Source organism: Dicentrarchus labrax, unplaced genomic scaffold (assembly GCF_905237075.1).
Source record: "Dicentrarchus labrax unplaced genomic scaffold, dlabrax2021, whole genome shotgun sequence".
Lineage (NCBI taxonomy): Eukaryota > Metazoa > Chordata > Actinopteri > Moronidae > Dicentrarchus > Dicentrarchus labrax.
This window is the reverse complement of record NW_026136710.1, coordinates 12,739,374-12,862,906: the sequence shown is the minus strand read 5'-3', so window position 1 is coordinate 12,862,906 and position 123,533 is coordinate 12,739,374. Positions and strand designations below refer to the sequence as shown.

The 123,533-nt window shown below is 39.7% G+C and overlaps 12 protein-coding genes across 23 annotated transcripts; 2 read left to right on the top strand and 10 right to left on the bottom strand.

Annotated features, from left to right (window-relative positions):
• Window positions 1-1,366: 1,366 nt before the first annotated feature.
• Window positions 1,367-8,093, bottom strand: gmcl1 (germ cell-less, spermatogenesis associated). Of its 2 annotated transcripts, XM_051411898.1 has the most exons (16): window positions 7,745-8,093; window positions 6,454-6,635; window positions 6,234-6,353; window positions 6,016-6,112; window positions 5,795-5,892; window positions 5,569-5,681; window positions 5,385-5,450; window positions 5,085-5,169; window positions 4,906-4,996; window positions 4,655-4,795; window positions 4,218-4,287; window positions 4,032-4,107; window positions 3,787-3,932; window positions 3,297-3,384; window positions 3,010-3,189; window positions 1,367-2,835 (listed from the first exon to the last, which is right to left on the bottom strand). In XM_051411898.1, the coding sequence occupies exons 2-15, from the start codon at window positions 6,631-6,633 to the stop codon at window positions 3,049-3,051; spliced, it is 1,512 nt and encodes a 503-aa protein (XP_051267858.1). In that variant the 5' UTR covers window positions 6,634-6,635; window positions 7,745-8,093; the 3' UTR covers window positions 1,367-2,835; window positions 3,010-3,048. The 2 variants fall into 2 exon arrangements, with proteins under 2 accessions (XP_051267858.1, XP_051267857.1); XM_051411897.1 differs by having other exon boundaries at window positions 1,367-3,189.
• A 3,625-nt stretch (window positions 8,094-11,718) lies between these two features.
• On the top strand, window positions 11,719-18,037 carry ggcx (gamma-glutamyl carboxylase). The gene is made up of 15 exons (XM_051411883.1): window positions 11,719-11,924; window positions 12,169-12,369; window positions 12,468-12,626; window positions 13,531-13,696; window positions 13,802-13,880; window positions 13,983-14,089; window positions 14,433-14,596; window positions 14,705-15,006; window positions 15,305-15,436; window positions 15,630-15,781; window positions 15,882-16,051; window positions 16,180-16,310; window positions 16,396-16,543; window positions 16,796-16,991; window positions 17,099-18,037. Exons 1-15 carry the CDS (start codon window positions 11,900-11,902, stop codon window positions 17,256-17,258), a joined length of 2,292 nt encoding a protein of 763 aa, XP_051267843.1. The 5' UTR covers window positions 11,719-11,899; the 3' UTR covers window positions 17,259-18,037.
• Window positions 18,038-19,824: 1,787 nt separating this feature from the next.
• Window positions 19,825-24,568, bottom strand: snx24 (sorting nexin 24). The gene is made up of 7 exons (XM_051411928.1): window positions 24,398-24,568; window positions 22,946-23,029; window positions 21,906-22,010; window positions 21,586-21,680; window positions 21,432-21,461; window positions 21,141-21,205; window positions 19,825-20,978 (listed from the first exon to the last, which is right to left on the bottom strand). The coding sequence occupies exons 1-7, from the start codon at window positions 24,464-24,466 to the stop codon at window positions 20,908-20,910; spliced, it is 519 nt and encodes a 172-aa protein (XP_051267888.1). The 5' UTR covers window positions 24,467-24,568; the 3' UTR covers window positions 19,825-20,907.
• A 1,814-nt stretch (window positions 24,569-26,382) lies between these two features.
• On the bottom strand, window positions 26,383-31,769 carry loxa (lysyl oxidase a). Its single transcript, XM_051411908.1, has 7 exons — window positions 30,876-31,769; window positions 30,449-30,557; window positions 29,882-30,019; window positions 28,477-28,633; window positions 27,311-27,406; window positions 27,021-27,136; window positions 26,383-26,915 (listed from the first exon to the last, which is right to left on the bottom strand). Exons 1-7 carry the CDS (start codon window positions 31,528-31,530, stop codon window positions 26,909-26,911), a joined length of 1,278 nt encoding a protein of 425 aa, XP_051267868.1. The 5' UTR covers window positions 31,531-31,769; the 3' UTR covers window positions 26,383-26,908.
• Window positions 31,770-40,405: 8,636 nt separating this feature from the next.
• mpx (myeloid-specific peroxidase) lies at window positions 40,406-46,738 on the bottom strand. Its single transcript, XM_051411882.1, has 16 exons — window positions 46,578-46,738; window positions 46,408-46,473; window positions 46,220-46,307; window positions 45,848-46,023; window positions 45,460-45,592; window positions 44,775-44,901; window positions 44,486-44,692; window positions 44,030-44,393; window positions 43,733-43,893; window positions 43,329-43,587; window positions 43,077-43,247; window positions 42,745-42,982; window positions 41,890-42,107; window positions 41,733-41,770; window positions 41,449-41,499; window positions 40,406-40,555 (listed from the first exon to the last, which is right to left on the bottom strand). Exons 2-16 carry the CDS (start codon window positions 46,469-46,471, stop codon window positions 40,547-40,549), a joined length of 2,304 nt encoding a protein of 767 aa, XP_051267842.1. The 5' UTR covers window positions 46,472-46,473; window positions 46,578-46,738; the 3' UTR covers window positions 40,406-40,546.
• A 12,197-nt stretch (window positions 46,739-58,935) lies between these two features.
• Window positions 58,936-64,380, top strand: LOC127370151 (prosaposin). Its single transcript, XM_051411922.1, has 10 exons — window positions 58,936-59,101; window positions 59,200-59,258; window positions 60,537-60,611; window positions 62,401-62,523; window positions 62,633-62,746; window positions 62,861-62,941; window positions 63,124-63,307; window positions 63,611-63,669; window positions 63,755-63,820; window positions 63,903-64,380. The coding sequence occupies exons 1-9, from the start codon at window positions 59,050-59,052 to the stop codon at window positions 63,809-63,811; spliced, it is 804 nt and encodes a 267-aa protein (XP_051267882.1). The 5' UTR covers window positions 58,936-59,049; the 3' UTR covers window positions 63,812-63,820; window positions 63,903-64,380.
• Window positions 64,381-64,819: 439 nt separating this feature from the next.
• On the bottom strand, window positions 64,820-73,143 carry mat2aa (methionine adenosyltransferase II, alpha a). Its single transcript, XM_051411909.1, has 9 exons — window positions 72,793-73,143; window positions 71,109-71,186; window positions 70,177-70,299; window positions 69,112-69,224; window positions 68,842-68,985; window positions 68,205-68,423; window positions 67,878-68,060; window positions 67,221-67,354; window positions 64,820-67,107 (listed from the first exon to the last, which is right to left on the bottom strand). The coding sequence occupies exons 1-9, from the start codon at window positions 72,884-72,886 to the stop codon at window positions 67,005-67,007; spliced, it is 1,191 nt and encodes a 396-aa protein (XP_051267869.1). The 5' UTR covers window positions 72,887-73,143; the 3' UTR covers window positions 64,820-67,004.
• Window positions 73,144-74,135: 992 nt separating this feature from the next.
• On the bottom strand, window positions 74,136-84,398 carry LOC127370126 (inositol polyphosphate 5-phosphatase K). The gene is made up of 13 exons (XM_051411881.1): window positions 83,897-84,398; window positions 81,749-82,360; window positions 79,775-79,882; window positions 79,491-79,599; window positions 79,264-79,380; window positions 78,612-78,787; window positions 78,124-78,235; window positions 77,792-77,901; window positions 77,470-77,680; window positions 77,244-77,381; window positions 77,094-77,159; window positions 76,904-77,008; window positions 74,136-75,429 (listed from the first exon to the last, which is right to left on the bottom strand). The coding sequence occupies exons 2-13, from the start codon at window positions 82,354-82,356 to the stop codon at window positions 74,950-74,952; spliced, it is 2,340 nt and encodes a 779-aa protein (XP_051267841.1). The 5' UTR covers window positions 82,357-82,360; window positions 83,897-84,398; the 3' UTR covers window positions 74,136-74,949.
• A 1,092-nt stretch (window positions 84,399-85,490) lies between these two features.
• On the bottom strand, window positions 85,491-88,996 carry smtna (smoothelin a). Its single transcript, XM_051411927.1, has 8 exons — window positions 88,800-88,996; window positions 88,123-88,211; window positions 87,508-87,583; window positions 87,263-87,391; window positions 87,127-87,160; window positions 86,506-86,623; window positions 86,201-86,352; window positions 85,491-86,048 (listed from the first exon to the last, which is right to left on the bottom strand). The coding sequence occupies exons 2-8, from the start codon at window positions 88,207-88,209 to the stop codon at window positions 85,901-85,903; spliced, it is 744 nt and encodes a 247-aa protein (XP_051267887.1). The 5' UTR covers window positions 88,210-88,211; window positions 88,800-88,996; the 3' UTR covers window positions 85,491-85,900.
• An 837-nt stretch (window positions 88,997-89,833) lies between these two features.
• slc35e4 (solute carrier family 35 member E4) lies at window positions 89,834-97,294 on the bottom strand. 4 transcript variants are annotated; one of them, XM_051411914.1, is made up of 3 exons: window positions 97,214-97,294; window positions 95,382-95,992; window positions 89,834-92,962 (listed from the first exon to the last, which is right to left on the bottom strand). In XM_051411914.1, exons 2-3 carry the CDS (start codon window positions 95,971-95,973, stop codon window positions 92,433-92,435), a joined length of 1,122 nt encoding a protein of 373 aa, XP_051267874.1. In that variant the 5' UTR covers window positions 95,974-95,992; window positions 97,214-97,294; the 3' UTR covers window positions 89,834-92,432. The 4 variants fall into 4 exon arrangements, with proteins under 4 accessions (XP_051267874.1, XP_051267872.1, XP_051267873.1 ...); XM_051411912.1 differs by lacking the exon at window positions 97,214-97,294 and adding an exon at window positions 97,052-97,202; XM_051411913.1 differs by lacking the exon at window positions 97,214-97,294 and adding an exon at window positions 96,105-97,021.
• A 227-nt stretch (window positions 97,295-97,521) lies between these two features.
• LOC127370129 (oxysterol-binding protein 2-like) lies at window positions 97,522-110,973 on the bottom strand. Of its 7 annotated transcripts, none has more exons than XR_007886153.1 (15): window positions 110,484-110,973; window positions 109,369-109,574; window positions 105,411-105,661; window positions 105,099-105,267; window positions 104,525-104,645; window positions 104,359-104,425; window positions 104,071-104,208; window positions 103,698-103,943; window positions 103,441-103,561; window positions 103,179-103,282; window positions 102,958-103,053; window positions 102,393-102,577; window positions 102,049-102,269; window positions 100,539-100,742; window positions 97,522-98,500 (listed from the first exon to the last, which is right to left on the bottom strand). XR_007886153.1 is itself a non-coding variant. In XM_051411885.1 (15 exons), exons 1-14 carry the CDS (start codon window positions 110,642-110,644, stop codon window positions 100,600-100,602), a joined length of 2,229 nt encoding a protein of 742 aa, XP_051267845.1. In that variant the 5' UTR covers window positions 110,645-110,973; the 3' UTR covers window positions 97,522-98,500; window positions 100,552-100,599. The 7 variants fall into 7 exon arrangements, 4 of the variants coding, with proteins under 4 accessions (XP_051267845.1, XP_051267848.1, XP_051267847.1 ...); XR_007886154.1 differs by having other exon boundaries at window positions 97,522-98,494; XM_051411885.1 differs by having other exon boundaries at window positions 100,552-100,742.
• A 1,067-nt stretch (window positions 110,974-112,040) lies between these two features.
• atp6v0a2a (ATPase H+ transporting V0 subunit a2a) lies at window positions 112,041-123,225 on the bottom strand. Of its 2 annotated transcripts, none has more exons than XM_051411879.1 (20): window positions 122,536-123,225; window positions 121,957-122,035; window positions 121,689-121,786; window positions 120,272-120,409; window positions 119,737-119,834; window positions 119,512-119,638; window positions 118,570-118,652; window positions 118,384-118,477; window positions 118,092-118,304; window positions 116,772-116,922; window positions 116,537-116,676; window positions 116,287-116,444; window positions 116,096-116,186; window positions 115,886-116,004; window positions 115,100-115,310; window positions 114,895-115,014; window positions 114,684-114,800; window positions 113,947-114,064; window positions 113,622-113,793; window positions 112,041-113,084 (listed from the first exon to the last, which is right to left on the bottom strand). In XM_051411879.1, exons 1-20 carry the CDS (start codon window positions 122,644-122,646, stop codon window positions 112,982-112,984), a joined length of 2,541 nt encoding a protein of 846 aa, XP_051267839.1. In that variant the 5' UTR covers window positions 122,647-123,225; the 3' UTR covers window positions 112,041-112,981. The 2 variants fall into 2 exon arrangements, with proteins under 2 accessions (XP_051267839.1, XP_051267840.1); XM_051411880.1 differs by having other exon boundaries at window positions 119,737-119,813.
• Between the last annotated feature and the right edge of the window lie 308 nt (window positions 123,226-123,533).

Below are 123,533 nucleotides of genomic sequence, written 5' to 3'. Positions count from 1 at the left end.
ACATTTTAATGACTGCAAAAGAATATTCTCAGTTACATAAAAATAATGGTACAAGAAAGGCAAAACTGTAAGGTGGGCACTGTACATGAACATATAAGCACACTAAACACACCCTAGACCTCATGTAAATCCCACAACCCATTTAATTGGTCCAGATCTAACATACTGTTGATGTTCATTTAGAAAATGTTTTAATTATGCAACCAATCTGATGAACTGAAAAGGAATTTGTTTCCAATAATGACAAACCATCCTTTGAGGAGAATGAGATTAACACAGGGAACAAGATGCCAGTAACATCAAGCCTGAGAATAAGAGTCAGCAGATGTAATAAGGTTATTATAGTTTAATGATAGCCATCGTTCTCTTATAACAATTCAGAACAATAGTTGAGTGAACAGGAGTAGCTGGGGAATGTAATAATCTCTGACAGAACATTTTAAGACAAAATTCCTGTTTTAGGTCTTTTACGTCATATAAATGTAGAATAATGTTGAATAGATTAAAAGTTTTTACCCAAACCAAAATTTAGTAAAGACAATTACTGCTGAATTATGTTCAAACAGAATGGTTTCCACAGAGGAGGCTACTCAAAACAAAGTTGTGCCACCTACATATTGATTTTTGAGCCGCACAGGCAGAAAATACTTTAATTTATTCTTAAGACAGCCAGTTTATGCTAAGATCTTCTAGTTTTTATCCAAACTGATGAACTTTCAGCTGTTTTGAACTGAGATCAACTTGTATCATTACCGTTTAGCAGAGAATACATTGTGTGGGTTGTTGTAGTTTTCATCTTGTATATGAAAATGATACATGTACGCAACAAAGGAGCAATCATTACAGGATTAGTCATCACAACAAAGTGACCATTGTGAGCTGTGAGAGCAGTGTGAGAGCACTTAGTAATGTCATGTGGCATTACACAGAACATGATCACTGATGTTAATAGAATAAAACTGCTCTGTCAAATATGTCACTGTAAATGTGTCCAAATGAATGTCAGCAAGTAGGAAATCAAGGGCACCCTATTGTGGAGTAAAAATAATAATTTTGGCATTTTATCAAGAGTAACTTGTGGGCACCCGGATAGCTCAGTGGGTAGAGCTGGCGACCCATGAACCGAGGCTGAGTCCTTACTGCAGCGGCCCGGGGTTTGAATCCGACCTGCGGCCCTTTGCTGCCTGTCATCCCCTCTCTCTGTCCCCTTTCCTGTCTATCTTCAGCTGCCACTATCAATAAAGCCAATAAAAGCCCCCCCCAAAAAAAAATATACAAAAAAAACTTGTAATATCTACAGTCTTCAGTCTCTATCGGAACACATGAATAATTACAAACACCTACGTTGGAAAAAGAGATCATGTGATAGCACCACAGCCCACGTGAATGGGCAGTTTTATTGGCTGTCGAGAATTGTATACATATTTTCCTTTGCAAAAATACATCAATACAAATACAAATGAAGTAAAAAATAAATAAATGCCAAATAAAAACACCTTTAACTTTGAACTTAATGACAGTTGCAGCTATACAGGCAAGTCATACTGACTCAAACGAGTTAGCAGTACATGTCCGCTGATAATCCCATTTACTGGTTTTAGAAACAGCATGAGGTAACAACATATTTCCAAAATTGCCAAAACAAAGTGACCTAATTAATAGTACAAAACTGTAGAACAAAGTAACTGCAAAGGTAATAATTGTGGTGATGGGAGCAGTCTAAATATCCTGCCTACACGTGTAAAACAGAGACAAACTGCACTGCGAAGGAGGAGCAGTGGACTCTGAGTAAACAGCATTTGACAGTGTGGCTGGTGAACAGACCTTCAACATTATACTGTGAACATTAGAAAGCTGGTGTCTTTAATCGGACGTCCAACTGTAAACTTTCGCTACTTTACTTGTATCACTCGAAGCAATTATTTTGTTCATATTAGGTTTTCTACATTGCATGAAATAAATACATTGCAGTAAATGTTATTTCACAAAGTTTATACTGGGTTTAATCTGGGTGTGGTGGTGCAGTTTAACTGAAGAGGTGGTGGACTTTCCGATCTGAAAGCCTGAGATACAACTAAAGAATCATAAAACACAGTCGGAAAATCCTCTGAATCTCTATCAGCTGGTAACCAAACAGCAGCAGGTGGCAAAGATGCTTTGTCAGGCTTTAATTTAGTCTTTTTACAGCTTTTAAGTGTAGGCAGAGATTGTACAGCACCTTTTCCATTTGGACCATGAGTCATATCAAATATGTGTTTATCAGTCTAGATTGTTTACGACATTGTTTGTCTACGTGGAGTTTTGTTTGCCTGCTGCACGGAGCTGTCGATTCAAGTCAGTACAAACGACAGATGATGTTTTGTGTGCCGATTAGAAATGGAGTGGAAAACGTGCCCAGTTTCAAACAGCACCGTGCCCGTCGGGTTTTAGAGTGCACCCATCGGTGGAGTGAACAACAATTTACAATACGGTCAGAACGAGCAACGTTCCCATACAAGCCAGTAAAGGTCCAGTTTCACCTGCTGGTGCTGTTCCCTCGTGATGTCCCCCATATTCCAGGATGATGATGCCCCCATCCACACCGATAACAGCAACTCTACAGTGCTAAAGTCAACCCTGTCCATGGTCTTCAGAATCACCAGATCTAAACATTGTGTAGCCATTATTTAAAGTTCTGAAGTGCACGTTATCAAAGTAGATTCCCATTGTTTCCAAAGACTTGGAGGTTTTCCATCTTGAGAAATGGTCCAACATCCCAGTGCAGACAGTTCACGGCAGAGGTCAAAGGTTTGAAGCTGCTCTGAAGGCATAGGGGGGCCCGATCCCTCCCGGCCGCTGTAACGTATACGTCGCTAACTCTGAATGTGCCAAATATACATAGATGCAAAATATTTTCCCTAAACACCTCACAGAGTTACATGGCATGCAGATGATATGTCCAATGTCAAAGTGATGTTAAATGTGTTGGTGGATTGTACATACAAGCTTGTGTCAGTGTCTCAGCATTACCGGAGCAACAGTAGCGGTTAATGGCTGCTGAACAGGGCATCAAGAGACGCTGTGAGCAGTGCTTTCTTGTTCTGAGGAATCTGGACGGTGGTCCGAATGAGGCGACGTATAGAGGAAGTTACAGCACACGTAGAGGGGGAATGATAACAACCGGCTGTCCAGGTTCATCACCACATACTCCTGAGTCATTGAAGGGAAAAGAAGAATATTAAGCAAGTCAAAAACAAAAGCATTTTATACATGACAATTAAGTCATCTACAGCTTTAGGTTAACAGCGCTCACTGACCTGGTCTTTCTCAAGGGTGAGCAGCTGGTAACCGGTTGAGCGGCTGCAGACCAGCTTTCCACGGCTATCAAAGGAGGCGAGACGTAACCTGAACAAATAAAAATGGTCAAAAGGAAGGTTAAACACTTTCCAAGATTACATGTGTGAAATGTAAATGTAAAATGTCTGTGTTTGGTTGCCAAAAGTTAAATGACAAAACTGATGCCACTCCACTCGTGCCTGTAAGGTTAATATGATGCTGCAACCAGCAGTTGGACAACAAAGCTTAGCATGAAGATTGGAAACAGGGGGAATAAATGTATTTCCTGAAATGTCAAATTCCTTTAAACAAATATCAAACACCAAGTTTTAATACATAATTATTATTTACTCAAAAACAAACAGTATCACAATATTTGTTTTGTTTGAGACTCTTCTTGCAGACGAGTAACAATCAGTGTGCTTATTTTAAAGTCCATGATAGACACAGCTGTATTCGATAAATTCAGACCTGTATGCCAGATGTCTTCGAGGTTGCAGACTCACAGCGCCCCCACATGGCTGACTCAGTGTATTTCTTTTGAAGACTATGAAACGGTTCGTGTAAGTCACCAGCAGGTCAAAACCAAAGTTAAAGCCTGTCCACCGCCAGCAGTACTGAGGAGAGGACAATATTAGTTTTTTTTCTGTAGAAATTAAACAAAATACATTGTACAGGAGCAAATGTTATTGTAGCAGGAAGAATGTCCGACTCACGTCTCCATCTTTTGTCAGTTTCCTGCCGCACCTCATACTGCTCAGCTCGAACTCCTCTTTGTTAGCTTCATGTGGACTAATGACAGAAAGGTGCCTTTGTCATCCCAACAGCATTAAATCAAAATCTACAGAGCTATTGTGGTTATATCAAACAGTCCACTGACATTACAGTTGTTCAGTTCTCACCCATTATCATTGTCAAATTCTGTCCGGAGCATAGCGAACCACTGGTTTTTGTACACCATCATTAACCAATCTGGAATAAGTTTGAATAGAAAATATTAACAGAAGCAAACATTGGGATGAACAATGGTTTTACAATTTGTCTTTTGTTAAATTTAATTAAAATCTAAGTCTATTTACATCACTTACAATGAAATGAGACAATTTAAGGCAACTTAATTAAGCACCAAATGGACACAGAATTTTGGTCTAAATAACTGGGTTTCTTCTTCTGAGAATAATCAGTAAAGTAACTCGAAAGTCCATAAAAAACTGAATTTAAATTTAATAGTTCCATTCATGGCTTTGATACTAGATAATGATATTAAAGATTTCTTTTTTCCAGAGAACAGAAAAAGCAAATTCATGATTAAATTATGTCAGACAGAGCCGCATCTTACCAGGGGGCAAAATATTGTCTCTCTCCAAGATGCGTGCAGAAGCCAGATCGTTGATGATGTATTGGAGACGAACGTATTTGAAGACTGAACGGAAAGGTGCGCCCTCGTCTGTGTTCAAGAAGGGCTCCTTCTCACACAGGTCTGTAAACAAAGCCAGTTGGAATCAGAGTCAAACATCTGTGTGTGTGGCTGCCAACAACAAAACCTTGTATATGAAGAGAAGTGCTTCATAAGATGTGGCTTTACTGTACCTGTCCTGCGTTTGCAAAGCCAGGCGTCAGCGTCAGCCAGGAGCTGCTTGATTGGGCCGTCCCACAACAGATTGAGCTGCAGGAACATCCACTACAGAGAGAGACAATTGCAAAGAGAGCTCTTAGTAAAAGGTCTGTTGGTATAGTATAGTATAGAGTTATAAAGTATATCAGTTTACCTTTTTCAGAGCAGTGTATACATCCATCTCCACCTGCATGACAAACAGGTCCGAGGACTGGATGAGCTGCTCCATCACCTCAGTCCTGTAGAAGCGGTGCAGAGGTAAATGGTGAATATGGTCAGACAATATGTTTACACTGTGAAACTTAACTACTCAACACAGACATTTGATTGTCACAGCACTAAAATGTATCAAGACAATCATAATTAAGCAGCACATTGGTTCATGCCAATATAGAAAATATATTTTAAGTTAAGAGAGAATGAAAAACACAAGATGAGAGCTGAGCACACATACCCAAGTTCTTTCATCAGCTCAACATTTTGGTGTGTCATAAGGTTGTTCAGAAGCCACTCAAGACACCTGCAGAGAGAGATTCACAAAAACACACGCGCAGTGGGTGTAAGTACACAGCATGACGGACGGATTTAGCCGTTAATTACTGTAATTTTAAATTATTTAAATCGAATTAAAATCTGACTTTTTCATGACTGAATCCAAGCCATAGATACTGGCACAGGCATAGTAGCCACACACAGTCTTCGCACTGATGTTTTCTTTCATGGTCTCTCCACATTGCTGGATCAAACCATCCTGTAAACAACAACAAACCATGAGACTTCATTGGGTTTTGTATCATATGGCTGCACAGACAAAAATCTACATGGTAACTACTTTTTTAAGACAACGTCATTCAATGTACTCACCAGCTGTAGCATACAAGCAGCGGCAAGAATACTGACAACCCTGCTGGGCTTGATCAGAACATCATCCCGGTACAGTGATCCGAATACCACTTGTAGAGCTACACACACATGAAACAGTAAAGTTCTGTCAGTAAAACACACAACCAAACAAAAACACAAACAATACAAACAACCAAACAAACACAGTCGACTGCTGCTTTCTGTGACTGAGGTCCTCTCACCTTCGGTGTCAATGTTCTGGTCCGGGATCTCCAAGTTAATTTCCATCATGTTGGACTCCTTCCAAGAGCCGCTGAACATGCTGGAGAAATACCCAGACTGCAAAATGCAAGATGGACAGAGAGAAAAGAGAAAGGGAAGTAGTAAGATAATCAAATGAGAGACAATAAGAATAATAATATATCCCTTACTGTCTTGTGTTTTAGTATTGGTGTTTTACCTGGCACAGGTATACTTTGTGGAGGTTCCACTCTTGTCCCAGAGCACAGATGCGAATATCACTGTTTTCCCCATTCAGGAACAACGTCTGATAAATGTATCGTGATGTGCTCTTCAATTTCTTTCTGCTCAAGTTTGGAAAACACAAAACAGACAACAGAATAATGTAAGACTAAATATTGAGGATAACATTAAAGATAACGATTTATTTTATACTGGACTTGCCTCCGAGGTGTATCTAATATGGCATCGTCCTCCTCTTGTTCACTGTCACAGTCACACTGAGCGTTTCGCTTCCTCTTCTTACACTCACATCCATGCTTACGACTGGTACTTGTGCCCTCTGCAGCTTCCTCTGGTCCCTGAGAGGGGGATTGGAACCTGCTGCCCAGACTTCCCATCTCTACACAAACAAAACAAATGTCCAAAAATAACAGGTCAGCTGTAACGTATAGATCAATAAAATATCAGAATAATGAGAACAGATAGTGTTGGGCTTCTGCAGTATCCTGGTACAGCTTGTGTGTTTTGTTACTTTTCTTGAGGGCTTCAAGTATCAATGAATTTCATTACTGATCAATTGGTTGATTCACTGATAGTTTAGTCTACGTCAGAAAATAATGAAATGTGCCCATTACAATTTCTCAGACGCACAGTGACATCTTCAAATTGTTTTGTCCAACCAATAAAACAGAAGAAATTAGCAAATTCACACATTTGTGAAGCTGGAACATGCAAATGTTTGTCATTGTCAATGTTTGGGCATAATATTCCACATTTTGATGTGATGTGTTGCGATAGTTTTAAAGTATCACTAATCATCTCTGAATATAAGCACGTTGGTGTATTTGATGGGCTGGGTCCAGAGGTGTGACATGGGGTGCCCCCTAAAACTGAACTGACATCCTAGTTTGGTGTCAATTTAACACATTAATTAAAAAATAACACATATAATTTAATGATCTGTTACGGCCATGTTTGAATTGATGGATTTTAAGTGTCAGGCTTAGTTCACCAAAAAAAGACATGTGTTTGGAAAAATGTCTGGAGATAAAACAATTTACTGATTTCTAATGCTACCTTTAGATATTTCTATTCGATGCTTTACTAATGTTTTTGAGTTATTATTTCTCTAGATCCGCCTCTGGGTATTTGGTAAACACAGTGGTATTTCACTTTGATATCGCCTTGTCTCAAAAATGAAACATCTCAATCAAAAATGGCATTAATAAGTTAAATGTTCAAGAATAAAACTAATGACATCAAAGCAAGTATGTTAGTAAACGTGGTGCTGTTATAATACACCTATCTTACTGAAAGAAAGGTAATAACTTGCCTCAAAAGGCTCAGATATTTGCATGTAGGTGTGTTTTTGAGTGTGAGAACAGAACAAAACAAAGCCTGTTTCAGCCACACTGGTCAACACGGACTCTCTCTCTCTTCAGCAGAAACCAACCACATGTAACTACAGTCTGTTCAACAACAACAAAAACAGCGACAGAGATAACTTACCTGACGATTAGCACCGGGGCGAGCTGAGGCAGAGGTGTGGGGTTAATCTGGACGGTAAACACCGGCTGATGATCTGTCAGACGTTGACGAGCCCGTTGAACAGGAGCTAACCTCGGAGCTAGCTTAACGTAGCTCACAAAAGGAAAACAAGTCTGAACACAATTAACAGCGTTTCTTCTGACAAGCTGCGACTCCACGCAAGCTTCCAGACCGCAAAACTCTTCGCGGTTCCAGTTACATTTTTTTTCTAAATTAAAGCAAATGTGACCCAGAGAGGTGACGTTAGGAGATGATGTGTGCTGCCCTTAAAATCTCTGGTTGCTTTTGTTATTCTTCTTCTCTCGGTGGTTCTCAGGCGGCTGCTCCGCTCACCGGCGCCACTTGCCGGTAGACGGGTGTATTACACCGGTCTGGAAAAAAGTCAAAAAGGTTTTTTTAATGTAAAAATTCCTTCATACTGCACCCGTACCTCACCCTTAATCTCTTAAAATATATATGAATAATCCCAATACATAAAAAAAAAAACATGGATGACCAATATACACATCAGGATCTATAAGTGAACCCTGCTGACCAGTCTGTCTGGTTCCTTTTGAGTCCAAAGTGCACTGCCAAATCAACAGCGTTAAGGTCTATATTCTACCTCTGAAGATTTTGCCTAATGCAGATATACACTGAAGCTTCTGAGAGGAAAATCATTTAATCATTTAGCTCAGAAAATCACCCAAAACTGTTTATTTAGTCTATTAAAATTAATTTTCTTTGCTGTTTACATTGATTTGAAACAGAATTAGATTTATTGCCAGGTAGGTTTTTACACATACGAGGAATTTGTCTTGGTTCAGTGGTGCATAAACTATACAATCACACAAAAATATACAAATCACACAACAATCACATACAAAAAATAGAGTACTTGATAGTATATCTTTAAGTTTAATGAAAGCAGGAAGGGTGGAGCATGCACCATTTATTTTTGTGTGACCACGAAATATCTTTTATGTTTTTATACATTACACAAACTGTTAATTACTGCAGTAGATTTCAAGGAAGGAAAGAACTACGTCATTTGTCACTAATTATATATTGGTCAAATACTGTGTAACCTGTATTTAATCAGGTAGAGTCTCTTTGAAATCAAGATCTGTTTTGTTTACAAGCAAACATACAGTTGAATACATGAAGCTTCCAATAACTAATGAATAATATGAGATGGTTTGAATGGAGCAGTTCTTTCAAGAAAACTGATTTTAAACTAAACATACAACTAAATCCTACCTAAGCTCAAAGCTTTGTCTTTATTTTATTACCAAATTACACAGTCTTTATATCTACTAATGAAACGACTCTTATGTGGCTGAAACAACATGCTTCTTTGATGTTGAAAAGCTTTGTTATGTACGTCTGGGTTGCCTGTGAGACAGCGTCAATGCATCCAAGGCAACCAGTGCACAAAGGTCTTTCTTGTTTTGCCGATTCAGACCACTTGAAAAACCTCTCGCACCCTTCCCCACTCACATCTGAATAACCCTCCCAACAAGAGCAAGACCTCACTGAATGGAGGCTAACCCCGGAGTGTTTAGTCTACAACCAATGTGCTGTGGCCAAAACTTACCAGTTTTGACAGACATTTGAGATTCAGCAGAAGTGGTCACTTTCCAGACCCTTAAAGAAACAATTAAAAACTTAACTCCTCCTGCCAATATTAAAGTGCAAAACCTGGAGAGGATTCTGCTCTTAATCTTAATCAGCCTCCAAAAGCTCAATTCAATACAGATTTACACAAAATAGCTTTTCAAAGTCAGATTCATCAAGATAACACTGATTAAGGATTTATGTGATGGCAGGGGTTTTATGAAGGGTGAGGTAATTATTGTTTTACAAAATTAAATCTCATCTCTATTAACTTTAATACAAGGCATTTAACAGGTTTGCTCTTCAATCCCCCCTCTCTTTTAGCTGCAGAGTAGCATTTGACATAAAAAAAAAAAACCCCACTGACATTGCCACCTGTCTTTAATAATGTTTATGTGCACTCTCTAAAAAGTAAATCCTTCACTGCATTATCTTTTCTCCAAATCCTCTGGGTCAACAGAGAAAAGCAGGTGAACAGAAAAATATGATTATACAATACATGACTGCCCTCCAGTGGTATCTGTGGGACTCTTCTTCACACCAGCAAGAGCTCATAAAGATTGGGTTAGTCTTTGTTCTGTTGTGTGCTTCTTGTTCAGAGCGATAATTCAATAAAATCAAAAATAATATGTCTTGATCTATTTGTTTTCTATGGTTAATATTTTTCAGAATCTAAATCAACACATACATACGGAGCCCCTAAAGGGACATGAAAAAAAAAAAAAAAAATCAACGTTTTAGTGCGCACTAGATAGTATCTAGTGCTCACTAGATGTTTCAGTGCGCACTAGATAGTATCTAGTGCTCACTAGTAGTTTTAGGGCACTAGATGTTCTAGTGCGACTAGATACGGTCTAGTGCGCACTAGATCCTATGGATGGAGTGTTGTGGCGAATCGCTGGCTCATTTAAATATTAAAATTAGCCATGTGTTATGGTCCAACACGAAATGTAACCATGAAATTACTTATTTTGACACTTTTAAGCCAATACTTACTACTATCTAGTGCGCACTAGATACTATCCATATTGTGGTGAATCACACATGGCTAATTTTAATATTAAATGAGTATTAAACTAATTTGTCTGTAAGTAAAAATAAATGTAATTAATCTGTACCTTTTATTAAGCCGCATTTAATGCCTGTCCCCTTTGGAAAATAACAAACAGTCCACCTTTGCACATTACCTTGTTAGTTTAATACGTTGGCTTAAATGTGGTCAAATAGTATTTCATTGGTTACATTTTGTGTTGTGCCTATTAACACTGGCTAATTTTAATATTTAAATGAGCCAACACTGATCCTTCTAGTGCGCACTGTCTATCTGTGGACAGATACTCTAGTGGCACTGATCTTCTGTGGCACAAGATACTTCTGTGGCGATATATCTAGTGGCACAGATACTATTGTGCTCACTGAAACGTTTATTTTTTTTTTTTTTGCCTTTGCCGTACATACACGATTAATAATAACATAAAAATTATCTGTATCTCGTGTATCTTGGTGTCTCATGTGTTTTTTCTGGCCTGAAACATATTTCACCACAAACACAAATACTTATTTCACTAATATGGTGACTCTTTTAATGACTTGCCCAGTGAGATCTCAGTCTAACAGGGTCAGGGAGAATTAAAGTAGTTCAAATAAATAAGTACATCATATTCATAAGACAATATTTAGTTTTTCTTTGAAAGCTAAAATATAAACCTCCTTGTCAGATATAAAATCAGGGTAAATATCATATAAAATGTTAATTTAGGCCAAATGAGATGGCGCTTTAGAGAACAACGAATTAGAGTATACTTCATGCACTATTCATAAATGGCCTCATCACGTAGTACTCTGCACTAAAATATTCTTTATATTATTTTTTACAAGAATGTCTTCTATTTGTACTCCCCACAGTACTCGGAAACTACATTTCCCAAGAGGTTTTGGACTGGTTAAATAAAATTTGGTCCGATAGAATAAATAAATAAAATGATATTTTGCATGAATCTAAGTGTGCGGAAATCTTTAATATCAGTTTGAACATTAAAAAAAAAAACATATATATTTTTAAAATTATATATTTTTCCCCCATTTTTTCTACTAAAGGTAAAGTAAAGAAAAAGAAAACGTGTATATTTTATTGCACTTTTACTTATTTATTTATTTATATTTTGTACGTGAGGCGGAAGCTGCCGGCGGCAGGATATGACGTATGGGGTGTCCCCATTGTGGGCGTATCCGTCGGAAGAATCAGCCAATGAACGACGAGCACCTCTGTCACAACATTCCAATCCCTCCCAAACCATCCACCTCCTCTCCCTGCCTACCCTGTGTGTGTGTGCGTGCGTGTGTGTGTGTGTGTGTGTGTGAGAGGGGGGGGAGGACACTGACACGTAACTTTGTCTGCTTCGTTGACGTGACCAGGCAGGACACCTCCACCTGGGGCAGGGAGAGTAGAGAGAGAGAGAGAGCACTTTACAGACCCCCTCTCTCCGACCAAAAACCGTTTTATTCTGGACATTTTGTAACATGGAGGCGAGAGACGCGACTGCAGGTGAGGTTGTTGTTAGCAGTGACACTGTATTGTTGTTCAGACGGTGTAATGACCACTTACGCGTTCAACCAAGTTGTTTCCTAAACCAAAGCCGCGTTTGGTTTGTTTTGTAAATCATAAACCATGCAGGGATTTTCATATAGTCTAAATAAAGCACAATAAGTTGGTAGACATCGTGTTTTAGTACACACTACCTTGCGTTTACTCATAAATAAAACTACACTGTATCTGTTCAACCAACTAGGCGCTCTTGTGGGCAGTGATGGAGAGCAACAAACCGCAAAGAAGGATGCAGCTCCTAAAAAAGACAAACCACAGACCAAAAGCAAGATGGAGACCATATTTGGGTTCAGGAGGGAGGACCTGACCTCCTGGAACAGCCTGGTGGCCCTCCTGAACCGTCCCACTGACCCTGCATCCCTGGGCATCTTCCGCTGCTTGTTTGGTAAGTCAAGATTGCTCAGACCGTGAGCTGGGTGGAATAACAACACTTTGGTTATGCAGAAAATCTGTGTGCAACTAATTAATTTGTCTTCTATGCAGGTTTGCTGATGGCTATTGACGTCACACAGGAACGTGGCCTCAGTCACCTGGACTACAAGTACCTGGATGGTGCCCCTGTGTGCCGCTTTCCCCTCTTCAATTTCCTACAGCCACTGCCACTGGATTGGATGTATCTGGTGTATGTGGTGATGTTCCTCGGTGGGTCACACTCCTTTTTATTTCATATTAGACGCTTATGTCCAAAAGGTTACAGGTTTAAAGGCTCACACACCTGTTTTTACTGAGGCTGTGTGAGGAGACTGGTCTGAGCGGATGCAATCATTATATAGGAAACTGTCTCTGTGGGACGGCTGTCTACGGTGAAGATGAAAGCAAATAACACCAGACCTGCAATTTTCCACCAAGCCAACTAACAACCTTTAGTTTTCCATATATTTTTATGCAGCGTAGCTCGTTGTAGCTTAAGCAAGACGGCAAACAGAAAGAACACGACAATCAAAGTAAATAAATACTGATAAAAACAAATCATTAAGGCTGTAAACTTAGTACTTTGGTACAAATCTCTTCTCAATACTTCCAGCAACCTTTGTTTCTCCTAAAGATTCACCAGAGGAATTTGAAAGCAACGTTACTTTTTCGGCCGATGTTTCACATCATTGACATTAAACCAACATTAAAACCATCAGTTAAAACACTTTAGAAATACATTAACACTTTAATTAAGTACTCCATTTGTACATGATATTTATCATATGTGTGTATCATTGCGATACTGTAAAACTATGTATTTTGATTTTGAAGATCTTTTAAGAAGATGTCATAGTATAAAGAACACACCACCATATGCATTGAATCTGAAAAATAACTTGACTTTTTTATGCAATTGGTGGTGTCTGCGTTTGCATTACAGTCCCTGTAACATCCAAGTCCAAACTCTTATATTTCCCATAATACAACAGTGTAGGATCTTTTGGTTAGACCGTCTGGTAAACACAGTCTTCTGTCCCACTCAGAGTACTCAGAGGACGTGTGAAAACAGACTGATTACTAGTAACAACTGTTATTATGAACTGAAGTTGTGTCTTTATGTTTTACTTTGAAGGCTCCTTGGGCATCATGCTTGGCTGTTTCTACCGTCTCTCGTGCCTCATGTTCATCTCGACGTACTGGTACATCTTCTTTCTGGACAAAACGGCCTGGAACAATCACTCGTACCTCTACGGGCTCATCGGATTTCAGCTCACACTCATGAACGGCAACAGATACTGGTGAGACAACGTTTACCGGTCTGTCTGTGCGTTTACTCGTGCACGTCTGAACCCGTCTGTATGTGTGAGCTCAAAAAAACCTTTACGCCTTTTGTCTTTTTATAGGTCGATTGATGGATTGCGGAGGCCTTCCATAAGAAATGCTCATGTGCCTTTATGGAACTACACTGTGTTGAGGACACAGGTTTGTGCACTTGTGACTTTTAACAGTATTTTACTTCTTGAATTATTCATGAGCATGGTTTGGGTGCCGTTGACCTGATGATGTCGATGTCTTCATATTTAGATATTTATTGTGTACTTCATCGCTGGAATCAAAAAGTTGGATGCTGATTGGGTGGAGGGATACTCGATGTCATACTTGGCACACCATTGGCTGTTTGATCCTTTCAAGTAGGTATTATTTAGCAGCTCAGTCCAAAGATATTTTAGGCTTTAATCACTGTTGTACCGTCCCTCCAGGAAGACGCGACTTTGTCTTTGCCCAAACTGACCAATCACTATAGTTTCCTGTGAAAAACTCACTTCTCTCTTTGTAAGATTTTATTTTCACAAACACAACTGTTTTTTTTATTAATTTTCACTTTCTCTTCTAATTTAACGTAAAAAAATGCTTAAAAACATTGATTCAAAAACGTCAGTCCACAACAATCTGAAAAAAAGCCAGTGAAATCCTAGAGAGACTGGCTGTATGTCTGTCCTCCCGCTCTGATCTTTCTGTGTCACACATTTTCAGAGTGATCCTTCCAGTGGAGTTAGTAAACCTGCTCGTGGTGCATGGAGGCGGTCTTTTTCTGGATCTGACCGCCGGATACCTTCTGTTTTTTGATGCCACACGACCTTATGGATTTGTCTTCGTCTCCTACTTCCACTGTATGAACTCTCAGCTCTTCAGCATCGGTGAGGCTATTGTTTATTTACTTGTTGCCATGAAACTTTTAATTCTGCCTTTAATTTGTCAGATGTCATCGTTACCTCCATGTTATTGAGAATGTAAATCCTCCACAGGGATGTTTTCCTACACAATGCTGGCCACCAGTCCCCTCTTCTGCTATCCCGACTGGCCAAGAAGATTCTTTGGCCGTTTCCCTGCATGGCTCAGGGCAGTCCTGCCTCTCACCTTACCGGATCCTCAGCCCAGTACTTCCTGCGTGTACAGGGAGATCAACAGCACCAGCACCGAACGCCAGGAGACCCCGCCTGTCGCCAAAGCTCCCAAACTGAGACTTAAGCACAAGCTGGGAGCCATTTTTACTATTCTCTACATACTTGAACAATTCTTCCTGCCTTACTCCCACTTCATCACACAGGTACAACAAAGAACCAATTGTACCAGTTGTACTTTGCTGTCAGCAGAATCCTTTTATCCCTCTCTGAGTCACCAGACTGACTGTTGCTCAATCAGAGTCAAAAGTCACTGGTCCACAGCAAATAACAGCTCAGAGCTGAAGCAGATACTCATCATTCAATCACTGATATGACGTTGTTTTCTTGTTTTTTATCTTCTTATCTGTCTTTGTTTAAAAACTTGTTCAATGGCTAGAAATGTTTTACAATATGATTTTTATTATAAGCATGGAATCATCCTAATGTTTAGTTTTTCCGCAGGGCTACAACAACTGGACCAACGGCTTGTACGGTTACTCTTGGGACATGATGGTTCACTCCCGCAGCCATCAGCATGTTAAGATCACCTACAAAGATGGAAAAACTGGGGAAATTGGATATCTCAACCCAGGGGTGAGTTACAAGGAAGAAAGCATCAGTGGTCTTTAACAATAATTAGCCCAATAAAAGCAACAATAATGCAGTAAGGGCTTGAAGACCCAGGATGTATCCACAGTTTTAGTTTAGCAAGTTTTACATTTGTCACATGATGACAAGTGATCAAGACTTTGATATTTTTACTTTTTATGCTGTCTGTGTACTGTAGGTGTTCACACAAAGCCGCCGTTGGAAAGACCACGGAGACATGCTGAAGCAGTATGCCACCTGTCTCAATCAGTTCCTGCCCCGCTATAATATCTCTGATCCTGAAATCTACTTTGACATCTGGGTGTCCATCAATGAACGCTTCCAGCAAAGGTATGAGAAAAAGAAAAAGATGCTATTAATGTAATTACTTCAGATATAAAGAAATTAAAATGAAGTTATAGTAAGTATGTTTTTAAATCTGCTCTCTAAGGATCTTCGATCCCCGTGTGGACGTTGTGAGGGCTGATTGGTCACCTTTCCGACCAAACACATGGCTGATGCCTCTACTGGTGGACCTCTCGCCTTGGAGGAGCAAGTTCCAGGAGATTGAGGGCAGCTTGGACAATCAGACTGAGATTGTCTTTATCGCTGATTTCCCAGGTTACAAACATTTCTTTGTTCTATTTTGTTGGAAACGTATATTTATGTTTATAGATTATTGTTTTGTTTACTCTTATTTATTCTCCGCGGGCTGCCTTTGTGCTCACTGACTGTATGATACCTTTTAGGTCTCCACTTAGAAAACTTTGTAAGTGAAGATCTGGGCAACACCAGTATCCATGTACTGCAGGGTAAAGTGAACGTTGAGGTAGTGGAGGAGAAAAAGAACTACACTCTTCAGCCTGGTGAGCAGATAAAGGTACAGCAACACACTGTCACCACCATTAACTGTATACTGCCTAACCTGGACACACTAGCATTTACCACAATGTGCATGTGTGCAGGTGCCTGCTGGGGCTTACCATAAGGTGTACACAGTGTCTGAAAACCCATCTTGCTACATGTACGTCTACGTCAACACCACAGAGGCGGCGCTACAGGAGAACTTCACCAAGCTGTTTGAGCTCCAGGAGCGTGTTCGCAATGGGACAGGTAAAAACTTGTTCATGTCAGGCTGTTAATAGTGGAATATTGTGTAAAGAAATTAGGCTCTTATGCAAACAAATGTGTAGTAAAGCGGGCTTCTTAAGTCATGGCACTGTAACTACATAAAAATAACCTCAAAGATCACAGCGTTAAAAACAGCTCTGACCCCGTGAGAACTCGCTCCGTTTTCTTCCAAATGCAAAGAAAGTTTTGCTCAAGGAATTCATCAGAAGCTGACGGCACAGTCTCATCCCACAGAAACCGAGCCGCTTCCTCCTGAGCTGCAGCCTCTCGTCGCTGCAGAAGACGAAGAGGTCAACGCCACCGACCCGATTGTGCAGCTGTTCCTGAAGAGGCAGCGCCGCATGAAGGAGGTGAAGAAGCGCAGGGAGGCTGGCGTGCTGGAGCGGCTAGAGCGCTTTGCAGTGAAAAAGTACTACACGATACGGAGGGGGTGAGTGTCGTCCTGTAGCAGCACAATAACATGCCAGGTTTCGTTTTACTTACACTGAAAACTAAATAAATCTGTGATTGTATCTCATTTAATCTCCCTCCCTTTAGATTCTTGATGACAGCCATTGCTATGAGAAACCTGGCGGTGGGTCTCCCTCCTCTCGAACAGCTGACAAGAGAAGTTGCCTTCGCCAACATGAAAGCACCTCAGGCAGATGGCAACCAGGACGAGCGGCTGAAAGATGAAGTCGGTCATGGAGAACTTTAAAGCTGCAGTTGGGACCAAGAATACTCTGGATCACACATTGCAAACAGATGTGTGTGTTTTGTTACATGTGGACTGTTACTGGGACATTGCAGCCCAGGAATCAAAGGATTACAATTTTTCTATGCTTTTGAAATATTCATAATTTCTGATTATTTCAAAAGTCAGTATTTTGTTCTACTGTTTGTTTACGAATCTGAATTCATGCAAAAGGGCCTGTTTCTGTGATAGCTGCAGCAAAACCACAATACTGTATGTTATCAGATGTGCAAGACTACATTTCCTGGTTGTTAAATTTTACTTAAGAATTTTATAATTGCGATTATGGCTGGGTGACATGACCAAAAAAAGCTTAATGACAGATGAAGTCTGCCTTATCTGATCTGCTGCTATTTAAATGGTTCTTTGTTTTGAATGAAAGTGAACAAATGAGCATGTTACTGAATGGTTTTAATTTTCAAGGGGACAGATTTTGGCGAACATACTGACATGAACTTGATCAGGATGGTCGATAACTCCTCTTCCTGTTGGTAAATTTGCTCTAATTTCAAGCCCATTTACAAATATACAGCAGAATATGAAGATTTACCCTGTTTATAGGGAATATACTTCTTTGATCTTTTATGCTAATCCTGTAATGTGAGAAAAAAGTGACTGACAGAAATACAAAACAGTTGTTAGCTTGTCCATCAACAACCTTTTCTAGTCACTTTTCTAATAAAGAGCTGATGGTGTCAATAAACATGTTATTTTAATAAAAACAACAAAGTTTGTGGAAATAATGAATTTTATTGGTGTCAGTATTTTACATATCGCCCAGCTTAAAGTGCTACAGTAGAAGTCCAGTGTTCACTGTAGGTTTGACGTTATGGCACATGAATGACACTTTTCACATAGAGCACAAACAGTACAATGTTACACAATATAAATACATATAAATCTACACGGTGGAACTCTATGAAATGATTTACTTTGTTACAACATGAAATCATGATTCTGTTTAGTTGAGGTTACTTGCTCAAGATTAATTCAGTATAAATTCAGTATGTAGTTTGTCACTGTGCTGTAGTGGAGGTCCTTAACAAGTGTCATCATTCAATTACTGCCCAAGAAATGACCATGCAACATCATGTTTCACAAAAGCTAGGAGTCATTTCAATTGTTCACAACAGGAGATGGTTTGTTCTCTTACAGACATTCGTTCACAAGGAAAAAATATAAAGATTTGTATTTTATGTCATATTGCACAGTGTTTTACTGGTTGCAAGTCTTTTAAATCACCACCTCTCGTTTAACAAATAAAACAAAACACACTTTGCATCCCTTTAAGTGACGGGTGACTATGCCTCTAATCACCTCGTGTGGAAAAACTGGCCTTCTGTATTCTGTGTAAATATAACATTAAGTGTTCACATGGCTGGTGTTAGTATTAAAGACTGGCCTTTAGCAAGCGTTATCAGAACTCTTGTTTCATACTCGTGTGCGTAAAATCAAACTTTTTGGGGGATTTGAGGAAACATAACAGGAACAGGAGGGACAGTAATAAGAGGGATTTGTGCTTTGATTTAATGATAATAGAATTATTTATTTTTCTTCAGTTAACATTATTTTGCACAAGCTGGAGCTATTTTCTTTAATGTAATACTTTTAAGGCCCTGTTTCTACGGCAACGGCTCATCTAAAAACAGAAAAGTTAGTCCTTTGCATTTGAGGTTCTGCATTCATGAGGATCGTTGGGAAAACGATCCTCATGCACACGGATGTTCTCGTATTACTGCCAGGCCAGTAGGCGGTGGTGTCACTTTGTAACTCAGCACTCCAGAAGAACGCCACCATTTTGATCATGCCAGTCAAAATACACAAATATTTTAGAGGCATGGTGCCTTGGCTGAAAACATACAAGTCATGCGCAAAGTGGGTCTGTGTTGGCAACATTCACAGCAAGGGTGTATTGCCAGTTTTCACGGCGACAGTAAGGGTGGCGTTTGCAAAAGATTGCACTCTGGAACCCGGCTTCAAAAGTATGATCGAAAGGCAAAACCACAACAAAGGCTTAAAATGTTGTAGTGTAAACAGGGACCACTACATCTGGGAGGAGCTTTAAGAGGGAGGAGGAAAGTGAAGGAAGCCAGGAGGCATAAATAAAAAATGGAGCAGTGCCCGTAAGTTCACTCTAGTTCTTTCTTAAAAAGGGAAACTCCACTAATGTTACACATCAAAGTCTGTTCACAGGTCTTGAGGAGCACTGCTGCATATGTAAAAAAAAAAAAAGATGTTTAAAGCCTTTTGGGACTCCAGAGGGAGCGGATAAATTGCCTCAAGTGATGTCACTATGAGTCAGTGTCGGCTGGGGCTGAAGACTGAAGAGTTTGAAAATGGAAAAAGAGAAGTTAGTTTATCAAACCTCTATAGCTCCTCTCTCTCTTGGCAGCGCCTTGGGCTACCTTATTACCCCCAACCCACCAAAACCCCCCCACACCCCCCCCCCCACTATTGATAATATAATTTTATTGAGGACGATAAAAACACCATTAGGGACACAACACCAAAAAATCGTGTCTTTTTTCTCTGTCAGCATCTGTTTTCTACACCTTTAAGCATGTGTTTCCTCACTCACAGGTTGTGTCACATATTTATGACTGTCGGGGTACTTTTCAAATAGGCTTTGTGCCAAAAACAGCAGGCTCATCACCTGATCAAACTGAGCTGCTCTTCCAGTAGCTCTTCACTAGCACCACCGTAAACACTACAGTACTCCTTCACAAACATCTGATGCTCAATAAAAGAGGTCCACATCACTGCCTCAACCTACCAATAAAGCTCCAATCATTTCCACACTGACATGTGGCACATATCTGTCAACTCCAGCCGAGTGCAGCCTTGAAATTGTTCCACACTGGTCTGCCTCAGATGGCTCAATTTGGCAGCTCAGAACAAATCCAAAAACTGCAGCACTGCTGCTACAAAGGGAGTGGCACCTCCCTGTTTGTAGGCTGTGATCCAGCTCCACACTCCAGCCCTATGCTTTGTCCTTACAGGCCTCCTGTCTGGCACCATCAGTCCAGCTGCCATCAGCATTTCCTTTTAGGTTCCCAGAGTTAAAGTGCCATAAAAAAAAAAACCTTCAGGTCTCCTCTACTTTGATCTGCCTCTTACTTCTGTTTCCAGTTGATCCTGTGTTTATTTCACTCTTTACTTTCTTAAGAAAAAAAAATAAAATATAAGTTAATTTATTACGAGGTATTAAGCTCTTCAATTTCTGAAAATAATCTTCTTATTCTTCGACACTTTTTATTCTAATAGCCTGAAAACATCTACATTAACTAGCCAAACTCACAATTAGTTACATTTTATAGCTGATAAGTACGATTCAAAGAGTACAAACCCAGTGAAATATGGGTAAATAGAACAACTGTTGCAGAATTTTCTTAGTGTAAGGTCAATGGATGTTTTAAAAATGGAGTGCCAGTGGTTTATTGATAGATTAGGCATCTTTTTTTTCAAATGGATTTTTTGTTTTTTGTTTTGCTTTGGAAGATGAAAATGAGGCTCAGTGTAACATGTTATGTTCTTCTTGATGCACACCTAAAATGGTGTGAAAATATGGAGCATCCGTTTGTGGTGACATGCTCTCAGCCTCGGCTCTGCGGCTCTACCTCGGTTGAAGATCTGGGTAGAAAACTCCATGTATCACACCTTCAATCACAACATTTGAAAATGTATCTGAAAGGAAAGAAGAAGAGAAAGTTCTTCAAATGAAAGGATAAAGGATTTGTACATTAGTGTTATAGTACATTTAACACAAATAATAATTAAATTCCTATTAAAATGATTAATTAATTGGGATATTATGATATTACATGTGTGTAAGTATCATGAACTCACCGTTTGCAGATGGCAGCAGGTAGGGGTCTCTCAGAAACAGCAGGACTGGCTGGTGTGAAAGTTTACTGAGAAGAGTCCAAAAAGGAGAAGTGAGAAGGTTTGTGGGCGGCTACATGCTGCATATAAATTAACAGGATGAAGAAACGTAGGTGGTGTCACTGACACGCAGGGTGAAGTTCAAGTGGAGAGCAAATAGTGACAGTTCAAACCGGTTCAAAATGGTACAAAGCGAGAATCTGACCTGCAGGTTTTAAAATATATTCACTGAAAACAGGAAACAAAACAACTCACCTTGATTCTTCTGATTCTGTATCGAACGACCTTAGAGAAAAAATATAAAAAGTCTTTCAGTATCCTGGGAACAAACTTCATCAAAGAGAAAAAAAAAAAAAAAGGGCCACAAATTGGTCTTTTATTTGATAGAAAACCTGCAGTTTCAACTCACCCACAGCTTTCCGTTTTTGGCACTGAAGGAAAATGGCGGATATTCAGGAAATCCAGGAATATCTTTGGAAGAACCCCATTTTCCATAATTATAGTCTGACAAAACAGACAAAACAAAAGCAAATTACAATGTGCGCATGAGGCACAGCTGACCTTTCTCTGGGCAACAGTTTGAGTTTGTTTAGTCGCCCTACATCTGTACTGCAGTTTGTATGTGTACTTAGGGTTAGACAAAATCTGTATTTAGGAAGAAAACAGTTGTGATACTGACTTCAAATACAACGAAAATGTTTTTGTTCTTTATCCAGTTATCTTTAGTACCTGCAGGTAGAGCTCCAGACCATGCCTCCTCTGCTCCAGGACTTTGGGAACCCAGTTTCTAACATGTTTTGAAGGGATCTCAGGTGGCTTTATGCTCTTCTTTAGCTGGAGGGATATAACAACAAAATAATTCAATAATATACATGGCAGATCAGGTCAGGTAGACCAGGAAAAACTAAAGTCTACAGCCGTGCTAGAAGCTCTAATAGCATATGTTATTAATAATAACCCAGCATTTCTGAACCATAATTGACATTTTTCACAGCAGACATGTTGACTTGTTACATTAGGAAAAGCACAGGTGTTATTAAAAACATTAAAATTGCTCTGTTCAATTCAAGTGTCCCAGTAAGTCATGACAGCTAGCATGAACAACACCAGGAACCTGAAACTGAAGCATCTTAATGGAAATCAGCCATCTTGAATCTGAGTATTTACACCTGTGCTTTTCCCGCCGTGTCCAAATGTCTCCTGTGGAAAAAGCCCAGTACAGAAAGCGGCGCACCAATCAATCAAAGTGTGGACTACCTCAAACAAACCGGTGGTAAACACATTAAGTATTTATTTGCTGCTGTGATTCACTCTGCATGTCAACACACGTCTGAACTTTGAGCTGCAACCAGTGACTGAGTTTTAATTATCAATTCATTGATGTATTGTCCTTTTTTAGATTACTCAATTAATGTTTTAGTCTCTAAAATCTCAGAGATTGAAGATGGAAGCCAGTAGAGCCCAAACTTCTTCATCTTCCCATTGCTTTATTTGACAGAACGGATGAAAAAAAGCCCAAATGGATTCAGTTCATGATGATATGAGAAAAAGCTCATATTGAAGAAACTGGAAGCCACAAAGCATTTTCATTTGAACAATTAATAGACCAATCGTTATAGCACTTTATACAATACAGCACGGACATTAAACTGCTATTACAACTCAAATATCAGAGTTTAAATAATTAAACAGACTTATTAAAGACTTAAACACTTTAATACTGGACACCTAGAAATGGTCATAAACTTTGGGGTTGGACCAAATCTCACCATTTTATGCAAAGCGTGAAATTCACTGTAGCGTTTCTCAACAGTGTGTTGCCTGCCATTCATCAGCACGTCAATTTTAAAGACCTGAAAGAAAGGAAACGGTTGAGTCAGTTAGGGATTTATCACCATAGCCCATCAGTCACAGACGTCCCCTCCCAGCGCAGTCAGCGTGTGACTGACTGCAGAGTCGGTTAAAGTCAAAGTCAGCTGGTTACCAACAGGAAACATCTGGCTGCTGTAGTAGAAAACAATTTGATCTGTCAGAGTTACTGATACCATCCCTAAACAGACTTCCCTCACTCAACTGGATTCTTCCGTAAAAGCTGCAGATACAGCATAAACTGCTGTCTGCCAGCATTATGTAAAAAGAGGAAATCCAGGCCGTGGTGGAAATGCAATTCTTGACTGGCAACATAAACACGTCAATGGTGAGATCTCCCAACACAGAGAGCCAGCAAGAGAGACTTATTAACAAATCCTGGAACAGCTCAGAGTTTTAACTCACATTAAATACAGTTTGTTTGTCAATGTTATTACAAAAACTCTGTGTTTTTCCACCATCAGTCACAGGAACTGCAGTTTATATGTGAGGAATGCAGAATTTAAAGGACATAAAGGTTATTTGCTTTCTTTCCAAGAGTTAGATGAGAGGATTTAGATCGCTTTAAAGTCTATACGGTAAATATGAAGCTGCTGTCAGAAGCTGGTTTGCTTAGCTTAGCATTAAAACAGTTAGCCTGACTCAAAGAAAGCTAAACTATTCTTTTTAATTCAGGAAAAAAAGAGGGAAAAGGGATCGGGTCAGTACCCGGTATGAGGAAGTACCCTGAGTGGAGGTACTGGAGTTCAAATGAATTATGGGAAACGTCGGATCAATTGTGTTTTTGGAGGCTGACCTGAAGAAATAAAAGCCTGTAGATCACTGAAATTGCTGGTGTGCCCCTTTAAAGGGAAATTTAAGGAGCAGAAAAGGGGTTTTAAAGGGGGGGGGGTCATTAATATAATATGAGGTTCCTGTATACAATGGATTGATTTCATAAAGCTTTATTTAAAATCAGTGTTTATTTAAAGCAGGGATCCTCTAGAAAACTGCGTTTCACATTCCCAGTGTCTCTATTTAGACACAAATTCAATCAGCCAATACAGGTTTTAGTAAATCAGGTGATTTTGAACACTGAAATGTTTACAGTGTATAAAAACAAGGTGAGTTCAGGGCTGATTTGACGCACTGAAAACAACAACAACAACAACAACAACAACCCTTTAACTCACACTAACATCTGCTGTTTGATGTTAAACAGTTTGTTATTTATCGGGTGCAGAAACACCACCTGAGTTAAAATGAGAAACTGATGACAGCAGCAGAGCAGACGACCGACACAGACAGACAAACAGACAGACAGAGGTTATCATTATTATTATTATTATTATTATTATTATGGAGCAGCTCACCGTGTATCCTTTCTCCATCGAGTTGTTCTCGGAGCGAAACGACGGGATCGACACTCTGACTGGATGCATTTCGACTTGTTTTATAGGTAATATTTGATCCTATGGCACACACAACCACACATACATACACACACACACTGCTGGTGGTTTACTCCAGTTTCTCTGGCAGACAGCCTCATAAAAAAAAAGAAATCATGGATTGGAACAACATGAGAACAGTGTCCGTGCTGCCGCCTGGTGGAGCGGAGGATACTGACAATGACCAGGTTGGGATTTTATGGGTCATTTTATATTTAGTTCTCCTACGAAATATATCACTAATTATGAGATAAATTATAGTATGAGTAACTTTAACTTTAACTTTAAATGTATACCATATTTTACATGATGTAAGCATTTATAATAATAATAATAATACAAACACGAATTGTGTGTTTTTGTCATCTTCATACTTTTCCTGAAAAAGGAACAAAACTCCCCACTGGACATACAAAGATAAGATTTCCAACACATGATTTATATAACAAATCCAGAATATTGTTGGATTTAATACATTCAAATTAAATCTACATGGACGTACTCTTTCAGCCCATCGTACGCTCCCTGCCCCTCTTAAAGCAGCTTCTTTCAGTATTTTTTATCCTAGTAATGAACCAACTCATACATTTCTCCTCAGCCCCACAGATCATCTTTCAGTTTTTTGTATTTCTTGACTCTTTGTTACTCTGCACCGAACAGCTGATACCTTGTTAACATAGTGGAGCATTAAGCAGCGAAAAGAGCCAAATATGTCCATCGGTACATCAGGTGGCATCAAACACAACTTCAAATGAATGTTTCTGGATGTGTCAATAAACATCTATTTGCTAACAAATTCCCCATTTAAATGTAAATGAGTTAAAATATGTCAGTTTACAGTTGTCGCTGCCCCCCAAGTGACCAAAACTCAGTTAATGCAGGTTTAAGCAAGTGAGCTCAACAACTGCAACCAAATAGTTTGAGCAACAACAAGGTCAAAGTAATTCTGAATAAACCAACTTGCTGCTAACTAGTGCTGAAACTATTAGTTAGTCAGTCAGTCGACCGCAAACAAACCACCTGCAATCAATAAACTGTTATTGTTAAAAAGATTTAACCTAAATTCAAATTAAAGTTAAATTTAAAAAAAATGTAGAGCAGAATTATTTCCTGGGTTTAAACGTGTATGTATATAATTAACTGTTTTATTTCATTTTATATGTATTCTATGAATTTAATCATGTTTTTCTATGTGTGTACCATGAAGAAACTGCAAACTTTCAGTTCATTTTACAACCTTGTGTTGTACAATAATAAAAAAATGTCCATGACTCCTTATTAAAGGGGCATTCCTCCAGTTTTAGACATCAAGAACAGTTTACTAGTCGTGGTTTTACTCAGTTTATGAGAACAGTAATGTGCTTCCGCTCTGTCGAAACTTTCTTTAAGTCTACAAAAAATGACCCTGGTGATGTCATAGTGATGTCATCAGGGTAATGGACGCTGCAAACTCAGAAACTACGAAAATCCGAGCAACAAAACTGGAGTTGGGAGGTTTTAAAGATGTGGGTGTTTACCAGGCAGGGTTAGGGTCTAATGAAAGATTCTATCAAGTTGCATTATGGGAAATGTAGGCTCAAGTGTTTTGGAGCTTTTAATAGGGACTGAAAGTCAGAATATCTTTGCCTCTGGTGCTTCAGTTTTGTTTGTTGTTTGTTTATTTGTTTGTTTCTCTCACAAATTGTGAAAAAATTCACAGTTTCTAGTTTGCTTCTTTTTCTCTCTTTTATATGACGTGAAGATTGTTACCACTGGGCTCTACGAACTGGTATAATGATAATGATAATCATAATCTGTGAAGAACATAATCATTAGTTTTAACCTTTTATATTCACCCTTTTCATGGCGTGCGTCTGTAATTGTGATTAAGTGTGTGTGAAGACAATAAGACACAGAAAAAGTCAAAATGAGGTCACTTCTCAACGTTTTATTCATCTAAGTTTCACCAAAAGCTTTGAAGCCTTCCGTTGCTTATAAATATAACAAATACATTTTCCTTTAAACAGCTGGTTCATTTTAAACTTGTGATATAATTGATAATGACTTAACAATGAGGGCAAGCTGGTTTACATTTGTATTTTACTATTCTAAGCTTCTAATTCATGGATTTCATTCTGTCACTATCTTACAAGTGGTATGAAACGCAAGCATACAGTACAATGCAAAAGAAATATACCATACAGAAAAGATGAGATAAGAATATACTTATTTGTAAGGAGAAAAAAAACTGCTTTCCCACACAAACAAAGAAGAATTCAACATTATCTGACACTATGACGTCAGATTACTTTTTATTTTCCTAAATTGGGACTATTTTAAATCGTAAACAACATTACTTACAATTTAAATTTTATTTCCAGGTGTTTTATATGCTTTAATATGCAGTCCTCTTGATTGTCCTTTACAGAGCGCGCTGTGAACGACTGTCAACTCTTAATACCTGAAAAAAAGAGATAAAAATAGAACAAACACACCATGAGGATCACAATGGAGGACACAAAAAATATCAAAGAACTATTTGTCACATGAAACATGAGACACTTACGTCGACATGTGACAACCTGACAGGTAGGCGTAGTTGCCAGTGTAGCGAACGTCACAGCGCACAATGTTGTTGCTGTAGTCACTTTCTGGGACCTGATAGTACGGATTTACACTGACCTGTGGAGAACAACAAGATACATATTACAAAAAAATATATGAACGAATAACTCAAAGATAAAAACACAGCAAAGACTAGAATCAAATGTTGATGAATGTAATGTGATTCCACTCTTTTAAAAGGGTTTAGTGTCTCAGGAGGAAGCCAAACGTCATCTGGTATTTCTAACAAACCTTGAGGATATAGTTTCCAGGTTTCACATCTGTGATGTCAATCCACTGGCAGTCGATGTCTGCGTTGTAGGTATCATAACATCCTGGACTCAGGCCCTGCATGTTGGACAGCATCCATTAAAAGCATTATATAAACAAACAACTTGTTATTAAACACTATAAGGCCCTTTTACATATAGAAACTTTAACAAAGAGCTTAATTTATTACAGTAAAGGTAAGAATAAAAAGCTTAAAATGATATAATAATAATATCAATTAAAACTGTATTTTTGGTTCAGTCTTAGAGATTATTTGGACGCAATGTCAGCAAGAAGAGAAAGAAGAGGGTGGGAAAAAAAACACAACTGATCACAGACACTCAGGCCAGTGGGATCATTTTGCCGGAGAAACAGGAAATCATTAAATCACCATCACCACTGGCTCGTGCAAAAGGAAATACTACAGTTGTTCTCTAAAGGACGGCTGCCTCAGTGAAAGAGAGCTTGTTTTTCTTAGTTCCACTCACCTTTTCCAACTTTAGAAACCTTTCTCTATTTCTGAACTGGCTTTTATTTTGCAGCATTAATAATTGAAACAGACTCTCATTTTTCCATGACAAGGGATTTTGACAGGTCACAGTAGGAAAACATGAATATGAACATGTAATATGTGTATTATTAGATTAGTGTCTTCTCTTTATATAAAAATAATAATAATATGGTGTCTCCATGTATGTATATTAAAGGGTTACAGCTTACTGGATAAGTAGCTTCTTTTAGCTCTGTCTCCACTAACTCCTGAAAGAAATATCTGTCTCTTTAGCTGATAAATGCTTCTCTATTTTCACAAGCTAGTTGCTACCTTGCTAACTAACCTAAGTAGGTAGCACAGAGTCTTTTTTTCCCCTGATGAGAGCACCAAGACCGAACCAAAACCGTACAGTCATGGGCTGTAAAACCATACAATGAGCTGAAAGAAGATAAACGCAGAGCTGACAAGAACTGCAGTATCAGATGATAATTCTCTGTGGGTTTGTTTGAGCGACCCAAAGTGATCTATTGTTAATATAGTAATAATAATATGATATATGATATTATATAATATAATAATATATATAAAAAAACAGCTTTAAAGTGAGTAACAACAACATATTAACAGTTCACTTTTCAGCATGTATCTCTGAGACCTGGGTATGTGCAGTGCAGGCAAATCGCCGGTAGTAGCCGTAGTCACAGGAAGTGTCCTCCAGGCAGAAGCTGGCCTTGTGGCCCTCAGCCACCGAGTGTTGAGTGGTGGCATCCAGCAGGTCGTAGTGGCTGAACTCGTCCATGCTGTGGAAGTGCCTGTGGATCAGCAACAGCAGTGTTCATCATCAGTTTTAATCTATATCGACCCGAGGTCCACATTAATGTAGGACTGTTTGTCATGTTGAGACCGGCCAGGGACATTTATACACTTACTGATTAACATTTAAATACATTTTGTTGGACTTTTACCAGCATTGATTCTGACTGCAAGTCACTGTGACTGGAAACCTCACAGTTATTTATTTTATTTATTATAAAACTGCAATGAATCTGAATTTGCTTTCACTCCATTATCCTAAAGCCAGAGTTTGTTTAATGAGACAGAAACAATCTGGTTTTGAACATCACTCAGCTTTCAAAGCCCTGAAAAATAATCTATACAGTCTACATCAACAGTTTATTGGATCATTGCCAAATGTGCTCCATCTTGGGGATTAGCACAGTGGACTGGTTGTTTCACAACATAACTATGGACTGAGGTAGTTTCTGTAGAATCAAGGAAAACCAGGCACATTTCCACCAGCTCAATGAAGAAACAAAAATACCCGCGGTTTTCCTTTTTGGCTCACTATCTTCATCACACAACTTTATTTTACAGTGTCTGGATTTGCAGTTTTAAATTAACTGAATTCAAAGGTCATATTTTGTTCTGTCACATCATATTTTGAAAAGGCCCCGATGTGGGTTTTTACAATCTTTATGCTAAGATTGTAAAAATAGAAAATTACATCTTTAAAAGCCTAAAGATACAAATAAAACTCATGATAAGATGTCAAAGCAATAAAACAGCCAACAGAAACTATAAAACTGCCAAAAGTAACACAACTGTGGTTCAACAGGGGGTGCCATACCACAACAATAGACTGGAAAATACAGATAGTGTACTGATAAATAGTTCCTCTTGGAAACCATTGGTTGCTTATATTTGTAACTCATGAACAAAATTACAAAACAACTACTAAGATCCTTAACATACCTTTTGAGTTGCAGTGTGCAAAGAACATTTTCCGTCTCTGATTCAAACTCTTAAAAGATTGTGAATAACGCATTGTCTTAATGTTTTTTGATCCTTACCTGATTCAGATGCACGTCTTTGCATTCAGAGCTTAAAAACCCAGATCTGATTTATATATTCATGCATGAAATCCTCATGCAAATGACTCTAATTGATGCCAGCTTCTTGGCCAGAGAGAACAAATGATGCAAGAGACGAGCCACAAGTCACAGAGACTCTTTGAGTGTGTGATGGTGAGGTGGACAGCACTGACATGACATTATACTCACTGGTGACAGCTGTGCCACTCCCAGGAGTAACGTGGCCTGCTGGGTAGGAAGTCTGCCGTCCCCTGGTTCTTGACTCTCTGAGGAAACCTCAGCAGCATACGGGTGTCATAGTCTCTAATAGTGGATCTATAGGCTGAGCTGCACACAAAAACAACACAGGTCATGTATGGACACAGTTACATCACTCAGATTGTTTTTCCTGCTACATGCCCTCCTCTGAGTGGAGCAGAGTGTGAGTGTCTGAGTGAAGGCAGTCTATGTGTAAATGGTGGGTGGAAAAATAGTTTGAAGGCACGTGGTTGTTTGGGTTGGTTTTCGTTAATGTGTTTACCATTCGGGCTTTCTCTTTTCGGACGAACTATGATTAAACTTTACAGAAATCCACCGCTCCACCCCTCTGCACCATCAGTGGCAGATTCATTTTACCTCATGGTTCCACTGGGCAGCCCTCACCCACAAACACTTTAGTTGGTTGTTATGGCTCAAAGCTCTCTGAATCACACTCAGACTTGGCTGCAAACCGTGCTTTTTTTTTCTCCATGTGGGTAAGTCCTGACGGCAGTCTACCTTGACAAGCAGTTTTCCTCAGCTGCACATCTCAGGTTGTACATTGGGACTCTCTGGGCATAAGCAGAGGCTTGAATGGAGTATGGGTCAGGTACGAGATCAGGCAGACCTAAAACACCAAAACAACATTATAATAGTAATAATTATACCCAAATATAATATGATAAAAGTGGTGCATAAAAACATATACATATAAATTGACATAAATCATTAAATTAATATTTTTAACACATATAAACTCTCTATCTTTAACAGATAGGAAATACACATGCAGGCAAAGAGAGACACACTAACTGATTCATTTATTAACTGATTGCTTGCTTGATAGACTTGATATATAGAAGAATTTAAGCATCCTAAACACCACTTCATGCGTCATATCTACCTCATTATTGACCTGAATGTTGTTTTGAGAGCAAACTCTTACCGTACTGATGATTCCTGGTGCCATATCCGGGTCTCGCTCTTGGCCTCGGTCTCTCGTAAACATCATAATAATTGTAATACGGATTATCACTATCAGTGGACTTGTAGGGGTCGTAGGGATCATCGCCGACCATCATGTCTTCTCTCCTGGGCAGGGGCGGACTGACAGTGACCTTTTCCTGGGTCTCATTGGCTCCGCTGCTCCTCTGCGTCCCATTGCGCTCACCGGGGCGGTCACGGTGATGCTGGCGGTGATCTTGTCCTCTCAGGAGCCTTTGGAGTGGAGGCGGGAGGCCACCGGGGCTGTGCGGGTTGGACGCCGGCCGGGGAGGCTGCTGCTGCTGCTGGGCCACCGGCTGGCTGGAGGTGTCCGTATGTCCTACGCCCGCATCACGAATGATGGTGACAGGTCGCGCTTGCACTTGTTCCTGCGGTGCGCCCCTTCGCCTCGGCGGCTGATACTCCGAGCCCTGGCTTAAAATGCTAAAAATCTTGCCGTTGTGCGACCACTGTAGCGTCTGCCGCAGACCCGCTCTTTGGTTATCTCCCTGTTGTGCCCCCAGATCCTCCTGAGACTGAGCATCTTGCAGGATGAAAACAAAACAATAGACGCACGCATATGCGTAAAGTGGCGTGCCAAATATGCGTAATCCCATTATGAACTCAATTAAAGGCGATTTTAATGTGACAAAGCGATTGTTTGAAATGAGCCGGGGTTGCCACTGGTCTTTAAACTAAATATCCTTCATCTCTATTTGAAGGATGTTCAATGAGCAGAGAAGAGAAAGCTTAAGTTTGAATGTATCCGTGTAAACTCATATCGCTCTGCTCCTGCAGCCTGCAGATGCGTCCCGTGAGATGAGGAGGAGGAGGAGGAGGAGTTCAGCATTTGGAGTTTCTGAATCTGTTGCACAAGTCTGACGCTCCTGCTCATATAACCACTGGATGGATACGTGATGTCTGATCATGCCCTTCCAAGTGTGTTTGATAACTGCTCTGTCTGGCCCTTTCAAAGATGGTTAATCTGTTTGAGTAACAAGCAGTGAAACAGATCTTCTTCATCACCAAGAATGGAAACAGATGCACATTTTGAATCATAACAATTGTATAAAAAACAGACACAAACCCTCTTGTGAAATCCACCCTACTTAGTTTGATAGCATATGAATAATATCACACATTTCCTAGAAACTACTGTATATTGTCTACATTTTCTTTCTCTGCCAGATCAACAAACTTTCATGATAAATAGTTTGTTTCCTGACTGTTGGATGAACTCCCAACCAAATTGCAACACACTCTGCCAAAAGTCTCCACACTCCACTTTCTCATATGAGGATCTCAGAAACCTAAACATGACTCCTTGATGGTCCTGCAACATTTTCAGTTTTTCTTTGGAAACCATCTCCCCCCTTTCCACCCTCCAACCTCCACCCTCCACCCCAGCCGCGCCTCACTCCTGTCTGTACTGGAGCTTTGCTGACAACGTGAACGCCTCATCACATGTATTTATCAGTAATCTTCTATAAGGTCATAATTAGTGTATTCTGAGCAATAAATAAAATGAGGCTGTGGTGTTACGTGATATCTGCATTACTGAGTCTGGTGGCAGACTGGTGACCCCCACGCTCCTCTCCTGATTAATTTAAGTCATATGTTGCTGCCCAGTCAAATCACTGTCCTGCCAGAGGTATAATGCATAGCTTGGGAAACGTAATCCAAGGTCTTCATTTTCTTCTGTTTAGCTAACCAGGAAATTCTTTCTAGCATCTACATAATTGACTGCAGGATGGCGGCTGCTAAACCACAGCAAATGGTCACAAGGATTTTACAGTTTCTCAAATCACAAAGTTTTATGAGAGCTACAGACTTAAAAGCATCACATTTGGATTGTATGTGAAGAATATGTACAACCAACTGTGAGCTGTTAGTAGAAGTCCTCAAGCAACGAATAATTTGCTTCACAAATTCTGTTTTGAAAAATGGAGAGGATGTCTTTATAATATGAAACATTATGTGACATAACTGTGATCTAAAAAAGCAATTACAGTGTCCCGTTTCCTGACACTAGGGGGCAGGTGGCAGCAATTAATATTGGAGTGCTGCATGCTATTGTCTTATCAGAACATGAGGGAGTTGTTTAGGGTTATGGTCTTCTCTCAGACATTCTTATCTTATTCCTTCAGATTATGTTTTCTGTCTGCGGAAGAGTCTAGAGAGTGTCTAGTGTCTAGAAAACCCAAAAAAAGTAGTTGCTGGTGGCACCAAAAGAGTCTTTGTATGGAGCCAAATGTCATCTAATATAGAGTTTATTTTAGCTTTTTGTAGTAACGTTGAGATGGTTTTTCTTTTAGGAACGTCCTGTTCACTCTCACACTGTTACCCACCTTTACACCTGGAAACTTCCAAGTTCAATGTACTTGCTCAGGTGCACCTCAGTGGTTTTAATGAGGGAGGGGCAGGCTCTGTTTTTTCCCTTTTTACTGCTCAAATGTATCATGTCAAGCCTACGACTGAACTGGTGACCATCTGGTCACAATGCTGCTTCTCTAACATTTAAAGCAGTAGTTTGACATTATGGGAAATCTGCTTATTCGTTTTCTGGTGGAGAGATAGATGAGCAGATTGATATACCATTCTCTTATCTGTTATCTTAGCTTAGCCTGGAAATGGAGGAACAGTTAGACACTCTTTTTTCAACCAATTCAACAATGATATAAGTTTCCCCTGTTTCTAATCTTTGAGCTAAGCTAACCTTACCAGCTGAGGCTTCATATTTAACAGACAGATGGTATCGATCTTCTCATCTTATTCTACACTAGAAAGTGTATTTGCCAGAAAGTAAAACTATTCCTTTAAGGTGTAAGTATGCTTGATCCGAATTGCTTGTCAGACAGAACAGCACCTTTCCAACATTGGAACTGGGCGGCTGCATCCATCAATTTTTGTAACTTTCCTAAACCGACAATCCCACGTTCACTCCCACTTCACGCAGTGACCGACCAGCTGTGTGGATGTGAGGAAGTATGTAAGTAGGCAGGATTTTAATTTCTGTCAAGCTCTCTTTTTCAGTTCTTCAAACCACTACTCCTCTCACTTTTTGCACGTGCAACGGAGCGCAAGACCACGATGCCTTTGAGACAGATGTGTGCCGTCATTTGAACAATTATCACGTCTCATCTTTCTCTATAACGACATGCTTTGCTCCAACTTTGTCTGTGGCTGTTCAGAACAGCTTTAAACACTTTGCCTTCAAACGTGGTCAGGCGACACGTCGTATGAGCCAGTTCATTTGGAGCACCACTGTCTCAAAGACCTGAAAAACATGTCTTCTCATTTACTTTAATTGGTGTCATCCTACAGGACCAAACAGTTTTCTTTAAGGGGCTAAAACTATTCATTAATCAGAGTTGAGATATTTTAATCAAAATCTGATGTCACTTGTTTTCTGCTTGTGTAACTTTTCTGACACTTCCTGCTTAAAACCCCAAAAAGTCAGAAGGATGGTGAGGCCCCACTTACTAACTCCCACAAATGTTTTTAATAATGACAACTGTTGACCTTAAATGGTCTGAATGTTTGAAAGACTTGAAACCACCCATATTTATACATTATGCACATCAATAAGCTGATGAGCTTTATGGTGGCAGGTGTCAACAGATCTGACAGAGATCCATCGAGAATCGAAATTTTAGTTTTTATCTAACAAATACATTTCATTGATTAATAAATACGATGGATTCAAACTATGGATTTTCTTTTCAAAATCTTAAAGGTGCCCTGCGGAGTTTTATTTATTTACATTCAGTGTTACTTTTTACATTTGCAAAGACAATTTCTATGTAAATTTTGAAGCCTGTATTGTTAAGACCATTGGCAGGACTGTGGATAGCATGTCACGTGCTTGCTCGTGCCAATACTAGGACAAACAAAGCTCATTAAACTACTGATCCATAACAAAACTAGAGGTCAGAAACTCCACAAGGGGACGTTTAGCTTTGATTGTTGCATATTTAGTTATGGATATTCACTGTTATTGAAAAATACTCCACATGAAACGATTTGAGGAGCTTTAAAAACACACTGTGATGGTCATTTATAAATTAACATCAACTTTTATGATTCCAGTGAAAAATCTATTCTGCCCAAACAGTAGCTGAGAAAGAGATCAAGAACTAACAGCCAACTAAAAATACTTTAGTCTGTGAAAGGGTTCTGTTAATGGTAGAGTACACGGATTAAATCATGCTGTAAATTACAGTTAAACCAGTTGTATTGTTCTTGGATAAAAGAGGGCACACATCATCTCACAGTCACGTGACTTCAGCTTGTGTAAGCCGTGAGGGCGAATCAGAGCCGAGTGGTCGTTGAGTTATATGAGCTCCTGAAAATGTATCCTCCCTGCAGACTTGTACTTGAGTTGTTCAAGAGTTAAAGATAAGTGTGGAACGTTTGATACAAGAAACAAGAACAGCAACGACTCCCTAATCCAGATAAACTGTCAGACGCATTAGTGAAACTGTGAATAAGCAGTTGCAGAGGAATAAGAAGTGAATAAAAAATCTTTCCAAACTGAATCACCAAGCAACATCAGCAGTGAATCTGTCTTTTGTAAGTGTTTCCTGTTTTGTCTTCAGAGGATGCCCTCTAGCAGTGTTATTCATTCAAAAGTGTAGGATTTGCTTCCAGTATGAAACAGCTGTAATATGTGATTGTGTTTTTTGCTTTGAGGATGACTAACATACACTCTTGTGATTCTGCATACCATAACAGGTTCTCCAGAGAGGGAAAACTATGTGTTCCCGGTTCGCCTCCTTTCTCTCTCCTGGAAAACCATTCAGACAGTCAGAACCAGCTGTACTGGGTCACCGATGTTTTTAGCTCGTAATTCATTGAACTTTCTCCAATGCAGAGTCCTTTTTCTCTCCAGCGAGGGCAGCAGTGTTCCCTCACACAGCCCAGAGACACATCTGCAAGGAATTAGCCGAGTTCTTTTGTCCACGTTGCTGGAATTCACCCCCATTCCTGATTTTTTTGGGCACTCTATTGAGCTTAAAGAATTTGAATAAATCCACGTCTGAGACTAAGGAGGGAAAATAGTGACAGGGCTTTCTTGCATGAGGCTCGTCATTGAGTAAAGAGGAAAACAAAAAAAAGATCTCCGTCCTTTCATGATGCTATATTTACCATAAACCAACACCAATCATTCAGTGCCATCACTGAGTCATCTGGCACACATCGGCTCTTTGCTCGAGACGGGAAGCCTACATTTAAGCATTTAGAGCAGCCAGTGTCTAGATTTAAGGCAGATAGATATTTGATTAAATATGCTTTCGTGAACTTGTAATTCATCCTTATCGCTGCAACTTTGGATGAATCCTTAAAAACCTGTTAAACAGCCAACTTCAGGAGTATCATTTTAAAAAGACATTTACATTACATTTAATTATTCATTCTCATGTCACCATTATGATCTCATCACAGTGACACAGGACCACACACATCTCTCAAAACATCCACGGCGAGGCCTACGTCCTCTAATCTACTCCCATGACTCTTCTATCGCATCCCTCTACTTAAACCCCGCAACTTCTATCCCATAACATCTCTGCTTCTGTTAATCTCATTTACAGCTTTTTACATGCTTAGATTTACTCTCTTTCATTTCCTTCGAGTAGTAGAGTTTCCCTCCACCAATTTGCAAAACTCAGCCTATTCAAATAAGGTCAGGTTCAACTCAGCTCGAAACTCTATGACAGAAACAGACAATTCAAATATTTTCTCCTCTTTCATAAATACTGGGTTTCCATTACTCTTGGAGCACCAAGTAAGGGCTTGTACCACACACACACACACACACACACACACACACACACACACACACACACACACACACACACAGAGTCTGGTGGACTACGTGGCACTCTGCACATGCACTATAGACTCTGCAACCAGGAGGAGGAGCACTTTATCAAGACACAACCCAGAAAACTTTACATTGTGTGATGATTCATGCAGATGTCCTTTTTCTTTTCACTCCCAGTGTCTTCTCGTTATCCCACAACCGCAGAAGAGAAATTCCAGTTAATCCAGTAATAAAAAGATGTATTTGCTCTTCTTTGACTTGTGATGTTGTGTTAATTATTTTCAACGGTGATTTATGTGTCTCTCTCTTTGCCAAGACAATAACAGTGTAAACTGTGGTAATAACATAAACCACACCACATCTGTTGTGTGTCAGTGTTGTTATGAGGAAGCCTTAAAACTCCACATGTAAAATGAGGTGAGCTAAAGACCAATTTAAACCTGCAATAACGGATTTCTTAGGCCATTTGCCAGCAGTGAAAACAAGCCATGAACACATTGTCAAATTATCACCATTTAAAGGATAGTTTATTAAAGGCATAGCTCGCTATTTTAGAGAGTTAGAGAATATCTAAAACCACATATCTGTCCGTTAAACATGGATCTATAGCCAGCAGCAAGTTAGCTTAGCTTAGCACAAAGACTGGAAAACTAAACAAAATGTTTCCTCTCTTTGTGCTAAGCTAAGCTAACTGTACAGACATGAGAGTGAACGTTTGCTTTAAAGAAACAAGCTCCGTGGTTAACACTGTCACCCTTCAGCAAGAACGTCCTGAGTTTAAATCTCAGCCTTCTTGTAAAAAGTTTGCATGTTTCAGTGAAATGTTCACCTACATTTCCTCGGGACGTCTTCTGCAGTGTGAACATGTGCCGCCCAGGTGGGCTGGAGAACGTACAATAAGCTAACCACAGGTGTAAATGTTAGTGTGTTAGTTTGTCCATCCTTCACCCATTTCCACTTCATGGTGGGTTGATCACGGCCTCAAGTGACCCTTAATAACTATGACAAGGTTAAAATGGTGAACACAATAAATGAAAGAGTGAATGTTTGATAGCAAGTAAATTGAGCCACTTTATATCTTATGAATACAGTTTCAAAGATGTTGAAGATTTTTTATTTTTTTTTACCCAGGAACAAAAACAGAGAAAAAACATGTATATTTTACCAAATTGTCTCTTTATAAAATTTGAAATATCAGACTTTGCGTTTTGTTTACATAGAGGAAGCATGCTTAAGAAACAAAGAGATGGAAATAGGACATCTGTGAGTTTGACGAAAATATGATGATTTTTAGATGCAGTGCTTTATAGGCCTTGTAGTCAGAATAAGTGGGTTATGTCACAACATGAATCATACGTTTATTTTGTTTAAGAAAGAACGATAGCTCCATCTACAGGAGGTATTCCCATTAAAGTAATTTTTTTCTTTGTTGTTCCATTTAGATTACTGATGTCAATATTAAAACAAAACTCAGTGAGCTGTTTTCTTAAGTTTAACATCACTGCTTGAAAGAAAAACATATTCTGAGATGTAAAGTAAAGCTTGATCTTCTTGTGGCGACTACTTGGGTCAGCATGGATACTACGTCTAAGAAAAGTTTGTAGAACTGGAAGCTTTGTAAAAATAAGATAAAAATAACTTTTTAACAAAGTTTAAGTATGTTTCTTAAATGCTGACTTTAGTGACGCATCATTGATGAAAGATATGGACTATAACAAAGACCCACAGTGCCCGTCTTCAGGCACTGTATCAGCCAACAGACATACTTACATATTCCACACCTGTCCCAGGATATTTAAATAATTTAAATGATCATTTTATACGGACAAATTGTCAAGTAAAAGTACGTTTTTACCAAATTTGTGTTTTTCCAACAGGCCCAAAAGGATGGTTTGAAATATATACCTTTAAACTCAAAAAGTTACATTGATTTATGAATTGATACAGCGTTTGAGGGTTTTTAGAGGATGAATCAGTGAAGCAGTCTAGTTGTCTCACCTGCATGGTTACTGTCCAACCTCCATCAGCAGGTGTCCCTTGATAATTAGTGGTCTACTGAGGACCATTTTCACGCTCAACAAATCTGAAAACAAGATTTGGAGAGAGAGATGATATCAACTGTCCAACTTTTGTGCCTTCATGTTGAGCTGTGATTGTCTGTTCCCTCTACTGACTGTCAGAAATGACACCGTCTCCTCAGCACCTGTAGTAAACACACACAGCATGGTCACTGTAGACTCACTTTGAGTCAGTGTCAGTCAGTAAATGACATAGGCCTACTAACACAGTAAGTGCATTATGCTGTTCGATGTCTAGAAAGTCAAATTTTGGGCATGTCCCAAGAGACAAATGAGACATTATGGTGAAAACATGCAATATATGTATATACATATAATAATATAATAATTTCTAACACAAAAGGTCAACTGAACACTGAAGGCCAAACTAGATGGAAAATTAAATACAATTTGTTATCATTCATTCATGTTATTAATTCTAATTATGTTCTCCCCTGTAATGAATCACACAGCACTGTCAGTGTTTGCCATCATCTCCACTGTTATTGGATTTGTTGGTCAACTCAGTGGATCCTTATTAACCATCACCAGAGAGGTTTTAAAAGCTCAGGAGTTGTATCTTTTTCAAAGCACTAGCAAAACAAGGTGAGTAGGTTCTTTGACCTACCTCTATCTTCTCAGCTAATTTTAGTGTAATGCTTTGTGAAGTCCTCTTACACCAAGAACTTCAGGATCTTATGGTTAGGACTGACACACAGATTACTCCAGACTCTCCTGTGGTTGCCAAATTTAACAGCATTAAATTACATTTTGAGTAGTCTTCTCTCTCTTTTTTGTGATTCACATAAATAAGAACACATGAACAACAGGTTTGCTGCGGCTCAGTTTCTTTAGTTTATTTATTGAATGCAAAATACAACAGATACAGAAGTTACAGTAAAACAAGCCTCATAGACACAAGCACAACACATTTTAAACATATGCTTCAATTTTCAATCAGTGCATAAAATTTTCCTAATGAAACAAGTAAATCCTACTATCAAATACATTTCCGGTCCAATGGACTGCATGCTGTAACAGAGTTTAACAAATGTGCTGTAATCACATTTAATATTAATGAGGCTGCTAAAAGCATGTAAAATTTGTTCTTTTGTCAGAAAATATTTATAATGTTTGTACGGTGTGCACAAGTCTGGTCGGTAGGCCCAAAAGAAAAGAAGTGAATGATCAATAATAGATATTACACATGACCTGATTAATGGAAAGTGAAGCTCAGTGCAGAGATCCTAAAGCAGACAGACCACAGGTGTGTTAGAGGGTGGCGGTTCAGTCAGGAGAAGAAGTGTTTGTTTCACACAGCGAAGAGCAGGTGTCCCGAGAAGAAGCTTTTGGTGCTCAGGCCGGTGGTCCCTTCAGTGGCGTCCAGCCACACTTTGTCTCCCGTCTCCAGCCTGAGCACCGTGTCCCCTGATAACATGCGGTGACCTCCCTGATAAAACTTGAAACCGTGTAGGACCAGCTTTTTGTTATGCCACAGGTCCACACTTCCTGAACCGACAAAAAACGTGCAGAGGAAGCTGAACTGATAGACACCGGGGGTAGCGCAAGTAAACAGCCCTGTCTTAGTGCTGTACTGATTCTGTTCATTGTACAAGACCTGATGGAAACGAATGGTTCTCTCTGAGGATGGGTAGTACTTGCCCAAAAGGACTGAGAAGGCAGATTGTGGTTGTGAGGCATTGATGTTGAGTGCTGGCAGTCCAGGAGGGCCTCTCGGGCCAGGGGGTCCTAGTGGACCTGCAGAGAAACAAAAGTATGGATTACTTCTAAATGCTGTAAAAACTAACATTGTGGGCTTGTAGTCATTGTTCGTTAGGAATTATCCAGAGATAGAATGTAACTTTTACCTAATTACGGTACTCAAGTAAACTTTTGAGATACTATACTTGAGTATTTACTACTTTATACTACAGTACTATCAAGATTTAATATAAATAGATGGAAATCTTTAACTTTTTTGTTGTTTTGCAGATTACAAAATGTATGATCTTCTGAAACATGATGCATTGTTCAGTTCTCTCATCGGGGCATTTCAGTCTGTAATTGAGACCCTTTTCTAACATAATTTCTCTCAAACTCACATTCACAGATGAATGCATTAGTAATAATAATCCTGTAATATATGTTCCTCAAGAAAGGAGCCTCTTTATGCATAATGACCATACTTAATTATTATTACTTTAACTACATGCTGCTGATAATACTTGTGTACTTGTGTAAGTATCTTGAATGCTCATTACCTTGTGTTTCTCTTTATACCTTGTCTTAATGCCCTTTTAAGCACTTTGAATTGCCTTAATGAAAGGCGGTATACAAGTAAACTCGCCATCTCTAAACATTTTACCCATAGTTCAGCTGGTTGCCACCTACTTATGTATTTCTTATATTTGAAATGTGTTTTTTAGTCTTAACTGAGCACAGCCTTTGTTGTTTGTGGCTTTTAAAATAATGCATTCAGAATGAAGTATTATTATAATCACATTCATTGTAAAGTTACTTGTTATAGGGTGTCAGTATGGGTTAAACATTTATAGTATTTAAACCTTTTTCAGCTATTTGGGAGACATTCAGCACTGTATACAATGTTCAAAAGGTTGAACAGACAGTGTGTACAACAACAAGTACACTACCTCGTTGTCCTCGAGGCCCCCTTGGTCCTGGGGGTCCGACTCGTTCACATTCTGTATATGAAGAAGATGTAGAAGTTAAAATCTAGTCTCATAATTTCAGGATTTTTTCAAAATGTGCTTGTATTAGTAAACCATGAATGGTCTCTTTTTTAGTAAGGACCACCCTCACCAAGAAGACAACAAGTGATAAATGATTTGAATCTGCACTTTTTAAGAAGGTGTAGTTTCATTGTGCTATTAAAATGTTAACATTTGACTATCAGTTGTTAGTGCTTAAAACCGACCTCTGTTCCACTGACTTCATTACAGCTATCACCCGCGCCTGCAAGATCAAACACCACATATGAAGAACCATTTCCATACAAGTGATTAGAGAAGAGATAAACACACCAGGTTAAACTCAGAATGAAAAATGCTTAGTCCCCCCCAGTGGTATTTCACCTGAGTTCCCCGTGCAGGGTCTCTCCCTCCAGGCTGACAGGTTCAGACGTCGGAGGCTGGAGCAGTTGACGAGCCGGTTCCTGTTTGAGAGGACGTTGAAGGCATCAGTGGGGACGGTATTGATACCGGTGTTGTCACAGATGATCCTGGACAGGGTGGCAGTGGACAAAGCAGCTCTCTGTTGGGGGGTGAAGACACCTGGTTTCTCGTACCACAGCCTGATCATTTCAAACAAGAGGAGCAGGGAGAAGAGATTAGTTACATCTGAGACATATTGTTTTTTAAATGCATTTATTTTATATATCAATCAACAAAGTCAGAGTTATCTCATTCCCAACTCTAGAAAGATAGTCTCAAAACCTCCCAGCTAATATTATTATTGTTTCTAACTACTTTTACGAGGTTGCAAAGAAGAATAAATACATATTTTGCTGTTATGGAGACTTTTACAATTACAATTTTATTATTATCATCATTATTATTATTAGTCATATTTCTACTATTATAGTTGTTACTGTTGCCTCTCTGTCTCTGTCTAGCTTAAGTAGTGCAGGGTGTTATCATGTGTACTAATCACTACAGTACAACTGCAATTACATGCATTAGTTTATCTATTCACAACAGCAACACGTTTTTAATGTAATGTTCAACATTAGCATGTGAACTGTGTAATTTAAATCCATTATGTGTAGAATTTGCGCCCCCCAGTGGTAGTATCTGGTAAAAGCCCCCACAGGTTCAAACAACAAATATGACTGGGCTGAAAGCACCACAGACTGCACCTAATTATATTTAGACAAAAACATATTATGCTTTCAGATCCCACGCATGCATTATAAATACACACATACTGACCTGTCACCCTGACGGATCCTCTGGAATTGTGATGCAATCAGGCAGGCGAACAGAGGCCCTACACGGCCACCACGGACAAACGGCTCTGCTACGCCTCCCATCCAGACGTCAATGTTGTCGGGTGTACCATAGAGCTGCAGGAGCCTGCGGGCCAGGTCTCTGTTGTTCAGGACCTGAGCGAGCTCTGCCTGGTTCCTAGGCTGTGACAGCCCGCAGAACCTGCGCCAGGCGTTGTAGCCTAGAGGAGTAAACAACAAGTGAGCAAAGAGTGGATGCAGACTTTTAAAAAAAAGATTAGACATTAGAAGAAGGGTGTATAGTGAGGGATGTACCAGGCAAGCCGTGATCGCGTCCCCTCTGCATGTTGAGAGAGCCCAGGTCCAGAGCCAGATGCTGCACAAACTGGAACAACCTCTCCCTCAGAGCATCCACCAACATGTGATCTTGAGTGTTCAGTTTAGCGGGACGTCCGATCAAACCACGAAGCACAGGGTCAATGCCACCTGCAGAGACAAAATAAACATTAGGGTGACAGTTTAAGACAAAGTTACTGATAAGTTAATGCACTTCTCTGTCAAGCTCACCCTCAAACACGATTCTCCAGGGCGTGAAGAAGGCCTTGAACAAGGGGACACTGGGGAACTGAGGATTCTCCCTGTAGTTTGCATCCAGACGGGATATGGTTGGTTGGATGGCCAAGTGGGCGAAGCGATAAGCTGCTGTTGCAAAGACATTGGAGATGCTGGGGTCAACGTTGGGATTGTAGCCAGGGTAACGGCCAAGCTGTCTACGCATCGCATCGTCCCCGACAATGTGTGGCAGATAGTCCCTGAACACAAACAACTGAGAGAGAGAGAGAGAGAGAGAGAGAGAGAGAGAGAGAGAGAGAGAGAGAGATTTTGAGAATAAGACAGTGGAGTGTATGACACATGCTTTGGAAATATAAATATAGAATTATAAATGCTGACAGGCTCTCAGGTTTAGCTACCTGTGTGTAAGCACCCATGATCTTGCGGGCTTCCTGGTAGAGTGTCTCACTGTCCCAATGTGGGTTAAGTCTCTTCAGTTCACGAGCCAGCCGGTTATGCTCACGCACAAACAGTGTGTGAATGGACGTCAGAGCGATGTTCTCATCCACGCGGACATCACCTGATACACAGAAATGTACCCATCAAGATCACATACAGTTCAAATAGTTGATGACAGGTGTTCCTCTACAGATTCATGTTTCTATTATTCTGTTCTACTTTTTATAGATCAGCAATGAAATCACAAGATGACTAACCTGCGATGAAACAGGGCACTTCTCTGGCATTTGAGTCGTTGGTGACTCTTGCGCGAGTGGCACACATGTTCACCTGCAAAGGGTGGAAGGGCAGCACCTCACGCCTGTTGTCTCTGAACTCTGTATTCACGCGCAACAGGCCGTCATTATTTTCGAGGTCGCGAAGATACAGGGCAAGCTTGTCCTCAGAGCCGTACACCTGGCTGAGATCCAGGAAGGCTGTCAGGGCATTGATCTGCTCTCTCTTGTTGGGGTCGCCGCCAAAGTTGTAGGCTGAGTATCCCGTTCCACAAACAGGGGCAGATCTGAACGCTGGGATGCAGCTGTCTGGGCGGGAGGGCAAGCGAGGGTCGCCAGGAGGAATCTGTTTGTAGGAAAAGAGAAGCCAAAGATTAGGGAGAGAAGCTTTTAATGAAAACAACATCTTAATGTTTGGGTTTGAGCTTTGACACTGACCGGGATGGGGATGCATGGCTCAGTTCGCTCACAGCTCTCGTCACAGTTCACCCCATTGCTGAAGGAGCGGATGCTGGGGGAGAACGGCGTGAAGGTGAGATCGTGGTCATTCCACTGCCCAAACAACGTCACCATGTGAGTGTATTCTGTGTCGCTGACCACACCTGCGTCAGTTGTGCTTAGGATGTTGTTGGACACTTGTCGCACCTGAGAGCGGAGGAGAATTGTGTTCATTTTAAGCAGTTATGTACATTCATCAAAGCGAGTGTCTGGGATTTTAAGGTCGTACCAGTGGGAGCAAGAAGTTGTTGATTGTTCGATTCAGGAAGCCTTTCGGTTGGGAGATGCCGTCGTCATATTGAGCAGGGAGCCAACGAGTGAAGGGGGTGTTGGCGGCTCCGATGCGAGGGTTATTTCTAAAAGGAAACAAGAGGAGTCCATGTTTGGAAATACTGCTTGAGAAATCCCAGGGAAGTGTACACATCTTTTGTGGTGTATGGCCTAAGATGTTTAGGTGTATTTCACAAGCGTTTCCTCTGAATGTAAGCACCACTCAATCTCACAGACCCTGTTTCAATTAATTCAACACAGATTGCTTTTTGGGGAAAAAAAACTATACAATTGCACCTTAAAATATGTTTGCATGTCAAAGATGGTGTTACAGAAGTCAAAATACAGAAAGAAAACTGCAAGCTTATTTTACAAAATTTGTATTTAAAACAGAATCTTTTCACATTTGTCCAGCATGCAAATACAAAATGTTGCTTTTAAGGCTTGTACCTATAGGTCATTTTAATTTAATTTAATTCCAAACTACATTAAAAACTACTCTGCTCTTGAATCTGTTTTAATTGTGTTCTGTAGTGTCTGTTTGTCTTCTTGTTGATTATTATTATTTTAATTGTGAGTATATTTATTTAGTTTTAACAACATCACGGAAAATGACGATGAGACTGAAGGAATGTTTCTCTTACAGGTTGTTGCAGATGCTGGTGATGGTGCGATACTTGTTAAGGTTCGGCGTGGTGCGGCATTGTGGAAGACTGACTCGAGCTGAGCATCCGGTTATATTTGCGAGCCTTCTCAGGTCCTCTTCAGAGAGTAAATCTGAAATATGTGAGAGACACGTTTGATAGATTCACAATGTGTGTGCATGTCTGTCAACTTTATATGTCTAGACCTTAATTACAGCTTTCAAGTGCTCCACAATCCCCACAGTAAACCTTCGACCTTTAACCTAGACCAGGAAGAGTTGTCACAAAAAACCAATGTGAGCACTGTGTGTGTGTGTGTGTGTGTGTGTGTGTGTGTGTGTGTGTGTGTCTGTATGCGTTGTCTTTGTTTGAGTGCTGCAGGTCTGACCTGTTGCGTTGAGTGAGCGTTTGTGGACATGATGCACCCTGTCGTGCAGCAGGCGAAGGGTTTGTGCCATGTAGTCTGCAGATCTCACAGCTGAGCGTGTGTCACCGCGAGGCTGCTTCATTAGACGAAGAGCATCGTGAGGACTCACCACGTCTCTGCGGACTCGTCTCAGACTCCTTGAGGAGAAAAGTCGCACACAGTTGAACAAGAAAGTTGTGATCTTTTTGGAGCTTCTCACAGTTTGCTACACAGTTATGAAGTTGTTGTATGAATGGCTTGCATTACAAAGAAATAGCTTCAGTGAAGATTTATGCTAAATAAATCTGAAAGAAAATCTATTATTTTGTGAAATATCCCATAAAATGAACTCACTCTTCCCTGGAGTATGTGTACGCATCATCCACGAGTTTCTTTGCGTCTTCAAAACAGCGTTGAAGGAGAGGACTGCCTAGATATTTTTCTGCAAAAAAATAACAAACTCATTAAATTGTTCAATTGTGACTAAATAATTTTAAACTTCACTGGTGAAATATGTCGTCAGTGTGAAGGTTGTAGCCTACCTGTTGGACTGGAGTGAGCTGGCACCAGGGAGACGCCCAGCACAAGAAGGACAGAGAAAAGCATCTCTAAACAAATAAACAAAAATTAATTTAATTTGTTAAATTGTTTTTAAAATGTTTCTTAAATACCATATAACAAAACATTTGAGCATCCAAAGAAATACAGTTACCTGTGTCTAAGGAGACAGCTGTGAAGATATCAGATGCTCTTGGAGATCTGGAGTTAGTGTTGTGACAAACATCGTCACCTCCTTTATACTCAGTGTGAGGTCCCGAGGCCTCGCCCCCGGGGTTGTCCAGGTGAAGCTACAGTAAAGAGCAGTTCCTTCTTCCTTCTCTCTGTGCTGAAGAAAATCCCTTATTCTTATCAGTTATTGTTTCTGGCCAACTGATAGGGTTGATGCTCTGATTTTGGAAACTATATCATAAATAGCCTAACAAGTGCTGCTACTGGAAGCAGTGATAGTGATCGCCATGGTGACAACAACAGACATAACACACTAAAATTATTAATATTTGTAGTTTTTTTAAATAATATTTCCCTATGGAGCTATTTGAATAAACCTTTAATTTTTTTTATTTGAATATTAATGTGTTTAAGAAACAGAAATAATTTGTCTACTTTTTGACAATCTTCTTAAAGACTGATAATTGAATAAATCAAACACATTATCCCTTTTCATTTTAGTATTTGACATAACTGGATCCAGTCTTTTCTCACTGGAAATAATAGTTTGTAAGAATTTGTTGATAACTGAGGAGTGACTTTTTTTTCTCTTTTTTTCTTTTTTACAGGTTTACTGATGTTGCCATGTTGTGGTTAATGGCCTCACTACACAGAAACTGATGAACTTGAGAAAGTCTTTGTAAAGAGGAAGAAAATTCACTTCACAAAAGTAAGAATTTATCCATCTTTTTAGCCTTTGACCTCTGAATTAAATCAGTCACACTTTATGGCTGGTTGAGGTTAGTAGTGCTGTATTAACCAAAGGTGTTAGCCTTGGACAAATGTAGGTAAATAAGTAATAGGTTGTAGTTATGAGGTCTGGTTGTGCAATGAGGAAAAGGAAAGACAGATATACGGTCAAACACAAGTTTACCTTGAAACTGTACGTGTTTGTTTGAGTGGGTACACCTAGGGTGGCTTTTTCATGGTTGTCACACAAAATTACCACTGACAACCAAACAAGGAACAGAGATTTGTCTCTGTTCATTGGCCCGTGAAAGACCTTTCTTACAATAATGAACTGTCACTGATAAAATGACAAACATGTTCGAGAAAATATTACATAACCTAATATCTTCATGTACTATTTAAGCCCAAAAAGACCTTAAAAAGATCTAGTTGTCTATGAAAATAAAGCAGCATCATATATTTAATCCCAGATTGGCGCTGTAGACAAGCACACTAACACATACAGCTCAGACAACAGGATCTTTTTAGATGATGGATTTAATTATGATTCCTTTTGTCTGGATGTTTTGAATCAGAGGTGAGAGATTTGAACCTGCAATGAGTCGTCCCACTGACCAATCAGCAAAGAAAATTATTTTAATCAAAAGATAAGATTAATAATTTAAATTAGTTAATTTGCAAGCTCCCACACATTTTATTTCTGCAACATTTTGATGCAAAAGGTCTTTGTCAGGCAAACATGGCAAATTTCAGTTTGGACAACCTTTCCTGCTCTTTTTGTCCTTCCCTATACCCAACTGGAGCTGTATGTGTACACTATCCTCCCTTAAAATTATTTATAGACAAATTTTAACCAGCACTGTTGAAAAAAGCTGAAGAATAGGTTGCACATCGTACACTTACTTCTATTAAAATACAATTATGAGGTTTCTTTAAATGATGCATCCGTATGTTTTAGCAAGGCACTGAAGGGTTTGCAAAAACAGTACATTTTCAGAAAGTTCTTGCACATCGTGGAGTCGTATTATTGTAAAAGGAAATTTGAAATAATTAGTTTTCATGCAGAAGAGATAATAGAACTTTTATCTCATCAATTTTAATAAGAGATCTGTTTGTCTGCTTGATGACAAAGTGCAGGGTTTATCTTTCTGTCAGCAAATCATTATGTTTGCAACATAACAAACAAAACCACAAGAAAGTTGCATTTGTTATGTCCAGTTCCCTCTCTGAAGGAAGTCAAAAAAGCAGAAATTAACAGCTATGGCTGAAATATTGTTGGTCAACCTTGGGGTTTTGCAAGAAATTACATTTCTCCAGTGAGCCGCCAGTTCTATTTGAGAGGCGCGCATTGTTGGGAAACTCTGCTTTTACAATCAAGTATTTATTCCTGCAAAGTCACAAGAACAAAACTGTGATACGTATTAACAGATTAAAATTGAAAAACACCAGGGCGTGTAGGCTCCAACAATGTCTCATAGTTGTGTTGGTGATTAGAGTAATTCCCCATGGACCAGGAAGCAGAGCTGTTTAGGACAATGCATGAGTCATTTATGTCATTCGTGATAACAATAACTTAGTATACAAAGTTGGACAACACAGACTTCACCTTTACAATGAGCATAATAAGGAAGCAGTGTACCTGGTACTGGAGACAATAAAGTCAAGACGTCAGACTGATTACGCTAAAAGGTGTTGCCAAAATGCAGGAAAACTTGTCCTATCCCATTATAGATGAGACTGTTATCAGTCGGTTTAAGTTACAGCCCATTTTATGAATGCATACAAAAGCTACAAAACAAGTGCAGGAGATTATTGTTGATCAATGCACAAAAGTGAGGGCAAATAAACACAAAATCGTGCTAAACAACATCAGTAGGGCAGCAAATACCCATGGATAAAATAAATGAGACAAACCTGACAATAATGACATAGACAAACGCATCCTTATTTGAAAGACCTCCTGTCTCAGTTTGTCTCGCCACAGAGACAGCGAACATGATGGAGGTTAGCAAATATGAGCACTGGCTGGCACGAACAGTGGAAAGGGTTTCTTTCAGTTTTACTGTAAGAATGTACTTGCTCATAGAACTGGAAACTCCACATATTTACAGAAGCAATAAGACATATTTAGGTCTTTTTGTGCCATTAAATAAACAGCAATACATTGGTATTATATTTGACCTTTAGTTTAAGGTTAAGAAATGTGTTACTTTGGTTTCATAGCGGCCTGCTAAACTAAAAGCCAATTTGAGGAACACAAGATCACATCTTGTTTTTATGGGTTTCCTTTTTTCACACAGACAAAAAGTCCTGTTTGTGGACACACTGTATGTACAGCATTTACACTCTGAAATGCTTCATTAAATTACTTTTTTTCCCCTATAAATTACTACATTACGCTAATAAAGAAGAAAATGAAAGTGTGGGGAAGATTTCCTCCGCGACCAGCGAAAATGCACAAGGGTTGTCGTATTTTTGTTTCCTGGTTAATGAGCAACTGGTAAACATTAAAGGATTGGTTGAATAGTTACACTATACACAAAAAATCTGCTGAAATGTCAAGTGAATTTATTATGAAGACTTCTTACTTATCGGGCCTGAACTTTAAAAGTAAAGAGGTAAAGGCAAAATATTCTCTAGTGTTTTCACTTCAATATTTGTGTACATATTTAACTAAGCTATTTATTTAATAAGCATCAAATAATGTCTGGTGTTTTTCATCTTTAAAAATAAGGACTATTATTACTGAAGTGCTGATATATGTGCCTGGAATTCTGGGACTTTGTTACTCATGGCCTCCACCCTACAGTACATTACTCTCTTTGACAGAGCAGCTGCTCCAGTAAGCTTCTCCACATGTCGCAGAACTGAAACTGAACTTTGTTGGCAAATGGTTTCAATGAGGTTACCTTTAAATCTCTGACCCTTTCAGTATCTGGGTGTCTGCTTTCCAACATCTATTCAAATATCACAGATAGATCACAATCTGTGTCAATTTACACATGCAGTAGATACAGAAGTAATCTCTTTGCAGCTCTAATTGTTAACGTTTGCTTTATATTTTGTGGTGTCCTCAGCTGTAGGCACATTACATTTGGAAAAGAATAGCCCACAATTGACCTGAAGCGATGATTCCGTTGCACATTCTGTCAGGAAGAAGCAACGATGTGCAGAATGTCAAAGTGATTTCACAAGCTAAACTAATACAAAGAGTACCAATGTGGAAACTTTAAAGGAAGAAACTGACAGATGAACAAAAATGTTGTCATGGAATCCCACCTACTATTATTCTCTATTGTTTTCACTATTGTGACGCCAGATACTTGGATCACTGCAGCACAAAAGCACAGTGCAAAAACTCTCTATTGTTAGTCTCTTTCAGCACCTCTTCAAGCGTTTTTTACTTCCCCTCAAACTCTGTTACAGGTCACTTACCTTACTATGTGCTCAACAGGAAGTACAACTCTATGTTGTAAATGTGCTCAAATAACCAAAATCTAAGTAGCAATATAAAGATCAATGTCGTGTTTCACCTTAAGCTGGTTTATATTACTGTATAATATACAATTCCAGATAGGCACACTAATCTGACACCTGCTGCAGAGTTTTGGATTACTGGAATAACACAACTGCTCTACAATAAACTACTAGTCATAAAGATAAACCAAGAGAGATGTTTGGGAAATCTTTCAAGTTAAGATAAATGGTAATTAGGCAGCCATTAAGCACACACGTATATTCAGTCAATCTGGGGCACCTGTATTTTTTACTGCACAATAAGTAATCCAATAAGTTCAATGCAATAACAGCATGTGACAGCACACAGGAAAGCCTATGGAAGGTACTCATTCATTCCTCCTGGAAATGGCTCTGGGACTATGAGGGAGAACCACAAATGTCAAACTGTCGGGTTGACACAATACACAGTGGACATGAGAAGACTCTGCATGACAATAGGAAGCCAGACTTTAGTGTTTTCTGTTTCAGACAATATTAGGAAACATACTTAGAAAACTAATTTGTATATCATAATTCATAAATAAAAATAGGCTGCAACAGGCTGTTTTGTTCCTGAGAGAAGGATGAAATACAAATAGAGAGTTTAGACTGAGTGTGGCGCCAGAGAAAGCAGCAATGCATACTCTGTACATCTCTAGGACATCTCTAACTCAACCTATGTAGCTGTAGGCTCTGTTGTCAGGCTTTGTGCCACTTACACAATACAAGCTTAGCATCTCATCATGCCTGCAGTTAACAGCGTAATACAAATGTTAACATGCTGATATTTAACATGTGGCATTTGGCATTTTTTACAATGCTAATGTTTGAATGTATTTATTTAGGCTTCCATTTAAAGGTCCAGTGTGGATTTAGTGGCATATAGCTTCACCCTCCACTTCCAAGCTATTTAGAGTGTTTGGTTTGTCCCTTCTGGGCCACTGTTACAACATGGTGGTTCAACATGGGGGACTCCATGGAAGGCAACATGCGACATCTGTAGATATAAACGGCTAATTCAAGGTAACAAAAGCACAACAAACCCTATATTTAGGTTATTATTTATTCATTTATGAATATTATATTCAATGTCTGCCCCTAGAGCCTCCTACATGTCACATACTGGACATTTAAGCAATTCATAATGTTTATATAAATTTAGTAGAAGGGCATAAAGATGGTAAAATTTTATCGTAGTTAGAAATTGTGACCAGTTCATGAACCTCTATTGTATGACTTTCAGTCAAGTCGAACAAGATTAACATGACATCACTGACATTTGGTTTCGAGCAAGGCTTTCTAGCAATTACTGGCAACACATCAATGATCCTACCTAAGATAACTGTCTGTAACAATAGACCTCAATCACCAACGTCTTCCTAAGGTTTTCCTTAAATTTGTTCTTGAGAAAGGTCCTAAGAAAGATTCAAAAGCATCTAAACTGCAGAATTGTTCGCACCTCCGTTCTTATAATGATGAATCCCATTATCCTCATCAATTGATTAGCATAATTACCCACCAATCCCCACCAAGAAAGAAATATGGCCACAAGGAGGACAGCACCAGAGACCTCAGGGATTTTAGAAACACTGAGGATATGATTACTACTACTACTACTAAAAAACAATGACTAGGCAGGCAGACCATTTCCTGTTTACAATGAAATTGGAGACACCTTCACATTGGATATGTTTATAAAATAGTCAGAACTCCCCTCTGTGGAGGCCATAACAGGTCTATGACACAACAGACAGACCAGTTTCATGTAACATTGCGAGCTCTGTTCATGACAGATGGAAAATTACATGGAATAAAGGAATGTACCATAACTGGAAAAAATAAGCTACAGGTGGAGAAAAAACATCATGAGGAGGGAGAGGCAGTAAAATGCCAAAGTAGTTTTTCAGGCATAAGAATGTAGAGGTACATAAAGAATGTAAAAGGGAAACAGATTATAAGTCAGCTACAAACTCTGGAGAGGCAGGCTGTGGTGCCTAGATTTTTTGTTGTCATCATGTCCTTTATCCATTTTTTCATCCAGTATTTTAAGGAATAATACAGACCACTGAAAGACACTTATTTCACCTCATTAGCAATCAAATACTTTAAAATTAGAGGTAATAAATTGAAAATAAATAAATTAAGATTCAATATTTTCCTCCAGTTAAGACCACACATGAGGTTGTCCCAGCTAGAAATGACATATTTTCTGGAATAAAGTTGGGATAATACAATTACTGCACTTCTCTGATTTGGTCCACCAATAACGTCACTGAGTGAGAGTGACAAACTTGTTGTCAGGGTAACACATTTCTTATGATTAGGCCAGGGTTCATGTGCACAAACAAAGACTGTACGTGGGCACGTTCAATCATACCAGCAACGTATTAATTAATTATAAATGTTAAAGGTCCAGTGTGGAACATTTATTGGAATAAATGGAATATAATATTCATAGGTATGTTTTCATTAGTGTGTAATCACCTGAAAATAAGAATTATTGTGTTTTTGTTATTTTAGAATGACCGTCTTTATATAAAGGGAGTGTATGTCTTCCACAGAGTCCGCCATGTTTCTACAGTAGCCCAGAACGGACAAACCAAGCACTGGCTCTATGTAGGGCCGTTCATGTTTCCTACACTTCCTGCACACTGGTCCCTTAAGTGTCAGAGACACTAATAATAATAAAAATAATAAAATAATAAATAGATAATAATTTGCTGTTCGGTTTGGTTTCTTATGTTTCAGTTTAGATTTTGGTAACACTGATGCAGCCACAAATTAGAGTAATAGATTATTTATTTTTGAACAGATTTTTCACCACAGAAATAACAAGAAAATATTGTTTACAAATGTGCTTCATACATGCAACAACTTAGAATGACACACACACACACACACACACACACACACACACACACGCACACACACACATACACAGGCGATCTGTGAAGTGATTAAATCAGTTTAAGTTGATTTAGTTTCTTTATATGAGTTTATAGGATATTCAGAATGGGGACGTTTGTCTGAACTGCCGCCAAATATTTGAGCTCCTTGCTTACCTGCTTTCCAATACAGGCATCAAGGTGAGTACAACCGTTGGCTAAGCCTTCCTTAGGATAACTATTTGCTCACTGATAATATTATTTATACAGGGTAAGTCTATATTATTAAGTCAAAATTGATATACAAGTGTGTTTGCATAGTGTTCATAAAAAAAATACCAAGCAAAGTATACAGGTGCAACAACAAAAGGCATATGACATAAATTAATTTGTTATACTTTCATAAACACATTAGGTTATCCTTTGTTCCCTGTATTCTAGTACACTTAACATTTTAGTTTGTCATCAATAATATATTTTGTATATTATGAATTTAAGTAGGTAATCTTATTGAGATCTCTTTTGCAAGAGAAGCATAAATACAACAGAGAGAGAGTAAACAATTAGCCAGACACAGAAGATTTCTAAAATCTGTTAAGGAGGTGAAGATTTTCCACTGGCCTTTAACATGATTATTGCTTTAATGTTAAGACATTCTGCAGTCTTTGCTCTCTGTCTGTTTCTTATTCTTCTGAGAGGGGATGCCCACACTGTGGTGAGCTTCCCACAGATACGAGGTGATAGTGAGTCACACACATGCACATGAACAAGCACAGTATTGTCTTTGTCCTGCATACAGACAGCATGGCCAACTGTGTGTAAGATAGGCAAGCTCACGTTAATCTCTTTTTTACATCCTCCTTTTGTCCAGGATGCTGTGGTTGAGGTGTTGGATAAGGTATGTCAAATCCTGCCCTCCTTTGTCCAAAAAGTGAACATACATAATTGACACGTTCGGCAAGGCCGTGCTGGATGAACTTGTGACCTACACTGCACCAGATGTATTGTTATGCTCATATTTAGATTGTAGGAGGCCTGTAGGTGAGTCAGCACAGCTGCCTTTTGTTCAGTCACGTGTGCAGGCAGCTATTCTCATAATATCTCAGTTATTTTTTGACTAACTCACTGTTTTGTCTATTAATTGTCAGAGCATTGTGGGAAAATGCTTAATTGTTCTGTGTCAGATTTTTACTATGGTTATAAATTTGCAGTTTTAATTCTATACAGGACATTTTTGTGATTTCAGCCACTTTAATTATGCCTAAATCAGTCTGTGAACTTCTCAGACCATGATTTTATCATCAGATGTAGGACTGAGGTGATTATAAAATAAGGTGATATAATTCCTTTATAAAAAAAAACCTCCATATTACTTTCCATGTAAAAGTGTGTGTAGGTATGCCAATGCTGTTGATCAATAAGTCATTCTTTAAAACACACATTGAAACTAGTAAAAACTAAAATAGGAATTACTGGTTGTCTCCTAGTCTTCTGAGGATGTGATCATTTTAACAGTCTCTTTCTACTGACGCCTACTTCTGCCTTCATGTCTTACCATTTTCATTTTCATTTCTCTATTTTATCATTGAGCCTCTAGATTGAAAAAAAAGACAGAATCTAATAAAATCTGCTATATGACCTTAATACAGGATCAGTTAAATCTGCTCTATGCAGCAGATATGAAACACAGTGTAGTAAACATGGACATTCAGTGCATCAAGCATCAAGCACAGAACATTGTTGAGCAGTCAGTACGATGTTTTTGCAATGGTTTTTTTTGTAACTTACATTTTTTGTATGTTTTTACATGCATATGGACAAAACAATACAGCAAATAAGATACAAATTAAAATAACTTCTTTCATTACAACCTTCTCAATATTCCCAAGGTACATCACTGGACAAGTATTTGGGATTTCATATCCCAAGACATTTTTTTACAACAAAATTAACATTTTGCCAGTATGCCCTCATTTTTGTACAGTTCCAGAAGATATGTGCAGGGTCTGCTTCCACATTCCCACACAGTCTCCAGCAGTTTTGTTGTATAGCGAGTTGCCTAGATTTTATTTTAGGTGTTACAAAAAAGTGAGTTAGGTTTTTCCAGCAGAACTCCCTCCGTATTAAGGAATTTGTAGATGTACATTGTGTCTCGCACATGTGATACCATTCCTCCTCTTGTATTTGGATCTTTAGTTCTGCTTTTCATTTTGCTTTTATATAGAGTGTTGATTCCCCCCTGCTCCCCCATCTCTTTTGTGAAATAATCTCTTAACTGCATGTATCTATAGAAATCTTTGTTTTCGAGGCCGTACTTTGTCTTTAGATCTTGGAAGCTTAGAAATTCTCGACCTGCCGCAACTGTACATATTGCTGTCATACCTTTTTGTGCCCATTCTTTGAATACTGGATCATACGTCCCTGGCTTAAACTTTGAATCGTACGCGAACCACCTCAGAGTGCACATATCCCTCTTAAGTTTGTATTTACTTACTACAACGCTAGTGTAAATGCTAGTATTGGGTTGATAGCATGCCTCAAAGCACCTATCAAATGTTTATCCCCCACCAATATCTGGGTACCAATATCAAAATACCTTCAGTTTCTATAGCAATAGTGTCAAACAGAGTTTTGAAAAAACATTTAGTACTCTCTGGGGGGGCGTATACATTGACCAGTGTCACCATTCTGTTTTCTAACTTCCCTTTAATTAATACAAATCTCCCTTCAGTGTCCTTAACTTCTTTAAGACATTCAAATTGAACTGCATTTGTGATAAGGATAGCCACTCCCCTCTTCTGGCTAGGTTTGTAGGAACTGTAAAATGTATTCCTTAAACCAAAGCGTTTTAGCTTTTCATGTTCTTGTCGAGGCAGGTGAGTTTCTTGTAAAAATAGTACTTGAGCCTTTTCTTTTTTCAATTTAGCCAGGACCTTACTCCTCTTAACTGGATTATTCATCCAATTTACATTAATTGACACTAGCTTTATATTATTATATGGCATTAAAATGATCCAATCCCGTGTTATATTCATTCACCTCCAGACAACTTAAAATTGCACAGACCTGAACATCTGGACAACATGTGCTAACGGAAAAAAACAAAAAAAACTGTTAACTTCCAAGTTAGGGTGATTCTTCGCCACCCTGAGTCCCCGTTGGTAGGCAGAGGGGAGATCCTCTTCCAGGAGGGCCCCTAAATGTGTTTGTTTTAAGGATTTAAAAGCCAAGTTTAACAACATACCAGACTTCTCAGTATGAACTATTTATCAGGGACACTTGGCAACTTCAAGGTAGAAACTGACTACTAAATTGTTTAAAAAATAAATAAAATAAACAGAACAAGCAAAGCCCACAGGAGACATTTGTGTTGAGCATTTCATTAGAGCCACTACAAATAATATAAGAAAAACAGGACCCACAGGTGGAGCAAAGACATCACAGTGAGGTGAGGTTGTTTGAAAAGTAAAAGAAGTTTCTCAGGCTGAACGGGCACAAAGAACTAATTGACAAGAGTCGGCATGCAAGGTTTGGTTTGTTCAGGAAGGCAGACAAGAATCCCACCAGACCACAGAACAAGCTTGTGAAGGAACTGAAAAAGGACATCAGGGTTGAACATAAGGGAATTTGCGGTTCCCTTGTAGCTCACCTGGTAGAGCTGGCGCCCCATGTACCAAGGCTGAGTCCTTGCTGCAGCGGCAATGGGTTTGAGTTCGACCTGTGGTCCTTTGCTGCTTATCATCACCTCTCTTGCCCCCTTTCCTGTCAAAATATTTTTAAAAAAATATGGGAATCTATCTGAGCAGTATGATGTCAGGGGTACACCATACTTCTCGGGCAGGCTCCGGCCTCCTGCTGCTCTGTAGGATGAATGGTTTAGAAAGGATGGATGGAATCTATATGCTGAATATGGATGGATACACAGCAAAACCAAACCTGCATGTATAATGTTTACCATGTTCACCACCCTAGTTGGATGGCTTAGCATTCTAACCCTTTTGTCACTAACCCTAATCCCAACCAATGTAAGTTAAAGTATTAAAACGATCAATAACTTTTTTTTTTAATAGGTCGAGACTATCACAATAAACACTGGTGCACACTATACGTTGCTTTCCGCCCGGGTCAGATCTATGGGACAGGAAGTTAGTTGCATGCATTGCTCTCTGTCACAGTGTCTTATATGAAGCCACCACTAGGAGTCGCCAGAGTAATATAGACATGTCCAAAAAAGACGGTAGGGTGATCAACTGTATTGTGTTTGTAGGACACCTCCTAAGTATTTCCAGTGAAACTGTCTGTTTATGGTTCTTTATGAATATGCTGAAATTTGAATATATCATAAATAAATCTCACTAAAGAGTGTAACTTAGTCCTAAAGTGCCTCATCCTCTGAACACCACAGGATGGTGACAGTGAAGCTTTTGATTTGGATTGAAAAAATGCTTGAAAATGTAAAATAATGATCTTATTCTTCTTTCTTTGACAAGTGACCATGGTATAAGCGGTATAATTCGGTGTCCATAATCAGGAATTAATATACTTTGCAGAGGCAACCTGGCCTCCACATCGCCCATTAATTCTTAATAATGTACACCTCGTCAGGCATTATTACATAAACTACAAGAATAATAACCTTCAACCAGAAATGAAGAGTTATGAAAGCACAAACTTTAGATTTAGTGTGACAGGTGTGTTCAGAAGATGTGAAATTATGAGATTTAAGGTGGTACTGACAAACTATTTGCTGATGCAATACAATTTCTGAGAGGGCCGTTTAGAAGAAGGGGAATCACATGTCTCACCTCTCAGACAAAAAATAGATTAGAAATTAGTCTGTGTTGTGAAACAATCATTGGCTTCAGTGTGGGCACACTGTACGTTCATACAGTGAGTCAGAGTTTAAACAGTCCTAGAAGAGCGAATGTGGAGCTGTGCTGCTTAGACTGTCTTGAGAAACTGTTGAAGAATCTGTGAACTATAGGATGAGGTGATGTGATACAATGCAGACACTACACACAGTAAATATAATTATAGTACATTTACAAACACATCTGAGTCTTTTAAATTAAGCATGTCAAGTTCTTGCCCTTTGGTGAGAGGAACTGAATATGAAACTTGACTGACATTAGCTTATTGAGGGACAGAGAAAAAAACAGTTCCGCTATGCTATAAAACGACCTCTTATCACACGAGCATGAGGTCGTTTTGTTCCCCCTCAAATCTGGTTGGTGGGGGCTGCATGTGGCAAATGGGCCCTGTCACATATAAGCTGCACTCACAGTTCCCTGTACAGACCTCAGGAGGGAAGACATATAACTAAAAGCCTGAAAATAACAGAGGATGGCCCTGCTCAAGATTGCCTTGCTTGTCTTCATTTGTCTTGAAGGCAGTGGTGAGACTATGGTTAATTATAATAAGTAAACAGTAAAAGTCAAGTGATGAGATTTAATACAGTGAAGATTATTAATGGTGAATATTTTCCTTCTGCAGCTCTGACTTCGGCTTCTAATATTGATGGTTTGCAAAATGTCCCAGACGCCCTGAGTGCAGTAAGTTTATGATTTTTTGATTTCTTGTAACAAAATTATACTTTTCATTCAGAACATAACAAAACACACACATTTGATTATGATGTGCAGGTTCACAATATGAAGTGCGTATTACTTATCACTTACTGAAACACAACTTACCAAACAACAAAGTATTTTTTCAAGAAACATATACATTAAATTATAAAGAAATGCAGAGATCTCAAAAGAATTCCTGGATATCTTTTATGATAACATTTAGCATATTGTGTGCTAAAATTGTATGTTATAATGCATTTAACACCTTATTTTGCGGTGGTGGTGGAAGTTTTCAGAGTATTCTGTGAAAATACTACATTAAAAGTAAAAATCCATCCAGAAGTATCATCCAAGTAAAAGTAAATGTTCTACCCCTGTGACTGATATATGATTATATAGGACATTATTAGACTGTTAATACTGATGCATCAATTTGTAATTAGCATTTAATAGCTGTAGCTGGTAGAGGTTGAACTATTTTATATACAGTTAGGTGGTTTAACAATGGCAGAAGTTTAGAGTAAAAATCACAGCTCACAGACATTTGAAAGAGGTTTTATAGGAAGTGGTCACAAGCAATAAGGTTGCAAACCTGCACTAGTTTATTCTTCGTAGCTATACCTGTCAAATAACTGTAGTGGAGTATAAAGTACAATACTAGTAGAAGTATAGAGTAGCAAAAAATGGAAAATACTCAAGGAAAGTAAAAGTGCCTCAAAATTGTACTTAAGTGTAGTCGAGTAAATGTACAGAGTTTTCCACCACTGCTATTTTTGGAGGTTTGGATGGCGCTACAGGACAATATAATACAACAACACCATTGTAATTAATGAAAGTGTAAAAGTGTTGAGTTCTTACAGAGAGACCTCATATTTGCATTTCTTCAAAATCAGGAAGTCTCTTCAACAATACACACTTCCACTCCAAGAAGATTTAAAATATATCGCAGCTGTTTTGACGTTGAATGTTTAGTTTCAACCACAAACATGTTTCTTCCTCTTTATGAAAATACATGTTTTTTTATTCTTCTATGGGGCATTATGAAAGGCAATTGTAATTCTCACTGTTAGAAGTGTTGTATATCCCTGCAAAAATCCCAATAAAAAAAAGGTGTTTCTTCCTCATGAAACATGCTTTTTCTTTAATGGAAGTATCGTTCACAAAAGTATCTCATGCATGCAACAACTAAGAACACCTGGTGTGTATATGTGATTAAATCTGTTAATAAATCTCATTGTTTGACTTTGACTTTATACTCAGAATGGGGACATCTGCAAGGACTGCACCCAAATATTTGAACTCCTTGTTGACATGCTTACCAATGCAGACCTCCAGGTGAGTACAATAGTCGACTAAGCAGCAAACACATTCCAGAGGTTTAATATTTGCTCACTGATATTATTATTGATACTGCGAATGTCCAAATTCATAAGTAAAGATTAAAATACACATTCTGCTATCTCAAGTGCTTGCTAAGATCCGTGGTTGAATAGTTTTCATTACATTAAAAAAAAACACTTTTTATTATCCACCTGGTCTTTTATCAGAACAAACACATTCGCCACATTCAGAGATGCAAAAAATGTGTGAGCAGTCGTGCACACAGTGACATACACACACATGTCCCTTTTCTTTTTAGTCTTTTTAGCCACTTCTTCTTTTCTATGTCTAAATAAAGTTGATATGAAATTGCACTGGCAGTTTCTGTTCTCACCTGACATCTAAGATCCTCTTTCCTTCAAGTTTAATCTGATCTGTAGGAGTCCAAAGAGAGAACACTTGGTTACAAATTGGCTACTTTACTACACTAATTTCTTTACTAGCAACTGTTTTGAGTCACACATCTTTATAGAGAGACATTTCACCACTAACCTTAACCTCTAGTCTGGTCCTCTAACCTCTAACCTCTAACTTCTGTGATAATATATATATACTGTATATATATATATTTTTTTAAATTAATATACTAAGTAAGTAAGTAGTTGTTTACATAGTGCTTCTGTAAACTGTAAAGGTGTACAACACAAGACCCATTATATAGTATGGATAGTACATCCCATTATTGTAGTACAAACTATATTCATGGTTTGATGTAAAATAAGAATTATCACCTTTGAAAAAAGCACTTAAAAAAACTATATTTTAAAGTTTAAAACCAAACTGTAAAAAAGGTCCACACAGATGTTTATGCATGTAAAATGTAATTTTGCTATGAACACCACAAACCCAATGCCATTCACCTCCATTGTACTGAGGTATATTATTTTTAGCTTCTTAGGAGCTAGTAGGCTAACTGGCCGCTGTTGGTTAGGGTGTTCGGAGGGACGTGATTGGCTGAAAGGCGAGGGGTCGGGGACTGATTACGGAAATAGACTGTTATTAAATAAAAGTTAATGGAAACAAACTGTTGCGCTAAAAATAATAGTTTCAATAAGCTGTCTAATTATTTAACATTTTAATTAATAAGTCATGTTTTCTTTTTATGTCTGTATGGCTTTTCTATGTAGCTTAAGTTTTTGCCACAAAGGTAAAAGCTAAAACCAGCCATAAAGATAAGATAAAATAAGATGTTCCTTTATTGATTCCCGGTGGGAGGAATACAAGTTTTGATGTATATAAGATGTATAATTGTTACAAGGTTTTGTGCAAAAATATTTGTGCATAGCAGGTTAAACAGTCCTAATCAGTGGAGGTGGGAGGTACTGGGTGCTGTGGTATTGTGGAGTCAGATGGCTACTGGCTTTGCCGTTACGCATTTAAGAGTGTTTGCCTCCTGTCTTTATACCTGTTTAATGTTGTGTAAACTCTAAATGTCTAGTATGTTTAAAGTTAGGTGACTCAGTGAACCATCTATAAAACACTGCCATAACACATTTGATCTTGGAGGCAGGAAATAATGTCATTGGTTTCAGTGACAGCACTTAAAACTGTTCACTCAATCTTCTAAACTTTGATTGTGTTTAACAGAAGGAATAATGCGTCTCCTAAAATAATCATATTCTTTTTTTCTCCTTTTTTAACTGGTGTTTAGATTTATATAGTGGGCAATACCCAAACTTATCCAGAGCAGGCCTATTGTCCTGAGTTCAAAGACCACACACCTAATGCAGCACTTTATTTTTAGAAAAAGATCATGGATGGCATTGAAAGCCTGTGTGCTCACCTGCCTGGACCAGCTGCCAAAGTCTGCAAAGAAGAGGTGGAGAAGATGCTCCCAGTGGCCATCAACTTAATTTCTACTGTTATCGTAAGTTTAAGTTTAGTTTAACTATTATGAGTGAAATATTAACTGTGTGTTTCTGCTGCTGCTGGCAGGTCTAATCTCAACACGTATTGTCCCATCTCTTTCTCTCTAGAAACCTGCGCAGGTCTGCAAAATCCTTGGGCTCTGTGGCACCTGCGACAAGCAGGATGAGATGCTCCGGTATTTTGTCAAGGAGGCCCTTCAGGTGTCTGTGACAGGTGAAAATGTGAGTTAAAGTACAACTTAGATTAAAACATTTTAAAAGAATAATTTTCTATGTTCTAAGGCCCCAAGTTTGATCTCATTGTGCTTTACTTCTTCTTCTATGTCTGTCACTCAGCTGCAGCCCACAACACAGTGTTCCTTCTGCGTTTTTCTTGTCAAGACTTTGGAGGACTTGCTGCCAAAAGAAAGGACTGAGGTGAGTGACACTCATGCAGTGAAGGAACACACGTGCACACGAGTAAACACAGTATCTCTTTGTCCTGCACACCCACACAGACACACACGTAAGTAGACACCTAAATTCCTCCAGACAGCCCCGTCTGCTTTGTGGATGCCATGCTGTACAGTCCCCTCTCTATCTCTTTATTTCTTCTGCAGGGTGCTGTGATTCAACTGCTGGAGGAGATTTGTCACATTTTGCCCTCAACTTACCGCGATCAGTGCGAGGCAGTGGTTGGCAAGTTTAGCAAGACGGTGCTGGACGCCCTCCTGAGCTACGCCACCCCTCAGGCCATCTGCGCTCTCATGCACCTGTGTAAAGGGCAGGAGGCTCCTCTTGTAGGTCAGTCTGCCTCACCTTCAGCATCCACTAGTTCAACCCCAATGCAGACCTTGCTCCATGTAGGCATCCCAGTAGTAAACCACAAGGCCCCTGAACCGGTACACCTAAATTAAATGCAGCCAACATTTGTTATTAGTTGCGCCTGTTTAACTAGTTAAAATTGTCTCTGTTAGAAAACTCTTTACAGTTATATAAAACAGATCACACCTGGTCACATCTTTTAGAAGCTGGAACAAGCAAATGTTTACTCATCCATCAACTAATCAATTATCATTCAAATGTCCCTGTTTTTTTCACTTTCAGACCCATGCACTTTGACAACCTACAGGTGCAGAGACATCAAGACTGCCCTCAGATGTGGAGTAAGTAAACTGCTATCAAGTTGTAAACTTGTTTTGCTTATGAATGCTCAGTAGTGAGCACATGTGACCTGTCTTCTCCCTGCAGACGGTGTTTTACTGTCAGAAATTTGCCTGGAAGCCTCTCAACTACAACACGATCTAAGATGTTGAGGTAGGTGTGAAAACCTCAAACAATTATATTAAAAATGTAACATACAACAGCATATAAAATATATCCAAACGTCTCTTTTCAGGGTGCAACTATGAGTCAACCTCGGTGCCCCCACAGATGACCCAGAGCTGCAAACATTTTTCTATTTGACACCTGTGGCATTCTGCCTGATAGCCTTTCTTTCAGATACTGATTTGATATCTTGCTGCATTTTGTGATTTTGCATTGTACATACCAGAGCTTAGCTTGACAAAGATGGACAAAAGGATTATCTGAACTTCAGCAGTCAAAGGAATGTTGAAAAGATACAAAAGCTCGACTGTAGGATCAGAAAATTTAATGATTAGTATAAAAGGATGAATTATTATGTATACTTGATCAATTTTTTCTTTCAAATTTTGTACTCAGCTCTGTTCTATATATAAAGTTTAAAGGTTTCATCTGCTTTAATGAAGTTTCGTCTTGTAATCTTACATTTACATTCAAATGATCTCAGGAGAATTATCTGAATAAATGTTATTAAATAAAGTGTCTATATTATGGGCTGTGAAACGTCACAAGATCTTACTTTTCTTTTACCTTTAAAGGAGCACTGTACTGTACTGTACATGACATTTTTCATAGATTAGCATGCCAACACTATTTTACATTTAGGAAGTTCTCTATTCAATAATCAAATCACAAACCTGGTTATATTTAAGCTCCAATCTTAGTGGTAATGATTTCTAACCCTGAACTTCAGTATTTACTAATACCATTCTTGCTTCCTGAGGAATAATCTTTACATCCTCTTTATGCTAAATACCACATTTGACTTGTTTCAGCCTTTTTATGATCAACAATTTGTCATTGTGTGTAATGAGAACCTCCATATACAATTAATCAGTTAAACTAATTATCAAAGATAACATGTAAGTAAGGTTGGATTAAATCTACAGTATGACCTTAACATGTAACCAGATAAATCTCTTTTATGATAGAAAATAAAACAGCCAAAAGCACGAGGAAGAGTACAGTTTATTTGAAGGGTTTAAAAAGAAACTCAACAACAAATCATCAGTATTACTTATTGAAGTGGGAATTATTTTGATACTAGAAACTTGGTGGAGCAGGGTCAATAGGTAAGGAGTCAGATATTTGGGGTCAGCGGATAGGAGCATTGCAGAAAATCAGAAAGGCACTTTTACACATTCAGCAACTACACTAACAGACTCTCTCTTCCAATCATTTAAAAACCGATCTAACAGGAAAAAAATGCTGTTCAACTCCCCCACAGGAGACTATGTAAACAGGCTGGTTTCTCTGTACAACACCAACCAATCATTTGTCTCGTCTGTGGATGAGCTAGAGGACGCAAACACATGGTAAAAAATCTTTGGGAGGTTGAGTCATTTCACTGGATGATGGAGACTAATCTCCAGGGCTCCTGTCTGAGGTTTCACTGCAGTACACCCAAGGATCCACAAGGTGGTGCCAGATGAGCCAAACTAAAGACTCTGTTACCAGAATAGAATAAAAATCTTAATTACAGTATTATATATGGGGACACAGTGCCACCTAGCTACACAATGAAGACATTTTTAGACACACTAACTGCACTCAGCTCAGAGCAGGGAACAACTACGGTGGTTTTTAATGTAAATACCAATCGCACTTAGGCTTACCGCTGGCTTAGCCTTAACTCTGCAACTGTATTGGGAGGATACACATCCAGGAGTAAAGTCAGAGAAGGAGAAGGGCAACTGGGGAAGCATTCAAAAGGCATATACAGTGTATTCACAAAGTCTTGGACTTGTCATTTGACCAGGGTCTCTGGCCCAGAACCATTGTGCTGCCCAACTCCAGTGAAAGACTCAAAAATCCACAAGAATTAAGTAACATATGATTCCACATTCTAATTTGTACAAAACTAACACTGCTGAAAAGACAAGAGCAGTAATACCATGTCCTACATTCACTAAGCTCTCATTCTTGGTCTGTGGCTCTGCTCTTTGTCTTCTTTCACATCAGTCCACCTTTCACATCATGTGCAGGTGAGACTAAAGGACCCAAATCATGTGCAAGCAAGTGAAACACTTTTAGATACAAACAACCCCCCAAAACATGTGGCACACATCATTTCTTGCTGGTCCAACTGTTAGGCCCCACGATAGTCAAATGCCATTCTATAAATTATTTCAAGTATGGTGTTGCCATTGGATAAAGGCAGCTCCTACCTGGAGGCGACTGAGCCAGGGTTTCTCTGTAGCTACACCCAGAGTCAGTCTCAGGAAGGAGGAGTGCTTTACCTTTGCCTTCATCTTGGTCAGTAGCACATTGACACATTCATCATCATTTGGAACAATCACATGACATTTAAACCAAAAAAAATAAAATAAATTACAAAAAAGGAGTGATTTCAAGATGCAGCCCAACATAACCACAATGACATTAGCAGCTTCTGACTTCTCTGTAAAACATCAGAAAATATGGCCTGAAGGGACAGCAGACAAAAGAATGAGAAGATACTGAAGGGTCAAGCACACAACAAGTGTTTTACCCCATTTGTGCCATCCAAATTTAAAAAAAAAATAGAGGGTTAGAGAAGAGTTAGGGGAACAGAGTTGATGTTTTTGTCAAGCGAATCAACACTGACCCAACATAGTTAGGCGAAATGGGAAATTACATTAAAGAGAAAGTAACGGATGAGGCCAACTGATCACATTTTAACCTGCAGTGAGATTCTGAATTTAAAAGCTGAGGAATACTAGTTATTTCTTACAAAACACAATCATTACTGGTAAATACCCACATGTCCCTTCTGGAAATATGCTATAAATATGGTTTAAATACATAATGTCACTAATACAGATTTATGGAGACACTCTTGATTAGCAATGTCAGGAAACTAGATGACCATTAATCAGACAAAAACAAAAATGGAAGTTAGCCAGCAAAACAAAGATGAAGAAAAGCTGGCAAGACTGAACACAGCAACATGTCTGTTCAATTTAATATCTTGGCATCGGTAATACTATTTTCTCTTGGAGATGTGTACAGTGCTAAAAAGGTGGGGAAAGGACGTCTTCTCATGTAGCAGAGGCTGCGGTGACATGGCTATGCCTGTGAGGAGGAAGAGGGAGGAAGGAGGGATGTAGACAAACACACATTTATCTGTGGGACACCTTAGATTAGAGGAGGGGTTTCAGTATTTCAGCTTCTTGGGCACCTCCCATGTAAAGTCGTCACGACCGAAGTGACCATAAGCTGCTGTGCGCTGGTAGATGGGCTTCTTCAGGTCAAGATCCCTGAGGCAGAAATAAAATTATTTTAAAGAAACCTTTAGTATGTGTAAAATATGTATAATGGGGACATAAGTGCATGTTTGTGTCCAAATCTGAAATTAGACACCACAGGATACCTCACAATAACTCCCGGACGGAGGTCAAAATTCTTCTTCACAATTTCCAGCAGCTCCTTCTCGCTCTTCTGGGAGGTCCCATAGTGGAAGATGGAGACAGAGAGTGGATGGGCAACTCCAATAGCATAGGATACCTAAAAGTTGTCACAGATTATGCACACATTAAGGACAGGAGAGACATTTTAACACAGCATATACAGTGTCGAGACATATTTTTCTCAATATTGAACAAGTTTAGAATTTGTAGTTATTAATTTGCATCTGGGCTAAAAAAAACAAACAGGAAAATGTTAGTACAGTAAATCCAAAGATCTCCATTACGTACACGAGTTTGTCCACACACTGTAAGAGCACTGAGTTTATTTCTCCAACTGTAAAATGTATCATTCCATATCTTTCAATCATTCAAGTTGTGTTTATGTATATTAAAATAAATAAATAAATAAAAAAGGATTAGTATAGTGGCAACCTGATACATTTCCACATGGATGGTGAGGTCTGAAAAAAAAATACAAATAAGAAAACATCCACAAAAACTTCACAAACCACAATACCAGAAGTATTTGACAAACAGGACGGTGTGTGTGTGACTGTTCAAGCTGACCGGTGACCTCGGTCCTTGGCACCTTGATAGATTTTGGAGTCTTGTACACTAACCTGGACCATCACACGCTTGCAGAGCCCAGCTTTCACCAGAGATTTGGCCACCCAGCGGGCAGCGTACGCAGCAGAGCGATCTACCTTTGTGTAGTCCTTCCCAGAAAAAGCTCCACCTCCATGGGCACCCCAGCCCCCGTAAGTATCGACAATGATCTTACGCCCAGTCAGACCAGCGTCACCCTGTGGGGATAAACACAGGAGGTTTATGTACATTTATGACCAGACATTTTTCATGATTTTATTCATTTTGACTAATTTTAGTAATTTAGTTACTGTGCAGAATAACTAAAGAGGTGCAGATTTTAAAAGACATTCTTGTCTCACCTGCGGTCCTCCAATGACAAAGCGGCCACTGGGCTGCAGGTGGTATATGGTTTCATCATCGAGGTACCCACTGGGAACCACAGCTTTCACCACCTGCTCCTTCAGACAATGGCACATTTCGTCCAGACCTATACACTCATCGTGCTGCACAGAGACCACAACGGTGTGGACACGCAATGGCACCATGGCACCTCGGTCCTGTTTGTACTGAACGGTCACCTGAGGGAAAAATTTTAAAAAGAGTTTACTGGATGTTCTTTAAAATTAGTTTTTATCTCCAGGAAGTCAGAGCCATACAAATACATACAAAACAGCTTGTAGAACAAACAAATGATATGTAGTTTTTCCTAAAGCGATCACTTCTCAAATGTAAGGATTTGCTGTTTTTCTCTGGTTTATAACATTGTAAGTTTATAGATTTTGAGTTGTGGCCTTTAGGTTGGACAAAAGATGTCACTCTGGGCTCTGACAATGTGCTTGTTGATGCAGCTCTCATCAATAGTAAAATAAAAAAGAAAATCATATTTGTTAAGCAAACACAATCAAGTATTCCAGGAACTAAACAAAAAAAGTGGTTTATTTTCTGAGTAATGCAGATGGACTGTGTGGAAGTGGAAGCAGCGTTTTCTCGTCTAACCTGAGTTTTGGAATCAGGTCGGAGCCACGGAAGTGTGCCATTTCGACGTAACTCAGCCATCTTGGCATTGAGCTTGTGAGCCAGGACAATAGTGAGGGGCATACACTCCTCAGTCTCATCAGTGGCATATCCAAACATCAGACCCTGTGAGGACAGCACACAGCATGAATAGAGGTCAGAATAACATCACAAACTCTGTTACAAATCACATTTCTGGCTCCAGTTACCCAGCTGTGGATCAAATAAACATAAATGTATGAACCATCCGACCTGGTCACCGGCTCCTACGTCCTCCTCTTTCCGATCCAGGTGAACACCCTGAGCAATGTCAGGGGACTGCTGCTCCAAAGCCACCAGAACATTGCAGGTCTTATAGTCAAAGCCTGCAGAACAAAACAACTAATCCTCAGTAAATGTTTCACATTTCAATCCTCACCGTGGTACTTGAGCCTTTTTCAGATATGTACTTTAAATTTATGAACTCTGATATGTAATCTGTCTCATCTCATCTCATGTCTCATTCACAATGGTGAAACAGTGTAGGTTTGTTATTTGTTTAAAAAAAAGAAAAGACAACACCAGTATGCTTAAAGTGAGTTTCTTTCCCCTAGACCCCAGTACATTACTAGGTACTGGATTATTTTGGCAAATACGTTTAAAAAAGTGTTTACTGATATCGAGCCCTAAACAGGTAGAAGTAAAACTATCCACTCGACTGGAGGTAAAGAGTTAAAGACGTTTTCTCATTCAGCCAAAGCGGCTTCTTTATTATGCAAGAAGCTAACAGGTAAAACGCATTGCTGCATTTTTCCAGGAATCCATCTGATTCAGCCTGGAGAGACAGGACTTCACCTGGGAAAGGTACACAACTTTCAGTGCCTCCTGAGCAGGTAGCCTAACTGGTTCAGCTACTTAAGACAGTAAGAAAGATATAATTCACTTAAACAAAAAACTATTTCAGACACTACGCATGTCAATACTCACTCCTTAAAGTCTTCTAAAAAGGTACCTTTCCCCCCTTTCAGATGCATAATGACAGCTTTTGGTTTATTGCCTATCAATTATCAATAATTACTTTTTTTTTTTTTTTTTTTTTTTACAAAGCTTTGAGAGATATTTTGAGCTCACTATACAATATAATTCTCACTAGACAATCTGATACTGCTACCACTACTCTGGTAAGACTCTTCACAGTCTACAGAACTGATGATTTGATACAATCCTGAGAGTAAATCTTAATAATTACTGAATAATACGTTTGTTTCCAAGACAGGGGCTTTAACTGCATGAAGCTCAAACAGAAGTAAACTCAGTTACAAACTTTCACCACTGTACCTTTGGAGGAGTCATCATAGCCTATGTGTTTGACCGTGTCCCTGACAACCTTCTGGTAGTCAACGTGGGCCCTAGAGGTGATCTCTCCCGCCAGCAGGATCATCCCCGTCTTAGCAACAGTCTCTGAGGACACAATGACATGCAGTGTGATGGATGAGAGTAACAACAACAATTAGAATAAGGAGGTGAAAGAGAGAATCAGCCCTTGGTACATGGGGCACCAACTCCACCAGGTGAGCTACCAGGGCGTCCTGACAATGACTTAAACTTAAAATCAATTATCAGAGTAGTAGGTAATTCATTTTCAATCTACTAATTGACTATTTATTGCAGCTTTATTATCAACATCTAAAGCAACCATATAAAACTTTAGGCCTTAATGTAGGACGTGAACCGTAAGCCCCATCCCCATTTTGGATGATATGATGCAAATTAATCTGCGGCAGATGGCCCTTTTTTTTGTGAAAGTGTGTGCCAATAATTCTACGTCATAGTGAAACCTAATAAAAATAATTACCTTCACTTAATTACTCAAGTGAAACTAGTTTGACAAACATGTATTCTCTGTTAAATAAGACAAACAGCAAATGCTGTATGTGCTATTTAAACATCCAGTCCACTGAAGAACTGTGATTACAAGCAACCTAAAACCTGAACGCTTTTAGCCATCACCACCTGCATCTCAGGTATATTCAGTTAAGTACCTCATCGTCACTTCATGAAACCAGAGAATACTATAAAAATGAGTAAAGAGTTCCTGATTTAGGCCCCGAGTTTAGTTCCAGGGGCTCTTTGGATCCTGGTAAAATGTGGTTGAAACAGGGCTATTTTAAAAGATACATCAGAAAACATTCCTCAATAGAGGAAGGAAAAAATAAAAAATAAAAATAAGCAACATGACTGGGTGAATTAATACTCTGTAAATGACCTACCACATGCTACTTTGGCATCAGGGTCTTGTGTGAGGTGTGCATCCAACACAGCATCACTGATTTGGTCACAAATCTTATCTGTGGAGTAAAACAGTAACAGTATATTCAGCACTCCATACACATAAAACACTAAATAGCAATGCTTCAGTTTTGTTTATATCAGAGAGAACATAGAGAGATCCTAGTCACATATTGGGTGGATGCCCATGCTTATTAAAGTGTTTTTAATTACAGGTGTTTTAAAACACAGATTATAGTGCTAAAACCACTGTTTCACTCTTTTCACAAAGACAATGTGGTGGTGTTAAAACGCTTGTTAGATTAAACATGAGAGCAAGACGTACGTTTTTATCTACATTTGGACATTCTTTTAAACTTTTCTGGCACCTTCTGCAGTTCGACTGAAACTAAAACACAAAACCAAACAGGTTTTTTCACCTCATGGGCACCTACAGGGCCAATGATTAATGATGTACAAATAAAGAGGATATCAACCTGATAACTGTGATAACTTCAGACTTTGTCTCTTAGTTCAACAGCGTAGTAGTAGTAGTAGTAGTATCTACATCCCTCTCTGAAATATACTGCAGTTATTCCCTTCAAAAGCACTGCAAGGACGGCCTAAGCTGTTTGGATGTTCATAATGTAAAGTGTCAAGAAACACATTAGTAGAGAAGTATGTAGGTGCTTCTAGTGTCCTGCAACTATAAAGTATGTGGATGTGACTACACCCGCAGTAGAGCAGCAGCCCCTGCAGTACCTATATTTAGGACTGCTGGTAAGCCTATTATCTGTTGTAATGGAGCTTCCCCCACTGCCCCCAATGAAGACCGACAACTGCAGCGAAATGTACAACAAACAGCTGAACAGTTCTGCAGTTAAAACGTCTAAGTATTACAGATGTAAGCAGCTTACTATAAGGTACATATTGCTCAGAACTGATGCAGTCTAATACAATTACCATGCATTACTATTTTCATTTTTTATGGCCATTTTGGAGACTTAGAAGTGTCCCTCACTTATAGTTAATATAATATATATAATGTATACAGTAAAACATTAAAACAATCTCATATAGTTGTACACACAGTCTATGGAGGAATCAGGACATTTTGACCAGGTAATAACAAACCAGATGCTCCTGCAGCAGTCAAGCAGTTTCTGTAATGATGTAACACCAAACAGTAGCTAGCTGTCCTGTCCGACTTAAATTAAATTAAATAAACACATTAAATAAAAAATATATATATATATATATACCTTACGCGTTAGCCGTTTTATAGTAGTTGTACTATAAGTTGTTGTGTAATAAAACACCCCACCTCACTCTGTAAACGTATTCATTCAACCATGTGGAGCCACAGATGATTGACAGACAACAACAGTCCTAACTAGCGTAATGTTAGCTGTAGCAGCTAGCCACCGGGTCGTTTAACACCATAAACTTTATTAAGCAGCCTTTAAACAGTCCGCTGTTATGTTTCAGAGGATGTGGGTTGTCTGAACTACATGTAGCAAGGACATTTGTGTTTCACGGAGTCGGTTTTGTAATCGTGTTAAAGCTACAGAGACAACAACAACACGCCGAGCTCACAGTCACAGACCACATGACCTTGTTTCAGAGGCTAACACGATGCTATCGGGCTAATTAATCACAGACAGACAGTCACACGTTACAACTTACCGGGGTGACCCTCTCCGACTGACTCCGAGGTGAAGAGGAAGCAGTCTTCATCAATGAGCGAGTTGTTATGGAAACCGTTCAGATGGCCGTTCATCTTGCCTCTTGAACACACTGTTAGCTGACAGGCTAATGTAAGCTGTTCGGATAACCGACACCTGCTTATAGAGTTGTAGAGGCCGGGACAGGGTTACTTTACAGGGTTATTTTACAGGCTTTAGCTCGGTCTCCTGCTCACACACTGAAGTGACCTCGCTGCTTCAGGTTTCGGCCCACCGGGTGAAGTGTGGAGGGATGCTCGGACGGCTGTATTTATGAGGCTAGACAACTTCTTCCGACCGGAAAAGTAATTTCTCTGCAGCCAATGTTGTTGAAGAGCACAGACCACGTGGCGCAGACGGGGGCGTGCTCAATTTAAGATCAAATAACGTCCCTGAGGATAAATCATTGGGTTAAATGTTAGATAAACTTCATCTCAACAGCTGCTATAGAAGTGGTTTATACAAAGAAAGTGGTTGTCAACCTTCATCTGTGTGTATGAACCCTTATAAAAACCAATCTGGGACTCATCATCACAGGTTAAGGCCTTAAATATTCCCCTCTGGGATATAAATTAAATGGTTCACATAATTTAAGATTCTTGACAGACATGAAACAGTGAAAGTATGAAGTACTTTTTCACTTAGCCAGGCAGCAAACACAGGCCTAAGGGTTTTACGTAGGCAAAGAACAGAATCAGCCATTAGCGATAGGCAATGAAAAGACAATGAAATGGGATGTGAGCAGTTAGATAAAATGAAATACGTACAATAACATAAAATACAAACAGAATAGATATAGAGTGCAGTAATAAGTTATGTCCCAGATGCAACAAAAGGAGGAGGAGAAAGTATTTGACTTATTTTAAGGATTTTAAAAGGCCTGAAGAGATTAAAGTATGACACTTATTTAAAGGGTTTCTAGAGACGTAGAATCACCTTTCCCTAATCTGAGAACCTGTGCATATATGTATGCAGTTTTCCATCAGGTAAAACATACTGCAGCTTGTCTTGTCTCTTAACCCTGGTGTCTCTCTTTGGTTTTAGACCCACTCGCTAATCCAGAGAGTGATTATCTTGATTACAAACTTCAGGGCGAACCATAAGCTGTGCACACTTATCCTCAAGATCTTCTTTGTCTTAACTAATTGTATTTTCCAAGAGACTGACATTTGTTTTGTTGTTTTGTAGATTTTCTGTCCTGTATCAAAGTCATACCGCACTCATTATGTGTTCATTATGTGACTTGAGTCCACAATATAAACTTCTTCCTCACAATTTGAAGTAATGTTTGTCCAATAAGCAGTATTTAGTTTGTTCTGGTTTTATTTGCACACTCACACAATTACATGACACTGTTTTCCTTAAAAGCAAAACAAACACGTTAGCCTAAACATCCACTCACTGACCTCTATAGAACAGGGGCTGTATTCACAAAGCTGCTAAGAAAAAGAGCATGATTACTGTTCAAGTCACATGGTGCACATGTTCATTTCAGATTGGCTGAGCTGATGAAATGCTCTATCTCTATTTCGTGGATACATTAAATTCATTTTATGAATACAGACCAAGAACTATAGAGTTAAATGTTAAACCATCATCTGGTCCAAAATGCACACATTTAATTTACGTGTTAACACATAGACCTACACACACACACACACACACACACACACACACACACACACACTGGGTTGTGAACTATGACACCATCAATACTTCTAGTCCAGGGTCCTTACTTTGATATGAGACTGTTCACATGGATCCATATTGCTATATTCAATAACCACTGCTCACATCCATCACAGGTTTACTCTGACTTTGGTTTCACATTCAATATGTTTGTTTTACGTATGATATAGCTCATGAGTCTATTAAAGCACTTGTCATCAGGAGTCTGGACACATCTTTGACTCCAAGATACACATAGTGTATGAGATGATGGTAGATTCAGAAACAGAGAGCTGCAGGGCTACAATGCGGAATGTTTGCAAACTACGTTAGGAGTCATTAAATGTGCTGCTTCTACGAGCACAGAGACTTTGTAAGATCAGATCAGACTCTGAATGCATGGATATTGCCATCGTTCTCCTTGTACAGTACTTCCTTATAACAACTGATGTTAAAGTTTTTTTGCAGTGTTTGTATCCCCTGTCTTTCCTGTCTGTTTGACCCCCGTGGGGCTAACCTGAGCTGGTCTGTGTTCACCTAAGATGGCAGCAATCAGGGCCTCCGGCGCGGTCACCCCACCGCCTGGAGACACGGGACTGCGGGGACTGAGTGGGCTGATGGAGGGAGAGTGCACAGTTTCAGGGGAGACCAATCGCTCCTTCTTAGCGCCAGAGCAGGGTGAGCGGCTGCGCGCCTGACCTTCTTTGGAGCGAGGACAGAGGCTGAGGCCCTGCAGGGAGGGGAGGGGGTTGGAGGAAAGAGCAGGGACAGCCGGGCTGCGGCTACGACGGTGGCGATGGTGGTGTTTGCCAGTTTTAGGGCTCGGGCTGCGGGAGCTTGGAGCCAGCAGAACCAGAGTGCTGTCGTCTTCTGAGCTAACATCTGAGCTGTCGGAGCGATGCGCGGTGGGGCTGTGCACTGGAATCTTGATCTGTTTAGGATGGAGGATTCAAGAGAAGATAACTGCATGAGCGAGGTTGCTAAAAAGGAAAATATATGACCGAAAGTATGTGGACAAACCTCTCCATATCGTTTACTTAAGTTAAAAGAAGCAATAGAAATACTCAAATACAAGTACAAGTCTTACACTCAGAATTGTATAAACTAAAAATATCATCAGCAAAACGGATCAAAACTACTAATTGTGCAACAGAATGACCCCTGTCAGTGTTATATAATATAATTAATGTCATTGATGCATACATACATACAGTACAACCCAATAAAAAGAGAATTTCAAAAAACAAATAATCTGGCCAATATTTTCTTGATCAATCTATTAATTGTTTAGTCTATAAAATAAAAAAAATACCATCATAATTTCCCGAAACTGAAATTGACTTATTCATATGTCTTGTTTTGTCTGACCAAAACACAGAAATGCAAATATTATTCACTCAGATATAAGTTTACTATCATAAGTCATAAAACATTTAGATTTTAGGAGCTGTAATCAGATAAGTTTAGCTTTTAAAAATGATTATCAAAACAGCTGCTGATTTCCCAATAAGGTATCTATTTTATGTTATGTCAAAGTATCTCAAAAATGGCAGTTAAGCACAGTATCTGACTAGATAAACTTCCAACAGTAGCAAGAGCCAAAGGGGCATAAGTGACATTTGGGGCAAAAATGATACATATGTACCCCGATTAGCATTATGAGCACTGACAGTTGAAGTGTCAGCTGACAGGTTCCAGTGGGTGGGATATATTAGGCAGCAAGTGAACATTTTATCCTCAAGTTGATGTGTTAGAAGCAGGAAAAAAGGGCAGCATGAGGATCTGAGCGACTTTGACAAGGGCCAAATTGTGATGGCTAGCTCTTGTGGGGTGTTCCCGGTCTGCAGTGTGTCAGTACCCATCAAAATGATCCAAGGAAGGAAAGTGGTGAACCGAAGACAGGGTCATGGGCGGCTGAGGCTCATTGATGCATGTGGGGGCAAAGTATGGTCACTTTCTTTTGGCTTCCCTATAAAGTTGTTCATATGTCACTTACGTCCCTCTGGTTCTCACCCATGTAGTGTGATCTTTGCGGCAGTTTGAAGAAGTTTCCTCTCCTGTTTTAACATGACAATGGTTCTGTGTAGAAAAACCAGGTCCATAAAGAAATGGTTTTTCCAGTTTGGTGTAGCAGAACAGGAATGGCCTGACCTCTTCCTCATCCAATACCTTCGGGATGAACAGGAATGCCCAGTGTGAATCAGCCTAACTCCAAAAACCTTGTGAAAATCTTTCCCAGAAGATTGGAGGTTGTTGTAGCAGCAGCATATTGATGGGCAGGTATTTCAGTCACATAGGACTGTAATGTTTGCATGTCCATATACTTTCGGCCATGTATATATGTGCCTATCCATTCACAAATGAAGCAGTGAGATGGTTTCTTTTTGTCTTCTGACTTTTCTTACCTGAATTGGTGTTGACAATCCAACAATACTGTTCATATTGTTGCTGTAGTAACCTAGCATGTATTCACAATCATCTCTTGGCATATCCTCCTCTGAAAATGTCACCTGGTGAAGAGAGGAACAGAGAGAAATTAACGCTGAGTTCAGCTGTGGCACAAAATAAATGTGTAAATTTGAGTATCGCACACACCTGAGTCAAATGCTCTCCCTTGGCCCATATGTATGCCTGGTAATCTTTATGATGTCTGAATCCGACCTGTGCAGAAGTAACAGATGGTATCCAACTCTGACACTTCACATTGTAAGAATTTATCCGGAGCTTTCGAGCAAAAACAATTACCTTATATATCGCTACCCAGTCCCATGAGCTGCGCTGATAAGTTGATGCAAAAGCTAATCTGACTGTAGCATCTGAGACTTTACACCACTCCTTGTTTACCTGCAGCACCACCAAGGGCATGTCCACCCTGAAGGGGAACTAGAATAAAAAAGAGCACAGACAGTTAAATAAAACATAACTATACATTTACAGTGTATTTGAGGAGATGTGTGAAATATTCTCTCACATGCAGTGAAAACACAGCAGAAACAGGCTTGTGGTCACTGATGGTGTAGCCCATGTGACTTCGGTATACACGCTGTGTCACTTTAGTCGCCCCACCCAACCACGAGGTCAGACCCCGCTGCAGCGCCGCATTGTGGGAAGGAACTGGAGAGCCGGTACGGCGAAGACGCCAGAGGATGCGATCCGTCCAGGCAGGTTTCCTCTTCTTAGCACTGACGGAAGAGAAGCAAAGAGGGACAGACCATCACAGCAGGTCTGAGCCTCAGTCTCTAGGAAAATTAAATCTGGTTGAGTAAGTTTGGGAAGGAGGCGACAGGACGCACCTGGTGTCGTACGTATGAGTGCCCACATCAAACTTATAAGTAGGTGGGAATTTGAGTGGTCCCTCATTGAAGCCTTCCAGGATGGACTCTGTGTTTTTAGCCATGTTGAGCTGTAGAGGGAGCAAATGATGGGAGAAACAGAGCAGGTCACACGCTTTAAAGAATTTCATTCACCCTGACAGAAGGTGATGATTGCTCACTTTGTGCTACAGCGCCCTCTGTTGGTCGTCCATGGTAATCAACAGACAAACAGGTGGTGTGAAGCCTTCCAGAAAAATCAGTCTGTCTCTATGACAAGGCAAATGTTTTTTTAAATGCTGAAGGTGCCTCACCTGATCTCGCTCCAACAGAAGAGGCAGCTTATTGCTGTCGATGGCACTTTTCACCACATGGATGTCATAGTCTTCGATACGGAAATTTAAATCCCCAAACCAAAACACGACACTGGGGACAAGATAACATACACCAAAAAACAACAACACCTTACTTAATTAATTAAATATTAAATTATGACATTTAAATAAAAAAGGTAGGATGTTTTTTTTTTACTTATAAGAAAAATGGCGTACACATAAAACATCAAAAAGTTAAGCTTTATCATGTAATATGTCCTCCTGAGATTTACTTATCATTGCTGCTGAAATGTATGGCTCAGATCAGGTCTGAAACATTTTGGGGCAAATAAAAAACTAAAACTGAATGTGTGATATTATATATATTTATTTATGACAGCTGAATGATGGTGTGAAACTTTTTTTTTAAGGGAGATCAATCTTCAGCTGAATGAATTAAACTCATATGTTAAAATGATGTCACCCACTCATGGTCCAGTACACCGGTGGCAGTCCCTCCATCAAACTGCTGCTGCTGCAGGATGCTCTCAAAGTCCTCCATCCGCTGCTCCAGGTTCCTCATGTGAGCTGGCAGGTGACAGTTGAGAAAGCACACTGGGTGGCCAAATATTGTCATCCTCGCACTGACGCCCCCTTTATTTCCCTTAGAGTGTAGAAAAGGGCAAAGAGAGGACACAGTGAGAAGTGGATCTCTTACGCATAGCGTCTTTAAAATCAAATTTCAAATAAAAAAAAACAGCGGTATGTATCAACCGTATCCGTGTTCAGGAACAAAGTCAGGTTGTTTTTTCCTGCCCCTGAGTCACAGAACCAGAAAGCCAGACAGCCTGCTGCTGCACTGACCTCAAAGAGAAGGAGACTGCACCAGCAGCAGCCAGGGGTGATGCTGACATCAACACGCACGGGAAGGTCACACACTGACATATGCACCCACGCATGCATGCAGGAGGGAGCACACACACCACCTTTCAACCCCCCCCGCCCCCCCGCCCCCCCCCCTCGCCCCCCCCCCCCCCTCGTCCCCTGAACCCCAGTGACATAAACCCACCACAGTTTTTTGCAATGTGATAAATCTCAGAGCAGAAGTCAGAGGAGCGCTCTTCAATGCGCAGCACGTACCCAATATCCTCCGAGTCCTGTGCGTGTACTCTCTGTCTGCACACCTCTGAGGAATGGAAGATGGCAGAATTTAGAGAAAACCAGCAGCAGCACTCCCTGCATACGCTGGGATGCCACCTAAATGGAGGAGATACATGAAAAATTATAGATTCACACAGTAAACTAAATGTTATAATGGGACAGGAGTAAAAGAAATCTACTGATATGAGCTTTAACGCCATACTGACCAAAACATATCCAAAAGGACTGAGTGTGTCCATACAAAGCTCACTCCACTGGTCTGAAAAAAGAACATCCTTCAGCCGCTTGTTTATCATGGAGTTGACTTCCTGGAGTCTGTGTGGTGCCAGAAAAGTAGAGAACTGTCATTAACAAGTGAAAAAGAAGCATCAATAAAAAAGCACAGAGATCGGTAACAGGAGGGGACGGATCAAAATGAACACAGATGACTGAGTGGGCACTCGCGGCTGTCTCTCTGGCACTGCTGAGCCTGGTAGAAATACTTGCTTACCCGATGATAAACATGTCAACGCTCCCATCTGAAACATTTGGTCCGAACAGAGAAGTGATGTCATCTGGCGGGACAGCTGATCCCACGTTCCATGTGACAATGTACACCCTTTCAAAGGATAGAAACAGTGGAGAAACTGCATTAGATTTATGTACTATATGTACTGTAGGCTGAAAGAGGACATAACCTGTGCTGTAATCCTAAAGGAAAAGCTTTCATTGGAGTTGCTGTATATAGAACAAAAGATAAGCACAATTAAGCCCCTCTTTGTACCTCGATGATGACTAAGGTGTGTGTGTGTGTGAGAGAGAGTGAGTCCTGGAAGAGAGAAAAAGATGAAGCAAAAAATTTAACTACTAGCCACACTGTTTCATTACAGAAACAAAAGAAGCTACTCATTAGGGCTGCAACTAACATCTGTTTTTATAATTGATTAATCTGTGTCTTCTTTTCTCAATTAATCATATCAATCAAACATATGACTCAGTTTATTATCATAGAAGACAAGAATATATTTGAGAAGCTGAAACCATCAAATATTTACATTTGTTTGAAAAATTATTCATATGATTAATTAGTTATCAAAATAGTTGACAATTAATTTACTTTTAATTGATAAATCTATAAAATAATTAATCATTACATCACTCATTAAATTCATGATTTATACCATCACATGACACAACAGCCTTAGCAATAGACTTCTTTCCAAGCCCTTTGCAGGGTTAACAATTTACTTAAAGGACCACATTGGTGGCACAATAACTACAAATAATTGATTTACATTACGGCCACACTTCACTCAAAAGCATACCATAAGATTTAAGATTGTTTCCATTCATTTCAGTAGTCTGTAACATGAAAATCAACGTACAGTAATTGTAGATGTTATAAAACTGTAGTCCTCTATACTCACTATAGTCACTTTTATTTGTTTTTGTCAGTGTTCTAAGATAGACCTTTTTCATAGCAGGTGTTACCAATGACACTAATTAAGCCTCTTTTCCATTCCATCCAGCAGAGTCTTTCCAGTGAGCCAACATGAACAACAGCCGTCTCCTGACTCTGGTCGATGTGGCTGGAACAAAATTAATTAATTAGTGTCATTGGTAACACCTGTGGTTACCCTACTATTTCATGTCAAAATGGTCGCTTTGAATAGGATCTATCATCGTGTTATTTCTGACTGTTTTGAAAACTCTTCCCGTCAGTGCATTAAAGGACACGTTGATATTTAAGACCTAAGTGTTGGCTGTTGAAAAGCAACATCTTAATGTCAGAAATTACCAAATGTATCTTTTAAAAATGTTCTCATTTGCTGATTGTTTGCTTTCATAATCTCATCCACACGACATAGCTAATTACTGAAATGCTTTTCAGCAGCAAACAAACAGTAAAACAGTACCTGATTACAGAGCTATTACCTGGTAACAATAACATAAGCCTGGCAATAACATAAAATAAATAAAAATGAGGGAAAAACACAATGTAAGTATGTGATTTTGTAGGTTAAACATGCAAATCTACCAGTCTATGAGAATATGATCTATGTGATGATAAATGTGTGTTTGAATGTGACAGTAGGACTGGCAGAGGATGCTGTGTGAAGCCTTTTAGGTGTATGTTTCCTTCTTCATATAAACACAGCTCCAAAAGTTTAAACAGAGATTTTTACAGGCAGCCGTTGCTCATGAGCGAGGAAGAACACAACAAAAGTATGTCTCTGGGAAGTGTGCCAGCTAAATGTGGCTGTGTCACTCTGTCGGGTTCACAAAGCTCTTAGTGAAATTTGCAGCTTTGATTCATGTGACATGGTCTGGCACACATCAGCTTTCTTACAGCCGCTGCTCCTGCAGCTGTATTTAGCCGTAACCGGGAACAACAGTCACAGTGTTGAGAACAGAATCCTTTTATACTATCTCACAGGCTGAGTAATACATATATCTTTAATGAAGACGTGATTATTTGTCTCACCTGAAGTCATTGTTCTCCCCTGGCTTCTCGGACTGCCCTTGGCTCTGTGTTGAGCTCCCAGGTGAGGGGGTCCTCTGTGGCTGAGGACTGAGGCTGGGTTTGGGACTGAGGCTAAGATTGGGGCTCAGGTAAGGCTGGCTGGTGTAAGACTGAGGGCTGTGGGGACTCTGTGGGCTGTGAAGGGAGAGGGAGGACTCTGTTGGAGAATGCGGCAGGACGCTGGCACTCTGAGGTCCTGGGATGCAAACTGGAATCAAATGTATTTCCTTGGAGGGGTTCACTGAGATTCTGGTGGTCTTTGGAGCAGGTTTAGTTCCAAGAACAGTCGGCCTTGGCCGGCTTATGCTTGCCAGTGTTGCTGGAGCAGACCCAGACTTTGGCTGCCCTGACTGCGTTTGGTCTGTCAGTTTCACAGGTGCAACTGCTGCCTGCATGGGGCTCAATCCAGACTGTTTCTTGAGCACCTCTGATGGGCTGATGAAAGGAGGTTCCTGGACTGTGAGCTGCGGCGGTAAACCCTGACCAGCTCTGATGAATGCACAGGGACCAGGTTGCACTTTGGGCACACAAGGCTCAGTGCAGATTTGTTTCTGCTGCATGCGATCCATTAACCTGCAACAGGCAGTGTGTGGATAATTATAACACAACAATCTGAGATAAAAAAAATAAACAAGATAGTGTGGCTTGCATAAAAAGCATAAAAATAACACAGGTGAGTTTTGCCATCTTTGTCCTTCAGCATGTCTTAGAGCTGCCGTCACTAAGGTCACAGAACATGAACATCAGTCAGTGAGTCTTTGGGTAAACAGCTTGAGAAACAGCTAATTATTTGCCTGCATTGAGAGGGAGCTGTGAGAATGCATCACATTATACTGAGCACCTGTCTACATCGTGCTCCCCAGGCATCACTGATGACGTTATCATGAGAAGGCAATTCGGCTGAGGCAGTGGATGAAGAAGTACTTAGATAAAATACCACAGTGCTGAAATATTGCATTACTACAATAAATATTTAGTATGAAGTAAGTCAAAGTACATAAGTGTTGGTATCAAAAATAATACTCAAAGTACCAAAAGTATAAAAGGACTTATTATGCAGAATGGCCCGTTTCAAAATAAAATATATATTATATCATTGGATTATAACTAAGGATGCATTCATATGATGGCACCTGAAAGGTGGGTCTAATTTAAATCACGTTATATATATTCTATAATATTATAGCATAAGTCATTAATTATATTTTGTATTAGTAATTTGAATCTACAAAGTAACCAGTAGTTAAAGCTGTCAGATAAATGTAGTGGAGTAAAACATACAATATTTGCCTCCAGTGTGGTGAAGTAGAAGTAAAACGTACAGCCTAATGGAAGCGTGTAAAGCACAATTGCCTCAAGATTGCACATAAGTACAGTACTTGAGTTAATACTTCGTTATTTTCCACCAGTGGGCTGAGGGACTAACTTTGGACCTCTGTCCTGGATTACATCCTTGTTGCCGAGCAACGTTAATTATCCCCTGACCCTTTTTACAAAGCAAAAGACAAAACTGTTGGTGATCATTATGGGATAGTATCACAGAGTGAAGCGCTTTTATTGCTCACTGTTCAAACACAATTTGATCTCCCTCTCTTGCTTAAGAAACTGAACTCAGGTCAGTCAGAGGGGACACGAGCTGGAGCACAGCTGCAGATAATGGAGCACATCAGACAATGTCAACAGATACTGTAGGTCACAAGGAGGAGGATGTGATAGGAGGACAAGGGCCTCCCACCATTTTGTTTATGTGCCCTCTCACACAGAAATTATACACCTCTATTTAATCATTCATCATATGGAAATTAGGACCTCTTTCATGTGACCACGGTAGTAACCTGCAAGCTCTGAACAATGGTGATCAGACAGGTCTGTATTCAATTCACTTTAAAAGTAAAAAACTTTCAAAAGCTTAAATACCATAAAACAAATGGGCCCTTTTACATGTTTCATAGTGCATGAGCCTGCAAGTCTGAGTGACAGCTCCATTATCCACAAAGCCTGGACTCGTGAAAACACCCCAAAAGCACAAAGCAGTGCAATTTCACATAAATAAACATCAACACAAACACGGAGCTACAGTGGCTGCTCACAGACCCACACCGGTCTTACCTTTCATGCGATTTTTTTTTTATTTCCAAGGTGAACCGTAAAGGTGATCGCACAAATCCACAGAGGGAAAGCGCATCGGTCTCCGTTTTGGTTCTCGCACGTCAATCAACGCGACAGGGCTGTCACATACAGGCGATCACGACCGATGTTTGGTCCTTAGACAGACCGACCCAGACAGCCAGCACAGCCAGCCAGCAGGACGGGACCCGTCGGTACCGCGGACACGGTGCAGACGGCGCCGCAGGGCTGTCAGGACAGGAGGCGGTCACGCTTGATGTGTCCGGACTCTTGCATGTTGATGTTGGTGCTATAATACAACAGCTTCATTATTATTCCTCATCCTACTTATCACTGTCTAAAGCGCAGCGCAGTTGGCCGGAGCAGCTGTGCACTTTTTTCGTTCAGCATCCCGTTTGGACCTCCTGCACACCGGCCGTACACCGACCCATCACGCGCCTCTCAGTGCGCCTCTCTCTCTCTCTCTCTCTCTCTCTCTCTCTCTCTCTCTCTTACTGAGTGCACTCTGGGTAAAAAACATATGGGCACCTGGGGGGTGGGTGGGAAAGCTGGAAAGGCAAAACAAAAAATCAGCTGCTACCAAAGTGCAGCCGACCAGAAAGAATTGAGCACCTGTCCTACCAGTACTGACGCATTAATCTGGCATTAGTGCGTCACTGATTGTCACTGAATTGATCAGCGCGCCAATAATTACATTTCAGTTCTGGCAAAGCTCCATATGTGGTCCCTTCTGTGATATCTGTGCAGGTCGCTGCAAAGACATACTGAAATCATTAAAGCAATTAAAACTATTTTGTGCTTCTTGCTTATGGAGTTTCTGCAGAGACTATGTCCCAAATGTGTTGATGCAATATAGCAGTTTAGAGGCCCTATGTTTGTGGTGTTTCATTAATAAGGTAAGGTCTTCCTAATATTGTCTTGATTCGTAATAGAGCCTCAAAATGACTATTTATTGCAGTGACACTGAGACTAAACCTTGTGCAACTAAAAACCCACAATACATCTTCATAAAGGTAACATTTTATTATTATTATTATTATTATTATTATTATTATTAATAATAATAATTTTTATAGTGGCCTTAGCTCTGGGAGTAAATGTAAACTGCAGTGTGTCAAGATGCCATTGCAATGCATTTATAATTATTTAAGGAGTAGTCAGAATTAAAGGAGTATCCCAGCTACTTAATATTGTATCTCCATGAAGTCATGATAGCAGAGGTCAAGACAGTCCCCAGTACATGCCAAGCTCACAAAACACTGGGTCCTACAATTTACAATTTGCTCTTCCTGTCAGTAAACAACCCATGTTGTTTAAACTCAACGCCCCAAGTTTGTAAGGAAGGCTTTCTGTTACAAATTAAGTTCACTCAGATGAAGCACTCCAGCATTGCCACCTTTATCTCCTCATGGCGAGTAAACTGAACTTAATGTGTAAAATCAGTGGAGTGCCCCTTTAACTGCATACATCCCACATTCACACAAAATAAGGCTAAACGATTTAGACCTGGCTGAAATGTTTTAAATAAAAAAGAGTTGTTGAATATGTTATCAGGCAAATGAAATACTACAGGATGTATAATTAAATGGATATTTATTTGATGTGTCTTTAATACTCACACATTCAGAATCGTCATAAAATTTGTTCCCAGATTCTCTGTGGCTCTGACCGGGATTAATGCAGATGTGTAATCTCAGAGGAATGTACTGATCCTAAGCGCCAGCTGTCGGCTGAGAGCACACAGACACCCATAAATCCCTGGTAACACACAAGCCGATACAAATAAAACACATTGTGCATTTACATTCACATGATGCATCAGCCAGTCACATCAATTACTTAATCCTCCCTTTTGTGGCAAGATACCAAACAAAATGTAAATATTTGGTTAAAAAAGTGCATAATATGATCTTTTTGACCTCAGCTCAAGCTTGTGTGTGTATTAAAAAAAGAAAAAAAGAAATCACAGCCAATCATGAAAACTGTCTATGTTCGCTTTTTGGTTTTGACCAGGCCTTTCTCCACCAGGGAGCGGTAGAACTCCTGGATGTACGTGTACACACACTTCCAGTCGGGCTCTTTCATCCGGACTAAGTCATCAGCATCCAGCAGAGGGGGGCAGCCTGCCAGCCTCCTGCAGAAAGAGAGTGAGTGTCACTGACAAACGACTGGAGAGACACAATGACATAGAACTATGAAGTCACTCTGTTCTTATCTGCAGCGCACTGCTGGAGCTTGTTCTAGACTAGATACATCTGCTCCTTCATATAAGGAATGAGCACTCACTCTGCAGTGCTGAAGGCCAGCTGGAAGTTTTCCCTGGGCTTGTTGGGGTTGAGGATCGAGTACTCAAAGGCATCAGGGAAGAACCGGTGCACCAAGGCGCAGAAGGCTATGCCGTCTTTCCAACTTGAGGAGAAGTTCTGGATGTTCACCCCCTGTTTCATAGCAGAGGGCAGTTTAAAAGAAATAGTGGCAACTGAATGAGACATAAGGGGCAGACATATATATATATATATATATATATATATATATATATATAGCTCCACAGGGCAATAACTCACAGCCAAAGAGAGTCAGGACACATTTACCTCATATGGCTCTGTTTTGGCCCTACACCAGTCCAGAAGCATCTGTTTGACATTTTTAGCATTGGGTGCTGCAGCAGGAGGACATTTCAGGGCCGAGGATACAGTGGGACTCGCCTGGCTGAGGAGAAGAAACAAAGACAAGATTCATGTTGCATGTACAGAAATTATGGTTTCAACTTGGCAGATGCTTGAGATCCTTTTTTTTTTCTGTGTAGACGGGGCTTACTACATGTGCAAGAAGACTTTGCTGTGCAGCAGTCAGGGTGCTGGTGCTGATAGTAGTGGCACCATATGAATATCCATATGAATCCAAATTTGTATTGTATTGTAAATTAGGATATAACATTTTGTGGATGTGGCTATTTAAGATAAAGTCCATTCACAGTGTGTTTTCATTGTTTTCACTCTGCACATACATATTCTGCACAGTGGAGCTCAAACATACAACTGTAGGAACAAGAAGATAAAGATATTTTTGAGTGGAGGAGGACTTTAAGTTGCAAAAAGAAGCTAAATATTTGGCTAAGATGTGGTGTCTGGGATTAAATGAATGCTTTACTTGTTCATAGCTTTGTACAGTTGATAAACCCAAAAAGGCAAACTTGGCTATAATTGACTTACCTGCCTGCTGATGGAGAGGATTTGCCTGGTGGCTCTAACGAGACGCAGATAATCAAATTAATATCAATAAGCTCACATAATTTGATTAAAACATAAAAATATGACAGGGTGTCAGAGAGTATCCTCATAAACGTACTGTTTGTTGGTGGCTGCTGGTTCATGGACGCTCTGCCTATACTAACAGCTCCGCCTGTTGTTCCTCCTTTGCTCAGGCCCTGTTGTTTCAAGTCCTGCTGCCTCGACCCTCGCTCCTGCTCCCGTTTATCTGATGATGAGACAGTGGACAATTTAGAAAGCAAGCAAAGCATCAGAGGAATATTGGAGACGTTATTATGGTACGTTATGGCTAACTCTTGTATGGGAGCAAGTATCAGATTTTACCTCTCTTTTTCTTGAGCAAGTCCCTCAATGCAGCGCGTAACATTCGCCTCTCTTCAAAATCTGTTGCATTGTCCAGCTAAAGACACGAACCACCGGTTAAAGAGGTGAAAGATTAAGAAGAGACACACCACTCTGGACATTTTTAATGAGATATCTTACAATGACTGAACATTTAAAGTTTACACACAGTATTTAGTTAGTCCATACAAGACATATTTTATCATTTTACTTCAGAAAAACTTATTCTTCCCATGCATACATGCTCGTGAAAGTGAAGACAATTACCTATTAATTGTCTATTACTTGTTTAAAGGACACCTCATTGTCAAAAATAAGAAGTGGTAAAATTCTTTGTGTCTTACAACAGAATAAGAGAACAGAACAGAATATCTTCAGCACAGCAAAAATACAAAAGGTTGATTTTAAATTAAACATTTAAGAAGATCTGTAAGGAATAAATTCCCTCCCAGCTCTCATTGAATCAAAATCAGAATCAGTAATACTTTATTGATCCCCAACAACAATAACAACAACACGGTTTGCATGATATTTGATGAGATCAGTTGACATTCAGCTGGTTTCCCACTACTTGAAAGTGACAACTGACTGGCTCACCATCTTGTTGAGAACCCCTTCATCCTCAATAGCAGCCAGTTCTTCGCTGGTCAACGAAGCTGGTCCAGAGTCAGATTTTGACTCCATGTCTGAGGAGTGCACGAAGACATATTTACTTTTCTTGAGAATATTTCACAGGACAAGAACTGCAAAGGCTGCAAGTAAAGACGCTTAAACACAAAAGAGACAGATGTTTGAAAGGGACATTTCTCACACGCAAATGCAACAACTTAATAGTTATAGTAAACATAGAATTGAAAATGTTTGAATTACTTAAACAGAGCTGGTACTTTTGGTTGTTTTTCTCTAAACAATGTGAATAATGTCATTAATAGAGCGTAAAATCACATCGCAGTAACTCAAATATTAACAGTTGTGTGAGTCTTAACAGACATAAACTGAGCAGCCGTGCAAAGCAATGTTTGTTTTACTGAAGTACCCCTCAGTGTATCTCAGCAACTGAGTGCAGCACAGAAGGGGCAAAAACACGTACAAATATAGTAATGTAGTGGAACGAGACCATTGCTTAAAGAATTTGATAACAGCGTAAAACTATGCGCTCAGGAATGGTGGCAGTAGAGCCTGATGGCACAAGATAAGGAGGAAAAAGTAATAAAATGTGAACACTAGACAGTGAGAATAATGATTGGTGGGCGTTGGGCTGTCGTGTCACTCACCTGTTGTCAGATGCAAACTTGTGTGTCTAGTTGGTAAGTCTTTGGGCTTCTTAGAAGTTTTCAGCGCTCCCTGATCCTCCTTTAGACTGGTCTGGAGAGCTGTGAGAGCTGAGCCTTAAGATCACACCTAAACACCGCAGCGCTTCATAAGGATGCAAGTTTGGACAGCGAGTGGAGGTTGCTTATATGAACCACCCAAGATGGGAAAGAGGAGGAGGAGGGGGAGGGAGAAGTCACCCTCAGCAATCCCTCGCCGTCTTGTCACTGCATCTTGGATGATGTCATGTGAAAAATGATGGGGCAGTCCCTCGGCCAAACTCAGGTTTTTTTTTTTAAATCACATTTTTTTCTTCATTTGGAGGGTGCTGAAGACTTTAGGGGCGGAAAGCAAAGAGTTAACAAGGGCAAAAAAGTGAGGAGCACTGCCTTATTCAGGCAAAAGGCTGACCAGTAGCACCCTGTTTACAGGAGCAGAGGAATCTCTACAAGAGAGGGCAGAGGACAGACAAACCTGGAAGAAAGCAACACTGGCAAAAAAACACTCTTCGACTTCAACAGTGATTAAATTTAGTGTTTAAAAGTTAAGGCAGATTTAGAGAATGATCTTAAGTTAGAAAGCAGACGAATTGCTCCACCAAGTGGTGAACGCTCACAACTAACTAACCCTAACCTCACAGTGTTTGACAAAAACTGTGGTTTAATTAGCCTTTTTCACAGCAGACATTTGGACTTGTTATAGAATCCAGGAAAGGCTTATGAAAACAATCATCTGTAACCTTTTCAACATCTCATGTGCTGTATTTTCCAGAAAGTTGTTGAATGGCTCCATGCTAATTATTGCTTACAATTTACAGAGGTGAAATAGCCCTTTATATCCTAAAAAAAATACCACAAACAAATTTAGAAGTCACACATTTTAGCATAAGATCCAAAAAATGAAGACTAAAAGAATGTTCACCTAATTAAAACTAAATTAAAACAGTCAAACTTATTGGTGTAGGTAAGGACTCTGACTCAATGATGAGGAGTAATGGTTAGTTTTGTTATTATTTATTGTACCAGTCCATTTATTTTTATTCAAGCAATTGCAGATCACGTGTATAAATCGTAGATATCTTTGCCCCCAAACAGAAGCACCTGTAGCTGCAGTTGGCATTCAAAGTATTAACCAAAAAATGTTTTGACAAAATGACAACTCAAATCATCCTTTCTCATCTACATTATGTCCAAATAAGGCATGAGGCAAATGTTTCATTCTTAAACCAGTACAGTTTAAACCAGCAATGTATGACTATAAAATACATAAATATAATAAAATAACTATTTACACCCAACTAGCTTTGCAAATATTTAAAACCAGTATGTACACAGGAACCACAGGCTTCGAGGGGCAGCGTCTTTGTACCTTTTCAGTTCAACAGTTGCTTTGCCCCACACTCATAATCCACTCAACATGATATCCATTAGAACAAGCAGCCAAACTGAGATTATAAAACTAAAAGACGACAGCAGAGGCAGTTCTTACCAACATTAGTAGGTTTTTAAACATGTTGACATCGGTGATTAGATTCTCTACTGAACACAGTAGAATCCTTAATTCACATGCAGCAGTTTTATTGTGGATGTTAAGCTACTTGATCTCAGTCCAATAGTTAATCAATTAACACAAGAGGGGCATAATGAGTCCTATTTAACAGCTGAGGTATTCAATAATGTAAAACCAGTGAAATTATCGGCTGTACATAATCTTCAACTATGTAACTGAGGATGACTGACAACATTTATTATCTGGAAATATTAAACCAACATTGCCATTTATCCAACTGGGAAATAAAACTATAGCTTTTTTTCAACTTATTTTGAACTGTCTGCAGATTTATGATCTTTAATTTAATTAATTACTTTGATTAATTTGATATGATGCTCAGTGACAATGTAATTTTATGAATGGCACCCTTGAAAAAGTTAAATCTCTCAACATACAATACCGCCTGCAGTTACTCTTGTGGCAAAATATGCACAGAAATGTGGCGGGTGTCATTAAAAACAAACTCTTGGATTTATGGCTTTTTTGTTTTGTTTGTTGTCACGTGACAGCTCAAACTATACGTGAGCATGTCTGCTCACTGACAGAACCAATATTATAACAGTGTGTATGATAAAAAGCTTTCAAAGTAAACATTTGACATATCATACATGTAGGAGGGAGTGTATGGTAACAGACATCCCCAAAGATGTTTTCAGGGGCAGCGGCATGCAGTTGTCTGCCTAGTACACCTGACTTTACTCTAAAGAGCGACGGCAGGAGAGACTAGTGCCGTCTAATATTACATGTATGCATGTGCAAGACACTTGAGGACAAAGATCTACAGCATTACAAAGCCAGTGATTGCTATGACCATTCAAAAAATAAATATCTTCTTCCACATACATTTTAAAAAGGGGAATATGTTTTGTCACAAAATAAAATCATGTCAATAAAATGCTTTTCAAATACTGAGAGAAAACACAACACTGTCCAGCAGAGGTCCATTTTTCAAGCTGTGCTGGTAACTAACTTTCTAAAAAAAAATGTCACCCACAAAAAGGGAAACATTAAGCCTAACAGATGACATTGGTAAAGATTTAAGAAGCAACCTTAAAGGACAGCTCAATCTTCTTTTTCCACATCTCCTCCGCAGGGAATAGACAGCTAAAGTTGAGTGACACTCCTTAGAGAACTTGTGAACCTAATTATCTAGGAACGCTGCAGTGAGTGCCCTGTTGTAAAAGATGGAAATAATTGGACTAATTCTACAGAGACCGTCTTTTCAAGCTGGTACGAGAACAAAATCTGGGACTTAGGTGGGAAGCCACGGCGAGGTTCATTGTGGATGGACAAAACACAAAGCTCAGGCCTCTTGTTAAAAATGTGCTTCAGCAGAGGAAAAGAGGTGTCTCATTGCACAGAATGTTGGCTTTGTCCATCACTGTAACTTCTGCCTCTAAACAAAAGTTTTAGTGTCCTTAATTAACAAGCTTCCCAATTCACATCAAACAAAAAAAAAGCTGCCAAAAACCCAGTCCCTTACCATGACAGGGCCAGGTGAGTGTCAGGTAACAGTACTATCAATATATATTTATAATATAAATTGTGCCCGTTCAGATTTGCTCTCTATGCCCCGCCCCCCTTCAATAGCTCTACAATATTCACAACAGTCACCCAAAACATTTATTAGAGCCCTCTGTAAATGAGAACATTTTCACAGTGGAGTAGTATGAGTGACAGTGCGAATACCCGATGAGGTATCAAACAGTTTAGTGTGCTCATGCATGCATATACTGCTATAGGCTATGTATGAGTGATTTACAGATGAAGGAGAGAATTCAAACCACCATCGTGATAAATAAAGGCAACCTTTCCCTCTCTGCAGACTCCACTTCTGTGTGACCAGAGGAGAAATAAAATTGGCACAGTGAGGAAGTTGAAAAATTAATTTAAAAATAAATCTGTCACATCATTAAGTGACAATGGCCTTATAAGGTCACACTCCCTCTGCAACTCTAGACCCCCTTAAAGACACAAGGGGAAAGAGAATTCAAACTTAATCATTTTATCCTTCAGTGTTTTATTCTCTCCTTCATCCTTTCAGTTTAGTCTATCTTGTCTTCCTGTTTCCCCTCCGCTCTCTGATGATATGTTGGGTGAGACGCGCTGGCTTTGTCCATGTCCTCTCCACTTGCAGTGTGGAAATCCACCTGTCCGGACTTCTTAGCTTTGGCCTTGCGTGCGTCCATGTAGCTGACGATAAACTCTGAGTTCTGATATATGAGCATGCCAGACAAAGTCAGTGCCGCGCCGGCGCAGCTAAGGGCGGATAACTCGCTGCCGAAAAGCAGCTGAGACAACAGCAAGTTCCCCACCACGCTTAGGTTGCCGAGGATATGCAGAGTGACGGCGGAGGTGAGCGTGATGACGCAGCAGCTGGCCAGGTTGTACATGACAGAGCCCAGGCAGCTGAGCAAGATAAAGACCCACAGGTGGCGGTCATAATGCAGCGGCGACTCCAGCATAGCCCAGTTTTCTAAGGCCAGAGCTGCCACGGCCAAGATGCAGAAGCTAGGAATGGACATCAGGTAGAGCAGGAACACAGAGTTGATCTTCTCCTCCTGAAGTAAGATGCCTGGGTAAACAGAAACGTGTGCAGTGGTTACAATGTGACATCATGTTTACGGACGTGTTCCGATGTGTTGTGTGTAAATCAAAGCTTTGACTGGAGAGCTTTAAACAGAAAGACAAAATAAGTGTGTCAGAGAGAAGTAAAGAGGGAAACTGTGAGAACAAGAAGTGAAAGAGAGGATGAAAATAGCTTGCAGACACGTCTTTTTTTTTTCTACCTGAAGAAAAACGCCTGAAAAATGAATGCAGAAGACCAGAGAGACGTCAATAACTACAATTTCTTCTACTTCAGCCACTATGGAACAACTGCAAGGCCTCAAATATTTAGAGAAACCTGCAGTGTTTTAGTGGGCTGTTCAGGTGACATAACAGAAACTGTGTTTTTCATATTCAAACAAAACAAGTACAGTCTGTTCACTGATCATCACTCAAAAGAACAAGCTCAGAAGCACTGATCCCGTTGTCCCAGGGACAATAAAAATAGCACAAGACACAAAGATACAGTCTCTGGGACAATTCTGTGACAGTAGAGAAATGTATCATTAGAAATGTAATTACTATGTTTAAGTGTAATGGAATATGAGTCGTTTTAATTGTAAGGCGTTCAAATTTTAAAAATTGGTACTTAAAAATGGCACTTATGTCTAAAAAGCGGCATGGCAAATTTCACGACTTTAGTCAGACTGTCAGGGAAAACGTATACATACACATACACAATATATATAATATTGTAATTCATTCCCAATATTTGGGGCATATTTGACGTTTTCTCTCCCATGTTCCTTTAGCCTTTGTGTAAATAGTTAAATATCGGTAGTTCATTTCAGCTTGTAAATATTTAAATTGTTTGTTTGATCTTCACCCTCCCTCTGTAACTTTGACTTTGTTTCCTTCAAATATACAATGTCCCTGTTGTGTGTTTGTCATCATTTGGCTAAATAATAATAATAAAGTGTGTGAATTTCCATCGCCGTATACCGATCAGAAACAACTTGTGATGCAGTGTCAGAGAGGAGTGAACTAATAAGGGAAACTGTTACAACAACAACAACAACAAGTGAGAGAGGACGAAAATAGCTTGTTGAAACTTGAGACAGCATCGTCCAGTTAGTCTGGCACCTTGGGATGGACACAAAGTTTTAGTCATGATTAAAAATAAAAGTAATGTACGGCAGCTTCGATCAAAGGACATTGTTTACAAACTCCGCTTCAAGCGCAGACTTATATTTTCCTTCCTGTATATGTGTTTATCCTTATTTAACAGAACACAAACACATCTTCAGTCTGATTGTCACTGAGCAGCTATACTGGAGCATTTGGGGATGCAAAGTGATGACCCTCTTGTCACAAAGCCTGCCTCTGTAACTGCCCCTCCTCTCCTCCAGGTACAAAGTATGCCGCATTAAGTCCTTCTGACCAAACTGAATATCTGCTCTAGCGTTACACAACAACTAATACAAGGCCTCTATATTAGTTTTAGAAACTCCATTACCTCCTATAATGCTGTGGAGACCGATGACGTTAAAGAGCCTAATCCAATGCACACAGTAAGCAACTTTAAAGGAATTCCACAAATTGCTTTCCTGAGAGCACAGGACATTAGATAAACCAGCACACTGGATAAATGTAGTGAAGGCACTACTCAGCCCTTGTGACATTAATTCAAGAAAGGAATCTGTCTCTTTCCTTGGACTAAAGTGTAACCATACATGCAATCTCAGAATGGGTGTTTTTGTACTGAAAGTCTCTTTATTTCAACAGGATAATCCACTCAACAGCATTATATAGTAACAGCGACACTCCAGGGAGTCCTGGGTGTATATTTATGTACGGTATATATACAAAAAAACAACAAAAAACAACAATTAAATTACTGAAACTTAGTCTGGAACTGTCTGTTACACGTCACGTTTACTTTTCTAATTCTAAAATATGCTGCAATAAAAGGAAGTGTATGTCGCTCTGGTCCATTACAAACAATTAGAAACAATGGTAGCAAATGAGAGAAACTTTAAAAAAAAAAAACTCTGAAACTTAACAGACACTTCCAAAAACATTCGGCCTTTCTCATCATCATGTCCCCGGGATGTGCAGAGACCCTGCCCCTTCTTACTCATAGACACGCATTGATGTTTGTATGTTTCCAAAGAAACCAGAAAATGTGCCACTGTGACATTCCACCTTAATGTGTGTCTGTGTGGGTGTGTTACTGGACTAAAGAATGAATCACTTAAAAGTTCCACGACCACAGACTGCAGTGGTGTCTGGGGGGGGGGGGAGACACTGAAATAACTTCTTATGTCAGTGGCATGATATGAATTCTCCAGTTACCAGTGACAACAGACACACAACAAAACATCAACAGTCTGAGGTGACGAGCATGATGGGAAACACTGACGGGACATAGTAAAAGTGGTACTTACTCTGCTGAATGGACTTGACACCCCTCAACATGGTTGCTGCGAACACGAAGAAGCAGCCGGTCTGATCGTACTGGACCTCTCCCATGATGCTGAAGGAGGCTCCCAGGCAGATGGGCATCATGGCTGTGTATTTGAGGATGTGATGCTGCTTGCCCAGGATCAGCGTGGAGATGGCCAGAGTAAAGAGCGGAGTGGTGGTGTAGATCATTTGTGCAAACGACAGCTGGACATAGTTCAGACCCATGTTCCCAAAGGCGATGCTGGCACAAAATGTCAGACTCAACAGGAACACCTTACATTTTGCGCTGGGGGTCAAGTCCTGCTCTCCAGCCCCTCTGTGGCGGATCACCCGCAGTTTGATCAGCCCATAGTCCACCACTATGGCCGTCAGCATGTGCAGAGCTGACAGCAGCAGAGGGTACCTGAAGTTGTAAACTGCGAATATCCATTTGTTGAGGCTGGAGATGGTGGTTCCCGTCACCAGCCAAACAATAACAGCTGACAGCAGATGGAGCATCTCTGCGGGTGGCCTCCTCCTGCCTCTGTCTTGCAGAGTCGCCTCGCATTTTGAGAAGCCATCGGCGTTGATCATGTTCGTATCATTGTCCTCTCTAGAAGAAAAACACATGTTGAGCCCGTATCCCTCATTTCAAAATGTGCAATGCGAGATCACACCGGCAAGTTTCGGGCTACATAAATCGCGAATAAAAACCAAAAATCAACCTGCGACACAGCTGTCTTTCTCCTCTGCGGTCTTTGTTGTTCTGTAAACCTGCCCTTCTCTGCACCGCCTACAGACACGTGTTTCTATTTTGCATGACGGGCTAGTTGTGTAACTTACCCCTGTGCAGGCAAAAAAAAAAAAAAAAAAAAAGACATATGCTGGAGCAGGAAGGCAGGCGAGACGGGGAGGAATGAGGAGAGCTGTTCAGGGCGGGCTGGAAAACAGTACGCGCCTTCTCCACGACGGGGACTGATGGGATTGGTTATTATCCTGACATGCAGCAATGGACTGACGGTGACGACTCAGCGTGATGCACCAACAACCCAGCAGTGTAGTAAACATCATGGGGCAATTTAAGCACCGTGTGCCTGTATCTAAATCTTATTAAATATCAGACAGCGCAGCAGCTTCTCACATGAGTTATGTTTTTATTTTTTTCCACGCTGGCTTTAAATAGCAGCTTACTTCATTGCCTGAGGAGATCTTGTGATGCCCCTGTCCGAGCATTGGAGCAGAGGGAAACCCTGGCGACTCACACGGTTACACACCATTAGTTGGTTAGCCGTTAGCTGGTCAGACAGCGGTTACCGTTTTATTCCGTTCATGTTTGAATTATTACCGTCACTTTATGTCTTAACAAGAGCACAACAGCCCATTTGTGTGACAAAATGAAACGGTAAAGGTGGGTTAAGTTAGCTGACCTCTGCTACTGCACTGAGCTGTCACTCGACACCAGACAGCTGAACGTCTCTCGGATTGTGCTGTCATGCTAACGGGTCCGCTAGCAACCCGCGGTTTGTTAGCTCACCAACGTACAAAAACAACAGCCGTTAACCGTTAGGCTTGACGCGGTGTTCGCATCCATTCGAACAGCGACCGTTGGCGACACCTCAACTGACATTCTCTTGTCGTCGTTTATTAAATGTTGTTGTTGTTTGTTTTTTACCTTGCTATCCGACGGGTACCTTGACGGCAGTGGCAGCATCCCCTAAATCTCCGTCAATCGGTCACCGTGCTGTCATCCAAGCCGAGGCGGCGGATGCACTTCAGTGTTATTGGATGGTTTATTTAAAGGGCAATGGCACTCATTTAAAGGCGGCTCACTCACTCTGCGTGCTGCAAGCTGACCGCCACCGCTCTGCTGTGCGGGCTGGTTGAAGCGTTGGAGCCTCACATGCTCATGAGCCATCCAGTGACGACGATGATGAACTGCCTTTTATTTCTTCATATGAGGTGTTCAGGATGAGTAAGGAAACATAGCAACCGCAGGGTTTTATTTTGAAAAATGCAAATGATTACCTATAAAATGTAATGCATATAGCTTAGCATAAATTTAGCTGATCAGATACATCAGTGCAATATATAATAATAATATAATGTTTCTACATGAAGAGATGGGGTTTGTCAATCATGCTATTTCAAGGTATAGAGTCAACTTTATTCAAATAAGTCAAATAACATACAGTAGAGTTCAGGTGGAAGTATAAATGTGGAAATCATTTTCTTTGCTAAAATTCACCACTGAGGATAATGAAAGAACTATTTTTCACAGGAACTGTACACATAATGTAACGTTATGTAAGTTAATGTAAAAACTATATATTTTCTTGTCTCACTATATTTCACACTGGAGAAGTTGACATAACAATGTAAAGCCCTATTGAAATGGATGCAGGTCGATTTAGTCCCAAATAAAACAAAAGTTGACAGAAAAACATTGTTCTCAATTCATATACATGATCCTCATCCCTGCAGGTTGACCATTTAACAATTTATTTAACTGGCTACATCTCTGACCTTTCAAAACCCTGTGCAGCCATACAGCAGTATGCCCTACAAGTTTGCTTCCCATGCTTTCTGTTATTTCTTTTGATTTGTTTTTGTGTGTGTGTGTGTTTGTTTGTTTTTTTTTTTACTTTGTGTAGTTTTTTTAAAAAAAGTATTTTTAGGGCTTTTATTGCCTTTAATCGACAGTGACAGCTGAAGAGTGACAGGGAAGGGGGGGATGACAGGCAGCAAAGGGCCGCAGGCAGCAAGGACTCAGCCTTGGTACATTGGGCACCAGCTCTACCAGATGAGCTATTAGGACCACAAATATAATGTTATTATTGTTGCTATTATGGCTGTGACATAATGAAGTACAATCTTGAATTAAAGTTGATGGATAGTCCAAAATCCAAATTTCCTTTAACATATTTTAAAACTGAGTAAGCAAGTCTTTTATTTATTGTCTCTGATGAGATGTTTCTGGTAGTTTGTTATTTGGCACTTGTGACAGCAGCTGGCATTTAACCTCAGCCCAGACCAGAGACACTGTCCCAAGATAAATGTATTGTTTGCCTCCAGGCATCATGACAGACACTGTTTCTCTGGACGTCTTCTGTATCATCTGTCCCTTGTGAGACAAAAGATTTAAATGAACATTGGTTAGAAAGTAAACAACACCATGGTGACAGCTTTATGTTTTTATTTGAGCTCAAAAATGTAAAATTTTTGAGGTAATTGGGCACAAAAGGTGAGTTCACATAATGTTTCAATAAGAGTCCACAAACAATTAACTAGGTGAAGAGGCTTTTCACTACAGAAGTGCTTAAGCACTCTAAAACCATGCATAGCTACAGTATATGTTGCCATGGAAACCTTTGAGTTTATGTAGCAAGCATCAATACCTGCAGGTAAACATAACATTGTGCTTCATTTGAACAACACCTTATTTGCATCATCAATACTATAATACTATATCTTATATTCATAATTTAATTTCTCCAACATCTCATTAACTGGTATACAATCTCCATTTAAGATTATGTATACACAATAGAGTTTAAGTATTGACCAAAATGTGAATGTTCAAGTAACGTGAAACAATTTTTTCTTACTATAAATGTCTATTATATTCTTGCTATATACAGGCCAAAAACAACCAGGCAGTCATACGCAGTTATTATACACAGTAAGCTGAAAACTATAAATCAATAGGTTATTATTGGTTATAGAATATATATTTACTACTAATGTACACCGGTGCTTGCTTGCACACAAAAGTCCTAGCATATGTATTGCTAAGCCTTTCTGTAATTGTTTTCTGGTCCTTGACTGATGTGTATAAATCAGATTTCTTTACATTACCGTCATTCAGCTGAAGGAATACTGTTACTAAAACACATTTTTTCTGCTGCATAAAACACCTTTCTGACTTGGGAGTATTTTCTTCTCAAGCGACTGTGCTGTTGTGTTATTGCTGACGTGTCCAAATAATGCAATGTCTTAGATAGAAACCACTCATAGAGCTAGCCATTTCTACTGTTTAACTAGGGGAAAAAGGTTGGTTGCTACTTACAAAGATGATAAACCCCTGATATTTTAAGTCAATTTCACACAAAATAAATTAAAAATGAAGTACAAATGTAAGTCCCCTCAAAAGAAAAAAACATAGCCTGTCAGATTTATATAATCTGTACAGAACCTCAGAGTTTGGATGCAGTGGTTAGTGGGGACTTACTACTTCATTACATAATTAAGGCTAAAGCTACTATTGAGCACCAATATAATTCCTTGTTGAAGAAAATCCCCCAGGCTTAGCAGATTTGTACGTCAGAAGATCTCAGATATCTGAAGTGGTACTCCAGCCTTCTACTCTTATATTTCACTTCCATAAGGGGATATGAGAAACTAGTTTAAAGGTGAGTGGTCAAAATAAATACAACAGAGGTTGAGATATCCTGACTTTTAGTTATTATTATAGGTCAAGCTCCAAAAATACTGCATCCTACAATTCATATAATACAACTCAACAGTGTCCTTAGTTAGACCCCCCTAGCTTGGTAAACTTTTGAAACTCCACTGTCCTGTAAATCCTTGAAGATACACATTAATTTCAAGAAATGTAATAGTAAAAATCCCCAGGAATCAGGGGGGATCCATTAATGAAGTTCTGCTGTGAAAAAGCCTTTCAGTGCAGAAGAATGCTTTGTCCTGCTGCAGTCCTCCCTATCAGAGCCCAGCATGAGGAACTTGATGCTCCAGCTTTGGGGAGAACAAGACATTCAGTTCTTTTACAACTCCTTGCCCCCAAGTTATCCTGTAACACACCCACTGTAACCAGAGTGTTTTGGCGTAGAAATAATTTCTCTGTAAAGCATATGTCAACATTTCAGCCCCGTGCACACTTTGACACACACAGGAGAACTCCATGTACTCTCATAAATTTGTTCTCTGCAGTGCTAAGTAAGCGTACACACACAACACACAGAAACTGAGGCCATGCATTCTGAAAACACAAGTTATAATAGAGCAGAAGAGAGTAGGTTAGTAAGTGGAAGCAGGAGCTTGTTTTGTGCTTGAAATTCTGGGATTGACGGCTTCTTTCAACAGCTGGTTCACGCCCCCCTGACACACACACATCCACATACAAACAGCTGTCCATAACTCACAGAGTATCCTTACATCAGGAGGAGCCACTCAGCCTGTTTGATGCCACGGTGTATGATTGTCCTAGAAGATCTCAGGGCATTGGCTCCAGTCTTGTCTTTCTTTGGCCTCCCAGTAGCCTCCCCTGTAGACGTAGGTGCTTTCTCTTGTTGAATCATCAGTCCTTTTCTCAAACCACAGTGGCTGGTAACCCTCAATGTCTTGCCCTAATGACACAGAATCATGTTTTCTTAAGGCATCATTTGAATGTGTACTATTTTGTATTATTATTATTATTTCTTTCTCCTTATACTTTCACTATTGTGCTCTCTTCATGAAAAATAACCAGAACTGTTTCTGAAGAAAGCAGAATGCAAACTATAAAATGCATTTCCTGCAGGTGGGTGTGAAGGCTGAACCCTGAAATAAATTGCAAAGTGTTGCTGAAAAAGCAGAAGTGTGAAAAGAAATGCCTGAATAACAAATTAAAGTCCCCCGTAGGTGTTTGGTTGAGTTACTGTTTCTTGTTTACACTTACACACACTTTGAACATTATTATTATAATAATATGTTCAAAGTATTATTATTATATATTATTATTATTATTATTTGGCCAAATGATCACAATCTTATGTATGTGTATGTACATTGTATATTTAAAGTAAAAAAGCTTTTTTAAAAATCTATAATGGGAGAAAGAAAATAAAAAAGTTCAAACAAATTATTTACTTATAGGTTAAACTAAAGGAACTCCATATTCCAGAGAGAAAGAGTGAGAGAGACACGCCACACCTACTGACTGCTGGTGCAAGAGGAGGAGGAGAGACTGCGATTACTCTGAGCAGCATGTTAGTTGCTTTTCAAAAATAAAGTCATTAAATCTACCGAGAAAGTTGCCAAGTTGGCAACACTGGTGAACACCTGACAATTCAAATTATTTATATTCCATTACACATGAACATAACAATTTCATTTGGAATGATAAATTCCTCTACTGCCCCAGGATTGTCCCAGACACTGTATCTTTGTGTCCCAGATGCTATTTTTATTGTCCCTGGGACAACGGGACATCCTTAATTACGAGCGCTGTTGAAGGTAATGTGAATGCTGTGTAAGAGGTAAAAGGCAGGATATCTATGTTAAAGATGCCCTCCACACATGTTTTAAGACATAAAATTACTTGTTCATTTCCAACGTTTTGCTACCGGACACTGAAAAGTCCATTCTCAGCATATGTGCACCCAATATGTCAAGTTTCCACATCCCACTTCTGTAAGTTGCATATTGAACATTGATTGGCTTTTCTGTCACAAACTCTTGCTTGTACGTTTACGTTTTAAACTCAGATTTAAGGTGGGCACAGAGAAACTTTCCCCCTTCAACAGATGCAAACAGCCTTCTTGTATCAAACTGCACATTCATCACTCTAAATATTGAAGATAAAACATCCAAATGAAGTTACCATTACTGAAACACATTTGTGAGTGGAGGGGAACTTAGTCCGTCTTGTTCGGTTGGTTTCCTTGTTCTCACCTTCCTCTAGGGCATGATTGGCTTGAGCCTCCCTCCTCTTCCTCTCTATCCTCTGACACTCCTCCAGACGCTGCTTCTGAACGTTTGCCTCATCCCACAGACCTGCCTCCATCAGCCGCTGGTCTGGCCGCAGGCGACTGTCAGTGGGCGCAACACCCTCTTCTGGTTCATTGAGAGTCAGAGCCAAGGAGGAGAAAAAGTGCATGTTCTCTGCATTGTCTCTGCAGAGTAAATGATAGAAGAGACAACACAATAAGACAGACAGTCTGACAGAGAGGGAAGAGAAATAGGAGAGCACAGATCACAAATGTGAGGTAGAAATGTGTTAGATAAGATAAACATACGGAAGAGGATATTTCTTCCACAAGAGTTTGGGCTGAAGAGTCTGATAAACTGTCTTTTGTTTGCCTTCAGAGCCTCCACATCCTTGGCTGCTGTCCACTATTTTGGCACTCTCCATCTTGTCGTCCCAGGTTCCTGACAGGATATAATGGGCTGTGCCCTCTCTGTCCTCTACCACTCCTGTCACCTACAGACACCAGAGAATATGATACACAGGCAGAGATTAGTTACATGCACACTCTGACTGCTCAGCATTTTTTTTCCTTTTTTCTAGGTAGATTCTGATTTTATGGCACAGACATTTTTCAGGAGTAAGACATCTCTTGAAGGTTATCTACGCTGAGAAGCACAAAGCATAGAGGATACAAGGTTTGCAAACATCAGTGTTAGGCAAGAGCTGCTAAAACATTGTTTTCTAGATTCTTGCCACAGTCTTGTTTTTCTGTATAGTTTTGCCTTCTGGCAGGTGTAAAACTGTACCAACCAACAACCAACAAAGATACTTGCTGTCTGTTTACCATCTGAATTCTTAATTCATTACATAATGAAAAGATACAACAGACTTACTTTACGTGGGACTTCTCTGGAGAAGTAGCTGTAGGGGGAGAATTTGAGACGGCAGGTGTCCTTGGTAGTGTTGTTTACAATGTCAATGTCCCCAGACTGCCAACAGCAACAGACAGGAAAACAGATGTGACTTTTTACTGGTACTGGCACAAATGCACGTGCAAAATCAGAGGTTGTGTTTTTGACAGTTAAAGCAGAAAAAACACTTGAGAGCTGCACACCTGATCAATCCAAAGTTTCCCCACAATAATGTTGTGCACTGTTGAAGTCACTTTGCTCCACACATAGTGGTTTCCGCTTGAGTGGAACTGCAGGTGAATGTTTCCTACAGTGAAGAGAGGAAGGACAAAGAAACATTACTAGAATATGATCAGTTATCCATGTTCTAACAAATATTTTTTGTGTATTTACAGATTATATCTGGCCTGTAGTGTTATATTTTATACTGTGAGAATAACATTTCTGCCCTCACTTATTTCTTACCTAATGGCAGGACAGAAATATATTTCCCACGAAACTTGCTATCAATAGTGATATGCTGCCACAGGGTCCATCCTCGCTGGGATGTCACATGGTGAGCGGCAGCTGGTGGGTGATGACTGACCTGAGAGTGAATGGCATCAGCTGGTGTCAGCAGAGGCAATACAGACATCATAATGTTTTTATATTAGTTCTTTACTATCGTTCAATCTGTGTGTGTAAAATAAACCTGTAAGAATATGTGTCTATGTTTTTCTCACCTGCTCAGAGATGGAGCGATAACCGTACTCGTCCAATCGGTCCAGCTCGTAAGTCTCCCCGAGCAGAGGGTTGAAGGGCTTGGCTGTACGGTGGACTGTGGTGGAGTAGGAGGAGACAGAAAAGGCAGCCACCAGGCACATCTGCTCCAGAGAGGAGTCACAGCGAGCTGCCCGGTCCAGAAGCTCGCTGTACTCCAGATCCTCAGTCAGCCGCTGCAGCATCGACAGCGGTTCGTTAAAGTTTACCTACAATCACACGCAGACAGAAAAGATTTCTTGTAAGTGGTGCCAATAAGTCCACATTAAGAATACCCATTTATTCAAATTCAAAAACTATGTTATAGCCAACTTGTACTGTATGTTTTTTATTTACAGGCATGGGTATCTTGGACAAGTCTTTGCCAATGCAGTTCTTCATGATGCTCCACAGGTTAAGGGAGTAATTTGGTTTGTCAGGAATACGACTGCGTCTTGTTCTTCCTAGCTGCATGTGGTTTGTGCCTGAGGTGTCCTGAAAGAGTTAAGTTAAAACACAAAGGTTTAGTCTGTGTTAAAACTGAGACACACAAACAAAAGATCAGGTAAGTAGTTGATGACTTTTTTATGCGTGCATATGGATGTGTATGGCAACAACAATAACATCAACATGCTTGGGACCTACGTTCTCATTGTGAGTCCAGTCATTGGACATTCCTCCACTCATCATACTCTGATTACTCCCTGAGCGCCTGAAAGAAAGATACATCATTTAAATACAGTTCAAAGTAACTGTGCTTGTGGCTGATCTAGGACACAGCTCTGAGATCTGTACAGACATAATGTCTCACTTGTGCTGTGTGTTGCCACTAGCAGTCACGGTTATGAATGCAGGGGACTCCTCCATGGCATCGAAGAACTCTGCCTCATCATTCTCATCACTCGCATCCCCCTCCTGAGACCGCTCCACACCTACGGCAACAAACACAGGACAAGGGTGATGGATTAGCTGAGTGTCTTCAATCTATATATTAAGTATGACAGAATACCCCTGCAGTAAAGATTGTAGATTGATTGAAGCTCTGACTTGATTCAATTTGATTATCATTCCTTAATTATTTAGCCTATTTATTGCTGTGTACGTTTCTTTATGTTGCCATGAAAACACACAGGAAATGTCTGTAGTAACTTCATATACAAATCACTTGCGTATTAACCTGTAACAAGCATTATACTTGGCACTAAACTGGTAGTTTAAGAGGGCTATCCTGTTGTTGTCTTATCCTGCAGATAAATTAACTACAATAAGTCAGACTGGGCCACATTTCTGTAAATAGACATGCATCACTACTACTGGCCAGAAGAGGGCCACATTCTTATTCTGTAAGACCACAGTTAGGCGACAGAGAGAGTGATTTGTCTCACCTGTATATGAGGTGGGGTTCTCCCTCCAGGCTCTCTCTAAGCTATTGTGCTGTTTGGCTAACTGTTCGATGGTCTCCTCCAGATGGCTACGCTGTTCTCTCTCATACTGCAGGGCCTTTTGCCACCTCCGGCTGTGAGATTCTGCTACGTCCAGAAAGTCACGACAAGCCTGAGCCGTGAACAACAACACACATCAAAAGATTCAGGCAGAGTCCTCAAGCTGCATTCCCTCATTAAAAGAGACATTGGCTACTGATCAGTCTCCCATTTACAGCAGTTAAACCGGCTGAGGCTTGCACCGTGTGAACTCACATTGATCATAGCATTGGAGGTGATGCGGAAGAGGGTGGCTCGCTCATTAACAGCTTTCACTTTGTCTGTGCTGTCAGCGGATCCGCGCAGTTCCTCAAGTTCACTGAGGGAGCGCTGGAGGGCGGCGCCGTGCTTTCCTATCAGCTCATTACAGGTGCTCAGGTCATCTAGCTTGCTGGCCAGAGTCTTGAGCACCCCTTGGGTTAGGGCTCGGTCCTCCTGAGGTACAGGGCCTTCATCTCCTGAGTCATCTTCACACAAAGAAAGTGAAAGGCAATGCACATGTTACATAATATACCAAAGATGCTAGGGTATCATTAGCGGTTATTATGTCTGAACAATTAAGGTGTTTATGGCGGTGAAATTAAACACTGTAGTAAACAGGGGAGGGGATTAATTTCTCATCAGGCAGACATTTACAGACGATATTCTACATTTTGATTGAGATTGAGAGAGAGTTTGTGGGGATCGGATGGAGGAAGATAATAACACTTCACACCCTGATCCCCCCCACACCCTTTCCTCTACAAGATCAGAAAGCTGTGAATGAACACTGTTGCCCTGGAAACGTAGGCCTGTGCAATCAGGAGGCTAGGCTATTTTTAGAATAAAAGGGAGAAAAAGAGATGACGCACTACCCTTTCCTCATCTCTTTCTCTCTTCCCCTTGTTGGCATGAGCTAAGCCGTCAGTCTCAGGGATTTTAGAGGGACTGATTACTAGTCATCATTAAAGAAAAAAATAAACTTCTTTAACTACTTGAACCCCACAGTTTTCAGTTGACCCTCTTTTAGTTTAATATTCAGAGAAGACGCTTCAAAGTTACAACATTTTTCTCTGTCTCCTTGGTTCCATGTTTATAGAACCTAACCACTATTATGAGTTATATTTTTTATGGCTGCACCTTGACATCAAATGGAAACTTTACACATATTTCCTTGTAATTCACCCTGACAAATCTGGTACTTAACCTCAGGATTTTGACGAGACTTTTAAATATATTCTGAGGCTTAAAATAGTGTTTGTCCATATGTTTGTAATAATAGACTTGCAAAAGAGTCAGTGGGTTGAAGAGGGTAATTGAGCAAATTGTGCTCTATTAAAAGCCTCTCAGTGACATTAGTTTAAAAAAAGACCCTGGATTTGAGATACCTAAAAAGCTCTGCTGTCATTAGTACCTATTAGATAACAGCTGGTTTCATACTCTAAACAGTAATAAATGTCAACACAAATAATCCAGCTTTAAAATGCAAACAACTGCCGCCATCATATGTAATGGGAACATTTCTAGGTCAAAACATTTCTTCTCCGCTGAAAGAAACAGATTGTGTGTGTAATCTGAAAACTCCCGAGCATGGTGACTGAATCTAGGCCAGTGTCTGCGTCGCATGTGAGTACTAAAGCAGGGAGACCAACTACTACACTCCATTAGAGGGGAAAAGAAATAAAAAACAATCAGGGCAAACTGGATTAACAAAGTCTCAGGAGGAGGAGATTAAAAATGAGAGGGTGAAAAATCCTTCAGGCATCTGTAATGGTTTCATGACCCATATACAGCAGAGAGAAAATGGATGTCACTAGACTTATTGTACTCCAGGTGGTAAAACAATAAAATCTGAATTTGATCCAGCTGCTATCCAGCCTTTGTATATGGAAGTGTGCTTCTTCTTCCAGTCATTTTACACACCCACCCATGGAATAATAACATACATGGGGGGGGGGGGCACTGGTCTAATGGGTTAGTTTTCACACACTGGAGTCTGGTCTGAGACAAATTGGTGACTCATCGTTGAATCATGAAAACACACCCACAGGTGATAGAGGCAGCAACACCATGGACACAGTGTGGGAAGAGAGAAACAGAGAGTTAAAAATCAGGGGATGCACTGAAAGCCTCTGCAACACAGATGAAGTCCGACTGTAATATGCTAAAAGCTTCAACAACCCGAACGGCACTATTTTCTCCTCGTAAACAGTTATTTAGATTCACTCTCACACTCACGTATGTTAAACATTCACCCTTTAATGGTCGTCACAACATGCCTATTTATATGTATTTTTAAAAATGGTACACATGTAGAGTAGTGTAGTGCTATTACAGGATAGCCTAATAACTTCTGCAACATCCACCTAATTACTGCTGTTCCAATCCACTTTTAGCCAGTTAATTTGCCCTGCTATTATCGCTACTAAGCCCATAGCCAAACCATGCAATAATAAACTGTAATCAAATCACATCAACACAGTTCACTAAAAACAAGGATTTGTGTCTGAGCACATGAACAACACACGTGTGAAGAAGACAGTATTACCAATGTTTGTCCAAGAATAAGAAGTTAGATTAACATAGACAACCATGGTCAGATCTTAAATCTATGATAAAAATAATTAATTCAGAACAATCAAGACAGAGTACACAGTAACAGTCTGAACAGTGGGAAACCTCAGAAAGAAAGTAAAGCTGTGTAAAATCCTCTAAATACACTCAGCCCCTTAAATCCTGTTAAGTATTTTGGCTGCAATCACTACCAGTAAGGCAAAGTCTATTGTTACACAATGGTGGATGCAGCACAAACACCTCACACATCAATCATGGTCTCCATATGCTAATACGGTCAGAGTAACAGACAACACTGATTTGCTTCTTGCAGGTGCGAACCTTTTACTCAGCACTAACGGGGGCTTAAAGGCACACACCTCTCAGTAAACGATCCATCTAGCAGCTGCATTTACCGTCATATTCCAGAGAAAAATGAGGATTCAAATCAGTCGGAAACAAAAGAGACAAAACATGGAACATTTAACTGAGAATATTGTTCTGTTCTGCAGTGACTTTAGTTATTAATTAAGGTGCCCTTTGTTTACTTTAAAGGAAATTCTGTCCCATGAGAGATTCAATTATCTACTATAAAAACAGCCAAACTTACTGAACTCCATAAACATATACGTTCTGCAACAATTACAAACACACACACGCATACGAGCAAGCACACAAACACACAGCTTCTATCTTAAACCGTGTTCTGCTCTCAGTGAAATAAATAAACAGATTACTTACAAGGTGACACTCATTGAAAAGGCAGCACTCGTGTCGCCCTATTGTCCACAGAGTGTATGGTGAAAAATGTTTTCAATGAAAATCCTCACACCCTCCGTCTTTTTTTTTTTTTTTTTTTACCCCTCCTGCTACCAGAACAGTAGGAGGAGCCTAAAGGGAAGGTCATTTCATTCAGCTATCACTGTCGTCATACTGAAGGAGACAGGGAGGGAGAAAGGAGGTGGAGTGGGAGGGAGGTGGTAGCTGCATGTGTGTTTGTGCACATTTATGCAGAAGAGAGGGAGGGGGAGAGAAAGAAAGAGGAAGGCAGAGAGAGAGAAAAATCCTCACTATGCATCTTTGCTCCTGTTTTTCTCCTTTAAATGTCCACAAGGAACAGATAAGGCTAGACAGCAGCACACAGAAAATGTCTTCCTCATAGAAAACAAGACATATTATATTATATCGTATTATATTGCAGTATATTGTATTATATTGTATTAGATTAGATTATAATATGTGATAGGGTCCTGAGCTAAAAAGAGAATATGATCAAATTATATGATCAAATGCAGGTTTTGTATCACTCTTGCCCCAGTTGACTGTTTCCATCAGAACATATAAATCAACACTGCCCTCTTGTGGCTTGTTGTTTACATAACACTAAAGGCTACAGCTGAATAAAATATGCATTTAGGTAAGTGGGTCTGCATTTTGGTTACAGCTAAAATTAGCTTGTCTACCTCAGACTTTCTCAGGTGAACTATGTTTTTTGCCCTTGAAGCACACATTCTGGGACATTTCTTTCACATTCATTTTCTTTTCACAGTCAGTGGAGCTAAAACCAGCTAAAAATAAAAATATTAAACACTCCAAGACACTGTACTGTACTGTCACACAGATTATAAAATGTCCATCTCACCTGAGTGATGCATCAGGAGAGTGGCATTGGCCTTAGCTTGCTGCAGGGCTGACACCCATCGCTGCCACTCTCCCTCAGAGGTGGCCTTCAGGTGGTAGCTTCGGCCTCCACTGGTTAAGACTAAGTGACAGGTGTCGCCCACCTCGATGTGCGCTTTTGCCAGGGGAATGGTGCCCCGGCAGGTGTGTGCCATCTCTGCCTGAGTCCTGGGGGATACAAACAAAACAGTTGGAGAAAGGAGTGTCGTGTGGCAGCAGATATAGGAAATAGGGTTTTTATGAATGATTTCAAAGGAGTCTACAGTTAAAATAGCATCCTGATAAGTCTGTCACATAATTAAGCCTCAATGATGAAAGCCTTTTCTCTACAGACAAGCTTTGGACAATCTGTAGCCGACATTTCTCTAGAGGCTTTTGGACAATATGTACCGGAGCTTAACACTTTGACCTTTTGTCTTACTTGAGTATGCCCCTCTTTAGATGTCATATATTATTGTGCTAAATGTTTTTTTGTTTCACAAGGTAGTTTATTATTCATTTAGTTAGGGTTTGTATATGACATGTAACATACATAGAGAATACATATAATGTTGCATGCAAGATTATACTATTGCCATATTCAAAATGTAATATACAGAACAGATGTCCTTTATTTATTTATTTTTTTACAGATTTCAACTTTTCTGCTTTAAAATTATGCTTTTATTTTATAACCAATTCATATCATTGTGAATAACGTTACTGTTGCATATTTCTTAACTAGACAGAGGTAATATTTTCCTCTTCCTGCATCTACAGCTAACACTATATATTTGTTTATGTAATTATTTATTGATAAATTGTAATGTTCATCTTATGACAATGACTCAGGTGATTTTTTCTTGTTGTGTTGCTGAACTGGATCAATGATTCAGGGCACTCCCTGTTCAGAAAGAGCAGCTAAAAAGTTTTATTTCACCATTTTTTTTAAATTACAACAAATCCCCTCTGCCAACATACAGCTAAGACATTTATTAATTATCAACTTTAAACGCTAAAATAATAAATAATAAATAAATAAACCGCTATAAACGGCGTCGAGAGTCAACGGTCGCAGTAACCGTTAGTTACCGTTACCTGTAGTAGGACAGCAGGCCGTTACTGAGGACGAACCACCGCCGCTGGTAGCCCTTCAGGTAGTTGGTCCATTTAAAGAGCCAGCCTTTGTAGGTGTCCAAACACGGCAGGTGGAGCCCCGGGAGTGTCGGGGAGGGCAAACTCTTCACCAGCTCGTTCATTTTCCCCCCCTTTCTCGGCCGCTAACGTGACTCCAGCGGGACGGACGGAGAGTCAGTTCCTGTGGAGTTGCTGCCCGTCAACAGCTGTACCGTTAGCTAGCTGCACCGCGCTGTATCCTCCGCTAAAGCTACCGTTAGCTTGCAGCTGTCAGTGTCCCCCTTTCACCCCGAGGTAGTTTAAAATTAAAAAAAATAAAATATCTATTTTATAATATATATATATATAGGATGTATATATATATAAAGAGAGAGGCACACATTACTGCATGGGACCATACAGTGCAGCGGTCGAGTCTGCACTTTGACTGCGTGTTATAATAAAGCCTGTGGATGTGAGAGAGAGAGGGGAGATCATGATGACGTCCTTAACACAGGATTGTAGCATATGGGTGCAGGTCTGTGTGTGTGTGTGTGTGTGTGTCTGTGTGTGTGTGTGTGTGTGTGTGTGTGTGTGTGTCGCACATATGGCTTTTACTGCGATTTTCTGCATAATTGCACCAAAAAAAAGAGAAAAAGTCTGTTGGGGGGAGGAGAAAAGTATTAATTTCAATATCAAGCTATGGCAAAACAAAAGGTTTAATTTTCTGAAAACCTTCACATGTTTGAGAAAAGCAGGAGATTTATTTGTGATAAAATAGTTAAGAGATGAAAGTTAGAGCTCTGAGAATGAGTAAAGAAATTCAAGAATTTTCACAGAAGTCATTATTAAGAAATCATTTCCAGAGATTCAGAGATTCTGAGATTTGAGACAACATTTTAGATTAAAGTCTTTAGTTCTTGGTTGAAATCAGAATATAATCCTTATTTAGTGGCTTTAATGATACAGTACAGATTCAGTAGCACTGTGAGGTTAACGCCACCAGAGGGCATCTTTCTTCTTTTAACATGCATACTGTAACAGCTTCAGTGTGCACATTATTAACGTTAGATCAATAATATTGAATATAATATACTTATTATTAATACAACTTTGAGAATGAAATTATCAACATTATTTTAGGAAAATATACAAGATATAGGCACACAACAATAATGGAATAAGTGTAGGTGATTGTAGGTAACTTCTTGTTGACAAATGGAAATTCATACAGATATCTGGGTCATTGAGAGGATATAACAGATATTACAGATCATACATGAGTGTGACACTTTATGCTCAAAATTAATTATTGAAACTTAAAGAGGCCTTGCCTTGAATTAAGACATTGTTTAGGATATTTCAAATTCGATACCGGTCTCTTCAAACTGGCTCTAATTTATATTAAACTGGTCAAAATGGACCCCTTTTGTCAGTGTAATGGCTCAGCATATAATTTATTAAAGAATTTATATTCTAACAAAGCCTGTAAGTTAAGAGTGATAAGGGAGCTAATAAAATCACACTGAACACGAACAATGTATTTGCTTGCATTTCTTGAAATCCTTTATTCAACACATCAAAATGGTAAAATATTAGACTCTTGTACAGACAATAATTTAAATAAATACCATGATTAATTATCATTAAACAAATGCAACAAGCAGTATCATCAAAGAAAGACCTAAGGCTTCTTGACTTTTTCTGGAGTATTTTTATATTTTTCTATCGATTACAGGGGAGGTTACGTTTAAATAAATGCATTAATAAGTAAATAAGCAAACAGCTAAGAGTTGAAGATTATTTTCATTTGGCATCATCACAGTCGTCAGTGAAAACGTTTCATGGTACAATCATTTCTGCAAAGTGCTTTGTGACAATATGCCTCACAAAAAGGGTTGTAATGTTTTTTATTGATTCTTTATTCAGATTTTGATGCCTACAGGTTTTTTCACGGAGGAGCAGTTTTTAAAAACCCAAAGGCACCCCCAACGTCATCATCCGAAATAAATCTCTATGGCACTACATCAGGATGCTTGACGTGTTCTTCAGTAAATATCATGGTGACATATTTGAACTTTACATTGCACTGAATAACGGTTTATTTTAAATACCATGTTGTAAATAATACAAATCCAGTTTAGACAGCACAATGCAAAGTAAATGTTTAAATTCACCCAACTGGTGTGACAAGTACTGCGATATTTCTCCTAAAAAACTAACTCATGGACAGAACGAGAAGAATTTTGAGCCTCTGTATACTCAGAGGTTTGCTGGGTACAGTAGTAAGGCAGTCAGCACAGCCGATAACATTTTAAAAATCGTTGTGGTGAAAAACGTTGCTACAAGAGTGAGTTTCAATCCATTGTCTTGAAGGTTTGTTGTCGTTATCACAGTGTGCATTGTTCCAACTTCCAGCATCCTTCCCAATTATAAAGTCTTCCTCTGCTCGTATGCGACACCTTCAGGGTCCATATTGTTTAAAGCAAGCCGTCTTGTTCGAAAACGGAGGGCAGGAGGGAGAAGTCGAAGGGCAAAAACTTGATGCCGGTCCCGTGGTAGAACTTGTTCTGAAACTCCACCCTGAAATCAAACGTTCAACCAAGCGAGAGCACTTTAATAAAGGCAGAACAAACAATGAGGACGACTGTGAATGCAAACAATGAACTCAGTGTCTCAGTCTCAATAATCTTCTTACTATATTTTAAAGACTCGTTATTGAAGCTCTCATTCAACACTTAAAAACAACATTTGGTCTATTCAGTTCTTTTTAAACTAAATTTAACTGCTGCCATTCAGAGTAGGAAGAAGAAGATGATGATGAGAGCTGAAATGATAAGTCGATCAATAGTAAACTATCAATTGTTTTAGTTATTTTTTAAAGCAACAATGCCCCAAATCCTCTTCTCCCAGCCTGTCAGATATGAATATTTGCTGGTTTTCTTTTTCTTCTCTACTAATAAATTGAAAGTCTTGAATTTTAATACATCATCTTTACTGATATCTTTTAGACCAAATGATTAATCACTTAATTAGGAAAATAATCAGCTAATAGCAATAATTACAATTACAATACGACGTCTAGTCTCATATATCACAGTTTGGTGCAATGAGACCCACCAGTGAAGTCGGAGAGCATGGAGGAACGCTGATAAGCCTTCCATGACTAGCAGGATGGACACGGTGAGCATGGCGAAGAGGCCGAACACAGGGACCAAAAACACCACCCCAACTCTCGTGGTGATCCTCAGACCCAGGCGCATCACCATGGTCCACAACACCTCTGAAAGCTCTAAAAACCAATTAAAACAAAACACATTAAGATGCACAACATACAATAACACAAAACTTAACTAATGTGTAATTTAGAAATGCAGAGTAGAGAAGTCAGTAGAGACAGACAGCTCAAGGTTCAAGGTGAACTACTTTTTGTGACTGCACTTACGGGCATGAGCCAAGCTGAGCGCCCAGAGACGCAGGTATGATGCAGTGTTGGAGATGCAGCCCAGGCAGTACTCTATGGTGTGAATGGCCTGGTACAGGAGCACGTCAGCGAAGTCAAACTGCAAAAGAGTTCAAATAATATAGAAGATACCACATTTAATTCATACTGATCAAGATGAAGTTAATACAGCATATGTTATTTCTGTAGAATTTACAAGTGCTGGTGTTCACACAATAATAAATTATCTCCAAAACTGATTTTTTTCTGTGACCCTACCCTCTTTCATTTATTTCTTTGCAGCACATATTAATCATTATGTCTCCAAATGAGCCAGTGTTGGCCAGTTGTCTAACTGTCAATTGCAGTCCTTTGGCAACATGATCTAAAACCAATGATGTGACAGGTTAACAAATACAAACGTTAGACATTTAGACACTGAAATGAAAACAAAATCAGCACATACGAGACAGAGCACAAACCATGAACAGCAACAGGTTGAAGAAAGACACTGATGCAACACGACAATGATTACATCCACAATTCAGTACATGTTGAAAAACGTTTGTATCTTCACAATGTCTGAAATACCGTTCACAAGACAATTTCAGGCAAAGAGGATAATTTCCACAAGCATACACTGGACCACACACACAGACAGGCAGTGTAAAATGTAAAGTCATTTAGCTTGAAAATACAGAATTTAACATACAAAAGTGAGACACTGGTGGATCTCTGACCTCTTTGGGAAGAGCTTCTCTGCTGGGCGTTTCATCAAGTCCCTCCTCTTCATCCTCTTCGTAGGACGGTGTTGTGGAATTGTCATCCTCACTTACCCGCCTCACTCTCTCATAACCCTGAGGTGACACAACATTATTGATTTTCACAAGCATTGACAGATAAACCAAAAACTACTTAGATTTTTAAAAAGATATTTGATATCACACATACTCTGCGTCTACGCAGGCCTTTCCCTCCGCGGTATAGCCAATACAAGTAAAGAGGTTTTCCTAACAGCAGCACTGGAACGGACAGCATAGCTATCACAATTAAGAAAATCTGCAGCCCAGTCTGTGGAATCAAAATAACGAATGTTAACGAGGATCAAAATACATCCAGAGTTTATAATGTCTCAGATGAGGCCGTCGACACATACCTGCCCCGGGTAGAGAGGAGTGATATCCTTCCCCTGCATGACAAACATGTTAATAAAGTGAATGAGGATGCTGGGAGCCTGGCTGGAGTCTCGCACACCGTATGCCAACCACTTGTAGAAAATCATGAAGACCAGGTAGCCAAATAGACAGAGCAGGAAGAGCAGCTCAGGAAGAAATAGCAGATAGACATTAAATTTCTGTCGGAAGTGCCTGAAGGGAGAGAACAAAGTATGGGAATAAAGAAAGTAATAAGTTGGTGATTTTATTGATTGACCCGTAAATTCTCATCTAAACAATATGCATAGTTTTTAAGCAATAACACATGAATAGAAGTTCTAGGTGTGATATTTGCACAGGCACAAGACCACAGGCTGAGTATCACATGGTATAGCATTGTCCCACAGTTTCATTAGTGACATTTATGATTAGCCTCTAAAGCAGAAAAGCTTTTACATGTGATTTCTTTTTCATTTCCTGGAAAGTTTCTTGGAAATAACTATATCATTTGGTACTTACTATACTAACAATAGTGTACAAGTACGAGTTTCCTTCAAATAAATCCTAAAATATTAATTATTTACTTAAATCCCATTAAAGTCAAGTAAAAATTAACTATTATTATGCTTGTCTGTCATTTACAGCAACAAAAAGAGAGCAGCTGTGCATCGACACAACACTTAAATTGCACCTATTGATGCCTGACACTGATGGATCCCCCTGCTGTAACGACATGAACAAAACAGATATAAGACTACTGCCGTGGACTTATATTTCGAGTCACTCACAAGTGATTGAAGACACTCAGCACCACTCCAAAGCTCATGTGGATGACCCCAATAACAACTGACATCTTCATCTTGTAGGAGTTGAGGAAGGACAGCCGGTTCACAGCCATGTTCCATATCTGATGGAATATTAAAAACATCTCAGCGTAAATGACACGGAAATGAGTCCAGTTCAATTCTGACTGTAAAAGTCTGAGTGCATTTACTCACAGGATCAATACCAAATGGGTACGGTCCACTGAAGACACCACTGACATTAGGGTCCAACGTGAGCACAGCATTTGTTTGGAGGGTTTTGTTTCTGCAATGTAAAAAAAACATATGTATCAATTAGAAAAATATCCATTACACTAATTAGCACTGACATACAAAAAGCATGTGTTATTTTATTCCTAACTCACGTCCACTGCTGATTTGTGAACATAGCCTTGACGCTCCAGCCAGAACCAAATATGTTGAGAGACTTGGAGAAACAGTCGTTGTAAATCAGCCCGGTGTAAATAGAGAAAAGCCCCATCATCAGGATAATGTAACGTCCATTGAAGAACATCGCCCATATCTGAGACCAACAGAGACACAACTATCAGCTAAAACTAATTTACAAATTATCAGACTCTGCATTATGGATGAGAGGGAGCCACTCGTTCGTACCTCATTACTGGATCGCTTCTTCTTCTGCTTTTTTTCTGTCAGCACCATCCACAAGGCAAAGAGACTCATTACCATCCCGTGCCCGAGGTCGCCAAACATCACAGCAAACAGAAAGGGGAATGTGATGATGGTGTACGGAGCTGCCAATGAGAGAAACATATTTAATGCACTTAGTCGGCACCCCTCCAAGGCTGCACTTAACAAAGAGGCAACAAGACACGGTGTGAGTTCTTACCTGGGCTTACCTCGCGATAGTCCCCCACCCCATAAGCCTCCACAATGCTCTGAAAGCCAGACGTGAACTTGTTGGTTCTTAACAAGGTAGGTGGAGTGTCAGTACTGGGGATGCGATTCACAAAGGATGGCACGGTGGCATCACCTTTTCTCTGTTAAAAATAAAAGACAACAATGTACAAATGGATGAAAATCAGTACTATTATTCTGTTACACTGTCAATGTGCTTTTGAAATGCCCAAACATTCACAGAAAAAAACACATTGAGGGTTTCCCTTTGTTCACATTGTGGCTCGTGTCAAATATTCACAGGTTTGAGGGATTCTTTGACTTGCAGCATTTTTTTTTTGTGCATTCTGGGTGAGAAATTTAATCTGTAAACAACAAAAATACAGCTTTAAGCAGAAGGAATTGCTGGCATATTCTGTGTGCTCAATAAGAAAAAACTACAGCAACAAATGGTAAATAATGCAAAAAGAGGACAGGAAGTCATCCAAAATTCCTGCTGCCAGTATTGATGGGAACAAATTAAAAATACATTTTGGTGATACAATTTGAGTACTTAACAGCTAATAAGCAATGCAAATCAATTAAGAGGCCAAATATAATATCTATAACATAATAGAGCCAAAACCCTCTTTTCTCCATAAGGCTATGAAATTACTTAACAATATTTTGGCTTCTACTTTTGGCTTACTTTGGCCTTGTGTTTAGAGAGGCGGATTTAGTACGTCAAATCAAATGTAAGTACGTAAGTAATCTTCATTTCTGTATTTCTTTCAGAACCAGTTACAAGGTGCTTCACAAGCGCACAGACAATACCGTTTCAGGAAGTGGCCAAACACAGAGAAATAAAACAAAATAATAATAAAAATGTTACAAAGATGCTGGTTTTGATACTGAGGGGGTGTTTGTACCAGTGTTGGAGCTAAAGCAATAAAAGCATGATATTTATCCGAAGCCTGGAAGTGATACCTTTAACAAAGTTTGGTATTCAAATTTGAGTGGTCTTGGTACACAATAAGGGGCTAAAAGATCTGAAATTTAAAGCAGAACCAGACCATGCAGGGATTTAGAAGTAATTTATAGGATCTTGTGCACTATTCGCGGATAAACTAACCAATCACAGGTAGTCGTGCATGTGCTGCTTAACCACAGGTCAGAGCATTTTCACTGCACAGAAAACTGTAATGTGTTATTTAAATGTTTATTAAGCATAGTGTGAAATTGGAGGCAGTTTTCTGTCAATTTAAAACGTGCGTTTGTTGGTCAGTAATCATGAGCACCAAAAGAATCAGCCGTAATACTTCTTTTTACTCACTGAGCCTTCTTCCAGCGCTCCACGCAGGTTTGCCAGGTCACTGACTGGACACCACACCTCAGCAATCAGACACTTGTTGGTGACATCGAAGCTGCAGAGGTTCAGGATATGGTAGATTGCCTTCATCTTTTTCACCTGCACAACCCAGGTGAAGGCTGACTCCGAGGCCTTCTGCAGAACCTGCCTAAGGTAGTCCTCAGTGCGGTGCAGCACCTGGACAAACACAACAAACTCACTGAGAATGTGTGCATGTGTTAAATGTTCCTGAATCAAAAGGCTTCATGAGTCATACGTTGTTCAGGTCCTGGATTCGTGTCCGCAAGCTGTCCAACACATCTGCCCGCTCCTCATCATTCTCAGGGTGCGGATAAATATGGCAGTGGTAACTGAGGACAACAAAGACAGACGTGTATGCTGAGAATGAAGGAGAGTACAACAGGTATCGAAAGGTAAAGTCATGTGAAGACGACGTTCTTACCAATCGCAGATTTTTTGAACTTTCTGTCCAATCTGGTCTCCCCAGAAAGAGATGAGAAACACAACACTTTTGCTTATCTCGCCCTGAAACAACACAGATCAGGTAAGTTATTTTTAAAGTCCAGCAAAAAGTGATGAAAACAGACTTTTACACATATCCCTACCAGAGTGCTTTTCTTTTTGCTGGAACACGAGAAGACAGCATAATTTTACATGACATGTCAGCTTAATCCTGCTCATGAAGTTGTACTTTAAAGCCCCGCAAAACTTGGTTTCAAATTATCTCTACGTCTTTATTTCTTTGGAACTTTAAACATTCATTGTTATATAAGCAACATTCAAAGTTAAATATATATTTTTTTAGCCCTCATAAACTCAGCAAATCTGCTTCTTTAGAACTGCTTCATCAAATCCAGCATTGAATCCACTTAGTAACTAAAGACTAAAATAATTACAGTTCAGAGATGTCTAATAACCTTTTATTGGCTGAGGCGCACAGTGCAGTTTTGAGTGGCAACTGTTATTAGATGAAAAGTCGTACAGTGGTGTCACAGAGTAATGTGTCTTTTATAGGAACTCACAAACAATCTTTGACTGAACACAGACACGAGCTGCAGAGAGCACATTAACCAGAGAACAGCCCAATTTTTCATTTTAGCCATTACGGATTGAAAGTTAATTAGCTGCAGCAGCTCTAATCTGCCCGAGTGATCTTTGTCTTTTTAACCAGCGATACTCGGCTAAAAATATCTACCTACATGTTTTCTATTGCTCTTTGCTTATAAGAAGAATAAGGAGATTTGTTAGTGTCAGAGCTTCACAAATCCACGCATTTTGCTGATCCAAAATAGAACTAGGCTATTTGAATCCTTGTATGGATAATCACCACCTTCTGATTAAAATGTTTCTGTCGGTCCATCATGAAGCTGGCAGTTTAACTCACAGTGTCCAGATCAGCAAGGTTCTCATCCACTTCTGCGTAGCTGAGGATGGTGTAGCCTTTACACACTCTCCACAACATGCGCTCAAAGGCCTCCACCTTCACCCGCTGGATAAGACCTGACACAAACCTGCAGCCAAGAGCGATCAGATCAGGTTTAAGGTTTATTTCCTAATGATATTAGGACATCCTGTTGTGTGGATGTGAATGAGACATATTGCAGCTTACCCCAGCTTGGCTCCAAGTCTTTGCATACCGGTGCATCCTGTCACTGAGTCCGTATCCATAGTGGGGAATTCTTCATACTGGGGACCAAGAGCCTCATGCTAATTATAAAAAGGAGCATGTTTCATTCATGACAGCTTATGTTAACTGCTCCCTACATGGTTCTACACAAAGCCGATGTGATGTTCACTCGCAGGAATGTGATGTTTAGTCTCACAAATGCCTGTCTCACATATTCTCATTGTTGCCCTTTGCTGTATTCTTTTTCTTAAGCAGCCTGGATGAGTCAGGTGCTGCTTGTAACGGCTGCATTGTGGCCGTGTCATTAATTAAAGTCAGCACTAGTTCCACCTCTGTCACCCGGGGAAACAAAAACACGTCAGTGACAAGAAAACAAGATGCTGCTGGCGAGGTGAGGGGAAGCATCTCGCCTCAGATGCAAAACAGAACGGGACAAGGGGAGGAAAAAAATGCAGTATATGACAAACGGTCAGTGTGTGTGTGGGATAAATGAACAGCTGAAGAGAAACACACTCACTCTGGATCGGCTGTGTATGAAGGTCCTCGTGATCTTCAGCATGTGTGTGTACTCGGTGAGCTCCAGGAGGTTCCTCTGCAGCTTCTCCTTGTTTCGGGCCACCTCGCTGAGCTCCATCTCCAGCCTCTGAAGCTGCTCCTGAACATCACGGCAAATTGAACACCAGCTTAACACTGAATTCAGCCATAAGACGACTTGTTTAGTTAACTGAAGTCACCAAAATAAATCAATGAAGTGAACATGACCGACAGCAGAATATGGCCTCACTTTTAAAACGTAAAATATGATCACTGTAGATAGATTGATTGAGAGATGATACACAAAAAAAGAGATGACACATATTGCTAATGGGAATGTAACCTCTACTGTATGACCCATCTCTGTTGAAGTATTGGGAACATTATGTCTCACGATGTGTACACTGTATTTTGTCAACCATCCATAAAGAGATACTTCTTTAACCTAAGGAGGCTTAAATTGTTACAGTAACCGGACACAAAAAGGTCAAATGGACACTTAAAAGTGTAAATCTAGAATATTAAATAATAAAAGCAGCACTTGGTAGAAGAAATTATTGATTGGTTTGATAAAAAATTAACTAAATGACAAAATAATATTAAATATATCAAATATACATGGAAAGTTACATAACAGCTGCAGTTATAATTAGGTTTTGGGAGTATTCTGGTTATGTGTTTTGCATTGAAACATCACATCCTAGTTTCAGACACCTGGAAGCCTGAATTGTGATCACAAGGATACTGTAGCATCTAAACAACTCATCCAGGCTTCTAATCGTTCTCCACCATGTGTGCAACTCAGATTATGTAGCAGTGGTTCAGAAACCTCATGATGATAAATGATGTAATGATGCTGAGGCCACATGCTGAGATGAAAGTGAAAGTCTGACATCAGCAATGCTCAACGATCAATTTTATTTTCTCCATCATCTTCAATTATGGATGGTTACAGGGAGACGCTAAATCTAGTTCAGGCAGCCTAAAACTAAACCGGGTTCCTTCATACGGAGCTAGCAGAGATCCAAAGATACCAAATGTGTCAAAATCTAGAATATTTGCAGCTATAAAACCATGCAGTCTTGAGTTTGAATATTTCGTTCCGTGTAAACATCACAAAGCTTCAATGAAGCGCTGCAACAAGATGATACACTATATAAACACGATAAAATCTGACAGAGTGGAATAATGAAGGAATTTTCCAACCATAAAGCTGCTTAAAGGGGAAATTAAAGGAAGCTGGAAGTCAATGGATGTCTGCACTGCTGTAGCAATCAGAAACCTATATGATATTAGCATGTTATTATATAATAAGGTTTCTCTGTGTTTCATGTAAATCATACAGAAAAATGCAGAAGATGGACACTTTGATAGTAAAATGTGGCTGAAATGACACTCACCATGATCTCAAGGACTTGTCTGGGGGGAGGAGCAAGTGGACTCTCATCCTCCTCTGGAACGGCTATGTTAGCCTTTTGAATCTCCCTCAGCAGGTAGCCTGTACACACAAATATGCTGATAGTTTGTTTCAAGGTAATTACTGCCGGAGTGTCGGAGCAAGCTGTGAGATCTCAAATCTCTGAGGGACCATTTTATAAAACACAATACTTGTCCAGGTGTATGCTCGGGCTACACCCACATGATGAACCACCCCAGGTGCTCTCTTACCCAGAATTCTCTCCATCTCCTCACATCTCTTGATTTCGCTGACGAAGCGCCGCTGGAACGAGCTGACACTCGGGTTGAGCTGAAACCAGAGGAGCATCGCAGGTCAGGTGGCAGCATCAGTCAATGCATGTGTCAATGACAAGGGACATGATGGCATCTTAACAACAGATGTTGTTCATTATTGTTTATCGTAGTTTAAATACTGTTTCAAAACTTCATGTATCTACATCCACATCTCCCAGTGTGGATGTACTGTAGGTGTACAGACATTTTACATGAACATTCAGTCATAATGCCTATGGCTGCATTATAGACAGACAGACAGACAGACAGATAGATAGATAGATAGATAGATAGATAGAGAGATTTAGCATCTTAAAAAACTGAAGTGCGCATGAACATTTAGGTCTATTTATAGGGAGAAGTTCCCCCCATTCATCCTCCCCCCTCAACCATAAAGGTAATTTATTCGATATTAGTTTAAAAAAATAAAAAATAAATAAAGCACATTAAGCACCATGACTTTTAAACTGCTGATGAGAAAATGAGTGTTTGTGCATCATCAGCCTCTCTACTTACATCTCGGAACTCGACCAGCCCCAGCTCTCCGAGCTCACTAATGCAGTCATATTCAGAGCCGGACTGCAGAAACAATTGCGCCAAGCACATCTCCTCACTCCGAAACACCATCTTTATATCTGCCAGACAGACCTCCTCCTCCTCCTCCTCCTCCTCCTCCGCCGCCTGATAATCTGCCTGTAGCCTACTGAACCTGGACAACGAGCCGTTCACTACCAGCGAAAATAGGACATCACAAAATTCACCCAGTCGGTGCGTGGCTTTAACCCCCTTAACCAATTAACATGCCCCTGGAGGATTAATTATGGTCTATTAATAAGGGTTTCTCAGAAGGGAGATTTTCTTTCTCATTCTGAGTCTGGGTGACGCACCGCTTTGTCCCCCCTTTCAGATCCGTCTGATGTCTACTGAATAAACAATTTGAAAACAAAGACAGAAACCTCCCTAATGCACCTTTTGCGTCGAGCGACCGGAGAGAAAGGCGTCATCCTGTAGGCGCTTTACCTTGAACACCTGTCATTACAGCGCATAAAAAAACAACAACAACAACAAAAAAACACCGAGACGACGCACCACTGGCGCAGAAACGAGCAACAGGCAAACCGAAAAGATAAATCATCAACCGGCCATGGAGACAACGAGGGGCCGAAAGGCAGCACCACGTTAAAATATAAGCCACAGTCAGAAATAGACCACGGCCTTTATTCGCGCTACGTCGACCGGCAATTGACACAGTTGCGTCTCCGGGTTGCCAGATATTGTCGCATCCTCTGAAATAATCATCGGCGTGTTTCTTGGCTGCATAAAGAAGGAGGTGTGGAAATATATGAAGCTAGAGGGTTGATTTGACAGTTAACAGACATATAGTTACAAGCAAGTAACATAATGTGTAAATAAATGAAGTTTCACTGACATACTTAACCTGCAGCTATTTCACACCCTGCTGTATCAACATCAGTTTAGTCTATATTTGCTTAACTTATTGAAGCATACTAATG

Excerpts from the sequence above, each read along its gene's own strand:
- snx24 (XM_051411928.1), bottom strand. The coding sequence starts at position 24,466 with ATGCATCCAGTCAGAGTGTCGATCCCGTCGTTTCGCTCCGAGAACAAC. Across the intron at positions 21,462-21,585 it reads CCAAAAACGGAAAGCTGTGG|GTCGTTCGATACAGAATCAG; the intron begins GTGAGTTGAAAC and ends TTTTTCTCTAAG. Across the intron at positions 20,979-21,140 it reads CCTGCTGCCATCTGCAAACG|ATACATTTTCAAATGTTGTG; the intron begins GTGAGTTCATGA and ends CTTTCCTTTCAG.
- gmcl1 (XM_051411897.1), bottom strand. The coding sequence starts at position 6,633 with ATGGGAAGTCTGGGCAGCAGGTTCCAATCCCCCTCTCAGGGACCAGAG. Across the intron at positions 5,170-5,384 it reads GAGCTGATGAAAGAACTTGG|GACTGAGGTGATGGAGCAGC; the intron begins GTATGTGTGCTC and ends CCGCTTCTACAG. Across the intron at positions 4,108-4,217 it reads GAATTTGACAATGATAATGG|TCCACATGAAGCTAACAAAG; the intron begins GTGAGAACTGAA and ends TTCTGTCATTAG.
- smtna (XM_051411927.1), bottom strand. The coding sequence starts at position 88,209 with ATGGAGTCAAAATCTGACTCTGGACCAGCTTCGTTGACCAGCGAAGAA. Across the intron at positions 86,624-87,126 it reads TCCTCTCCATCAGCAGGCAG|CCAGGCGAGTCCCACTGTAT; the intron begins GTAAGTCAATTA and ends TCTTCTCCTCAG. Across the intron at positions 86,049-86,200 it reads CTGGCCTTCAGCACTGCAGA|GAGGCTGGCAGGCTGCCCCC; the intron begins GTGAGTGCTCAT and ends CTCTTTCTGCAG.
- slc35e4 (XM_051411910.1), bottom strand. The coding sequence starts at position 96,009 with ATGTGTTTTTCTTCTAGAGAGGACAATGATACGAACATGATCAACGCC. Across the intron at positions 92,963-95,381 it reads TGTCAAGTCCATTCAGCAGA|GCATCTTACTTCAGGAGGAG; the intron begins GTAAGTACCACT and ends CTGTTTACCCAG.
- ggcx (XM_051411883.1), top strand. The coding sequence starts at position 11,900 with ATGGAGGCGAGAGACGCGACTGCAG. Across the intron at positions 13,697-13,801 it reads ATGAACGGCAACAGATACTG|GTCGATTGATGGATTGCGGA; the intron begins GTGAGACAACGT and ends GTCTTTTTATAG. Across the intron at positions 16,544-16,795 it reads GCGTGTTCGCAATGGGACAG|AAACCGAGCCGCTTCCTCCT; the intron begins GTAAAAACTTGT and ends CTCATCCCACAG.
- loxa (XM_051411908.1), bottom strand. The coding sequence starts at position 31,530 with ATGGGATTACGCATATTTGGCACGCCACTTTACGCATATGCGTGCGTC. Across the intron at positions 30,558-30,875 it reads CACCAGGAATCATCAGTACG|GTCTGCCTGATCTCGTACCT; the intron begins GTAAGAGTTTGC and ends TTGGTGTTTTAG. Across the intron at positions 27,137-27,310 it reads CTGGAAACTATATCCTCAAG|GTCAGTGTAAATCCGTACTA; the intron begins GTTTGTTAGAAA and ends TGTTCTCCACAG.
- mpx (XM_051411882.1), bottom strand. The coding sequence starts at position 46,471 with ATGCTTTTCTCTGTCCTTCTTGTGCTGGGCGTCTCCCTGGTGCCAGCT. Across the intron at positions 46,024-46,219 it reads TACACATACTCCAGGGAAGA|GAGTCTGAGACGAGTCCGCA; the intron begins GTGAGTTCATTT and ends TTTCTCCTCAAG. Across the intron at positions 41,500-41,732 it reads ATGAAGTCAGTGGAACAGAG|AATGTGAACGAGTCGGACCC; the intron begins GTCGGTTTTAAG and ends CTTCATATACAG.
- atp6v0a2a (XM_051411879.1), bottom strand. The coding sequence starts at position 122,646 with ATGGTGTTTCGGAGTGAGGAGATGTGCTTGGCGCAATTGTTTCTGCAG. Across the intron at positions 116,923-118,091 it reads GAGCGCTGGAAGAAGGCTCA|AGAAAAGGTGATGCCACCGT; the intron begins GTGAGTAAAAAG and ends TATTTTTAACAG. Across the intron at positions 116,187-116,286 it reads TTCACAAATCAGCAGTGGAC|AAACAAAACCCTCCAAACAA; the intron begins GTGAGTTAGGAA and ends TTTACATTGCAG.
- LOC127370129 (XM_051411885.1), bottom strand. The coding sequence starts at position 110,644 with ATGAACGAGCTGGTGAAGAGTTTGCCCTCCCCGACACTCCCGGGGCTC. Across the intron at positions 105,662-109,368 it reads TCTCCTGATGCATCACTCAG|ATGACTCAGGAGATGAAGGC; the intron begins GTGAGATGGACA and ends CTTTGTGTGAAG. Across the intron at positions 103,562-103,697 it reads ATCGCTCCATCTCTGAGCAG|GTCAGTCATCACCCACCAGC; the intron begins GTGAGAAAAACA and ends ATTCACTCTCAG.
- LOC127370151 (XM_051411922.1), top strand. The coding sequence starts at position 59,050 with ATGGCCCTGCTCAAGATTGCCTTGCTTGTCTTCATTTGTCTTGAAGGC. Across the intron at positions 62,524-62,632 it reads ACTTAATTTCTACTGTTATC|AAACCTGCGCAGGTCTGCAA; the intron begins GTAAGTTTAAGT and ends CTTTCTCTCTAG. Across the intron at positions 62,942-63,123 it reads TGCCAAAAGAAAGGACTGAG|GGTGCTGTGATTCAACTGCT; the intron begins GTGAGTGACACT and ends TTTCTTCTGCAG.
- mat2aa (XM_051411909.1), bottom strand. The coding sequence starts at position 72,886 with ATGAACGGCCATCTGAACGGTTTCCATAACAACTCGCTCATTGATGAA. Across the intron at positions 71,187-72,792 it reads AGTCGGAGAGGGTCACCCCG|ATAAGATTTGTGACCAAATC; the intron begins GTAAGTTGTAAC and ends TTTACTCCACAG. Across the intron at positions 67,108-67,220 it reads CGTCCGGGAGTTATTGTGAG|GGATCTTGACCTGAAGAAGC; the intron begins GTATCCTGTGGT and ends TTTCTGCCTCAG.
- LOC127370126 (XM_051411881.1), bottom strand. The coding sequence starts at position 82,356 with ATGGATCGCATGCAGCAGAAACAAATCTGCACTGAGCCTTGTGTGCCC. Across the intron at positions 79,600-79,774 it reads GTTGACATGTTTATCATCGG|ACTCCAGGAAGTCAACTCCA; the intron begins GTAAGCAAGTAT and ends GGCACCACACAG. Across the intron at positions 79,381-79,490 it reads GTCCTTTTGGATATGTTTTG|GTGGCATCCCAGCGTATGCA; the intron begins GTCAGTATGGCG and ends TCCTCCATTTAG.